At 38.0% G+C, this 136,090-nt stretch overlaps 5 protein-coding genes across 5 annotated transcripts in view; 3 read left to right on the top strand and 2 right to left on the bottom strand.

Moving 5' to 3' along the window:
• Window positions 1-7,316, bottom strand: part of bri3 (brain protein I3) — a 7,637-nt gene extending 321 nt beyond the window's left edge. Inside the window, exons 1-3 of the mRNA XM_052139597.1 lie at window positions 6,844-7,316; window positions 6,064-6,199; window positions 1-837 (exon numbers count right to left, since the gene is read on the bottom strand). The exon at window positions 1-837 is cut by the window's left edge and continues 321 nt beyond it. Coding sequence (XP_051995557.1) covers window positions 705-837; window positions 6,064-6,199; window positions 6,844-6,979 — 405 coding nt within the window. The 5' untranslated portion in view covers window positions 6,980-7,316 and the 3' untranslated portion in view covers window positions 1-704. The remainder of the gene's footprint in view (window positions 838-6,063; window positions 6,200-6,843) is intronic.
• Window positions 7,317-22,008: 14,692 nt separating this feature from the next.
• Window positions 22,009-55,944, top strand: LOC127652712 (tectonin beta-propeller repeat-containing protein 1-like). The gene is given in 26 exon segments (XM_052139033.1): window positions 22,009-22,103; window positions 22,590-22,833; window positions 24,410-24,595; window positions 25,654-25,722; window positions 25,725-25,778; window positions 25,891-26,013; window positions 26,337-26,511; window positions 27,007-27,104; window positions 31,139-31,240; window positions 33,652-33,785; window positions 33,894-34,312; window positions 36,231-36,308; window positions 38,885-39,060; window positions 39,153-39,302; window positions 41,974-42,131; window positions 44,162-44,290; window positions 48,497-48,604; window positions 48,683-48,779; window positions 50,537-50,616; window positions 50,698-50,754; window positions 50,950-51,081; window positions 52,728-52,906; window positions 54,406-54,498; window positions 54,594-54,700; window positions 55,037-55,156; window positions 55,823-55,944. Coding segments are annotated over 25 exon segments (3,369 nt in total). The 5' UTR covers window positions 22,009-22,103; window positions 22,590-22,608; the 3' UTR covers window positions 55,943-55,944.
• Window positions 55,945-57,081: 1,137 nt separating this feature from the next.
• On the bottom strand, window positions 57,082-124,463 carry LOC127652711 (serine/threonine-protein kinase LMTK2-like). The gene is made up of 14 exons (XM_052139032.1): window positions 124,004-124,463; window positions 89,211-89,341; window positions 88,704-88,854; window positions 84,743-84,819; window positions 84,089-84,207; window positions 78,727-78,814; window positions 68,537-68,667; window positions 66,314-66,398; window positions 65,828-65,949; window positions 64,350-64,499; window positions 61,382-64,265; window positions 61,147-61,279; window positions 60,130-60,384; window positions 57,082-59,260 (listed from the first exon to the last, which is right to left on the bottom strand). The coding sequence occupies exons 1-14, from the start codon at window positions 124,092-124,094 to the stop codon at window positions 59,232-59,234; spliced, it is 4,446 nt and encodes a 1,481-aa protein (XP_051994992.1). The 5' UTR covers window positions 124,095-124,463; the 3' UTR covers window positions 57,082-59,231.
• Window positions 124,464-127,642: 3,179 nt separating this feature from the next.
• Window positions 127,643-130,455, top strand: LOC127652727 (parvalbumin beta-like). The gene is made up of 5 exons (XM_052139058.1): window positions 127,643-127,726; window positions 128,125-128,204; window positions 129,115-129,247; window positions 129,402-129,511; window positions 130,085-130,455. The coding sequence occupies exons 2-5, from the start codon at window positions 128,144-128,146 to the stop codon at window positions 130,105-130,107; spliced, it is 327 nt and encodes a 108-aa protein (XP_051995018.1). The 5' UTR covers window positions 127,643-127,726; window positions 128,125-128,143; the 3' UTR covers window positions 130,108-130,455.
• Window positions 130,456-131,272: 817 nt separating this feature from the next.
• LOC127652726 (parvalbumin-2-like) lies at window positions 131,273-134,649 on the top strand. Its single transcript, XM_052139055.1, has 5 exons — window positions 131,273-131,308; window positions 131,928-132,006; window positions 133,673-133,805; window positions 133,905-134,014; window positions 134,482-134,649. Exons 2-5 carry the CDS (start codon window positions 131,946-131,948, stop codon window positions 134,505-134,507), a joined length of 330 nt encoding a protein of 109 aa, XP_051995015.1. The 5' UTR covers window positions 131,273-131,308; window positions 131,928-131,945; the 3' UTR covers window positions 134,508-134,649.
• The last annotated feature ends 1,441 nt before the right edge of the window (window positions 134,650-136,090 follow it).

The following is a 136,090-nucleotide window of genomic DNA, read 5'->3' as shown; positions in this document are numbered from 1 at the left end:
TTAACCCACTCAGGATTTCAGAAGAGTCCAGCAGATAAAACAATGTTCATTAGAGCAGTACAAGGAAACATGGCCCCCAAAGAATCAGACGTCATTTAAAGAAAATGTCTAAAACAGATTCAGTAATTCAAGATATACAAATACCTCAGTGTGTGTTGAAGTAATGCACACACAAAAAGACTTGAACAAATGCGGAACAAGTGTTTGGATCTCTAAGAGGTGATTAACAGAGGGCTAGAAAGTATGTTGTAATCTACATACTTTATTTATTTAAAAAGCAGGGTGGAAAAGTGGTCATGTGAATTTCTATCCCAATACAATTAAAATCTCCATTTAGACGATATTAAACAAGCAATAAAACATTGTGATGCAATTCAAAATCAAGGAAGGAAATGGTCTTTTATACAATACATACAATGTTACTTGAGTGAGTCGGTGCATGTCTGCCTGTGAATTACCCCTTATGACTCCAGGCTCATTCCATTTATGGTAAAGGCACTAGTGATTAAATGACTGGAGGACTGGCTTTAAGATTGTACATAAAAAGGGGGAGGGGGACAGGGAATCAGTGCTTGCAAAGCATGTAAAAACTAAAAAACATCTTGAAGAAAACAGAGTTTGTGGCTGCTTACTATTGTGATTACAAATAAACAATGCTGATGCTTAAAACAGAGCTAAAAATTCAGTGATGGGTTTTGGTCCCTCTAGCCGAATGTGGCTCCACAGTTTGGACACCTCCTCTGACGCAGTGCCAGGCAGAAGAGAATTCCCAGTGGAAAGAAGAATATGGCACACATGATTCCCAGACAGGTGAAATCATCCTCCAGAACGCCAACCCTGCAGAGAGAACAACACATCAGCCAAAACCCTTACAGCCATCATTTATCAAGGACTATGGACTACCCCTGTGTGTGTTTTCATCTAGAACAGGGTCTTACGAAACCGAGGTGACGATGGGGGTACGTGAAGAAAATCCAGAGATTTCCCATTCATTCAGAGCCCTGTGTTTCTATCGTTGCTTGATTATTTTGTCAGTAAATGAGCTGCACCTTGCGGTGCTGGCTGTGTGGCATTGATGTGCAATTTGTGTCACCATACCAGCAGCTATTCTTGTGCAAGGACAGCTCTAACAAAAGTGCTGGTACGGTCCTACTCCAGCGAAAAGATGAGAAGGGAACCGCTGAGACTTTAAGCAATATGTATATGATCGATTTTGTGCAAATAACATTGAGTTGTTTTACAAAGCCAATTGTGTTAAATATACTTATTTTTAACCCACCTTGTGTTAATGTTGTCTGTGTGTACTGTATCTGGAATCACTCATCTAGAAGATGTTGTTTTTAGATAATTTGTACATCTGCAGTTCACTGCTACCATGTTCACAGTCAGATGCTGGAGTGAAATTCAGCAAATGTTTTTGTGAAGTTTATGATAAATAATCGATGCATCCCAAACCGCACACATCTGCACTGTTTTATTCCACTTTGTAGTGCAAGTAGTTCAAATAGTTTTTCCCCTCACACTGGAAATGCAACCAAAACAAGTGTTACGAGTACCCGGATGATTCACTCCTTTAATAATAATAATAAAAAAAAAAAAAAGTAGTGTAATCTTGGACACTTCATTAGTCATGCTTGCTAAACTGGCCTGATCTGGGTCATGAGCCAAAGTCCTGTCATGAGCTCTTGAGAAATGTGAATCTTATGATGTGACCTGACTCGCTTTCTCACACTCTCTCGCATAGACAAACAGGAAGAGATTTTTCAATAAAAATGTCAACAGTGCTGAGCTGGTCAGAGTCCATTTTAAGGCCATGAATATGAACAACTGATAAAGACTCAGTCAAATTAGTTAGAAATGCACAAGCTCTTGTATGGTTTTAAAGGATTATTCAACCCAAAAAGGAAAATTCTAGGACTGGGATTTTCTGATGCATCACAATCTTCATTTAAACAATCTTGATATTGATTCTTAAATCCCATGATCGATATTTTACTATATGCACAACTCTCTACAATGCGAGTAAAATCAAACACATGAGACTAAATTTTGCACTATGAAACTTAAAATGTCTGTGACTAGCCATTGTCTGGTAAATGTTCATATTTCACAAACCAGTGATTGAGAAGTATATTGGTGAAAACGTTTAGCATCCTTTCACGTCGATACATTGAACAAGTCAAATGAAATATGTGTCCAAAGAGGAGATCCACGCAAACCATTTGTCATTGAATAATTTCTTTATATAATTTGTTATTTACAGGCAGTTATTGATCAAAACCAAAAAAAAAAAAAATAATAATAATACCGAATAATACAGAGGTAAAGAAGCCATTCAATTCCTATTTGCGCTCTTTTACAGACACTCTTTACCAGCTGCAGGGTTTTCTTAAAGAGACAGTAACGATTTTTTGCTTGTGTTCTACAAATCAATGTAAATATTTGTATATCGTATAAATTATGCATTAAACAATAAAGATGTACAAAAAAAATATTATGTATGCAATACAATATCAAATAAATAATGAACACATGGATTTGTACATAAAATGCTCAAATGTGACTAAAATTTAGAAAAACAATATGGAGATGGTTGATCCAACAATATCCCTATCCAAGTGGGAGAGATTGAAACTGCACCCGGCTGAGGCACACTCTGTCAAAGGGACACTCGTCCCTCGAGTGCACACGCTTAATGCAGCTAGATTATAACGTGACGATTCACAAATTATTGAATCATAATATATGTCACTGTGAATTTCTTATCGTGAAGAAATTTGGCAATACACAGCTTTGTTAAGAGAGTAAATATCTAAAACAACATGCATACAACATTGTTTTATAATATTGAAAATAATATTAAAAACCCTTCCAAAAAAAAAAAGTTGCATTTACTTTAGCAGCATCTAAGATATTTAGACTTGCTTTTAGAGAATAGATAATATATAAAAAGAGAATATAGAAGTATATTTTGTATTTACTGCACTCGCAGAAGTATAACCAAGTAAAAACAAAAAATACACTTACTGTATATTTAAGATACATTCTCTTAAAGCAAGTCTAAATATCTGATGTTGCTTCTCAAGTAAATGCATCTCGTTTTAAGGATTTGACCATTTTAAAAATAGAAAACACTTGATATAAATAGGATTTTTTGCAGTGAATTTCTTTACTGAATTCAACTTGTAAAAATGATTTTTTTCCCCCCCCCTTTAATTCAGTGAATGTCATTTAGATGTATTTTTAAAAGATGATTTGTGTCCTATTTATTGCTAGCAAGCATGTTTATTACAACCTTTAAGTCGTTTCACAAGCAGAATAATCGATTAAGTAATAATCAGTCTAATAATCGTTAGATTCATCGATTATCAAGATAATCTTTTGTTGCAGCCCTGTTCGACATACATTATAATATCACCAATGTAACTTTTTTCACCAAGCATCACATCATATAATTTTCTCAAAAAAAAAAGGACGCTTCAAAACAAAACTATTGATGGCATGAAAAGATGGGTCATAAAGAGACTTGTGAAGCTTGCAGAAATTAGTTCACAGTTGTTCTGAGTCAGTCGTCTGTTAGGTGCTTACAGGAAGAAGACACAAACATCTGGTCACTTCTGAAGAACGTCAGCTACCCACAAACAAGTGTATATTTATGGATTTCCTCTCATATTACGTCAAGTTTAATTGGCAAATTATGCTGTACATTTATAAATAAACTTGACCAATTGAAGAATAATATATATAGTTATAATATAATTTGTATTAATCATCATCATCTATCTACAGTTGAAGTCAGAAGTTTACATACACTTCGGATGAAGTCATTAAAACTCATTTAAACACTCCACAGATTTCCTTTTAGCAAAATATAATTCTGCAAGTCATTTAGGACATCTGCTTTGTGCATGACACAAGTAACAATAATTGTTTACAGACAATGATTATATCAATTCCAGTGAGTCACTGTGGCTTTAAGCTGCATGGAAAATTCCATAAAATTATGTCAAGCCTTCAGCAACCTATAGCACGCATGCCAGCATTGGCACGTGGAGGTGTAATCACTGGCATGCCAGCAACGGCGAAAGAAGAGTACACTATTTTATAAATATGAAATTCCACACATGCATTCCAATCTACATCATGATTTACTCCTTCCTCATGATTATGCAGCATGTTTTAATCAGCCAAATGGGAAACTAAACAAAAAGTTAAAATGTGATGAGGCTGCAGTGCAACACTCTTGCAGCGTGTGCATTCATTCGCGCATCACAAGCCAGCTGTGCTTCACTTTCAGTTTAATCGTGCGAGTAAACGCACCCGATTTGCTTCGGTCAGGATGCGGGGATGGCAGACTAAATTCAGTGTTTAATTTGTTTCCTTTTAGAACAAAACGTAAATGTACTCTGGAAAACACCACCATTGACCAGGAAAATAAAAAAATGGCACTCCATGTCAAAAATTTTGCCGACCCCTGCTTTAGACAATTACCTTCTGATAGGAGTTTCTTTGCTTGACATAAAATCAAAAATTGTGGACCTCCACAAGACTGGTTCATCCTTGGGACCAATTTCCAAGCACCTGAATGTACCACGTTCATCTGTGCAAACAATAGTACGCAAGTATAGGAAGGAGACTCATTCGGTCTTCTAGAGACGATCGTAGTTTGGTGCGAAAAGTGCAAATCAATCCCAGAACAACAGCAAAGGACCATGTGAAGATGCTGGAGGAAACAAGTAGACAAGTATCTAGATCCACAGTAAAACGAATCCTACATCGACATAACCTGAAAGGTTGCCCAGCAATGAAGAAGCCACTGCTCCAAAACTGAAATAAAAAAAGCCAGACTACAGTTTGCAAGTGCACAAAGACCTTACCTTTTGGAGAAATGTCCTCTGGTCTGATAAAACAAAGATTTAACTGTTTGGCCATAATGACCATTTGGAGGAAAAAGGGTCAGGCTTCCAAGCCGAAGAACACCATCCCAATGGTGAAGCATTGGGATGGCGACATCCTGTTGTGGGGGTGCTTTGCTGCAGAAGGGACTGGGGCACTTCACAAAATAGATGGCATCATGAGGATGGAAATGTATGTGGATATTATGAAGCAACATCTCAAGACATCAGCCAGGAAGTTAAAGCTCTGATGCAAATAGGTCTTCCAAATGGACAATGACTCCAAGCATACATCCAAATTTGTGGTAAAATGGCTTGAGGACAGCAAAGTCAAGTTATTGGAGTGGCCATCACAAAGCCCTCACCTCAATCCAATAGAAAATTTGTGGGCAGAACTGAAAAAGCATGTGCAGGCAAGGAGGCCCACAAACCTGACTCAGTTACACCAGTTCTGTCTGGAGGAATGGGCTAAAATTCCAGCAACTTATTGTGAGAAGCTTGTGGAAGGCTACACAAAACATTTGTTGGAAGTTAAACCATTTAAAGTCAATGCTACCAAATACTAACAAAGTGTATGTAAACTTCTGACCCACTGGGAATGTGATGAAAGAAAAAAAGCTGAAATAAATCACTCTCTCTACTATTAGTCTGACATTTTTAAGGTGTATGTAAACTTCTGACTTCAACTGTACCTCACATGTTCTTACATTTAAAGGTGAATTCAGTAACTTTTGTCTTGTGTCAACTTACACTGACACCTAGCGGTTTGGAGGCAGCATAATTTAAAATCAATAGTTTTCCGTTTCAGATGTCATTGTAGAAATGTAGTATTCACAGTCAGCCATGATTACTGTAATCAATGAGTAAAAGTGTCAAAAAAACAGGACAGTTACTGAGATTAAGCGAGTAGTATTCTGCTGGTCATGTGATTCTAATATGGCAGCCGCCGTGTGGACCCTCTCTATGTGAATAAAACAGCTTTTATAAGGTTACTGATATGACTGGAGTCTTCGTTTTAATGTGAGTGCTTACGATTTTCTACATGTAATGCAAAATTACAATTAATTTCTTTAGGTGTTAAATATTAATGAGGAAGCACCTTTAACACTGTGAATTCAATGCATGTATCTTTGACCCATTGTACACAATGGGATGCATGTTGACTTACCTACAGGCCGGACATCCTCCCACCACCACAACAGAAGGCTGGACGATGGTGTAGGTGCTGGTGTAGGCTGGCTGGCCAGCTATGGAAGCAGGCTGTCTGGGGACCGCTGGATAACCGGAATCAGCCGCTGGATAACCTGTAAAACATCATAAAAACCCATTTAAAACCTACTCTTTTCTAAATATATCACTTCAGGTATGGGTGACGCACTGTATGATGACCAGAATTGTTGTTAATTGCTATCAGAGCTGAATATTGAGAAAAGAAAGCGTAGTTGCGGGTATATAAACTATAAAACATATTGAAATAGAAAGACAATGAGTGAAATGTCAGTGAGTAATTAATAACTAACCAACACAAAGTGTGGGTGTTTATACAGTCAAATCATTAATTTAAGATCTAAGGGCTTTAAATCTCTAAAAAGGAAACGGTTTACATAAGAATAAACAATGTCTGTAACATTAAGACTAAGCAAACACTATGAATATTCATACACTTGACAGCCAGAAGTTCTTATAACTCTCATTTAACACTGATTTGAAATAAAATGTATATTTTCCTTGTAAAAAAAAAAAAAAAAAAAAGTACTAGAAGGTATCAGATAGTACCACATTATATATATGGTTGGTATTTCAAAGAATACCATAGTAATGCCTCGGTACCATTTGTTATCGTAGTCTTACTAAAACTTTTAGGCAGCATATCATCACCTATACTTCATAGGTCCCTGGTGTGAGAGAGTTATTAACAAGTTGAAAACAGTATTTTCGGTTCTCTTGCCTTGATAGGGCGGCGGTGCTGGAGGGTGGAAGCCCGCCGCGGGTGGAGCGGCTGCGGGGATCGAGCCGTAGTCATACGAGACCGGGACTGCGTTGTACGCTGGAGGTCTATCCTGGAGGAGAGGTTTACTATCCATACTGTCTAATCCGAGGTGTCCTATTCACCAAACGGACCTGAAATCCTCTCGAGCTTCTGTGGCGTGAACAATCACTGGAGTTCAAACACAAACCAAAACAAAGTTCTGCTGCGCGCTCTCCATGCGACAACTCCAGCTCGATCTCACAGCGTGTGTTAAGTAAATAAACAGATGGTAACACGTTAAAAATGTTCTAAAGATGCGCCATCGCAACTTGTACTCGATTTCTCTCGTTTGTAAGAGATAAATGCCTGTTAGTTAAGAGTGAAACTCCTAATCAAACTGTACAAGACGGTTTTTTTTTCCTGCTCGCTGTCACAAGACTTAAGTCACGTGATTGAGACTGCGGGGACAGAGGGTGGGGAGACGTTTTAAAGAGACAGGCGATAATTTACGCAAGTATCTTTAGCTGCAGCTTACAGAACGGGGCGTGGCTATACGTGTAGTTCCGCCCATAACTTACTCTCATTGGCTCGGTCATCTTTTATTGGTGTACATGATAGGAGATGCGTTTTAAAATATTTTTATTAAAGTGCTGTGGCTGGTAAGTGATATGAAATTCAAGTGCAGTTCAAGTTCAGAATCAGAATCCGATTATTGCCAAGTATGCTCAAACAAACGAGGAATTTGTCTTGGTGAAAGGAGCTTCCAGTGCACAAACAATACAAGACAAGACATAGATAATAATAAAAAATTATAAAAATTCGATTATAATTAGTTAGCTTTAAAAGCAGCAAGGAAGAAATTGTCATGTGTGTATGTTGAGTCCACCTGTTACACTGTTGGTTGATTGTTCTGCTTGCTGCTGAACTCCCTCAGTAAACCATCCTTAATCTTCAGGCTCGTCTCTCTCAAATGATTACAGTTGATTGCAAACAGATGCGGTAGGAGTCTGACTGAGTATCCTGTTGTTGTTTTCAATCGTGTTGAAAGCAGAGGGCAAAATTACTAATCCTACTATGGCGAATATTAAACTCTAATGCGGTCGTAGTCTAAATGCATGTTGAAATAATTAGGAGAGATCATCTTGATTTTAGTGCTGTGACTCGTAAGTAACAAATGTAGCATGACTGAGTCGTTTGAACTAATGAACAAACTGTGCTGATGTGTGTCTGCTGTCATTCAGATCTGTAAATCAAAAATAACGCATGGTAAGAGAAATTAATTAAATTAATTATAAAATGTAAATTTTTTAATATCACCAAAGAGTAAAATGAAAAAAGTGTATCGGTGTTATGCTTTAAAAAAAAAAATAATAATAATAAAAAAATAATTTTATGACGTTGCTTCAAGTATCATTTTTTTTAACAGGAAGAACAAAATGGCAAAAGAAAAAAATTACATTAACATGAGTAAACCTTTGGGAATTGCTCTAATCACAATATTGTGCTTGTAGCACAATATCCAAGCTTTTAGAGCTTGTTGATAAAAATGTGATAAATTCACAGGTAGTTTGTTAATTGAGTAGTCACATGATAACACAAACGCAGGCCTCCAACTTTCTTAAAAATGTTATATGGTATAAAGGACCAAATAGAGTCTGACTTAAGACAATTTCTAAGCCGTTCACTTTAAATGTGTAATTTAGATTTTAAAAAAAATCCAAAAGCTCAAATCCACCTTTACTTCTTGGTCCCAGAATATTTTTTTTTTAAATGATGCTGCTTATTCTTCCAAACAAATTTAATAAACATGTCATACATTTTTTTACCAGTCAAATCTTGAACGAAAAGAGATACTGCTGTCAAATCTACTCTATACAAATCTAGATACCACTTCTGCTTTCGTTTGTAAGATTCTTCCGATAATAGTCAAATCTCTTTGCAGCCAATTATTAAAAATAATCTGAGCATTTTTTTAATTTAGGAGAAAAATTTAGAACTTGCCTCTCAGACATATTTTTAGTAATATTTATCCCTTGATTCATATAGACATTATTTCACTTTTATTTACATTAAGCTTTAAACCAGAGGCTTCCGAGAATGTCTGTACTAGTTTAAATGCTGCACATAATTGTCCCTTATCTTTCAAAAAAAGAACAGTGTCATCCGCAAATTAAGTTAATCTAATTTGTTTATTGAAAATGGTAATCCCTTGAACAGTTTGTGAATTCAAAACTTTTATAGAAAGAAATTCCACTACAATAAGAAACAATAATGGGGATATTGGGCAACCTTGACATACCCCCTACAAACAGGGAATCATTTAGAGGTATTTGGATATAGGTTAATAGAGCTATTGATATCTTTATAAAACATTTTAATTATTGAAATACATTTTTCACCAAAAGCATTAAGTGCATTATGCATAAATTGATGCTCAGTTGTGTCAAATGCTTTGTGGAAATCTAAAAACACCATCAATGCTTCAAATTCCACTAAATATGAATAGTCTAGCAAATCCAAAATTAATCTAATATTCCAATTTATATGTCGGCCAGCCATAAATCCATTTTGACATTCGCTAATAATTTCACTTAAACATTTAAGTGATTTGCATAAAATACAATTTTATAATCCACGTTTAATAATGTTATGGGATGCCAATTACCTAATATAAAATTATCTTTATCAGGTTTAGGATGTAGAGTTATTAATCCTTGTTTCATGGAAGTCGATATTTCTTTCGAAATGATACATTCTTTATACATTTCAATAAAGGATTTTCTATAATGTCCCAGAAGCAGATGTAAAACTCCACTGAAAGTCCATCTGTACCTTGCAACTTATTTTTTTTCATTGAACTAATGGCTGTAACCAACTCAATTTTCTTCAGTTCCTCGTCACCGAGATCTCGAAATTTAGTAGAAATAGATTGGATGGAGTGTTTAATTGACTTTAAAAAATCTTTTAAATTTATATTTTTGCAGCACAGATTTATATAACAGAGAGTAAAAGGATTCTACATATTTTGCAGTCAGTTTTGGATTTGTAATATTTACATCATCAATTTTAAGGGAAGATATATTTTGTCTTTTATAGTTTCTCTTTTCTAAAGCAACTTGTATTTTTTTTTTCCACCTTTTTCTAACTACTTAGCTCTAGAAGGAACAAATGCCCCTGTTGCCATATTAATATATATTTGATCAATTTGGGTTTTTACAGTCTCCACTCGAACTACTTCATCCTCTGTAAGAGAGTCTTTTTTTAATCAGTCCAGACAGTCCAATTCAGCCATAAGTGTCAATTCCTTAACCAAATTACTTTTTTTATTTGTTTACTAAGATAAATAGCCAACTGCCTAACTTTACATTTCAATAATTCCCATTTATTAGTGTTTGTCATTTTTGTATCCTCAAATCTGCTGCGCTATTAAATGAACTTGATTAACAAACCCCTCATTATTAAGCAACTTATTGTTTAACTTCCAATACCCTCGTATAATATTATTCTTAAATTTACAACCAACAAGGGTTATTACAATCATTTTGTGGTCTAAGAAAGGTGCATGGCAATATGTAAATTCTGTCACATACTGAATACACATAGGGTTAATTAACCATAAATCAATTCTTGATTGGTAGGATCTAGAGGAGTTACTCCAAGAGTAGCACTTTTCATTAGAATTTAATAATCTCCAGACATCCACTAAAGAGAAATGGTTACATAAAAAGGTAGTTAGTTTAATTTTGATATAGAAACCTATGCGGGGGGGAAACAATCTAAAAAATCATCTGGGGCACCATTAAAATAACCTCCAATTATCAAAAAGTTACCCTGATATTTTCCCATTAATGTTTATATGGTATGTGTGACCTCCGTTGACATTTTTTTTAGCTTGGGCCAAACTGTTATATACATGAATATTGCCTAAAACATAAAGAGGACCATCTAATTTAACAACAACAAATATCAATCTACCCTCATTGGATTTAACTGATTCCACTACGTCACCTTTGAACTTGTTAAGAAGAATAGCAACCCCTGCTGAATGATGAGATGCATGACAACAAAAGATTTGGTCACCGCACTGAGAACGCCACCATTTCACATCAGTATCACCTGAGTGAGTCTCTTGTAGTAAAATTATATTTGCATTGCACAAAAATAAACATCGAATTCTTTTAGTGCTGTCACGTAAACTCCTAACATTAAGAGAAATAATCTTTAAACTACTAAAAACAAAATCAGACATAATTTATTTACTTTGATGTCAGAACATATTTTACTATATTAATAGAACTCTGAAACAAAACACGTTTTACAAACCAGTAAGAATTAGTAGACTTTAAACTTTGAAGAGTTACAGCATCTGGATGACGACAGCATGATTTAAAGACTGTTCGCACTATTTACGCCCAAAAGGCCAGTCCATGCATTAGACGGCACTTTCTCAATTGATAATAATATCTTGATGGTCATTGACACACAGTTTCTTTCCCTCTATGAAGGCATCTGCTCCACGAAAGTAAAGTCTCTTCCCTTCTTCTCTCGCCACTTTCACTCTTGGCCACAGCATCTTCCTCTGTGAAGATGTCCTCTTTGAGTACCGAATGATCCCATGCAGCTTTCCACACTTTATCCTTGTAAGTACACATCGAGAACTGGATGATAACCAGTCTGGGGTTCTCTTTTCCAGCAACGGGGCGTCCAATTCTGTGAATTGTATCTACGTAGATGCAGAGGTCATCAACTTGGTCTGGAGTGAGAACTTTGAGGATTTCAAGCACATTCGGTTTAATATTTTCCCCTTCTGTTTCTTTGAAATTGATTAACCTCAATTCCACCTCCTGCTGAAGATTTTGGCTTGATCGCATTTGTCTCGAACTGTTCTGACAGTCTTTTTTTTGTTTGTCTTGTGGACCGAGATTTCAACTCCTCGCCCACAAAATCAACCTCCTTTGAAAGATTGACAATCGTGATCGAATTTTGAGCAATCTGCTGTTCCTGTGTCGCCAAGCGATCAGAGAGGCTATTAACGGCACAGAGAATATCAGCGTTAGAGACCTCTGAAACTTCTGCCTGACAGGGATTTTTTGACATAGGACTATTAATTGGAGAGTCTGAAATGAGATACTATTCTTCAGATGTCTTCTCTACTCCAAAGAGTGAGGAAAGGAATTTTCTGTTTTAGTTTTTTGGCATTTCTGTTAGTTTAGCACGATGGCTAATCAGTACAACTTTTAACTAAACAGTGAGTCCACAATTTAAGTATTCCACGTTTTATGAGAGGGATATTAAGTACCTCGTGGTTCACATATACGCCCAGAAGCTGCAGACTCCTCAAATATCTCAGAGCTCAAACCCACTCAACGTCCAGGTCGCCATCTTGCACGTACCCCATATATGAGGATATGTGTGAACTCTTGAGTTGTGATTGGATGTAGAGTACACTAAATACTTCATTCGATTCTGAGCGTTTCTCCACATTATTCATGAGAAGGAACGCTTCCATCCAATCACTGTCTCATGCATGAGCTTGCATTACAGCGGAGAATTCAAAACCACACATGGACTTGACAGCGGTTCCTGGTTAAGATATGAGAGCGGACTTTTACACAAAATATCGTGGTGAGATGGGAATCACTGACTGGACCACGGTTGATGACCAGAGCGCGCACATTTCTTCTGCAATTCACACTCCAAACTTGAAGCAGCTGTTTGTTTAGAGACATACAAATTGAATTGCGTCATCTCCGTACGTCTGGTCATGAACAGGACAACACAATGGCTGTTCAAAAACAGAAGACAATGAGGAAAACACATATCTTAAAGTCATGTGAACTCTCTTTTTGGTTTCCTTTACATCGTGCAAAAGACAATGTTGAAATGAAGGCAACGAAGTTAAAATATTGGATAACTTTACACAGATAAGCTTAGTAAGTGATTTTATCACACTAGACTCATGTTCACATGTATTATGTTAAAGTCTTGCGGTTGTACTTTTGAAACAGTTTGTTGATGTTTTGTGTATTGGACACGTTTACTTTAATTATGTGCCTTTCTTTCGAAAAAGAGGTTATGAGTCTAAATGATTTTATGTGGTATTCAATTCATATTATGGCACAAACATTGTCAATAGAGTTGAACTTATAATAATCCTGCTTTTGTTTTCTCTCATGTTTTGTTGTTCAACCATCTCTATCATGAGTGATAGTGAGTGAATTGTTGTGCTTGACCCCGTCCTGTCCTCACACGTACTTCCTGCCCATCTTTTTACATATTTTTCACCCCTTTCAGGACCCTTTTTTTTTTTTTTTTAAGTGCGAGATGTGAAAGACTGGTGCTGAACTAGACTAGTTTCATGACACTTTAATGTAGTGAAAAATATTTTGCTGTTAACAGCAAAGCTATTTTGGAGTGTTGCAACAGAAACGAACTTCCCAAAGATGTGAACAGCTACGTGTTGCCATCTTGTAATTACAGTTATTTCGACAGTATGTGAATGCAGCATTGCCATTGGAAGAAGCCAAACTTTTTTTAAGAACCCTAGGTGAATGAAGACTCCATTTATACTACGCTTGGCCTTATTTTTAGAACGTTTTTAGTTTGTTGAAGCAAATAAATAATAGAATGTCACATCCAAACCACACCCACTATTAGATTTAGCAATCATCAACGCTCTTCCACAAGCAGAGTTCCCCTTTATTCTTTGGAAGAATTTGAGGAAAGTGCACAAACAGGAGAAGGAACATCAGGGTAATTTTTCCTAGATCAAAATAAGGTCAATAGCCTACTTATCAGTTACTAATTTTCCTGCTTTTATAAAATATGATTGTATGATTTACATACAACAATTATTTTTGTAAGGGTTTACAGGCTATACATTTACATACCAAAAAATATTACTGTAAGTGTATATTGACCACATATCACACTGTTTAAAGGAATAGCTCACCAAAAAATTAAAATTCTCTCAACAAAACAGATCGTATCACCTCAAAGGACATTGAGCAAACCACTGGAGTCGTATGGATACATTTTATGTTGCTTTTATGTGCTTTTTGAAGATTCAACATTTTGGTCACCATTCACTTGCATTGTATGGACCTACAGAGTGGAGATATTCTTAAAATTATTCTGAAAATATTTGTTTGTGTTCAACAGAAGAAAGAAATTCATACACATCTGGGATGGCATGAGGGTGAGTAAATTATGAGAGAAAATTAAGTATTGGGTGAACTATTGCTATAACCAAAATAACTTGTATCACTAAAATATACAAAACCCCTGAAAGTTAGAAAAAAAAACATGAAAAAAAAAAAAGTGAGGTACCTGATCGGGTGAAAATGCAATCATATGTAAATTCATCTTTTTCATGGCGTATGGATTATTATCAGTCTGAAATAACTTGATGCATTTAAGAGGTATTTTAGGGAATTGGCTTTTTGGCATCACCTCGTTAGTCTCTGCTTGTAGATGTCATAACTACACCATTATGATGGCAAAAAAACATCCCCATTTGAAACATCCCCCATTTCCCAATTGACAGCATGCAAAAATAACCGTGTAATCTGACAAAAAAAATAAAACAATTTGAAAAATAAATCAAGTGTGAAAAAAGAGTGAAAGACAGTAGACTATACATTCCATGCTTGTAAGAGACCTCCAAAAAATGAACGCTCTTAAAACATCTACCATAATATAATGAAATATTGCGATTCAAATTTACAACTTCAGTTGAGGGGATACCGGGCAACCCATACACCTGCCTATTTCCGTGGACTCGGCCCAGGTAATAAACAGCACTCGTGTCTGAGAAGGATAAATGCAAGCGATGTATAGTATCCCCCTCATCATAATCCACACCGAACATGATCATTTTATGTGCACCAACATGCAGATCATCATGGCTGTACTGGACATGTGAAGCCACTTTATATAGAGAAGAGTACAGAAGCAAGGCTCGAGCCTGTGAAGAATCCTCCTCAAACTCTGTATTCTATGTCCTGTCCTCACTTTCTTTCCCTGTGCGGACCCTCTGGAGAAGAGGGGTGTGGCATTGGCTTTCAGAATGAAAGCAAGCCAGGGATGAATCATTTTGAGTTTCATACACTCACAATTAACGCAGTCAATCTCAGCAGGTGCTGTATCAGCATGGGCTCAGCCCAGGTGATAACCGTGCTCGTACTGAACGAGTGAAGCCATTTGATTCGGAAGAGATGAAGGAAGGTATGAGCCAGCAACATCCTCACATGTCCGCACCAACCGCTGATGCAGCGTTGAATTGACCAATTTGATAAACTGTATTTCGTAATATATTTATTCAAATATAAATATTTTTTTGTCTCTATGACATTGTGAGAAGTTAGCTGTTTTTAAATGAGATGGGACTGTCTCCACCTCCACTTGATATGAGCTGCCTGATGTTATCAGAAGAGCTATGGCCCCGAATAAACCACCTGATCTATATCTATAACTTTACTTAAACGGTTAGCCAACATTTTTGAAAGTATTTTTACGTCTAACTGGATCAGGGAAATTGGACGGTAACTCTTACACTCACTTGTAAGATCATTGTCCTTTTTAAGAATCAGACTGATCTGGGCTTGTGTCATGGTTGGCAGAAGCTTTCCATTCTTTCATGATTCTGTGTAAACTTCTAGCAAAAGTGGAGCCAGTTCTGTAACATACGGTCCAAAAAATTCAGCTGCAAAGCCATCTGGTCCTGGAGCCTTGCCTGTAGTCAAGGCCTTAATTACCTTGCCAAACTCCTCCAAGGTTATCTTAGAATCAAGAGATTTTTTTTTTTGCTTAGTCGTCAGTTTAAGGAGTTCTAATGGTTCCACAATTTCTAATATCTTCATCAGTAGATGAAGATATGGAACTATAAAGATCAAGATATAATTCTTTAAAAGCATTATTAATATAATGGCTGATGTAAATATTTATTCGCCAGCAGATTTTAGTGAGGAATGATAGAAAAAGAATCGTTCTGCTTTAAATATCTAGCCAAAAGCTTCCCTGCTTTGTTCACAGACTCAAAATATTTCTTGCCCTGAGAACTCCACCTTTCATAAACAAAATGGTATTATATCTGTATTTCAGTCAGGTAAATTCTCAGAGGCTCTATTCTATTTTTTATATGTAATACTTTTAATATATAATAGCCCTCAGCATTTGTTGGAATTCATGATTTTCACTATATTTATTTTTCTCCATATGTGGCAACACCTCTAAACTCATCAGGGTGTGATCTGAGACTAAAATGTTTCCAATTGAACAATCAACTACAGATGAAGTGAGGGACTTGGATATAAAAAATTATGGACTGATAAAAAAAAATGCATAGTCCCTACCAGATGGGTTCAAAAGTCTCCAAATATCTGTAAAACCAAGATTTTTTACACATCCTGTGAAGCGTCACTGTTACTCTAGGGGGCTTACACACTTTTGCTTCATTACGATCAAGGACTGAGTCTATCAAAAGATTTAAGTCACCTCCCAATATCATATCATGAGGGGTGCCAGCGGCTTTTAACATCCATTTAAGATCTTTGTAAAGCCCTGATCATCAGCGTTAGGTGTCCCTGAATTTCTGCTAAAACAATAATGACACTTCCTAATTTACATTTAATCTGTTTGAGACATTTGAACTGTAGATGTTTACTTAGCAGTGTAATGGCTCTCCTGCTATTACTTAAGCGAGCACTAAAGAAAACATGTCCACCCCATATTTTCCCAAATTTTTATCATATTATTATATCATATTTCTTATGTTTAAGAAAATAAATAACCTTCCTTCTTTTTATGGGGTGCCCCTTCACATTCAACGTGGAACGAGACAATCCACTCATATTAACATTTGACATTTTGAGATATTAGAAAAACTAGATTGTGTGTCAAAAATAAAATGACAACAACCACATTCCAACATTAGTGCAACAAACAAACCCCAAACTTCCCCCCAAACAAAAACACAGAAAAAAACTGCTCCGAGTCTCCCAGTCTCTGCCTGCGTTCACGACCATGGAGGTTGATCCCCAGTCTCCACCACGGGAATCAATTCCCTGTCATCCATGGCTCTTAGTCTCAAGCCTTCTATGGCTCTTAGCCCTGAGCCATCCTTGGCCTCATTCCTGGAGCCTCCCATGGCTCTGCCTTCCATGGCTTCGCCCCTCGAGCCTCCCACAGTTCCACCTTCCATGGCCTCGCCCCTCAAGCCTCCCAAGGCTCTGCCTTCCATGGCCTTGCCCCTCGAGCCTCCCACAGCTCCGCTTTCAATGACTTCATCCCTTGAGCCTCGCACGGCTCTGCCTTCCATGGTTTTGTCTCTAGAACCTCCCACGGTCTCGCCTTCAATGGCTCTGCCCCGAGAGCCTCGCCTGGCTCCACCTGCCTTTGTCGAGCCTCTCCTGGATCTGCTCTGAGTCTTCCACGGCTCCACCCTCAGAGCCTCCAGCAGTTCCGCCCGCTCATCTAGAGACTCCTCCTCCAGTGGTTCTGTTCGCTCCTCCAGAGTCTCCTCTAACAGTGGCTCTGCCTGCCCCTCCTCCAACAGCTCAGCCGCCTGACCCAGTCCCTGCCCTGTGGCCGCCTCCCAGGCCTCCTGACCCTGTCTCGGCCTTGTGGACACCTATCAGGACTCCTGACTCAGGACCTACCCTGAGATTATCTCCTTGGACTTCTGGCCATCTACCTGATGTGCTCTGGTCTCCTTGGTCTTCTGGCCATCTGCCTGATCTGCTCTGGTCTCCTTGGTCTCCTGGCTGTCCGACTGATCTGCTCTGGTCTCCTTGGTCTCCTGGGCCCAGTTTTTCAAAAAATGTAATCTGGATCAAATTGATCTGGATTTGGAAATCCCATGTTTTGCTATCCAGGATCACCTGATCCATCTTACTTTTATGCCAGTTTTTTAAAGGAACATTGGATTGGATCACTGTGATCCAAATACCAAATTTCAGGATTACCAAATCCTGTTTACCAGAGCCTTAAATGGAACCAACATTGTAGCCTACTGGCTTAGCAAAGAACAACAGGTAGGCAAAATACCGGTGGCCACAAATAGCCAGGGTCTGTTCATGATGCACGTATTCTAAGAGAGAGTACACTATACAGAGAGCTTTAATCCCACCGACCAAATGGCATAGTATTGGGAGACCGTGCGTATCCACTCCTAACATGGCTAATGACCCCTTTTCCAGTTGCAAACACACCTGAGCAGGCACGCTTCAACTCCTCACATTGCAAAACAAGATGTGCCATTGAACACTTAAATGGAGTCCCGAAGATACGGTTTGCGTGTCTTAACTACTTGCGAGTACAACCCAAGGTGGCATTCAACATAATCCTTGCCTGTATTGTTTTGCATAACATCGCCACCAGGTGTCATGTCCCTCTTGATGACAATTTTGATAGACCTGAGCCTGATGTAGAACCAGAAGAGCCACCAATGTTCTTACCTAATGAAGGACACACTGGACATGCAATTAGAGCTGCAATTGTGAGAAATTACTTTTAACTAGGCTACTGAATGACTGAGTAATTTGTTGTTGTCATTGCCATAAATATACTGTGGAATTATAGAGCTTTGAGCAACAGTGACATTTATTTGACAGCTGATAGCTTTGAGATTTTTTTGTTTACCATATCTCATTAGATGTGACATGCTTCATATATGCTTCAAATATGAAGAAATGTATATATCATCAGTAAACACTGATTTTGTGATCATTCACTTCTCAGATTTCATTTGGTTCGAAAAATCACAACTGAATCCACCCTTCTGATGGGATCAGGATAATCCTGTTTTTTTGGATCAAATAGATCCCAAACCGAGTTCAAAGTTTTGAAAAACCCAAAGGGCAGGTTTGATCCAGATCAAATGTAAGATCGGATTACATGCTCTGATCTTAGTTGGGAATCCCTCTTTTGCTTTTGAAAAACCCATTTCACAGATTTGATCCGTGATCCGAAATCCCACTGGATTACTTTTGAAAAACTGGGCCCTGGCCATCTGCCTGATCTGGTCTGGTCTCCTTGGTCTCCTAGCTCTCTGTCTGGTCTCCTTGGTCTCCTGGCCATCTGCCTGATCTGCTCTGGTCTCCTGGCCATCTGCCTGATCTGCTCTGGTCTCTCCTTGGTCTCCTTGGTCATCTGCCTGATCTGCTCTGGTCTCCTTGGTCTCCTGGGCATCCGCCTGATCTGTTCTGGTCTCCTGGGCATCCGCCTGATCTGTTCTGGTCTCCTTGGTCTGCTAGCTGTCTGCCTGATCTGCTCTGGCCTCTTTGGTCTCTGGCTCCACTTTGGTCCTCACTCTCACCGGCTCTGCCTTGGTCTTCTAAGCCCCCAGCTCCACCTCAGCCCTCTGAACCTCTGGCTCCAGCTTGGCCCTCCTAGCCTGCAGCATCACCCTGGTTCTTCATCCCTCAGCGTTGCCTTGGACAAGAGCCTCTCTGACTTTGCCTTGTTCCTCTGCTCCCCTTGCACCTTTTGCCCCCTTGAACTGCCTATCCCCCACACACACACACCCAATGGACCATTTGTTGTTATTGTGGAGCAACTGGAATCCGCTCCTTAAAGTGGTATTCCCATTTACGTATTCCCTGTTTGTGCTTAGACTTTTATAGTCCTTTTGTAGTTTCATTTTATGATTGATTTACCCTGATTGTTTCCCCAGATGTTCCTCATTCCCTTGTTTTCCTTTGTGTATTTAAGCCCTTGTTTTCCCTGGTTTCTTTGTCTACACATGTTCCCTTATGCTCTGTACTTTGTTCCCTGGATTATGTTTCATTGTATTTTGAGTTACTTTGTTTTCCTTTGTTTTATTAAAGCTGTATTTAGATCTTTATCCTTGTCCTCGCCTCCTCTGTTAAAAAACAAACTCCAGCCACTAGGCATAACCAGCACAAAAGGAAACAAAAAAGTGCCCAGTTGTGCAACAGATACCCTAATCACTCCAATGTTTTGCAAGAAATATTCCACAGAACAAACCCCAACCAACAGGAGGTATAAGCACAAAGAATGTGCAGATTCATCCACAAACTTTCCCAAAGGAGTGCTATCCCACAAAACAAACTACAGCCGCTAGGCAGAACCAGCTTAAAAAGAAAACATTCAGTTCCTTGGATGGTTAAGTGAATGTTCAGTGAGACAGGCCCACTCTGCTGCATAGAAAGTATCACACAATGACCTACTCAATCCATTAACTTTATGAAGGACATCGCTTGCTGTGGGCATGTAAATGTTTTGCAGCCATCCTTAGTATATATTCTCAATTTGTCTGGGAACATTAATGCAAAAGTGACCTTCCATTGATGTAAGATTTTCTTACATTCCTTGAATCGATTACATTTCTCTCGTCAAATTTGCAAAGTCTGGGACAAAGAAAATGTTGTGGTTCTTCCAAGAAAGCCTTCCTTAACAACTCGTCTTGCTTAACAGGAGATCTTTATCGGATGATCTCAGAAATCGGGGCCTGTCTCCCTCTGCGGCTCACAGAGCCGGAACTCTGTAAGCTCGCTTGATTTCCAGCTAATGACCTGTTATGTCAAGCAGACTCTGGAAGAGCCCATCCAGAAATTTCACCATATCTCGACCTTCTTCGTCTTCAGGAATTCCAACAATTCGGATATTGTTTCACCGGCTAAGATTCTCTAAGTTTTCCAAATTTTCCCTGATGCACTCCATGTCTATCTTGGTCGCTAGTGGATTAGCAGCTCATTCCCTCTCCGATGACAGATAATCGATCCATTTCTCAACATCCAACATTCTTGTATCCATCTTAGTGAATTTCGTCTCCATGGCAGTGATCGATCGACATGGTACAGCAAGATCCTCCAAGTCAGCAACGACCTTCACAAGCATTGCCGACATGTTCAACATTTGATGCTGAATCTCTTTCACCACACTGTCCAGATTGAGTCCCGGGCTTGTGGGGGCATCAGCCCAATGCCTACATCATTTGGCATAGATCTTTGGAGTGAAGAGTCGTATGGAGGATGTTGGTAAGGTCTTCACTTTCCACCCTCCTTAAGACAACACCTTCAAGGCCCAAGAATCAATTTACGAGTTTGGTGGCCACACCAGCGATCTACTTCTGCAGGATAATGTCCTTCAGTACCTTTCCTGGAACTGTGAGTTCCTTATAAGTTCTCCGGTGAGTAGCAACCTTTCCTTTAACGTGATGGACATTTTGCTGTTTAACTCAGATCTGCTTCCCAAATATTAGTTTAATAATGATTACTAAGAGTAATTTAGTAATTATTTAACCATTTAAAGAAATACATATGGATATAATGGGGATCAAGCTTAACTCTGAGAGAGGGAGAGAATTAATTAATATATTTATTTATATTGTAAATAAATATATTAATGCAATATGAGTGGTGGTATTTTCCTCTATTAATAAATGCCAGTTCCTTGTATTTTAATGCATTTATATTTGTTACCCATTTAATCGAATGTATTAATGTCAAAACTATTTTTATCGAAAGTAAATATGAACAATGAGTGTGACTCTTTCTAAATATTTCTGACATCACTTTTGACCAAACAGAATTTCAAAAAGAATTTATTTTTTTCAAATAGCTTTTTGATCAAACAAACAGATTGTCCCACCCCAAACTAACAGCATTGGTCAAGCCAATGTTGATGTGTAGGGCTGGGCTGGTTGCTAAAAAAAACACTGAGCAATTAATAGCACCAGTTTTTGAGAAAATTAAAATACAAATGGCTTACTATATATGCATATATATAACGAAACCATACAAAACTTTTTTTTTTTAAATTAAGTGGGACCTGCACTTATGGGAGTGGGAAAATGCAATTATATGTAGGCTAAATTCAGTTGTTACTCTGTTTTGTTCTGTTGTTTGTTGTTGTAGCTTTGAGACTCTGTGTATGCATAGTTATCAGTCTAAAGTAACACGTGAAGTAAAGTCAGTACTCCTGTATCTCTCGAGTTTTAATTATTGAGAAAGTTGGAATGAATAATTGATCGTGTAAACGCTCATGGATAACTCTGCCCGACGGAAAATCAGACGCGCGCATAGTCTGTCCAATCAGAGGCTTAGATAACGGCACTTCCGTGAGCGCTGACCAATCAGAGAGTAAATACCCTGAACTTCCTGCTCAGCGTCTCCGAGCTCTTATAATAATGCTGGCAATTAATAAACGGGTGTGTGATGTTTATAATGCACGGAATGAATGAAGACTTACTGCTTAATCAATAGAGAATATCGAGGGTAAGTTTGTATGATTTCCAGTGTATTTGACCAGAATATAAAGATGTCATGTGTAGGAATTTATTTTTGTAATGTCTTTATTTTCCTTTGGAAAATAACACAAAACTGGAAGACATAAGAAGTAATGTGCATAAATATGTTATATTAATTGAACTTATTAGATACTAATAAGGCTGTTATAATGAATTTACTGAGGCAGGTGCAAGTTGACCAGCTGGTATCTAGTAACACTAAACAGTTAACTGAATCTATTGCTTCTGAAATTTGAGTTATAGATCAGCTAAGATCATAAGAATCATCTATATATTAATCAAATATTATTGGTAAACGGTCAAATGGCATTTATTCAATTGAAATTGAGAACTTTATTAAAAGTAAATATTAAGCATTCTTGTCGTTATTTAATAAGCCACACAAAGTCGATACAATAAATATTTTATAATTTAAAGTTACGACTAATGAATAAAAATGAAGTTTGTTCTTAAGGTGCAGTGCATGATTGATCATGTCCGGATCGCTGCTGTGGGCAGTGGATGTGTACGGGCGGGTGTTCAGTGTGTCGGCCGCTAGAGGCCGCTGGAAGCGCACTGCAGATGTTCTGCTGGAGTTGAAGCGTGTGACGGGCTCTCAGCAGTGCTGTTGGGGCATCGGGTTCGACCATCAGGTGTACCTCAGTGTGGATCCCAGTGATGTGCCTATCCACCACCAGGAAGAGACCTATGAAAACCAGGTTTGTTACCATTGCCAGCTCCGTGAGAACTTTTTCTCTAGAGAATATTTCTCCAGATAGGGATATTTCGAAATTAAAATCTGTATGAACACTTAACTACTAAAAAACTGCTGAACATTTCCACTATGACAACGTGCTGTTTATTGACACTGAGACACTGATTTGAGAAAAATACCCTCCTTTTTTTATAATGTCAATTTTATTGTATGTAATATAACATATTACTGTATTATAGGTTATTTTAATGGCTTTTCAGCAATATTTAACAGAAAAAAAGGAAAACAATTATGAGGCATAAGGGTCATTGACAAATAAGTTTGTCTGAGGTGATAAAAATTAGAAATCTTTTAAAATTCTAGTTTAAAAAACGTTTTAGCTTCATATACATGTAGTATTTGACTTTTATAACATAGTTTTCAAGATTAATATGTTTTTCGTTTTACAAATATTATACAATTTTAAGTAAAGAATAATGTTCTCAGGTTTACTTTATTTGACATGACCAATAATGGCCTTATCATTAATATGTAAAAATATTGATATTTAATGATGATAAAATCCTTTTTTTTTCCTCTGTTGTTATTTTTATTAATTTTTTTTAAAGAAATAATAATACAAGATTGTTCTGCACTACTCATGCCAACATTTATTTATTTATTACTGTCTCAGGACGGTTACACTGCATGACGTTTTTTACTTTAAGCCCCAGAACAAATGTTAAAATGTGTATTCATGTAACTGCTTTGTGTGAATTGCATTTGCATTTTTTTATTTATTTTTTTAATAATTGAATTGGTCTGGACAAAAAAAAAAATGACATTGTGTCATGTCATTGACCCATAAAGCATGAAAGAGCAATGCTGGAAAAGATAACAAAAAATTAAGAGAAATTTTAATTAATAAATTGTAGATAATTACAACAAATGAATCACATGTGACAACAATTAATAAATGTGACAACTTGACAGGCAAAACAATTCAACATTAACCATACTTTCAGTATATAATCAACCCTTGCCTAAATGTATGGCAGTGTGTTATTATTGTGTTCAGTTTTTTACCCAACATCTAAAAAAAAAAAAAAAAAAGTCTCAAAATTGTCCCAAATTAATTTTGAAACTAGGTGTTTGACAACCACTAGAGACAATAAACTTTTTATGCAATTGAACTTTTGACTAGTTACTGACATAAAACACTTGTGAGAACTTCCTCAATTGACAAATTGAGTCTCAAATAAAACAACAACAGTTCAAAAGTACAGTAGTAAGAAAGCAATATTTACAACAAACAATTTTAACCAGCAGAATATATTAAGGAAGAAATCACTTGATTGAATCATTATCCAGTGAGTAATTAAGCAGAATAAAAGAAAGATGAATCTTAAGACTAAATATACACCAAGAGGGAGAATAGTAATAATGAACACAAGTATTGTGATAAACACAAGCACAAGACACAATGTTGTAGCAGAACACTGCTCCTCATATTATGGTATGAAAGGCTGTGGTGGTGCTGTTACCCTGCATTATCCAATGACCTCCTGAGCATCCTTTCTCTTTGTCTTTCTGTTCTACAGAGGTGGAACCCAGTAGATGGATACACTGACACACTCCTACCAACAGACTGCTGGCAGTGGACAGACGAGTCTGGCTTGAACAATCAGCCTCTTCAAAGCTTTGTGTTGCCCTCTACTAACTGGGAATGGGATGGGGACTGGTATGTGGATGATGAGAGCTGTGGGAGAGAATCCTCAGAGACAGGGGTAAGTGACATAATCTCAAACTCAACTCCAAACTCAACCCATCCAAAAATCATCCCCTCCCAAACTTAGCCCTCCCAAACTTAACATATCCCAAACATAAGAAATCCAAAACTGAACCCATTATTAACTAAACCCACCCTAAATGTAACCAATGCCAAACTGAATGTATCATAAACTTAACCCATACCAGACTCAACCCACTGCAAGCTCAATCACCCCAAACTTAACCCATTTCCAAATGCAATTTAATTTTGCAAAGTTTAACAATGCAAAACTAAAGTTACTCAACCTATCATAAACTCAACCCACCCTTAACTTAACCAATGCCATACTGAACTTTTCATAAACACAAACTCATTCCAAGTTAAACCCACCCTAAGCATAACCCATCCAAACATATCTCAAACTTAACCCATTCTTAACTCAACCAACCTAAGCTTAACCTATACCAGACTCAATCCATCCTAAATTTAAACCATCCCAAACTCAACCTATCCCAATCTTAACCTATTCCAAACTCAACCAACCTAAGCTTAACCCAATTCCAACCTATCCCAAACTCATCCCATCCTTAACCTAGCCTATCCCAAACTAAACCCATACCTAACTTAACCTATACCAGACTCAATCCATCCTAAATTTAAACCATCCCAAACTCAACCTATCCCAATCTTAACCTATTCCAAACTCAACCAACCTAAGCTTAACCCAATTCCAACCTATCCCAAACTCATCCCATCCTTAACCTAGCCTATCCCAAACTAAACCCATACCTAACTTAACCTATACCAGACTCAATCCATCCTAAATTTAAACCATCCCAAACTCAACCCATCCTAACCTTAACCCATTCCAAACTAAACCCATCCTAAACTTAACGGATACCAAACTCAACCTGTTCTGAACATAAACCATCACAAAATCTACCCATCCTAAACTGAACCCATCCCAAGCTGAACCCATTATCAACTCCAAACATAATTCATCACAATAATCTATAATAGTCATGTAATACTGCTTCAGTGTTTTCAGAATGAGTTTAAGTTTGGAAAATCTAGGGTTGGGAGTATTCTGTGGACTTCCCTGCCACCTTCACCAAAGAGAAGAAGTGGAACTCGTGCGTCCAGTCCACAGGCGATGGCTTTGCTACAGAAGCTATAAAGCCCTGGGATCATGGACCAAGGTACCATCACAGGTAAACACTAGCTAACCTGTTGTTGTTGTCTAACCATTAGATGGGAATCAGGAATATTTTATTGTTTCAATGGGGAACAACCAAAATTCATCTAATCTAGGTGCCTGTGGACAGAGGGAGACCTCCTCCAGAGCCCTTCATTGACATCAGCTGTGGAGGCTGGGACTTGAGTGACAGTCCTCAAAAACACATTTACCTGTGGTCCGTGTCCCAACAAGGAAAGGTAAGTGGAGACCTAACTGCAGCCTTTGCTATTAGATCTGCAGGGGACCCAATCATGAAAATTCTGTAATCCTTCACCCACCCTTGTATCATTGCAAACCTATTTGACTTTCATTGGCTGGTCAAGCGATTTCTTGGGGCTTTTTTTAGTACAGTATATTTGGGCTCGACAGCTGTGTAATCCTTATGGATTAACCACTTGCTCACAAGAATGTGAATAATCTCTCATTTAAACCCTCTCTGAACAATTTGTAATGTTTGTTACGAGTTGATTAACTATTAATATTACAACAGAACAGGACAAATGTGTGTATCTCTTCACAGGTGTGGTTTCGCAATGATATTCAACACCAGAACCCAGAGGGGACTTGCTGGGAGCCCGTCCAGGTGCACAGAGAGGTGGCTCAGGTTGGCGCAGGGCCAAAAGACCTGCTTTGGGTTGTTTTGTGGGATGGACAGTTGTTGGTCAGAACAGGCATCAGTAAAGACTGCCCTAAAGGTTTGATGCTGACAGATTTATTACTGGACTTTGAAATCCTTCTTTGAATTCACACATTCAGTATGCACTGCAGGACATACAGTACATGTTTTGAATGACTTACACATCACTGTTATTTATGTTAAAACTGTCATCATGGTCACAGTCATACATGTCAGAGGTATATACGAACATACAGCCACCCCAAAGATTATTTTGGACACTTAAGCCACACTTAAAAATGTATTAATTTATTTGCATTATAATAGAACATCAAACCAAATGGCATCTACAAACAAATGATGTTAGAGCTTTTCTCAGAACTAACTTCCCTTTCTCTTTTATCTATTTATTTATTTATAGATACTTTAGATAATAAGGTGAAATTTTAAGTGTGGCTTAAGTGTCCACATTCTTTTTAGGGCTACTGTATGTTACATTGATGATGGAAAGTATGTCATGCAACTATGTTAGATAACAAATAATGGTCTAAATGAGAGATTTTTATGTTTTCAGGTTCATCGTGGGAGCTGGTGGCATCTCCAAATCAGAAAGGAGCTGTTCATGTTGCAGTAGGGATAAATGTAGTCTGGGCTGTTACTAAGGACAAGAAAGTAAGATTATATTTAGTCTTGTAGTGCTTTGTACACTTCGTTTGATTGCCATTTATTTCAATTTGAATGATTTTTAAATTTAGTCTGTAATGTCATTATGAGCTATTCAGTTTATTTATAAATAATATCTAGCTGACATGCACATTAATTATATTCATTACACTTACAGGCACCGATTTGCATGATATTATGCTAATAAAATATATAAAAATGCATGAATTTATGTGCCGTTAACAATAATTCAGATTTTCACGAGACAGTCTGTTTTTCGTAGTCTAATACTGGATAAACATTCTTTCTTTATGATCGGTCATTATTCATTTCCAGTTGTGCTGAAATGAGTGTTTGGTAGGATTTGTAGCATCTTTACACTCTGTTCTCCATGTTTACTGAAAACATTGGCTGCAGTGCGTTATCTTACTGTTACATATATTTCAGTCTGAATCCTCCACTTACCAGTCATAAAAATGGCAAACTTTGCAACATTATTATCCTTCCCTCTGATAGCTCCGAAAAAGCTTTTGTTTTGTTCCCAATCATGTCAACTTTAACTGAGTAAAGTTTTGTGTTGATTTGTCATATCAATCAAAAGTTATAGCATTACAAAAATGATTTATCCTAGTGTCCTAAAGCCTCTCCAAACAAATAAAACAATAATTTTACCGTATAACTAATTGCACAAGCAAATACAACTATGACTAAAGGTAAGTTCTCTTTTCAAAGCATGTAGGCATGAGTAACAAGATCTCATTCAGTTCCATTCTGTGTCATTTGAGCCATCATTGAGTTTGTCTCATGTACTTGGCTTCATGTCCTGCAGACCATATGTAATTATAGTGAACTATCCTCCCTGTCCATATTTGGATGACTTCTGCCTCTGGTTGCAGCAATCTGAATCCTGATATGATTGGCTAAGCATTCCATGACTCTGGACAACATACTACATCATTTCTGATGAAGTCATCTGATCCAGAAAAGCTAACGTATTTGCAGCCAGATAGCACATTATATGCTGTGTTCACATTGTGCTTCGTATGAATTATCTAATGATCCAAGCGTCCGATTACGTTGCGTGTCTGCTCATATTAAAGATAATCGCCTCTTCTAAGTAATGTTATGTGATATTTTCCATTTTATGTTTTGTGATGTTATAAGCAGAAATGCGGCACATAAACAGCACCTGTTTACATGTATTGGCTGCTTTTCTTAATTATTTGGTCCAAGTCATCAATTTAAAAAGGTTTTTTTAAATAAAATTTTAGTTCCCCTTCTGTCACTCACTCGACGTTGTGTCGATTGTAATGACACAAGGGGCTTCTTTCTGAAGCCTCGGATACCTCTGAATATGAAAAAGGCCAATGCCAATTTGGCAAACAGAATTTGCATGTCCCGCCCCGGACATACGGGTATAAAAGGCGGGATGTGCCTCTGTTCAGTCAGATTCTTTCTTCGGAGCCGAGCGGTTGTGTGTGTTCAGCGAGCTGAAGCCTCACTCTGTTCCACTTCACTTCTAGAGAGCTGTCCTGTTGGATCTACGGCGCATTGCCAGCGGCTTTCCCCCTCCTCTGCACGCCAGTGCAGTCCACGCCCCTGGGCGCTTCGACAGTCTTCTAAAAGAGCAACACTCCTCTAAAAGAGTATTATTTTCAAATAAAAGAATTAACGCTTGGCATTGAATGTCTTTTTAAAGACGCGTCTTTATAAAGATGCCCTACCGCCTTTGCGTTGTTCCTGGACGCGGCAGATATCTCTCCGCTTCAGATGGCCATAGGTGCTGCCTTGCGCATCTGGGTCGCAATCACACAGAGGCAGCATTTGTGGATGGTTCATGTACTCATTGCGAGAACCTGACCATGGCATCGTTGTGGTCGCGGCTTTCCTTTCTCAAAGGAAACGCCACTCCAACCGCCCTCCGCGTTGCTCCTTGTTCCCATGGGATTGAGGATGACCCGGCTGGTGATGGAGGCGATTTGGGGAGTTCAGCGGGCGTGGTTTCGCCGGGTAAATCCCCACGAACCACCAGCCCCCCCAGCATGCTTGATTGCTTCCGTCCGGGCTCGACGTGAGACCGGCTCGCCTCACGGCCAGTCTGATGTCTCCGTTGGAGCCATGGAGCAGGATGATGACGTTGCCGCTGCATCGGAGAGCGTCACGGCGTCTGATGCGGAGGACTCCGCTCAGATGTCATATATGCTTGCCTGGGCTGCCGTGAGTGTGGGGCTGGACTGGAACCCTCCATCCTAACCTCAACCCTCACGGTTAGACGATTGGTTCCTCGGGTCAAGGCGCTGCTGGAAGCCAGGTTTCTACAGCCCTTACTTCATCGTACCCAAACAAGGAGGTGGGTTGAGACCAATCTTGGACTTGCGAGTTCTCAACCGGGCTCTGCACAAACTCCCGTTCAAGATGCTCACGCAAAAACACATTCTAAAGCATGTCCGGCATCAAGATTTCCCCCTGAGGAAAGACCTTCTTTCTCAGGGATGGGGCACCCTCTGGCATCCGTCCCCAGACATCTGCAACCTCCACGTCTGGCCCCTGGACGGGATGTGGAAGATCTGGGTTGTCTACCACCAGCTGTCGTAGACACCATCAACCAAGCCAGAGCTCCCTCCACCAGGCAGTTTTACACCTTAAAGTGGTGCCTGATCATCAGGTTTCTAAGAGGCGCCCTGAGGCTGATGCCTGTTCATGCCTGTTCCCCTCATGGGATGTCTCCGTGGTCCTTACGGGCCTTCAGAGAACCCCCTTCGAGCCTCTAGAATCAGTTGAGCTAAGTGCCCTCTCCCAGAAGACGGCCCTCCTCCTCCTAAAAGAATAGGAGTTGGAAAAGAACAGGAGTTGGAAAAGATTACTTTCCCCGATGTGTGTTATAGCTTGATGGCCCCAGCCTCATCTAACACTCTATGAGGAGAAACATAGAGAAAAGGCTAGCGCGGCCTGCTCCCATGATTGCCACGTCGCTTGTTCCCACCCCCCAAGGGAATCCTTGGCCAGATGCCGGGAACCTAATTAAAACAGTATGACGTCTTAGTGTGGCATCGGGGGAGGGTTATGGGCAGTCTGATGCTCATGCGCCTTTTGGCATGCTACAGTCTGCTGCACCAGCATCAGCAGATCACGTAACACGGTCAGTGAAGTTGGCACTATTGAATAGGGACCCCTTGTGTCACTACAGTCGACACAACGTTAAATGAGTGACAGAAGGGGAACGTCTAGGTTACTAGTGTAACCCCCATTCCATGATGGAGGGAACGAGACGTTGTGTCCCCCTTTCCACAACACTGTACCAAGCTGCTGTAATGGCCGAACCTTGTTTTGTCACCTGTTTTATTACCAGTGGAGAATCTGACTGAACAGAGTCACATCCCACCTTTTATACCCGTATTTCCGGGGGCGGGACATGCAAATTCTGTTCGCCAATTTGGCATTGGCCTTTCTAATATTCAGAGGTATTCAAGGCTCCCGAAAGAAGCACCTTGTGTCAATACAATTGACACAACGTCTCGTTCCTTCCATTAGGCACATTTTAAACTTAAATTTTTAACTTTAATTTAACAGTGCTTTTGTGTTTGATTGGTCGCTGTTCATTTACAGTGGTGCTGAAATACTGCATCTTGATGATTTACTGTATCTTTACTCCTTTGTTCATGTTTGCTGAAAACTGCAATTGCAGTGAGCATTTTAATCTTAATTTTTAATTAAGATTACATTTTTTATTATAATTTTTTTTTAGCTACCAATGTCTTATGAATGGGCTGTTCAGTTACTGCTTGCACTTTGCACATGCAAATTCGCCTACACACTTATGCCTAGACTTACTTTAGCTCTATGGCCATGCCCACTGACTTTGCACATATTGCATGTATCGCATAGCACTGCGCTTAAAATAGAGCCCCTATTATGTGACAGTAATGCAGCATACTGCCGTATCACATATTTTTTTTAAATAGTAGACAGTATACAGTGAATACAGAATAGTATGCAGTAAGCAGTACACTGGTATTCCATTCTGAACATTTTGTGTTGGACAGGTTTGGTTCAGGAGGGGGGTCAATTCTCACAATCCCACTGGATCAGGCTGGATCAATATTGGTGGAGAGATGATGATGCTCAGTGTGGGACCCAATGACCAGGTTAGATTACACACTGCCAAATGTCCTACATACAGAGGCAGCCATTCAAATGATTAAAACATACATGAATTCACTCTCTTTTGACAGTTTAGAGATGCACATGACAATGTTATTCACGAACAAACTACATTTTTACGTTTTATGAATAAAACGTGAGTTTATTGCCAAAGTTTAATACTTTGAGTATGGGGTTTGTTCAAATCTCTAACCCTAAATATGCACAATAGTAATAGTGGCAAACACCAATAACCCAAACACCCAACTAGTGATGAATTAGTCATTTGCTGTTATCATACTTCATCTAGTTATATTGTAATAATCATTTTCTCCTGCGTGGACAACTTTAGCAGTCCCATTACTTGCCCTTGGGGGACACCCTACCCCTATGGGGCAGTACAGACTATTCTGATTACACTGTGGTTTTTATGTGTTCTCAGCTTTGAGGATTAACCATCATTAGATCCTCAGATTCAAAGACCAATATATTCACCAGGCACAAGAGACCAACTGTATCTACTGTCCAAGTTCATACGCACAAACATGCACCATCCAATCACTGCCTCCGCTTAACGCTAGCCCCTCCCCCTCCGTCAGGACTGGCATGTAAGTTCTGGTGGCATCAGGTTTCCACGGGTGTTGATTTCAGGTGCTGGTGGGTCTTTCTTTCTCTCTGTAACTTGACCCACTGGTTCCCCCTGTTGCCTACCGTCTTGCCACAAGCCCCGCCCAGCCATATATATATATATATATACACCTCCAATTATCTCACCCTCGCACAGCCATATGGGAGCACATCTAATTTGAGTTTGGCCATGATCCATCATTCCATGCTTCACATTTCATTACTTACAAATCTGATATATATATATATATATATATATATCTTACACTCACCTAAAGGATTATTAGGAACACCATACTAATACATTGTTTGACCCCCTTTCGCCTTCAGAACTGCTTTAATTCTACGTGGCATTGATTCAACAAGGTGCTGAAAGCATTCTTTAGAAATGTTGGCCCATATTGATAGGATAGCATCTTGCAGTTGATGGAGATTTGTGGGATGCACATTCAGGGCACGAAGCTCCCGTTCCACCACATCCCAAAGATGCTCTATTGGGTTGAGATCTGGTGACTGTGGGGGCCATTTTAGTACAGTGAACTCATTGTCATGTTCAAGAAACCAATTTGAAATGATTCAAGCTTTGTGACATGGTGCATTATCCTGCTGGAAGTAGCCATCAGAGGATGGGTACATGGTGGCCATAAAGGGATGGACATGGTCAGCAACAATGCTCAGGTAGGCCGTGGCATTTAAACGATGCCCAATTGGCACTAAGGGGCCTGAAGTGTGCCAAGAAAACATCCCTCACACCATTACACCACCAGCCTGCACAGTGGTAACAAGGCATTATGGATCCATGTTCTCATTCTGTTTATGCCAAATTCTGACTCTACCATCTGAATGTCTCAACAGAAATCGAGACTCATCAGACCAGGCAACATTTTTCCAGTCTTCAACTGTCCAATTTTGGTGAGCTCTTGCAAATTGTAGCCTCTTTTTCCTATTTGTAGTGGAGATGAGTGGTACCCGGTGGGGTCTTCTGCTGTTGTAGCCCATCCGCCTCAAGGTTGTGCGTGTTGTGGCTTCACAAATGCTTTGCTGCATACCTCGGTTGTAACAAGTGGTTATTTCAGGCAAAGTTGCTCTTCTATCAGCTGGAATCAGTCGGCCCATTCTCCTCTGACCTCTAGCATCAACAAGGCATTTTCAGCCCACAGGACTGCCGCATACTGGATGTTTTTCCTTTTCACACCATTCTTTGTAAACCCTAGAAATGGTTGTGCGTGAAAATCCCAGTAACTGAGCAGATTGTGAAATACTCAGACCGGCCCGTCTGGCACCAACAACCATGCCACGCTCAAAATTGCTTAAATCACCTTTCTTTCCCATTCTGACATTCAGTTTGGAGTTCAGGAGATTGTCTTGACCAGGACCACACCCCTAAATGCATTGAAGCAACTGCCATGTGATTGGTTGATTAGATAATTGCATTAATGAGAAATTGAACAGGTGTTCCTAATAATCCTTTAGGTGAGTGTATATGAATGTATATATACAGTATATACTTGTGTTTCTCTGCTCTAAAACATTTATATCAGTTCTTTTCATTGAATTAGTTGAAACAGTTCACAAATCAGTTAATGATCCTTTGCAAATTTGTCTGAATAAAAAAAAGTAAAAAAAATCTGTATCCAGTATTCCCAAATGACTGGGAAGGTCATTCAAAGACATGGAAATTCATTGGTAAAAAAAATAAATAATGGGTGTAACCGTGTGTAACACAGAATTATGATCTTTTATATACATTTCATAAAAGTTTTTTTTTTTTTTTTTTGGTGTGACACAGGTATGGTGGATTGGCAGTGATGACCGGATCATGTATTTCCGTCAAGGTGTGACAGCCACAGAGGTCACTGGCGGGTCATGGGTCGCTGTGTCTGCGCAGCTTGATGGCAGTGTATTCACAAGCCATTCCAGATTGTTGAAAAAACTATCTGTATAGAAATTCCCTTTCAATAAATCATGCAGTATAATTTCCATCCAGCAGGTGAATGGCTGTATTTCATGTTTGCGTCTGTGTCTGCTTAGTGGGGAGCTCACCGCTGCATCCCAGGGATCCGTTCTGAGCAGTGACGACATGGACATTCCCGAGCCACATGTTCTGAAGATCACGAGTGACAGCCTTATCTCTGCACTGGTGTCTGATCGCTCAGCCCTAATAAAGGACTCTGCAGTACACCCTACTGTACCTGAAGGGGACCAGGTGTCGAGCCAAGAGTCGACCCCTACACTCCAATCAGACAGTGGCAATACACCATGGAGCATTGTTGACCTGGAAGAGCTGAAGGGCTCTGTTCTCAGCACTGGCCTCAGCTCTGTGGCCACCTACCCATTTGAGCTGGAGCAGAACGTGGTTGAGCAGGAGAAAATTCCACCCTGGGCCTGGGTCTCTGGTGGAGGATGTGACATAGATTCAAGCTCAGACGTCAGCTGGCTGCACATCTCGGGTGCAACACAGTTAATGTAAAGTCTCACAGAAAATCAGTTCATATCAGTTCATGTGTGTACATAATCACTGAATTAATTCCCCACCTCAGGTTGAAAGTAGAAGGGCTGTACTCGGGTGGCCGAGTGGTCAACAAATACCTTTTTTTCCACTGGCCAATTAGTAAATGAATAGTTCACCCAAAAAGGAATTTACTCATCCTTATGTCTTTCCAAAGCTGTAAGACGTTCCTTCTTATGCCGAACACGAAAGGAGATGTTTTTAGTAAATATCGTGCTTTTTCTTTTCAATAATACTGCAGTGGATAGTGCCTCACTTTAAAGCTTTAAAAAAGGCCCAAAGTATCATAACAGTAGTCCATGCATCATATTACAAGTCTAATGATGAGAAACTCAACGTCTGTTGCGCGTTCATGAACCAAACATCTTTTGTGATCCGCATAAGAAAGAAATGAATATGAGGGTGAGTAAATGATGATTGAATCTTTAATTGTAAGTGAACTATTCATGTAAATGTACCCAAATCCAATGGTTAAAGCCTTGAAAAGTGCTAATTGGTATTTGTTGTTTGTAGCCTTAAGGTTAAAGACCTATATTAGGTCCCATCACAGTCAGTTTAATATAAAATGAATCTTTCATTTTACAATTTCATTTGCATTTCACATAAAACAGATTTATGAAAGGGATAATCCATGGCTAGGTGTGCGTTAAACGATTTTAATGCACGATGTGGCGGCAAAGAACCAACCGACACAAATCTTATACCATGGACACTAACCAGCATTAATTTGTTTAAGTTGTCATTGAAGAATAACAATAATGATTAACTTTATCTACGGATCTCTAAAGTTCTGCCCAATCTAAACCAGACACAGAGATAAAGTAGTGAGATTAATATAACATTTATTTGAATGAATTAAATAAAAAGCTGTACAAATATTTGGAAAAATAGATATGACTTTTTTGACACTCTAAAACTCTGTAAAAGGGGGCCTGTGTATCTCAGCGAGGCCTATTGACGTTGACTACCACCACTGGAGTCACAAGTTCGAATCCAGGGCATGCTGAATGAATCCAGCCAGGTCTCCTAAGCAACCAAATTGGCCCGGTTGCTAGGGAGGGTAGAGTCACATGAGGTAACCTCCTTGTGGTCGCTATAATGCGGTTCTCGCTCTTGGTGGATACTCAAATGTGCCACCAAGTGACAATAGCGCCCAGTTTTATTTCTCTCACCACATATCACACACTCAATTCGCACTTTCTCCATTGCCTCAATGAAACCAAATTCAATACAAATAATGAACTCATAATAAAACCAAATAAATCCTTGTTTTCTTTTTACCACATGTTTTTCTCTTCTACCTGACGCTTTGCCATAGTCGCTGATTTGATTTGGCTAGCTAACCTGTTGTTTTGTATGTTTCTCAGTACTGTACAATTAGAACAAACAGTTTTGCTTCGTCTTTGTGTCTTTGGTAAGTGTCCTTACCACTATCGCGATGCACGCCTTTAAAAACAGCCTTTGTTTGACATACTGTATGTCTAGTCATTTCATTTATCACATAAGCCATTAAATAGGATTAAAATGCTCAAAAACGTTTTCACACATTCCATTATTCTCTTCTTGTAACCCTCAAGATAGAGAGAGAGCTTTGCGACCTCCTCTGAAGCTCTGGTGACCCATAGTGTGGTTGGGAATCACTGCATTAAATAGTTTTAACACATGCATTCCAGCCAATCAGAATTTAGCATTGAAATAGACCATACTATAAATCAGCAGTAACTCATGGGGGCACACATAGCACACTAATGCACCATTCCTCGAAAATGACCCATCTACACAATGTACAAGTGTATTGTATTAGAGGTATGTTCCAATCTCTCTTCCCTCTCTCATCTCTCTTTCTCTCTGTCGTTTAGACACAGGGCCACTCTCTCCATCCATAGCACCTGCTGTCAGTGCTGCAAACACAAAGAGAACGCAACTAGAGCAAGAGCCATCCACAGAGAAGGTACATGCAATAGTCAACTTAACCCTCCTATTCTGATCAAGTAGGGCTGCTTACTTTACTGTTCAAGGTCATATTTGTCCAAACAGTACTGGTGTAACTTTTTTTTATGAAATTATACAATTTAAAGTATTAAATCAAGTAAAAGCAATAAACTCATGTGCTTCTTTTGGGATTTTATGTTTTTTTAGATCTTATTTACAGTATCGATTTCATCATTCATTTACCTATGCAAATTAGAAAATGTATGTATCTTCACTTCAGTAAAAACCTAGTTGAAGCATGAAGAAAATATGAAATGTGTCATCATGTTATGACAATAATAGCCAGTAGATGGCTGCAGTGTTCTATTCAGCCACCTACTGTGTAGTAATTCCACATTTTATCACAAGTTATACTTTTGGATATATAGTTAGAAATAATATATATATATATTATTATGTATATATATATATATATATATATATATATATAATAATGAAATATATATATATATATATATATATATATATATATATATATATATATATATATATATATTTTTTTTTTTATTATTATCTAGCTATCATTTTTAACTGTTTTAAAGTGTCCATTTTTGCAATAATGTCACATTATGCTTACAGTCAAACCTGACCTGGAGTTACAAAGTGAAGTCATAAAATAATCATTTTGTTACCAATCATTTATTTCAAACATCAACATTTAAAAACTTAAAGCAAATGACTAATAATGTCAATAAAATTAACTGTAATAAACAGAAATTAACAGCAGTGGATAGTGAAAATTCAATAACAGGGTTCCCACTCGCCCTGGAAAACCTGGACTTTTGCAATGTAGTTTTCCAGTCATGTAAAAGTAATGGTAAATTAGAAAAATACCTAAATATCCTTTTAATATTAATAAAACTATTTGACTGTGAGGCTAACATGTTTTTTGTAACATGTACAAAAACATGGTAGCAATCGGGCTGGGGATAGGTGTCAAATACACAATTCCTACTACTTACTAGGTCCTTGTGGTGGCACGGTTACTCACCTCAATCCGGGTGGTGGAGGACAAGTCTCAGTTGCCTCCTCTTCTGAGACAGTCAACCTGCACATCTTATCACGAGACTCTCTGTGCATGACACCGCGGAGACTCACAGCATGTGGAGACTCATGCTACTCTCCGCAATCCATGCAAAATGTACCACGCGCCCCATTGAGAGCGAGAACCACTAATCACGACCAGGAGTCACCCTGTGATTCTATCCTCCCTAGCAACCTGGCCAATTTGGTTGCTTAGGAAATCTGGCTTGAGTCACTCAGCATGCCCTGGATTCAAACTCGTGACTCCAGGTGTGGTAGTCAGAGTCAATACTCGCTGAGATACCTAGGCCTCCATTGGCAGCTGTGCATTGTGAAACAAGCTCAATGGTTGACTGTCATGAACGAATCCCTGTCACGTACATTCTATCCTCATCTGCTGTCATCTCTCCCTTTCTCCGACAAAATTGTTCTAACACTGCTGTTGTGTTAAGTACAAAACATTTGAGTTGTACATTTTAGACAATGACGACGAGCAGACTGCTGAATGTTTTCAAAAGGAGTGCACAACCCAAGGTGGTCATGTGGTGTATTTGGGCCAAACAAATTATGTTTGAAAGCACAAATAATGAAATTAATATTGCGATGTGTATTAGTACCATTATTAAACTGGAAATGTTTAGAATTTTATATATATATATGTATATATATATATATATATATATATATATATATAATCTGCATGTGCTGCACTCTTCAAATGTATTGTGTAATGTATTCAGAAAAAGTAACCATTCAATAACCACAATATACTTCATGAACTCTTTTGTGTTTTTTTTCTCTTGCTTAAATATTATATCTGTTGGGCACATAAAATGTCCCGAAAAATTTGGCCTTGAAAATAGTGGAAACCCTGAATTAGTGTATAAAACAGAAGACTCAGACTTTGCTCTTTGATGTGTGTGTGTGTGTGTGTGTGTGTGTGTGTGTGTGTGTGTGTGTGTGTGTGTGTGTGTGTGTGTGTGTGTGTGTGTGTGTGTGTGTGTGTGTGTGTGTGTGTGTGTGTATGTGCTGCATTTTGGCTGTTTTGTATATTGTATTTGACAAATTGTAGTAATTTAGTATTTGCTTTTTAGTCTTTCCCATTCATTTCATATGGTCTGTAAATTTCGACCACAAACAGCAAAGGTGTCTTTTTTGTTTAGTTTTTTTTAACGACCAATTATTATAGACTTTTTAAAGTCCAACATTTGTGTGTCTGTTCAGACGGTAAGTGGAGGTAAAGTCACAACTTCTTGAATTTTGTAGATAAATAAAACCATTTTTATTTCCATGACCGAACAGAATAGGAAAGTTAATGAAAGTTATTATTCAGTTTGGCCAATATTTGAGCAGTTGACAGATATGACATGTAGGAGCATGTAATGATGTCAAAAGATGCTAGTCTGGAAAGTGTTGGTTAGGGGTAGGATGTAGTAATTATAAGCACTGCTTAAGAGCTGTTGAAGTCAATGTAAGGTCCTTTCATAATGTAAAACATGCATTGTGTGTGTATGTCAGTCTGTGCGTGTGAAGAGAGGTCGTATGTGTTGGTGGAGGGACTGGCTGCCCCATCAGTGGGAGGATGTTTGTGTGACACTGGAGCAGGTCAGCAGTGCTGGACCAATTAAAGATAACATCCTGTACCTCTACTACACTCACAACCATAAGAAGAAGGTAATACGCCCTGCACAGGTCTTTATCATTCTTTAAAATGAGCCATATCATGTTGTGTTTAGTTTTCTTACTGAATTGTTTGTGTGTTTCAGTATGTGCATGCTATGATAAAGGAGTTGACCGCTCTGGTACCTGTATTCAGGGATGCTCTTTACACTATGGCTTTGTACACACCAGAGAAGACCAGACAGAGACATCCCATATTACTGGCAACTCACTCTCAGCAAGACTTCAATACTTGGGTAAACACTCAATTTTGGGGCATGAATAGAGGAGATGCTTAGAACAGTTAAACTCATCTCCTCTCTCTCTCTATCTCTTGTGCATCCGTCATTTAGCAGCTGACGCTTGAGTTTAGTGTGAACGCACGCAGGGAAGCACATTTTTACTGAACTTACGATGTTACTCCTGTTTAAACCTTCATAAACCCGTAAATCAGAAATGCAAATGCCGTTATTTTGCGTCTCTGTAAGCGACAAAGCTGTCAACGTTACAGTTTGCAAGCACGCGAGGTTGGAGCGTCTTTTGACACCTTTCAAATCTTTGCGCATCCTTATTTTACATCACCTTTGACAATAATTGTAAAGCTAACAGAACTGCTCAGCTGCAGATTTACACCTGTTACATCTCTCATCTCCATCTCTCTAGAGCTCCATCTGATATATACAGGGATTTTCTCTGCCATCTGAATCAGTCAATTAAAGAAATATGTAATAATATACAAAACAATAATAGTATAATTATATCAAATTATAATATTAATAATATACATAATATGAAAATGTATTATCTATATTTAATATTTGTATATAATCTGTTTTCAGTATACATCATAACTAATTATGCAGCACAGTTCTCTTTAATCATTTATTCTGTTAACATTTTCAATACATTCTGTCAAATTTAAACTGACGAGTTTTGAATTTTGAGATATTTTACGCAAACATTTGAATTGTCATAACTTACTAACCTTCATGCATATTTCAGTAGATATCAAAAGGAGATATTAGGGAGTTTTAGTCACCATTCACTTTCATTGAATGCAAAACAAGATGCAGTGACAGTGAATTGAGACTAAGACTAAACGTTTTGCTTAACATTTCCTTTTTTGTGACACGGCAGAGAAAGAATCGTACATACTCAAAGGTGAGCAGTGATGACAGAAATGTCATTTTTAAATGAACAGCCCTTAAACTACGTGTTGAAGTATTTGTTAATGGTATCTGCCAAGAACAAATGTATAAATGTTATTCAGCACATGCTAGACCTTATTCACAGCAGCGCCATATTACATTTTTGACGAGAATGACAATGAGGCAGTGAGGGATAGATGTACAGTCTCTTCAAACAGCTGTACTGCTGTTTAAAGTGTTTTTGGTCGTTCCACAGACAAAACATTGGAAAAATATCTAAAAATAAAACTCCAGACAACATGAGTTATGGAAAATCAGATGGGATATTGGAGCTATTTACAGCTTAATGCTGTGCATGTCATTGAAGAGATGGTAAGTCTATTCCTCACAGCCTCGTTTCCATTCCCATTACAAATCAAACATGGCGCTACTGTGAGTAAAGTCTAATAGACCAATCCTACTATTTACAAAAATATCAGCGCATGCGCTGTAAGTTGTGGCAGAAAACCCGCTGATTGTTGTGTTCGATTTAACAGATTAGAGGATTAAACGAAAGTATGACACAAAACCATCATAAATACAAACATTTTCTTAGCGACACATTTACTATAATAAAATGAGTTAATAACAAACATGTAATCATGTTCGCTATACATGTTTGCTGAACAGTTGTGAGTTGAAATGATCTCAGTTCTGTCAGCTCTGTTGATGGCTTGAAGCCACAGCAGTCAACGAGAGCCCTCGGAATCATTTTTCAACAGTGTAATCTGATAAAAGTTGACTTTTTATAGACGGTTTTGCCACCACTTCCATGTTTGACATAAACGGTGACGTTGACAAAGCATTGGTCTATTGCATCACGTCTTGCTGGAAAGTAAGTGACTAAAGAGAAGGGTCACAATATAGGCTACATACTTCAGCTACATGCATTCTTAATGAATTCATTTAGAGTTTTAATGTTGTATTAACAAATAGGAAACAGATAAATGCACAATAAACTATAAAAACATGTCAAGAGACATCCAAGTAGTCTCAGTGGTTTTGTATTTACCAGCTAATGAATTAGTATTATATTTTTATTATTATTATTATTTTAACATTTTTGTTCTTACAACCCCCAGAAACCCTGTATTGTGTATGGGGGGTCAAAAAAAACCAAAACAATTGCCTATGAATTTGGAGCAAAATTACAGGTAAAAAAATTATATGCATCATCATTATATTCTTATTTTACACAGAGATTGAGAAATTTATATGATTAAAATCAGCATCTCTTGTTGCGTTATACAACAATGGTGTGAGTCCAAAAATGGGTAGAGAGACTTTTATTGTGTTGTTTTTCCAACATTGGAGCGCCTATAAAGAAATATTGAAGATATATCTTTCACATTCTGCTTGAGAACAAACTTTCCTTTTGTATCTTTATTTTTAAGACCCTATATGGTTAAATCCCAGAGATACGGGGCTCTTAACGTGGCTCCTTGAGAAAACTTTATTTTTTTACCCATTTGCAATTTGTTTTTTTCTATGTAATTTAATGACATTGATTAATTTTTAGATGTGATTGATGAGTTTAGTGCTTACAGTATAATAAGTGTAGTATACTACTCTAGTATAGGCAACATCATTAATGAATTGCAAAGGCCTGAAGTTTCTTGGCTGCAATTGAAGCCCTAATTTACAGTGTTTACATAGAAGATCATTTCAACAGCAGAAATATTTTATTCATTTAGTTCATTGTTGTTTTGATATACTAATGAGACATCTCTCTGTGCTGCAGTTGTCTTTATTGAATGAGTCATGCTGTGAATCCAGGGGTGTTGGAGACCATCTATCCAAACAGGCACTGTGGGCTGTGACGTCTAAAGGTGATATCATGGTCCATGAACCATTACACAGCCTGGAGACTCCAGCACAATATTTACCTTCTGATCAGATGTAAGAACATCACCCTCTTGCTGTCTCTCACTTTTCCAAAACCTTGTGAGCTACTGTCTACATAGGCAGCAAATAGGTAACAAATATTTGGTAAAATCACCCGATTTTTTATCAGATTGTAACTGTTGTATTGACACATTTGATTACTGAATTATATAGATTATAAAATAGTACAGAATATAAATATCAGAAAATATTTCACAATTTGTATGTTTTTTCCCAAAACTTTGACCATATACAGTATATAAACTGTAGATACACCAATGAGCCAAAACATTATGACCACTCCCAGGTGAAGCGAATGACGTTGATCATCTCCTAACAAGGCCACATGTCAAGGTCTGGGTAGATTAGATGGTAACCGAACAATCAGTTCTCGTAGTCGTGTTGAATGTATTGAATGCAGGAGTAAAGACCTGAGCAACTTTGACAAGGGTCAGATTGTTATGGCCAGATGACTGGATCAGAGCATCTCTGAAATGGCAAGGCTTGTGGTGTTCTCCCAGTCAACAGTGGTGAGTACTACTGACAGGGGTCTGAGGAGGGACAAACCACAAACTGTCGAGAGGGTGTTGGGCACCCAAGGCTCATCGATGCACTAGGGCAACGAAGACTATCCAGTCTGGTCTGAACTGACAGAAGGTTTACTGTGGCACAGAACATTTTAACGATGTTATGGGAGGAAGTGCATCGCACCCTGCCTCATATGGGGCTGCATAGCCGCAGACCGAACAGAGTGCCCATGAGGAACTCGAAAGCGACTACATTGGGCACACAAGTATCAGAACTGGACCTTGGAGCAGTGGAAGATGATTGCCTGGTCCGATGAGTCCTGTTTTCTTTTACATCACTTGGACGGCCATGTATGTGTGTGCTATTTACCTGGAGAAGTGATGGCACCCGGATGCACTGTGGGAAGATGACAATCCGGTGGAGGGAGATACTCAGAGCAATGTTCTGCTGAGAAACCCTGGGTCCGGCCATTCATGTGGATGCAAATTTGACTCATGTCACCTACATAAACATTGTTCCAGACCAGGTACACCCCTTCATGGCCTGATGGCAGTGGCCTCTTTCAGCAGGATAATGCGCCACACTGCACACATTGTTCTGGAATGATTTGAGGAACATGATGAAGAGTTCAAGGTGTTGCCCTGGCCTCTAAATTCCCCAGATCTCAATCTAATTGAGCATGTGTGGGATGTGCTGGACAAACATGTCCGATCCATGGTGGCTCCACCTCGTAACTTACAGGACTTGGAGGATCTGCTACTAATGTATTGGTGTCTGATACCACAGGACACCCTCAGGGGTCTTGTAGAGTCCATTCCTCGACAGGTCAGCGCTGTTTTGGTGGTATGCAGAGGACCAACAGCATATACGCCATGTGGTCATAATGCATTGGTGTATACCATACCTTAGGTACGAATATATAGTATATAATATATAGTATAATACGCATAATATCAGTTTTCATTGTTATATTCCTCTCCCAAAATTTGTCACAGAAATACACTATAACACAAAGGATTATATTGATCTATTAAGAGTTTAAGTGAGTTATTATGATTAACATTGTTAATATTAAATTTGTTTGTAGAAATGTTGATGTGTAGAAGGCAATCTAACAATGCAAAATGAATGGCAGCATTAAAGTTATATGTTAGTTAGCTTGTAAAATATAATGGTTCAATTGAAACGCCGCTCATAAGCGTAATTTAACATAATTGCTTAGTATTAACTATTAAATGTTTTAATGCCTTTTAAGTTGAATAAATTACAAACACAAATGTTTTCATAATAATGTTGCTGCCTGCCTTTTAGCGTGCCTTCCATGAAGGCTTCCATGTCCATAAAAATCTGCCTAATGAATTTGATTTTTGTTTCTTTGGAGCATCTGTCTTAAAGTTTTCATGTGTTTGGTCAATGATGCCATTGCATTGTAATGTTGTTGTCATGTATGTTCTGTTGGCTTGGCATGCATCATGAGCATCTGTGATTGAGTTTCTGTACTCGTGCTTGCTGCTCAGGTTTTGGCGTCAGGTTCCGGGTCACCTGCTCTGTGTGGAGTCTAACAGTCTGGGTGTGGTGTGGGGCATCGGTCACGATCACACTGCCTGGGTCTACACAGGGGGGCTGCAGAGAAGACTCCGCTCAGGGTAAACCTGTTGTTTTTGCACCCTGTAGCTAACCGTATTCCTCTTACTAACAAAAATGCTTCCAACATCTTGTCCTGGCCTTGCTGATAAGACTAGCACACTGGAATAAAGTAAAAATACATATAAATAATATAGCCGCAAGCGACTATTGTCAGGAGCCAAGCACATATGGTGAGATGAGCAAAGTAATCACATTTGACAGAAAAGATCCTATGGATGCTATGGACAGCTATTTTGGTGTGACATTTCAAACATTTTGCAGTTGCAAAAAGGATTTTCTTAATTTATACTGCCTCCTAGCATCAAAAATGAATGAAACTCTGCATGTTACCTGCATGTGTTCTCTTGTCCATATGTAAAAATGTTGTTAAGTTTGAAAATTGCACTCACAAGATACAGGCCAATTAGTCATTATAGGCCACGCCCAAAACATATTTGCTTCTAACTTTGGAATGATTCGACGCATCAAAATTATTTTTTATATCTTTTTGTCAAGAGGGTCGGTAAATGATATATACCAAGTTTTGTGAGAATCAGGCAAACAACCTAGGACGTGTTCGAAAAAGTATGTTTTTCGAATAAATTGAAATTGTAAAAAAAATGTCTTGTGGAAATGGAAATTCAAAAGTAACCATATCATTGTGGGGCACTGGTGGATTTAGAGAAGCTACACATTTGTATTGTAGCCTATTCGGTTCCAGAGTTATGAGCAAAACTGTGAATTAGCTAATTATAGCGCCACCGTGTGGCTGACTGTCAGAAAATGTAACATACAGCTTCAGGTTAACACCCTGCTTGTGTATAGTAATTTCCATAACCTCCAGCATTTCGCAGTACGAGTTATAAGATGCTGAAATTTGATTGGCCGTTGGCGACCATTTTTGTTAATTTAAGTGCATATTTAATTTGAAGTTTGTCACTCAAACGGCTGCAAAGTTTTCACAGTTTATTAGTTTTAACCAATTGGGGGTGGAATTGTACGAAGCCTAGCTGATATCTTCTAAACGTCATGTTGACTATGTGTACTGAGTTTGGTTACATTTGGAGTTTGCGTTGAGTACGATTTTGATCAATTACTCAGATCTCGTTAAACCAAAGGAATTTTATCTTTAATATCTTTGGAACGATTGGATGTATCGTAATTCTTTTCAAAACTGATTTTGATAGAAATGAAATCAGAGATAAACATTTTGTAGGGCTTGACTCAAAGAATCTCGATTCCAGCCCATATGGTTGCAGAGATATGAGCCAAAAAATAAAGTGTTTATTATGGCACCACCTAGGGTCAGATGTGTGTGCGTTTGTGCGCCTGAGTAGTGAGGGGGATTTGGGATCATCCTGCCAAGTTTGGTGTCTCCACAATTTATGGTCTCTGATGCCCAGACACTTTTAGGGCAGAAAAAAAAAGAAAAGAAAATCAGTACAATTACAATAGGGTTCCAGCAGTTTCTATGCTTGACCCCCTAATAATTTAAACAGTGTTTTGTATTGTTTTCCAGTTAAAATATCTATCTTATCTTTTTAAAACTTTGTCCTTTTTTCTTACCATTTTGATAGTTTTTTGTTCTTGTTGATTGTATTAGATTTCTCTGAAAGCAAGACTTAATATCTTTTATATTTTTGCTTCTAAAGTAAATGTATCTGGTTTTAATGATGTTTAAGTGTTTTAATGGTGAAGCTAAAAATAATACTCCTTTAGAAAATGTGTTTTTGCAGTGCACAGCTGTTTTTTGTGTTTTGTATGCTGACCCAATGAAATGGTAGTATTTGGGGGACGTGACATTCGCATTTTATAGGACAAAAATCTATAATTTTGTATATAGTTTTCCTAAAAGAGAAAGATTGTAAATTGATCTGCTAAATGTAAATTTTGCAACCAGGTCTCATAGAATCACATTGCCATAATTTTAGTAAAATGTCTTTTATGTAGCTTGTTTTACGTATAGCAGCAGTTTCGTGATTAAATAAGCACTAGAGGCAAAACACCAATGTCATTAATAAAACACAATCAGATTATCAGTTCATAAACACTAACTACGCTCTGTTATATCGTGACATCAAAACACTTTTACTATAACGCACAATATCAAAGATCATATATTTTAACACTTGTATTACATAACCAACTACATTTACAAGCTTATTCTAATGTCACTAAGATGCACCGTAGCTCAACTGATGCTAAGTGCGTTAGAGTATGCTAAGACCGTAGTACGAGTCCAGCCAAGCACATTAGTCGGCATGTGAGTCAAAAGTGTCATGGAAGCACCACTAAATGCCATGGTTTCTTTAGCTTTTGCTTTAATGACACTCTCGGTTATGTTTAGGTTTAAGGTTTAGGGTAGGAATGTAGTCTTTGTTTATTTAAAGCTCCATAGAGCATTAATCTTATAAACATCATCTTTTTGGAGAACTTTTAACTTGTTTTAAGCACCAAACAATGGACATTTCACCTCGAGACTGCAGCGATACATGTAATCAACCACTTCATTTCAGTTTGCAAATATCTTGCCTCAGTCACGTTATTTTCATGAGATCAGGCTGTAATTTTGTCAACTTTTAGGAGTAAACATAAAAGTGACCTCTAAGTTAATAGGCATAGACAATTCTGACTCCATGTTGACTTTAACCATCAAGACTTCCTTGGTGAACCAGCTTCACCAGCAAAGTTTTGCTGATAAAGAGTACAACAGCTATGCTGATTCAGCATTAAGACCAGCTCTTACCAAGATAAACCAGTCTGGACTAGCATGTTGTTAATCATCTTTCCAATCTTGAATAAAACTTCCTTTTATTCTAAATGTACAGTACTAGTGTTATGTTGATTTCCCAGATGAGAACTAATCAGAAGAGGATGGGACAGATAAGGACATTACCTGGATTATGGATCACAGTGAGGATTCAGATGAAGCAGTCCTGTGCTTGACCCGTGACCCCTGAGTGTTTAAACCCTCTCTGCCCTGACATTTAACTATGATCAAATGCTCATCACAGACACAAAGCCATCAGATACCAAAGCCTTTATAAAGTACTTGTTTTTAATGTCATCGTTGTCAAAACTTAATAAACAAGATTAATCTGGTCTAAAAATACGCTTGTCAAAGCTTGTATAATGTTTTACAAAATTAAATTAGCAAATCTAAAATAATGATAATAATAAAAATAATTGTATTTAATTAAAGAATACTATGGAATTGTCTTTTGAAATTGAAATGCGTTAATATTTCCATCACTGGATGGTAAAATAGATGTCAATGTCACAAGAGCATTTAGGCATTTTACTGTAGGTGTGGGTGGCAAATGATGTGACCAAAATCGTATTTCACAGTATGAGTAATGGAAGGTCATGAAAAAGTGGTTTATATAATGGTTTATGTATATTAAATAACCATGTAATAATGCTTTTTTTCTTCTTTTTTTTTTTTGATAATCCAGTGAAATAAAACGTCTAGGTGACTATTGTAACCCCCTTTCCCTGATGGAGAGAACTAGACTTTGTGTTGATGTAGTGACACTAGGGGTCACTCTTAGGAGCCTCAAACACCTCTGATGTTTTAAGAAAAGGACAATGAAAATTGGTGAGTGGAATTTGCATGTCACTCCCCCGGACATGTGGGTATAAAAGGAGCTGGTGTGCAACCACTCATTCAGGTTTGTGCTGAGGAGCCGAGACAGAGTCCTAGCCATTACAAAGGATAGTTCAGTGTTGTGGCAAGTGGGACACAATGTCTCATCTTGTCTCGTTCCCTCCATCAGGGAACAGGGGTTACGACAGTAACTTAGACCTAGACTGGTATCTAATTCCTCCACCAAAATTGCTTGCAGCAGGTGCTGGGGGAGGAATCCAGGGTTCACCGATCCCGGAAACTCACGTGGATGAAAGAGCGCACCTCTTACCCTCGGAAGGGGAAAGACACTTGTATGGCACCCAGCCAGCTGCCCGCATCCTTACTTGTTTGTACCCACTAACACATGGGAAAAAACTGGTTCAACACAGAGATTATAAAATCTCGTGAAGGTATTGGGTGTTATCAGCCCGCTGCTCTAAAGATGTCTGTTAGAGAGGTACCGTTGGCCAAGGCCCAGTAGGAGGCTACTCTCCTGGTAGAGTGCGCTTGTTGTACACCCAGTGCGATGGTGTCCATAATCAAGTGGCCAATCCTCTATTTGGAGACAGTGTTCCCCTTCTGCTGTCCCCCAAAACAGTTCTCTAATTTCAGGAAATGAAAATGTTAACCAGGCAATAAGTGACATCAGGAATGTCTACATCTTTGAGAACCAGCGGTGGAACCCGATGGCAGGATACACTGATAAGTGAGTGTATTTAAATGAACTGAATGGTCCCTTAATGTGACTTTGTCAAATGTCCTGTCTCTGCTCTGTGCATCTCAGGGGCCTTCCAACAGATCGCTACATCTGGAGTGATTCTTCTGGTCTCAAAGAGTGCACCAAAGAGAGCACCATCCCTCCCTCACCACAATGGACATGGGTAAAGCCAGGTTTTTGGTTCTTTTTTAGTTTCTTGTTGTATCTTTTAGCATTAGATTGCTTCATACAACACTTCTGAACAGCAAAGCTCTTTTAAGCCTGTAGAATATAAATGATTACATTCAGAATCATTAATAACCATAATTATAGCCGCTAGCAATTATCGGGGTCCAAGCATGTGTGAAGAGAAAATGACCAAAAGAATTTGAAAGAATGGATCCTGTGATTGTTGTTTTGGTGTCAAATTTCAACTTCTTTGATCACTAAGTACTTTCTTCTCCTAGCATAAGAAATTGATGAAAGTTGGCATGTGCCCTAAGAATGTATCCTAGGTAGCTCAGCGAGTATTGACGCTGACTACCACACCTGTAGTCGCGAGTTCAAATCCAGGGTGTGCTGAGTGACTCCAGCCAGGTCTCCTAAGCAACCAAATCGGCCCGTTTGCTAGGGAGGGTAGAGTCGCATGATGTAACCTCCTCGTGGTCGCTATAATGTGGTTCTCACTTTCGGTGGGGCGCGTGGTTAGTTGTGTGTGGATGCCATAGGGAATAGCGTGAGCCTCCACACGCACTAAGTCTCCGCGAAGGCAACTGAGATTCATCCCTGCCACTTGGATTGAGGAGAGTCACTATACCACCACAAGGGCTTAGAGCACATTTGGAATTGGGCATTCCAAATTGGGGAGAAAAGGGGAGAGAAAAAAAGGGGTTAAAAGATACAGGCCAATTATTCATTATGGGCCACACCCAAAAACACACTGCTCATATCTTCTGAACGATAAAATGAATCAAATTTCTTTTTAGAACATTTTGTCAGACTATTTAGCTTATTATAGTGCCACCTTATGGCCGATTCTCACAAAATTTGGGACATCGCCTCAGCTAGTACTTTAAATGATCATCAGTCGTTCACAATGGAAGTTATTAGCTGCTGAAATTTTATTTGCTGCTGATGGCCATTTATGTTGTTTTTTAATCAATGTTTTAAGGATGTGTTTGCACTTGAACCAAAGAAGATGCTAGTCAATTTCCAACTTGATGAATCAGTTGAGTTATCTTAGTGTTTTTTATTTTTATAGCACGCCTTGCGGGCAGAATTGGATTAAATTTGGCGTGCATCCTCAAAATGTCTTCATGTCGAAGTTTACCAAGTTTTGTTAAGTTTGTACTTTGTTTTCAGAAGATATTGGACCATATGTGAATTTTTGCCACGCCCAAACATTCAATTGGCTTGTAACTCTGAAGTGCTTTGACGAATCAAGGTTCTTTGAACAGCTTTTGGTCATGAGTGCCCATAGATGATTTTTGCCAAATTCCATGCACATTGGACAAACGGCCTAGGAGGAGTTAGAAAAAGTATTTTTTCCCGTAAAATTCTAATTTTATAGACGGATCGATTTTAGATCGGAAATAAAATCAAGCTCTTCATGCTTGGAACTTTCACTAAATGATATAGTTCATTAGACACTATAGGCTGTTTACGGTTGCAAAGCAATATACCTTGAGACACAGGTGTCGACCACGGCTTTGAATGAGGCTTATCCAATCAGAATTTAGATCTGGGACAGTCCATTTTATAATGTTTTAAATAGTCATAGATTTGTCCTTGAGCTTAGCATGTTTGTTCCAACATATTGAGCTGTGGTGCTTATAAAAAGTATTAAATGGCCAAACTAATTTTTTTTACAGTAGAACAGTTGTTTCTCATAAATATCAACAGCTGTAATTGGTTTCATGACAGAAAATCTCACTATTGCAGGTATCTGATTGGGCCGTAGACTACAGTGTCCATGGAGGGACAGATAAAGAGGGCTGGCAGTATGCTGCAGATTTCTCTGTGTATGTGACAATATTTATAAAATTGTGGCCATAGTCTATGTATTTTCCCAAGACATATTTCTTTATGTCTTCATCATACAGGACTTTTCACGGTTATAAGACATTGAAGGACTTTGTGCGGTGCAGACGATGGGCTAGGTTAGTTTACATTTGTGCTGCTTTTGAACACACTGAAAATACAATAACCTTTTGAACAAAGGCTGTTCACAATACATTTTCATGTGTGTTAAAACTGTTTAAATCCAAGTTAATGTCTTATGTCCTAGTTTAGAAACATCTCTATATAGAAAAGGATGTTGAACAGTTATTGAAAGAAAGTTTTCTTCATAACAGAAAGTGTAAGATCAACCTCACTGGACCTTGGCAGAAGGTCCCACCAATCCCTCTGAATGACATCACCATTCTTCCATGTCTGGCTCAGTGCAGTCTGGAGCAGGTGCCTCTGTGGGCCATCAGTGACACCTGGTGGTGATTTGCTGTATCAAAGGTGGTTTTCACACTGGGCACGTTTGATGCGGTCATAATCTGAGCATGATTGTTTCTGTTGCCCCCCTCCGTTGCTCCGGAGCTTGTGTCTGGTTTCAGACTCACGTATGCTTCTGTCAAACCCTGGTGCTTTTCTGTCATCACAAACATGCACATGATAGAAAACACAATGCCGGTCGCTATATTTGTTTTATCTTTTTATTATCATTTTTATCCTCTTTTTCTCCCAATTTGGAAAGCCCAATTCCTACTACTTACTATGTATTATGAGGTTGCTCACCTCAATCCGGGTGGTGGAGGACAAGTCTCAGTCAATCTGCACATCTTATCACGTGACTCGTTGTGCATGACACCGCGGAGACTCACAGCGTGTGGAGATTCATGCTACTCTCCGCGATCCACGCACAACTTACCACACACCCCATTGAGATCGAGAACCACCAATTGCGACCACGAGGAGGGTACACCATGTGACTCTACCCTCCCTAGCAACCGGGCTAATTTGGTTGCTTAGGAGACCTGGATGGAGTCACTCAGCACACCCAGGATTCAAACTCACGACTCGAGGGGTGTTAGTCAGCGTCAATACTCGCTGAGCTACCCATGCCCCCCTATTTGTTTTATTCTTAATTTGATGTCATTATGCACACCAGTGTGAACAACACTTTCTCCTCTGTGCGCATGCCGTAATTCAGCAGTTGTACATGTCCAGGAGTAGGCGACTATATCTGATGCATCATTTTTGAAGACACAGGTGGTTGCGCGGTCACTCACCTCACCTTTTCTGTGTCCCACAACGTTTCCCTGATACTCACGATGCACGTGTGTGTTTGTTTTTGTGCAACTGATGATGTCATCATGCTTAAATCTGCAAAAACACACGCGCAAGTGATTTTACTTCCTGAACAAGTGCGGACATGAGTACAGGTTGCTTTCTCACTCACGCAAAGCGCACTACAGTCCCATTTTAACCAAGCACAGATCACCTGCTACAGATAGTCTCGGGTTTGGTACCATAGTCCGCAAAACAGCTTTCACATTATCAACTTTTCATGCAAACCATATTCTGTTTCCAACAAACCACCAGTGTGAAAGCACCCTAAATCTGTCATCACTGACAATGTTCATCCATACTTTTATTTCTTAATTGCATATTTAGTTGTTTTTTGTGTGTGTGGTTTTAGTGTCCTAAATAAAATTGAGGGCATGCAAAAAAAAATATATATATATATTATATGGAAACATGCCCCATCACTACATATCTTGTGAATAATAATAAAAAAAACCTCATCTGGGGAATATGGGCTATAAAAAGTATATATCATTTGGTAAATAATTATATGTAAAACATTTGAACTGAGCCAAATCTCCGTTATTGCAAGGAAGAGCCCCAGTGAATTTCTGGCTTGTTTATAGTTTAAAAGTCCCATGTTATACACCAAATCTTCATTTATGTTTTTCTGGTTATTATTGTAAAAGTAAAATATAGGTAGAATCCGTTTTTTTTTTTCTTTTTCATTCTGTTCAATCCATTCAATTGTAATGGTGTTGGCTGGGGACATGCAAATTGATTTTCCCATGAAAATCAAACATGTACATGTAAAAATAAACGTTCTCATATTGAGCTGGTGTGCAGGAAGGTTCTCTAACCAGAGCTTGAAACCACAGGGCAACTCCTGGCTCCATGTGGGGACAGACCAGCCCTTCAAGTCCATTTGCATAGGAGGAGGCCACCAGGTGTGGGCCATCGGCAGAGACGGCGCTGTCTTCTACCGGGGCTCTGTGTCTGCCCACAACCCAGCCGGTGAGACCACAAAACAATCCTGATGGAAACTCGATTTCCTCGAGCAATTTTACATTCTATTATACGTGAAATACAGCTGTTTTTTTATTGGCTAAGCATGCTAGGGTTATTCCCATGAAACCTGTCAAGAAAATGTCATATTTAACTCCACAATAACAAAATTATAAAATTGCATTTTGTCCAAAGAAAATTAAGCCTAAATTTAGGACCAATCCATTTTTTTGCATTTTGACACTATATTCATGACCACATTTTACACCCCAGTTCTCAATGCGTCCGAACATTTTACTTTTACTCCTCAATTGTTTTTGTTGATGATTCTCATTTGTTCTGCTGAACACAAATGAAGAAATTTAGAAGAATATTTCAGCTCTGTAGGTCCATACAAGTGAAATGGTGACCAGAGCTTTGAAGCTACAAAAATCACATAAAGTCAGCATAAAAGTATTCCATAAGACTCCAGTGGTTTAACCGATGTCTTTAGAAGTGATATGATAGATGTGGATGAGAAACAGATCATCAGTACATTTTCTACTATAAATCTCCACTTTCACTTTCCATTCTTCTTTTGTATATGGCAATTCATATCCTTCATGCATATCGCCACCTACTGGGACAGGAGGAGAATTTATAGTAAAAAAGAATAAAAATGTTGATCAGTTCCTCACCCACACCTATCATATAGCTTCTGAAAATATGGATTTAACTACTTGAGTCTTATGGATTACTTTCATGCTGGCTTTATGTGCTGTTTTGAGCTTCAAAGTTTTGGTCAGTTTTGGGTTGACAGTTTTACAGTTCAATTAAATGTTTTCTGTACTTGCGCTCACGGTTGATGACACTGAAGACTCCCAAACATTACTTTTGCCAATAGAAAAGATTAGATTAGAAGAACAGGGAGCCCTGCAAGTGATGTCATGTTCCCCACAAAACCCCCCACTAAACATCGGGTCAGTCTGAGATTACATGAAGAGACAGAAGCAATCGAGACAGACTAAATAGATGAAGAACTGTGAAGAATTCTCCAAGAAGTTTGGAACATCATATCTGCCAACAACCAAGTACAACTGTATCCAGGTGTATCTAGGAGAATTGGGGCTGTTTTAAAGGCAAAGGTGGTCACAACGAATATTGATTGCGCTTTTTTATGTTTACTGGACTTTGTATGATGTTAATTGATAAATGAAAACTATTTATGCCATTATTTTTGAAGACATCCTCACTATGCAACATTTTTCACAAGTGCCTAAAACTTTTGCACAGTACTGTATATACATTGAATAGTATATTATTATAATAAGGAATACTTATGATGGTTAGACACTTAAACAAGGAACACAACTTGAAGAAAGAAAAGTTTTTTTTTTATGTGTTTATAAAAAGAGCATCAACCTGGCATCTTTTTTATTGAAGTGATTATTTACACATTTACATGTTAATGAGATACAAAGACACCCATTATTATTTATCATTATGTGTTCATTTCTTTCTTTTCTCAGGGGAGTGCTGGTACCACATCCCCTCTCCGCCGAGGCAGTCCCTGAAACGGGTGTCTGTGGGCAGGACCTCAGTTTATGCCGTGGATGAAAACAGTGAGACTGCACGTTTTTCTCACTCTGGCTGAATCGATTTCTAAGTGAATCACATAATACCACATCTTAAGCCGTTCTCTCTCCTGTTTGCACAGGTAATCTGTGGCACAGACAGGGTTTGACACCCAGTTATCCTCAGGGTTCTGCATGGGAGCTCATCTCCAGTAATGTGTGTAAGGTGTCTGTTGGACCGCTGGACCAGGTCTGAAATCTTTCACTTCTAAATGACACCAATAAACATTTGGAGAACAAACAAACAAATGGATTGACTGTTTGTGATACTTTAAATGACTTGGTTGGCTAAAAAGATTTGGTTAATTATGTTGAACACTTAATTCGGATTGGTTCACACACATTCCATGAGTGATTTATTTTCTATAACTGCATGAAGTAGCTCCAGGTTCGCTGAACACATTACTTCACATTCTTTCCCCTTACATATAACAAAGGGAGCCTTTGTAAGTGTATGTGAATGCAAGTAATAACCACTGTTTGTGTGCTGTAAATAGTGGTTGTGTTGTTGTTTAAATTTGTTCAGGTTTGGATAATCGCTGATAAAGTTCCAGGTTATCCAACAGAGAGTTCAGGAACTGTGTGCCACAGGTTGGAAGTGAAGCCCATGCAGCCGAAAGGCCTGAGCTGGGACTTTGGCATCGGGGTGAGGCTTCCCATCACTGTTCACACCAAGTTTGCAGTGACCAAATGCATCCCGATGTGACAAAACACTAGAATATTCAATACTGCAAACACTTTTTTGCACCATTCATATCAAGTCTAAGTTCCATTTTTTAATTTGCTTAATAAAAAAGTGACTTACACTCACTGAGAACTTTTTTAGTAACACTATGGTCCTAATGAAGTGCCCGACGTGGTCTTCTACTTTTGTAGGCCATTCGCTCCAAGGTACAGCATGTTGTGCATTCTGAGATGCTATTCTGCTCACTACAATTGTACAGAGTGGTTATCCGAGTTACCATAGACTTTGTCAACTCGAACCTGTCTGACCATTCTCCTTTGACCTCTCTCATCAAGGGACCAACAATCATGCCATGGCCAAAATCACTGAGATCACATTTTTCCCCATTTTGATGGTTGATGTGAACATTAACCGAAGCTCCTGACCCGTATCTGCATGATTTAATGTACTGCTGCCACATGATTGGCTGATTAGATAATCACATGAATAAGGTGTACAGGTTTTTCTAATAACGTGCTCAGTGAGTGTATTTGGAACCCAAACCATATAAAAAAAGACGTCACTACAGCATATTTTAAATGTGATGGCTTTTACTTGGGAGTCATGAATTCCTCTGATCTAAAACAGGGTGGATGGGACTACCTGTCTGTGAGAGGAAACTCCATAGATGCCCAACGTGTGGCTCCTCGTAGTCCACTGCCCAACCTGACCCAGCGTCAGGTGAACGGGAAAGCTTTGGGCTGTTAGTGCCCATCCTCTACCACTGTCATCACCTTCACATGCTCTACTCCCTTCCCAGTGCCCTTTCAACCAAATGTGACCAGAGTTATTTGTCTCTTGAATGCACGTGCCTGAGGAACAAACATAACCCATGTTTTCATGTCATCTTGATGTCATTTCTTTCTCCATTATTCATGATGAAAATGACAGCAAAGCTCATCTGGGTGTGACCAACTTGAGGCTTCTTTTGTTTTCTGTATGTTTATGATTTAATTCACCTGATCCAATGATGTCACTATTTTTAGCATGTCACATTGTACTTATAGTGTCTCATTTCTGTCTGTCATCTATAGAAGACCATGTTTGTGTAATTGGTTTGATTATGTTTGAAAATGTTATTTCATTTTATGCTTTCAGTCCCATTTCATGGTGCTGTAAACACAGACACAAATTTCCAACTTTGATCTTATCTTTTTGCAATAAATATCTGCCAATTTTCCTTTGTGGAACTAAAGGAGAAGTTCTGTGCCACCAGCCTCACCAAACGGAATTGCAATGCAAAATAATGGCGATGATGTTTACCGCCCATTACTCAGTCATCCATTGGTCCCCAAACAGATAGTCCTGCCCGAAGTCAATGCATATGTTTGCAATGTTCATCATGCTTACGCTGACAAGGTGTTTGGTCATGTAAACAGCTCAAACTGTTTATAACATTACCCCAATAAAGAAAAACCATTTAAGCCAAAAATAATCAAGTCATTTAGAGTTTTGCCCATTACCCTAATTTTGCGTTGCATTTACTGGCTTCTCCAATGTGCACAAGTGTTGTACGCATGCCTGTTTACATTTGCCTTCAAAAGCAGGGAATAACCAGATGAGTTCAAATCTCATGGAAATGCAGTTTTCTAGCATTGTCAGATTTTTTGCACAAGCTGAGTTTTGGTTGTTATAATTGTATTGTGTGCATGTAAATATACTTGTTGCCGGCTGGTTGGGATGCTCAAAGACAGAAATGTTTTGAAAAGGCCACAGAGTGTTTCCACTTTTTCAGGAAATCAGATTACAGTTGTTTTTGCATATTAAACTGCGACAGGAGAGAGTACTTTGAATAGGTTACACACGTCAACATTAACAGAATAACAGCATCTGTGAACCAAACAACTAAATATCATACAGGATACACAGAAGTTCATTTTCATTTAATTCCATAATAAACAGGGAAATTAATTATAAACATTCCTTCAGTGACACTACACATGATCATTAATATGAAGTAAAAATATCACCATTTTTAAAATTTACAAGTTATAAGGACATGATGACCTGCATTTCCCCATTTATTATTTTAGCTTTAATCGCCTTTTTCCCGATCAATTCTCACCAGTGTTACGTCACGTTTTGGCTTTAAATTACAAAATGAAACCTCGTACCTTGTACTTACATCGTTCCTAATTTACAGACAAAATTTAACATTTATATCCATCAGCACAGTTAAACATTAAGTTACACTTTAAGTATGTGCAAGATTAAGCAAAGAATACCTTTGAATAAAACCAAAGAATTTCCTTTCATAAAATTTCAAGTTGAAATGAAATTGAGTGCTGGTAACACAGATGATTCAATTGGGCTAAAACAGAGAGAGGGTACTGTACTGAATTACAAGGGGACGTAGAAACTATGCACCTGATTATTCCAGCCATAACAACAGAGTATGTTGTACCAAAATCAACTTCCTTTCTGACTGAACCAAGAAAATATTTGCTTATATCAAAAGTTCATCTTGCTGATTCTGTAGTTTTGATTTCTTCTATGTACATAAGTGTGTATCTGTCATTGACAGCCCACAACAAAAAGCATTCTGAGCTGCTAGATTGGCAAATATAAATGATTCAAATCAAAACAATAGCTTGTGCGATGAGGAAAAACTTGTGTTTACAAGCTGCTCTTTAGAGTTAACATGGGCAAAGCTTTTATTTATAGTTCCAAACCTTCTCGAATCTTCTTGAGGCTACAAGCAGCCATAAACTTTAGATTCTGGAAGTTCTGCCAACATTTACTTTTCAGTCTCTCTACATAACCACCAATCTTCATGATTACTTGCTAAAAAATAAAGCATTATCTTCTGCCACAATGACAGAAGTTCTGGGTGAATCTCACCAAGAAATGTCCAGGTCATATTTACATCCAAAATAAAAAATATATATATATATTGTTTTCACAGTAATGGGAATTAGGGGGTAAAATGTGTGAAATGTCACAATGCCAAAAATCTTAAAAAAATGAGAGAGAAAAAAGTAGGGTACAAAATGACCAGTTTTGGTGAGATTCCCCCTTGTTTTGAATCATAAAACTTGCCAACACAAACCTAAACTGAAGTTCAGAGAATGAGGGGCTTTGCTAATGGGAACATGGGTGGCTGAACACACTGGACTTCCTCATATGGAAAGAGTAGAGCTGTTACTGGCACTGTGTTGACCCATTCACTGTACAACTAGAAAAAACTTGCTCATGCTTCGATGCGCTGAGCTTGACTGCAATGATAAGAAACGGCTCACATCTTTAAGACTTTTTAGCATTTCATCTCCAAAACTCTTCAACAGCCCAAATTCTAACTTCTACATCACTGTATACAAAACAACATATCTCATTGGAACTATATGAGCCTGGGTGAAAAAGTGGTGCACTTTCATGAATGTATCATCTGTCCAAACACTGTACAAAAATATATGTGCAGAGGCATACTGACATGAATGTTGCTTCTATTGGATATCTTATCCATTACACATATAAATTAGCTTGTCACACTTGATTTTACGTAAAAAAAATAAAATCCAGTGTGTGTTAACGTAAAAGGCAAGTATCGTCTGATTTAAATTGCACAATATGAGCATGAGCCTATTGGCTCATTAGTGTTTACGAGAGTCCTCCTGTCGAACCATGATTTTCAGCATCATCGTTTAGAAGTCAAATGTTGACGAAGAGAAATGTATATGAGCAAGAGAACATACACAAACAACAAAAAACTGAGGCAGGACACTTGTAAGTGAGAAGCACGTGAAACTTTCTAAAGCAAATGTGAAGCAAGGTTCCTCCAAATTGCACTGATGAAAAATGTTGTAAATTACAGTTAGAATTTCAGATCACCGAGCTGGATCATCTGCAGAAAACAGGAAGCAGCCACAAGAGAGAGGTACAGCTTAGACTGTAGAGTCACCTTCATTTCCTCAAATAAATACCAATGATGCCTGAGAAGCAATCAAAGCCTTCAAAGTGTCCTTCACATTTCACCAACATGTATACTTATCTTCAGTGATTAATCTTTCTCTCCATCTTCACCACTTCCTAAAAAGAAAAGAGAAACACAAATATTATTTTACTTAATTTTAAAATGTAACATTAAAAAATTATTATAATTAATCATGTTCCCCTATCGTATATAAATTCTGTAATAAGCAATTTTTCAACCAAGGGACCAACATAAGCTTAAAGTGCAACCTAATGTAAACCAGTGAAAAGTGACGTCCATCTGACACATTAAGCCGACGTCACACTAGCCGATTTATCAAGTGATTTTCAGGTGCGAGTCAAGGCGGAGTGAGAAGTTCCCATTAGCGACCGCCAGCGGGAGGTCGTTAATCACTTGACCGTCGGGACTAATGGTTCCAGCAAAGGGAAAAACGGATCCAACATGACAGAAAAAATTGCTCTGTCGTCAGGGCGGGCTCTTGTGTTCTCCTCAAGCGACCAGTGAGCTGCTTCTTTTACTGAATTCAGAAAGTGGATGCACAAGAGTCTGTTTTTATTGAACATAATTTCTACTCACTGAAAGCTGCATATGGACATGCGTGTTCTATACGGAAATCCTTGTGGGGCTAAATACACAGTCACACACTTTCACAAGGTAAGGCTTCTCCATGAATTGCTTCATAAATCACTCTTTTACTATTTTTTTATGCTCACATGGTACTCCTGTTGTTATTTTGGCAAGCTCCACTTGAAAGGGAATAAGAGTATGTTTGTCACCATACCACAATATGGTTTCGCAAGTGTCATACCTCTGAAGAAAGCGAGATCTCAGCAAAGCAGTCTGCATTTGTAACATCCTCAGCCAAAACTAGTTGCTTTGAGACTGCTAGTGTTACACCGCCTTATTTAGTTCGGATAAAACTTTTATCAAATGACCCTAGTCTGGATGAATGTGTTGGACTTACCCCCTTGTTCAGTGTCTGAGTCTGTAAGGTGGGTGAGGGAGAAGCTAGCAATGCTGGCTGGGGAGATGGAGAAGCGGGTGTAGGTAGATGGGCTGTTCCAACTCTGCTCCAGGGTGCGGCTGGCAGGGGGTGGGGAGAAATACTTTGAAGCTGCCGAGGTCCCACCTGTTCTACTTGCAGAATGATCACTGGTTACCTTTGAAAGGAAACTGGGCTCTGGAGATGGGAAGTCATCATCCCACTCAAATGCACCACCTGTCAGACAAAATCGAAAAATTAAGGGGACTTAAGGGGAGATTAAAATGTAGTAAAGACTGCAGTGTTTCCCTTAGTCAAGAAACAAACTCTGTCCAAGTATGCAAATGAAGATGTGAATGCTTGGCTCACCAACCCATTGTACAATGTGCACCCTTGCATAACTGTGGCATCAACAAACAGCAGTACTAAAGATGCTGATAGTTACCCTCAAATGTGTGTTCCATTTGTATCACTATTCTACTCTAATGGCTTGAAGACAAAGAGTCATAAATATGTTTATAAATTCATACTACATAATTCATATAACTGTTGCTATACCATAGTTGACTTAAAAGAAAAAAACTGACCATAGAAAAGGACACTAAAGGCCAAAGTATACTTTGGTTTTCCAAGTATCTACAAATTTCATCATCAGCACATTACTGTCAAACAAGTCCGTATGGACTCGCAGTCAAGAGTATACTCTGAAAGACTGAGCACTGGACCGTGTGTGAGATGGAATGGCACGTGGGGAAAAAAAAAGTATACTCCAGCCTTGAAAAGAAGCATAGATTACACTACTGCCCGCTATTGAACCAATGCTGAATAACGGCTATTGCACCAATGCTGAAAATGCAAAGCACACTTGCATTGCGTTCTGACAAATTTCAGAACAAATGATACGTGAAAATCAAGCTTGCATAGCTATAAGGTCACGTACTTGTTTGGAGTATGTTTCAGGGATTTTAATATTTAATGTGGAAGTTATTCAATCCATACCTTCTTCGTCTGTGGAGCTTTCAGAGTTGGTAAATCTATTAAGGTAGCTGGAGGAGGCCACTGGACTGCAGAAATCAGACATTGGGCTACTGGGGACATGGGTATTCTCCCCAAGTTCCTTTGTTGGGGTTTCCTGTTTGGATAAAACTAGGCATTTAAAGACAGCTTCTCAAAAGAAAACACTTAAGTTTATGCAAATCGATTTGTTAGTATGGATGCAAGGAAAACATCAGACCTGGTCAAAAAGGTAGACAGTGACATCATCAAAAAAGGACACCCCACATCTAGTACTTCCCTCTTTTGATGTTGGTTTAGCAGTCTGAAGGGACTTGGGCTTTAGTAGGCTTTTGAGGTTGAGGGAATTACTGTTGTCTGAGATGATAACAGGTATGGGATGCACAACATCATCCTCACTACACTCAGAGCTAGAGCTGTGCAATCGGTAGGCACGTATGTCCTCATCTGATTCATCACTGTTCTCATCTTCATCAGCCTCAATCCCATCCTCTGATGCATATTCCAGTGAGGGTCCATTGAGCTTGCCTAGATATCTCCCCTCCATTTCTGGCTCCTTCTTCTTTGTTCCCTCCCCAGCATATGTTCTTGTTAGCTTAGCATGGACCATGATGTCACTTGAGGACTGCGTTAAGGTAGAGGATATTGCAGAATGTTTTGCGGCTGCAATAGAATGACTTTGGTCTGACAAAAGATCAGAAAACACAGATTCATCCACAGACACTGGTTTATCCTGGCTCCAATCCTCCTCAGTGGTAAGAACCAATTCTGGAAGAGGAGTTGTTCTACTCTGCACATCAACATCATTTGATTCTGGAGTAGGACCTGCGGATTCTCCAGAAGTATCAGCCTCAGACACTAAATGCTCCTCAATAATAACAACTGATTCAGTTTCGTCACTTCCATCAACAACACGATTACTTTGGAGCCAAAATGAAGAATCTGTCAAAACATTTCCATTTACATCATCACTCTTCTTATCTAGCTCATCATTGTCTGAGAAGTAAGCTGAATCTCTGTAGTTTCCACTCAAGGGAACTTCACCAGGTTCTTGCTGGTGATCAATCACATCACCATTTACCTGAATATCAGGTACACTCTGCACCTCAGACACAATTATTTCCGGAGGAACCAGAGTAGAAATAGACTCCACGGCAAGATCTATCCCATTCTCTTCCGAGGAATCCCTCATGCTTGTTTGCGAGTTCCACTCGGGTGACTCTAGATTTTCTGTTTCATACCCACTGTCAGCGGCTTTGTAGGGTGGTTGAAGCTTATTGAAAGGGGTTTCCAAGGACTCTCCATGTACCACGTCCCTCTGCATGTCCAGAGAATCTAATGAGTCGGGTGTTTCAGCTGAATTCTCAGTAGTTGGAAGAGTGGATGATGTGCTGTCATCCAACATGCTGTCTTGACTGATTTGGTCAAGACAACAGTCTGAGACCACCAGAGAGGACATGACCTGAGTTACATGGTTGTCCACTAAAGTTTTATCTTGAACATTGGCTTCTGATGGTGAAATATCCTTGGTCATCTTCTTGTCCAGCTCCATTATGACATCACTCGTTGAGTCATTACTTGTTAGTCCTTCAGTGAGGCCACCTTTTGTACACTCACCAACAGGTGAAGTAGTAAAGCTAAGCTCAGCTAAGTCACTGATTCCTAGACTCTGCTCATTCTCCTTTGAGTATACAAAACATTCTTTAAGGCTAGGGGGTTTGGCATCTATGCACAAAGTATCTGTATTGGCACTTTCAAGGGATTGCTGACTATCAGATGGACTGTCACCAATGACCTCAACACTCTCAGAGGTAGATTTGGAAGAAGAGCAATTCCCAACTTTTGGGGAATTCAAAGAGCCATTTGTGCTTGGCAGCTGGTTGCTACAGGTTTTTCCTGTTATTAACATATCTAAAGGCAACATTGTTTCATTTCCTTTCAAAGGTGACAGAAAATCTTCTAAAATAGGGCTCAATAAATCCAAGAATTCATCCTTAAGCTGCATAGAATTATCAGCTGTAAGGTTTACACTATCTGAGACATTGGTCTCAGTGATGGAGCTTATTGTCTCCTGGAAATTTCTTGAGTCAGGCTGAGAAAAAACAGGTTTATCCTTCATCAGGCTGTTGTCTTTAAGAAACAAAAAGTTTTCAGTCAGTTTCTCATTGTTAAGAAGCTTCATCACATCTGCACTCTCCGGATCAGAGATCGCCAGATGAATTGCTTCTGGTTCAACCCCTAAAAAAGACTTCTGAAAGTAATTAGCCTCTATACTATTGGTTTCCTCATCACAATCCTTCTTTGGAAAATGCATCTCTGGAAGCTCCATTAAACCTCTCCTGAATGCATGAGAATCTTCAAATTTTTCATCACCTTCACTGAAAATGTTTGTATGGTAAGGGCTCTCATGTTCACTTGATGACCATATGTGGCTGTCCTGAAGGTATGAGTCTTTGGAGTCAATGCTCTGATGGAAGAAATCGGCATCTGTGCTGGACTCATCCAATCGTACATCCTGCAAGACTACATACTGCTGCTGCTCTGATGCACTGGTGCCCTCAGCACCTTGACTTTCCCCTATCCCAAAGTCACTCTCATCCAGCTCTTCCAACTTAATAAAATACTCATTTCCAGACGAGGCTTTATGTGTATCCAACACAGGCAAGGTTCCCGGGACTTTGCCAGTTTCTCGCTGACTCTCAGTGTCAGGGAAGTGAGCATGAATATCTTGCCTTGGCACTGGAAAGAACATACTGTGGTAATTTAGAGTAGTGTCTATGGCAGAGCGATTGTGGCTTTCATAGTGATCATGCTTGGCTGCCTCCCACACATATTCAAAACTTAGCCCGTGACTCGTTTCGGTGACCGTGAGCACCTCGTCTGGTTCTCGTCCATCATCAAACTGCTCAAGGATAGGGAAGGAGGAGTGACTGACGGTGGCTTGGCGAGTAGTTGGATTTGGTTTGAGAGAGCTCCAGCGCTGCTCAAAGTCATCCTTCACATCTTTCTGGCCCTGCATTCGGAGATAAGTGAGCAAGCGGTGGACTTCTTCAGCAGTGGCCCTTTTATCTGCAGGCAGCCAGCAAAATTGCAGAACTTCATACCTGTAGACCAAAGCACATAGTTAAACTGCAAGTTTCAAAAGAGAGCTTGATCTATGAAAATGGAAGTATTTGTGAAAGACATACCATCTTTCAGAATAGGGTAAGTCCAGCTGTGGATTGAGAAGTCTGACTTGTTGATCTTTGAGCACATGGTTGAGCACTTCTCTATCTGACAGGTGAGGATATGGCTGCTTCGCACCCTCAAACAGTTCCCACAATGTCACACCCAACGCCCTGAAAACATTAAAATAAATATTAATGATGTTAAATTGTATGAATCCTACTCCTTGCATCCACAGAATTATTAATTCCTTTTCTACGTTCTCATGATACAGATTTAATAGGTTTGGCTCTGACAGGAGAGCCAGATTACAGGATAGAGATTTAATTGCTTTGGCCCTGACAGCATACTACCCATTAATGTCTTTCCAGCTGGGCACCTTCCAGTGGCCCAAACATGGCATTAAGTATTTGGGCATTTTATTCCCAGCAAATTTGTTTGATTAAGAGTTAATTTTGAGAAAGTTTGAGCAATTTGGGCAGGTGGGTTTCATTACATTTATGATTGGGAAGGTTAATTAAAATGAATTGTATTCCAAAATTCAACTACCTGTTTCAATCTCTCCTTGTAGACGTTCCCCTCTCTTATTTCAAGCAATCTGATAGCATAGTGAAGTCCTTCATTTGGAATGGTAAACGTCCCAGATTACATTACAGTAAGCTGCATAGGCCAACTGACAAAGGTGGGCTAGGCCTACCCAAGATGTTTGGCTAGGGTTATAGGTGGGCTAGCTTAATGTAAAATGTGATTTATATATATATATAAATATATATATATATATATATATATATATATATATATATATATATATATATATATATATATATATATATATATATATATATATATTTTTTTTTTTCTTTGTGTTAAGTCTATGAATCAATAAAAATGTTAATTGAAAATGAATCCTACTCTATTATCTAGTTTTTATTTCAGTTTATTTACTTCAGTTATGCAATTTAACATTTCATTCACTTAGTATAATTCAACCCTTTCATTGCAGTTAAAATACATTTTTCATAAAATCCAAACAGACAAATACAACATCCATATTTAACGTAACAACATTCAAAAAAAGGACAGGTCTGTAATAAGAGCTTGCTTATATAAGCTCATGAAATGGCTGGCTGACATCCAAGCCATCATTTGAGCAGTCTGAGTGATTCTCACATGTGCCTATAAGAGTCAAATATACAACTCTGTGTTCAGAACAGTGCATCAGTGGCTCACATTCAGAAGGCTCTGATCTGCGACTGCTTTGAGAGCCAAAACATTCCCCTTTACCTCAACTTATATAAGAGGGCTGTCAAGGACCACCAGGACAAAATCCTCTGTAGAACTGCAAATGTGTACTCAATGCAAGTGAGCAGGGAAACTATTGTTTTGAGAAGGAATTACCAGGGAACACACAAACTGATAAAATGTATACTTTGAATGCACTGAACCTTGCTTTGGATAAAAGTGTCAGCCAAATGTGTAAATGTAAAATTGAGATACCTACCAAACATTGCTTAGTTTAGTCTGTTCTGTTGTAATGACACCTCCATGCAGCTCACCAACCAGCTCAGGGGCAAGCCAGCGCAGAGCCACACATTGGTCATCCTCTGTGGTGATATAATCCTCCTGTTAAAAAAAGAAAAAAATACGAATAATTTGCATGCACCATTTTCAAGTTGGTTGAAACCATGTTCGACTCAGGGGCAAAACACATATACATTTCGTTTTTTATATAAATACTACATCGTACATATTATTTATGATTCTGACTGGTACATTGAGATTTCAGCAATATGTGAGAGATGTTATGACTGCTCTCTGCACTAGATGTGATAACTAAACATAACCTGTATTTGTAAACATTTACATACTCTGAGCTGTCAAAGCCTTCCAAAAAATAAGGTACAATGATACAATAATTTAGAACATTAATGTTACAAATAAATAAATAATTAAAAAATTAAATAGGTGATGCCTTTGCAAGCTATACCTTATAATTTGTAGGGCCAATGCCATAGTCTCCTACTTTGACTGTCAGGTCTGTTGTGAGATAGCAGTTCCTCAAAGCCAAATCACTGTGAAGGAAGATAGGAGTAAAAAATGAACCGACATGCCTTTAAAAAATGTTATCTGCGTGTAAAATTATGCTTGTAGTGTGGTGTATAGACCTCACCTCCAAAATATCTCCTAGTAGTAAACATACTTTATTCAAGTCAAAAGATACATTGTCTGGAATTAACAATGGCACTTCTTAAAATATTATTCAAATTGGATTTTTGGGCTTTTTGCCACTTTTTATTGATAGTGACAGCAGAGAAGGGAGAAGAAATTATTGGGGTGAGATTAGGGGATGATATCAACGCATTAACGCAGGCCTGATTCAAACTTGAATGTCTTCCATGAGTGGTATGGCTCAATATGTCTTGTGCACTAACCACTTGATGGGAAAATGTTATACATTTCAAAACACTGCATTTTTTGGCAAAGCATAAGTCTTAAATTTAAGACCTAAATCCCTGAAGAAAGTCACAAACATTGCTGATTCAATATTTTTTATAAGTTTTGTGTGCATCACTTGATATGTCCTATGCGCCTGCCGGCAAAACCATCCAGGTGTCTGAGAGTTGCATTTTTGTTTTGAAAAAATTTTCAACCATAAATCATGGATCCGAACTAAAAGATGATTACAAGCCTTCATCATTCTAAAATCATCTTTGTGCAACTGACTAGCTACAAATCCATCAGTCTCCATCCACTTTCAGTCCAAGTTGTACACATGACAGTATGGACACAGAACTAAGTGTTGATTCAGTGGGTAAGTATGTGTTTTATGGTTGTGGTTGTGTCCAAAGGTTACTGTTAACACACCAGCAGGTGTCATCTCACCCCCCAACAACAAAATCACGGATACTGGAGCTTTTCCCAAGTTTAATCACATAGCATCAGGATATTGTTCCCAGGTGGAAGCAATATGCTCACTGAGCCAGTAAGTGGTCCGAGAGGACATATGGTGTCTCTTTCAGACAGAGGCCCATTGAACACACCAGCTCTGATTTCAGTTTTCCCCACTTATTCTGAGGAGAGTCTCTCTATTACACCCTCTCAATGCTGACACTAGCGCTGTTTGCTCTCAGAGTGCACGGCTACTGTCATTATCGCTGAAACCACCGCAAGATAAATGGTTGGATATTTTAGTCTTGCCCCCTGCCCGATACAGTACTGTCGACAGGTCACGGAGCAGAGTTAAGGTTTTGGCTGTACATGGCAAAGCGCAGACAAGTGGTACACAAAGGGAACTGCTGCAATGTGCATGAACTTTGAGAAACAACAATAGCAAAAAAGTTTTTGTTCCTTGCCATATTGCCTTGGCTAGCTCAATTAAGACATTAAGGCATAATTTTCAAAAAAGTTTTGGACTGAAGCTGGGGTCTTGAAGACGTTACAGTATGATTTTATTGTAAATGCAACTGCTCGTTGGATTTCATGCCATCACACCCATCTAAACTTGATCATGTAGATGTACACTGTGGGAGTGGCAAACACAGATTCACTGTAAATCAACTTTGAAATCAAAAATCTAAGAGCCAAGGTATGTTCATGATAGCCACAACAACGGCACAGGAATCGCCATGCCTCCTTTGGAGTTGTAGCCCAGATAACTCCGCCCACCCCCGCGGCCCATACGAGGGGATCCTTTTATGCTTGAACCGCAGAATCATCATATCCTGACAGCAGAAGACAGCCAACACCCTGTAATGCAGGGGAGCTGTAAATCGGACACCTTTCTGCATATCCTGAGCACGCAGGAGGGTAAAGCTCAACATGGCAAGACACTCTAGATAACCTAGCCTTGCCTCCATAATATTGGAAGGGTAAGAATGAAAGGGCAACATTGCCTTTCACAGAGCTGTGGCCCTTTTTTTGAATAAATAAATAAAAAAAAATAATAATAAAAAGAGGCCAGCCAGCTTAGAGTAGGAAAGCCAGAACAAAAACACTCACACGTGCAGGCTGCAGTGGAGACATGCAGATAAACACCATGAGCTGTTTACTGCATTAAACATGTGTCTCTCAGTCAATGCGTATTAGTTGGATTGCATGAAGGTTTGGCAATGTCAAAGCAAGACATGCCAAAAGTAGGACTAAACGAGAGTTGTGACAATGAGTGGAAAGGAAATGTAACGTGTGCCCATATTTGAGATCTTTGCAGTACCTGTGCAAGAAGTTGTGCTTGTGCATGTGGGTGACCCCAGCAGCGATCTCGCAAGCCATTTTCTGCAGCTGTAGTAGTTCTCCATTCCTGTAGAGCCAGTCATGTTGCGATACATAACACTTCAGGTCCCCCTGCACATCAAAGCACAAACACAGCAATAAGTGTAGAAACTATAGACAATTTTAAACCAATTACAAGGAATAACACCATTTTAAGACCATTATAATTAGTGTTGTTATAATGATAATAAACAGCTGTGATTCTGCAGCTTGCAAGTGAAATAAGGCTTTTTTTATACAATAGTTGCATAAGCAATACATTAATTAGAGGAAGACAGATATCTCGGTTTTACCGATTAACCAGTGCCACTAGTTTATTTTTGAAAATATTGGTTATCTGCAAAAATCAATGCCAATAGTTGCAGATATTTTTTTTTTTATTCTTCTGTGTTCCTCTGATAATTACGTTTTTTTATTGAAGCGAGGGCATGCAAATAAAAATACATTGTGTCTCCAACTCCATTTATTGTGCATAATATCAATAATATATAGGTTATAAAAAGCTTAATTTGGTAAATTTTTAATATAGACCATTGTGATGGAGCCAAGTCCTCATCATTTCAAAATAACAGTCTCCTGTGTGTTTCAGGCATGTTCTGAGTTAAAAGTCCCTTGTAATGCACGATTATTATTGGGATTTGGTTTGAAAAATAAACTACATCTGGAATTTTATTCATTTTGGACTCTGGCCTCTATGTCTGTGCCAATTAAGAAAATGCTGTAACATTCTAAGAATCTATTTTAAAAACTATCGGCCGATTAATCGGTTATCTGCCTTTCCACCACCTTAGATATCGGTATTGGTAAAGTCCACTATTGGTCAATCTCTAACATTAATACCATGTTAATCACAGGTTTGAATCCAGGGCGTGCTGAGTGACTCCAGTCCGGCTTCCTAAACAACCAATTGGCCCGGTTGCAAGGGTGGTTTGAGCCATGTTGGGTTAACCTCCTCGTGGTCACTATAATGTGATTCGCTCTCAGAGGGGCACGTGGTGAGCAGTGAGTGGATGCCGCGGAGGATAGCGTGAGCCTCCCCACACGCACTGCGTCGCCGCGGTAGCTCGCTCAAAACAACCACGTGATAAAATGTGCGGATTGACGTCTCAGAGGGGGAGGCAACTGAGATTCGTATTCCACCACCCGGATTGAGGCGAGTCACCACGCCACCACTAGGACTTGGAGCGCATTGGGAATTCCAAATTGGGGAGAAAGGGGAAGGGAACTTTTTAATTTTTTTATTTCAGACAAAATATATAAACTATTATTATCATGTAAGCCAGATATTTCATCTTTATTCTTAGATGTTTGCCACAGTTAAAAAAAAAAATTTGAGATAAAAAAGAGATGCAAAAGTAGGACAATGTGTAAGAATTCTACACAGTGGAGTGATCAAGAAGTGAACCAAAAGTATTGGAGCACTATTGGAATGCAGCTTATTGGACCAGTAAAAACTGTTGAATAAAACAAACAAACAAATGAAAACATAATTAAACATGAATGTGAAGCAGATCTCGTACAGCACATACAGCATTTTGGGTACATCAATGGTACACAATGTTTTCTAGGCTGAATCTGCAACTTGCATATGGTGCCACAGAGGGGCAGTACGATCTCTTTGTACAGATGCCTTCCTGCCTCACAGTGATTCATCCAAATAAGGGAAAGGCTGTTTATTAGAGACTACTACATGCGGTGTCACAGCACTTTAAAAATAAAAAAGCAGTGGCAAGACAGGCCACACAGATCAGGGCTGCATAGATGTGTTGGGTTTCTGGGCTCAAAGACTAAATGGCAATTTAGAATAAATGGGCAGCACAGTGAGAAATTTGTTTTGTTGGATGATTGAACAGATGATTGAACACCACGGGGTGCTGCCAAAACTGGCTATGGTTGCCGTGGAGCCTCTGCTTAGTACAATATTTTAATGGCAACCAATGTTGTAAAGTACCGGCAATACCCGCGTGCTGTTTGACTACAGCTGGCTCAAATGCGTACTGTACCGTGCATGCTGTATAGAATGCTCGCGTCTCGTCGTGAATGCATGTGAACAGTCAAATGTGCTTCTTGGTAAAACTGCCCCTCTTGACACGATATTTATGTAATCACAACCGTTAATGTAATATGACAGCAGATGGGATAAAAAATCTGCACAGTCTTGACGTGATATTTATGTAACAGCCGTTGTGTATTACGTGAGTGTAAGCGGATAGGGCAAAATCTTAGATCTCAAATATCTGCGATATGTAAATGCAGCCTAAAAGACCTGCTACTCTTATAGGCCTATCGTTCATTTTAATGAAACAGCAACATTGAAAAGATGAAGTGTATGACTTCTCAGAGTGCATTGAATCAGTATTAATGATTATCTAAAATTCACACAATAACATTTTTATTTTGTATTGGGTTATTTAGCATTTTTATTACAGACTTTTTAAAAATTACTTTAAAAGCTTGAAGCAATGTTTACTTAAGAAACACTTGAAAGCTACCTTGTTTTAATTTAATTTGTTAATATTAATATTAACTTGGAGCCTGGGTAGCTCAGAAAGTATTGCTGCTGACTACCACCCCTGGAGTCTCGAGTTCGAATCCAGGGTGTGCTGAGTGACTCCAGCCGGGGGTATTTTCACATGGGGTAACCTCCTCATGGTCACGATTAGTGGTTTCGCTCTCAATGGGACACGCGGTAATTTGTGCATGGCTCGCAGAGAGTAGCATGAGCCTCAACATGCTGCGAGTCTCCGCGGTGTAGCATTATATTTAAGATTGTTTAATTTCCAACAAACTTTTTCTGTAGCCTTCCACAAGCTTCTCACAATAAGTTGCTGGAATTTTAGCCCATTCCTCCAGACAGAACTGGTGTAACTGAGTCAGGTTTGTAGGACTCTTTGCTCGCACACACTTTTTCAGTTCTGCCAACAAATTTTCTATCGGACTGAGGTCAGCGCTTTGTGATGGCCACTCCAATAACTTGACTTTGCTGTCCTCAAGCCATTTTGCCACAACTTTGGAGGTATGCTTGGAGTCATTGTCCATTTGGAAGACCTATTTGCATCAGAGCTTTAACTTCCTGGCTGATGTCTTGAGATGTTGCTTCAATATATCCACATCATTTTCCTTCCTCATGATACCATCTATTTTGTTCACCAGTCCCTCCTGCAGCAAAGCACCCCCACAACATGATGCTGCCATCCCAATGCTTCACCATTGGGATTGTGTTCTTCAGCTTGCAAGCCTCACCCTTTTTCCTCCAAACATAACAATGGTCATTATGGCCAAACAGTTACAATTTTGTTTCATCAGACCAGAGGACATTTCTCCAAAAATTAAGATTTGTGTCACCATGTGCACTTGCAAACTGTAGTTTGGCTTTTTTATGGTGGTTTTGGAACAGTGCCTTCTTCCTTGTGGAGCAGCCTTTCAGGTTATGTTGATATAGGACTCGTTTTCCTGTGGATATAGATACTTGTCTACCTGTTTCCTCCAGCATCTTCACAAGGTCCTTTGCTGTTGTTCTGGGATTGATTTGCACTTTTCGCACCAAAATACGTTCATCTTTAGGAGACAGAATGCGTCTCCTTCCTGAGCGGTATGATGGTTGCATGGACCCATGGTGTTTATACTTGCATACAATTTTTTTGTAAAGATGAACATGGTACCTTCAGGTATTTGGAAATTGCTCTCAAGGATGAACCAGACTTGTGGAGGTCTACAATTTGTTTTTAGGTCTTGGCATCTGAGTTTGAAGTTAGGCCTTAAAATACATATGGAACTACTATTAGAGGCTAATTGCCTAAAGGCTTGACATAATTTTCTGGAATTTTCCAAGCTGCTTAAAGGCACAGTTAACTTAAAAAATGTCTGACCCACTGCAATTGTGATTTATTTATTTGTATTACCATGTCAGCATCACTGGCTACTTTCATAGCAAAATCAAGGTAGTTATAAAAGGTGATATACACAAAATATAATACAGTAATATACACAATGATCAGTATATAAGATCTTTCATTTCAATAGTTCATTAAAAATAAAATGACAATTTTCCCTAGTGATTATTTTTTATTTTTTTTAAACATTTTGAGTAAAAACATTGCCTAGTAGCATTAAAAGTAAGACATTCCAGTCAAATGTGTTTTATAGACAGTGTTGTCTGACAAAAATCACATGTTGGTGGCACTTCCCTTTCAACAAAAACATACGTGTAAGTCTGGAATGGCCAATACGGCATCTTGTGTAAACAGTCTGGTCATGCGTACACTCAAAAGGAAAACTTGTGAAAGATCTGCTTGGTACCAAGTGAGTCTCTTGAAGTCAAGAGGCAATGGGATTAACAACAGCAGATAAACGCTGCAGTTCAGCAAAGTTTACATTAATCCCTCGGCAGTTCCACTGAATAATGTGATTATTCATTCTCAAATAGCAAAACCGGTACATGCCCTTTACGTCAGCATTTAGGAGATAAGCTACGGCTATGCGAATTTATGTTCTCTTTCATTTCAATATCCTTTGAAATTTCAGTCTTTTGACATCTTTTTCCTTGATTAACTTTTGGTAATTGTGTTCTTATACTACTTTGTGTCTTTTTCCCTCTTGAAGATTGGTTGTTTTCAGCTTTGTTCTTCAGTGACTTGGGTCTGACTTAATGTATTTTGGCGGTGGGTGCTTTGAGTCTTCTTTTTAGCTGAGATAGAATCTTAGTTCATGTATTGTGTTTGTCATTATTCACCCAGGTCAAGTCTGTCTGGCATTCAGCAGTTCTCATGATTGGTTTTACCACAGAGGCATACGATTTCCTAATATTAAATGCAGGAGGCTCCTCAACCACTCTGCATGCTTCAACATAACTCTCTCCATACATTTCACTCTCTGGATTTCCTTCTCTTTAATCCAAACTGGACAGAGTTTTGATGAGGCAGAGTGATCAGCTGCGCAGTTGCTGCATTTTGCCGGTCTTGTAAAGCTTGATTCGTGTCCTTCCTCTACACAATTACAGCATACTGACTTGTTTTTACATCCTGCAGACAGGTACACTCAAACATCCTAATTGGATCATTTCTGGTGGTTGTGGTTTGCTGAATGTCACTATGTTAGTTCCTGTTATAACCATCTGGTCTTCTTTTTTGATTGTAATTCTTGTAAAAATGTTTACACCTTGTTCAGTCAATTCCGATGCTATGTCAGCCTCATCCATATTTTGTAGCTCTCTGGTACAGATAACTTCTTTACTGCTGTATAGAGATGGATGATACAAGGCTTTTATAGGAACATTGGCCAGCGTATATGTGCCACATTAGATTATCTGTGTGAATTCTTTTGGAACATTCCACAAGTATTTGTCCAGACCGTAGTTTTTTCCCATTTTTAACGGTCCCTGCTATACCGGAGATACCTTTTTGTATTCCAAAAGGGGACAGCTTAGTCACAGACATATCAGGTAGTTCAGATTCAAAAAAAATGTATCTCTGCCTATTTTCACTTTTTTGGGAGAACATGCAACAAGTATCAGAGTCACCATCCACATTCTGTTCCAACTTTAGTCGTTTAGGGTTTTTTTGGTTAGTCATATTTGTGTTATTTTGTTTCATTACTCCCGCTCCCCACCCACCTCGGAGTCCAACAATAGGATGCACATAGCCGCGGGATATGCTGGGATTGTGATAGTCAATTCAAGTGAAACAATCAGTCTGTTAAAAATTGTTGGAAAAATGTCTTGCACAAAGTAGATGTCCTAAACGACTTGACAAAACTATAGTTTGCTAATATGAAATCATATCAGTAACCATATAAAAGCTGTTTTATTCTACATGGAGAGGGTCCACACATGACCGCTGCCATGTTAGAATCACATGACCAGACGAATACTACATCTCGGTAACCGTTTTGTATTGGACACTTTCATTCATGGATTAAATTAAAAAAGGCTGACTGTAAATTGAATATTTTTACAATGGCATCAGTAACTGAAAACGAATGTGTTTGAATGATGCTGCATCCACGCCACTAGGTATCAGTGTAAGATGACGAATTAAAAAAAATATTTAAATTCACAAAAAATTAAAAAATTAAACAAAAAAAAAAGAAGTCAGATGAATCATTCATTCGTCTCCACCACTTTCAGAGCACTCGCTCAATGACTGAGTTTGATTACATAAGTCACAGGGGGTGTAGACTCTGGCCCTAAGAGGATCCTGATTTCTCTGACTCCTAGCAACACAGGGCAATCTACTCCCTTTGGAATGCTGCAGGAGAAACAGCATTACTGCCACCACTCACATAAAATATCCTTAACTTTCTGGCAAATCAGACAACCTGTAATGCAATTCAGAGAAGGAGCTTTGTTTCAACAATGCAAGGATTGGCAAATTGATCTCCCTTTCATTTATCCACTTGTAATTCAAGCATAATTCATTTTATCATGAATTATCTTCCATTAATAATGACTAGCATGATGATATGAATGATGAAGTGTGCTTAGCATAACTTCAGTGTGCCTGACGTTGTAATCTATCCAAACATCTTCAGTGCCTAAAATTAAGGGACCACAAGCAAACTGACCCACAATTTCAGTAAACCTGAACACAATAGGGGCTGAATCTCACGAAAACACATCCAAGTCATATTTCACCCCAAAATCACTAACAAATACATTATATGCTGATGATAGACAAATAAGCCTTTTTAGGATCATTTTTGCATTGTGACATTATTTTAATAACAATTAAGGACATTTTATTATTATTGTATGCAGATGTTTAACTTTTGAAGTTTTATTTTTTTCATTCTTTTTACTGGTAACTGTGAGGCTGTTGTCATCACAATGATTTCTCTTTAATTTGATTCAGCACAAATAAAAAAGCAAAATAACAAAAACTAGCATGATGTATAAATATTTCAATATAATATTATTATTTTTATTAATTACTTTTGGGAATGATTATTGACCGGAATGTGCTCAATTGTTATAAAAATAATGTCATAATGCAAAAAATCATATTAGTCCTAAAAATAGGCTTCATTTTCTATAAGAAAAATAGAATACATTTTTTTTTTTATTTCGGTGTGAAATATTTTCTCTGTGACTTGGCCATGTTCTTGAAAGTTTTCCCACTAATTATGGATGAAAATTGTGATTTTGTACAACTTTCAAATTTTTGTGCAAAAGCATACAGTTAATGTACAGTTGTTTTTAGATCTAATAAAGTACAGTCAAAATCCACATCATATTACAGCTATGCCTCTGCCTAAACACACACACAGCAGTTCCCTAAAGACAGCCTTTACAGGAGAGACGGTCACTCAATCAGGGATCAACTGGCATTCTGCAAACCAGCTCCTATTGCACCCAGCGGTTATATTTCTGTCTAAAATGCACTGCGTCAGGGTAATCAATGGTTACCAGTGATACACAAAAGACAATCAGCTAGCCAAAGACCTTTCAAAGGTGCTTCTCTCTTCCTCCGGCATGACAAGTTCAACAAACATCTTTATGTAAAATGTAAGATAAAAATCCTTAAAGAATAATATCCTTAAAAAAAGCCCTTCCTGTCTTTGCACCTTTGATTGGCCATGTTTGGAATGGAATACTAGTGTACTGCTTACTGTACAGTATATAATGCATATTGCTCACTGAGCAAGTACACGTCACGTTGGATGTTTAATTCAGTAAGTGGCACTCAGTTATTATTTTATGAATTAAAACATGGGGGGCTATTCAGTGGTTGAAAAGTAGAAAAAAAAGGTTATAGGACTCCCAAATTGGCCTTTTGATTCTTGTGAAGCTGCACTCTGACTTCGGGAGGACCGGCTTGGGTCAAAGCCCAAGCTGTAACACCAGGAAAGGGCCTAGACTGCATTACGGAACAACGGGCCACAGTGAGCTCATGCTTTCTATGGAGATGGGCGGGATGGCTCAGAGCCATCCACCTGCTTAAGCCCAGAGGATTCCGGACCACGGCATTGTTCCTAACAACTGGTCAGGTGTGCAGAATGCACCTAACCACTAGCGCTGTGGGATTAACATGCAGCTAACTAATTGCAGAGCACTAGCAGGGTCTGCCTCAGCACAAACTGAAATTAATCAGGAAATACTTTCTCAGATGATTCAAAACGTGAGTTTGCACAAACACTGCCAGTGATCTGCCAGGTTTAAATTATTATTTTTGGTATATTAGCAGTCAGGAGGGGAACAAAACTCCATCTGTGTTGCCAAGCGCTTTCTTTAATTTGCAGGAAACTGCTTAGATGATGACATGCTTTTGTTTGTTTCACTTTGCACTAGCACATTAGAGACTAAAAAGTAGGGGTGGGTTCTATTATAAAATACTTTATAAATGAAATACTTCCTCTTTATTTGGAACAAGACAATGTCAAAGTAAATAAACAAATATCAACTTGTTTCAAAAATCAACCTTACCAAAATGCTACATTTCACAGTATGCCAAATTTCAGTTTCAAATGTTGCTGACCATTATTATTATTATTATTATTATTATTATTATTATTATTATTACTTTACTCAAGAAACATTCATGTGTCAGATGAGCAGAATATTTAGCGATTTTAAAGTGCCAAACGTGCGATGAAGGTCAATCAATTTGCTTGGATGGCAGCAGAAAAACCCTGTCCATATATCTTCAATTCAAGTCTCACGTGAATCTCTGTCCACCAACAGATTAGACCACACTACACATATGGATATTTACATATCACAATATAGCAAAATCTCTTATCAGTTGAAACTTTATATCGTTGCCATGATAAATATTGTCATATCGCCCACCACTACTATTAAGAACAAAGCTTCATAAATAAATGAAAAACTGAAAATAAACTGAAAAATATTTTTCACAATCATATTTCAATGCACCTTTAAAAAAAGATATTTGTTGTATTAATTAATAGCAATTTAATCATTATATTTTATGAATTTCCATGTAAAGCTTCAAAAAGAAATTGGAAATAAAATGGAAATAAATGGAAAAATCACTTGTTTCAATGCACTTTTAAACAACATTATTTGTATTAACTACTAATGAACAATAATTTATTTGACTATATTATTTATTTTCACCTACCTGCAATAAGCAAGTTCCAACAACAAAATTAAAAGCGCAAAGATTCGTGAGAAATAATTTGCAACTTTCGCAATCATATTCCCACACACCTTCAAATAAAAAACTAAACGTTTTTTTCTGTGCTTATGCAAGAGCAAGATCAGTTTTTAAAATGCAATTCTGTGTCGTATTCAAACCCTCTTCTCTTTCTCACAGCATCTTTGGCAGCATGGTGATAAAATGTACCAACACAGCGAGATGTGAGAGTGGCAGTGCCAGTAAAAGTATCCAGTTGATTTACTGGGATATGAGGGAATCGGAGAGCGACCTACTGCAGGCAGTTATGTGGACCAGATCCTTGTCAGGCACAAGCAGCGCACCCAAAATAGATCAGGAAAAACAGAAACTAAATCCAAGTTCAAGAAGCAGCCCAATGACAGAGACTGGCCCAATAACTTCAGACAGATGCTGGCCTAATTAAAGCACTGGGAACAAATAAAGCAGTGAGGTACAGTGGAGTATCTGGGATTTCATCAGAATGTTCAAAATGAATTCCAGATACTCCACTGTACCTCACTGCTGAATTCCAGATATCAGGCGTAGCTGTGAGACAAGAACAAGATCCCACCATGCAATTCAGCTGCTTACAAGGGTGCAAGACAAGACCATCTAGTGCACTAGACTGATGCTGAAGAATTCAATAACAGATGTCATGTTTTATAGGTGCACTCGGTGATTTGTTTTGTGTGCTAATTTTAAAACAGAAAGAAGTACATTTCTGAAAAATATGATTAAATGCATTGCTTTAATGTATCATTTATCAAATTCGGGGATAAAAGTTAACAGTACACTGTGTTTATAATACATCGGACTGTAGTTCTATCCCACACTGCCTTGTTTTTGTTTGTGAGAAATTAGATATGGCATCTAATTTGACTAAGCACTATTCAAGAGAACATTCTTTACCGTTTTGAGGCATGGGGATTTGGCCATTTTCCCAACATTACTGGGGATTCATGAAATGGTCAAATGTTTGGGATTTTTTCTAAAAAGTCACAAATCACTAACTTACCAGTTCACAGTACTCAAAAACCAGCAGAAAAGGTATGGCCTCCACACACTGACCAAGACACTGAAGTATATTAGGATGCTGAAGAACCCTGTAAAGATACAAATAATGGACAACACTGAAATCCAGCCATACATAACATATTCTGTTTATCATTGAACCTGTTAACATAATATTACTCCATAATATCAGGTCAAATAATCTGACCATGCAAGAAATCTACATTTGCATGACATTTGAAATAATTGCATTATTTTCTACTTCTGACATCAAACAGTGAAGAGGCATGTGCTCAACAAGTGCGACATTGGATGAGCCGGTAAGATCACCAGGTAAGGCATTTACATGGCATGTGAAATCGCCATAACGATCAAAAATCTATCTGCATCAATCAGGTTTTTCATAAGCCATTTATGGCCTTTATGCCGATAAAAAGAACATGATTTATTGTGCATACATGACTGCATACATTGTTGGCATATTAAGCATAATCGGTGTAAGAACGAGCATGCAAACACGCTCATTATAGTATTGCAGCACCTTTAAACGACAACATGGAATAAAAAATTATGAATCTGCAAAACTATATAAGGGTTTTCTGGGTGGTTGCTATGGTGTTCTGAGCGGTTATTTACACATTGCTATATGGTTGCTAAGGCATTGCTATGCAGTTTTTAGGTTGTTCTGTGTAGTTGCTAGCAGGGCTGTAAACAGGGCAGAGAATTATATTCAAATTTTAAAGACACTATTTGAGATAGGGCAAAACCTAAGTACACAAAAGGGTACAACAAATCTATATAAACCTATCAGCACCATGTTGTAGTGATTACTGCAAATAATATATCTGGCTGTAAACAAATGTGAGTAAAATAAAGTCTTTTAATATAGTCAAAAGATTCAGCCAGTTCATATTCTCAAATATTAAGTAAAAAGTAAAACGAGAAAAGTAAAGCTTTATTAGACAGTTCTATGTTGACTTTGTGTTGCACAATAGCCTGATACAATAGCCTAGACGCTGTGGTAATTATAAGTAAATTAAAACTTTAAAACGTGTCTTGAGACCCACGTTGAAATAATTAAATATTCATTTGTTGCACTCAATCAGCCCAAGAATGGAAGTCATTATCAGTGACTTAATATAATGAAATTTGAAATTGACAGTTGCGAAGTCAAAAGAGCCAATCCACATGTCATCATGATATTCTGGGCCATATATATAGTTTAGGTCCCTTCTTCAAAGTAAGGCTATGAGATTTTTCACTCACTTTTTTTTTTCTTCTGCTAAGCGACATCAGCGACTATCATGATTTCTTAGAAAAGTAACAGTACTCAAACGATGCAGGGTGAGTTACCGGAAATATTTTGCGGAAATAAAGTCACACCTAAATGTAAATTAATACCTAGGAAAACCCAAATGGAGAAAGAAATCTTCACAGAACGGGACGACTCCCAAACAGGTCAAGAAAATGAAGAGGAGCTTGTTATTAAAACAGGTGCGACAACTGTGGTGTGGGTTGGGTTAAAGCTGGCAAAGAGCAGAACAATTTTATCTGCAATAAATCTGTTTCAAATGTTTTTAACACCTCAAGATGAAGAACGCAAAAGAATATTATGAAAGACAAAAGATAAATTCTGTCATTTATTTATTTAATTATTTATTTATTTATTTCGCTGGATTTTTTTTTGGTACTTTTTCTTTGCCACATTGCTTTGAGAAGATCTTAAGTCTGTTGAAGTTATAATAATAAAAATAATGGTCAACAACATTTCAAACAGAAATGTGTCACTGTGAAATTTAGCATTTTGGTAAGGTTGATTTATATTTATTAAACAATTTAAAACATTTTGTCTTGTTCCAAATAAAGAGGAAGTATTTTTCATTTATAAAGTATTTAATTCACTGACTGGAGTTCCAAAAATAGGCATTACATTATGGTTATTTAATATATAAACTCATACCGTGAAATAAGACTTTGGTCATATCGCCGCCTCTACAACACATTAACGTTTGTATTGTACTACATATATTCCAAACTTAAGAGATGATATTCATGATATGGCTGATACGAGTTCAAATGGAAGAAACTTAATTATTATATATTACAATCTACAGCCTCAGTGGACAATGCAAGTGAACCATAATAATACAATAGTAGGTCTATGTACCGCAAGCAATAAAACTATGAACTAAAAACACAAAAGGAGGATTCAATAATGACGGGGATGAAGCATATTTTTTACTTGTCGAGTACTCAAGGGACATGTACATAACTGTATATAATAACATGCCTAACAAACGTCTTTAGCTGCTGCATTGCATCTTGTTGTTCCACTGTATCGTCTATTCATTGCTATAGTCTGTTATAAAAATAATCTGTTACAAAATGTACAAAAGATTGCATAATCAAAATATAATGCATCATATTTTATCATTATGTGAAGATTCGCTTCCCAACTCTGAAAGAATGTGTACAAAGCATGTCTGTCTGTTCTTCCTTCAGGTTACCATAGTAATCTTAGGAAGCAGTTTTTTAGTGACTGTTTTTTAGTGACTGTCATTAAGTGTTCCATTCAATTTGGATTGTTGGAATTTCCACCTTTTAACTGGGGAAAGTGCATCGGAATGACACTATGTCGGACTTCTAACTTGGAAACTTGTGCAGAGATCTTTAACTCCCATTTCGTCAAGATGCCGGTGTATGTTACTTCACACAAACCTTTCGGCCCCAGGGTAGAAAGGTTTGCAGTCAGTGACAACCATTCTCTTTTATTAAAGAATATCCATTAATGAGTCTTACATTAATGGATAATAAAACACATTTAGCAAACATTTTGCAGAGACCGGTGTTCAAAACACAGTTAATTACACTAATCGTAACAATAGCATTATAGCATCGTATATCAGTTTGGTTGCTATGAGATGTCTCTGACAATCAATGTACCCCTCAAAATCACAATGTAATCAATCTCAAAATGAAAAATAAGCTCCCTAATTGACACGTTAGTTGTCAGGTAATTGTCACTGAATTTTGAAGTCAGAAGTCACATCATGTGTGATCACCATCGATCATCGTTTTCAGAGTACTCGAGGACTTGTGCCCATCCCAATATGTACATTACTGTACTATGAAATCGGTACATTATAAACAACTTGAGATGAGTATACATTCATTAGCAACTACCTTGTAGTACCCTGAACATATAACGGCTTTTTAAAAAGCTTCATGCTAAAAAGGCAGATGGAAAGTGCATGCTTGTGCATTTCTGTGACTGGGGAAAAAGACACGAGTAAACAGTGGCAAACACACACATACACTTGGGGAATCTCAAAACTACAGCAATGCTATAAAATTCTCAGAATTAATGAATATTAGTAAACATGTTACAGTCACCGGAAAAGTAGCCTATTAAATACATTGTGATTGGTAAACACAATATTCCACGAGTAATGTTTGATTAAAGCATTACTACCAATTTAAGCTTTAAACCCTATCAGAAAACATATACGTTATTCCAAACAGTTAAACATCCATCCTTGGGGGCCTGGGTAGCTCAGCGAGTATTGACGCTGACTACCACCCCTGGAGTTCGCGAGTTCAAATCCAGAGCGTATGGAGTGACTCCAGCCAGGTCTCCTAAGCAACCAAATTGGCCCGGTTGCTAGGGAGGGTAGAGTCACATGGGATAACCTCCTCATGGTCTCTATAATTTGTGGTTCTCGCTCTCGGTGGGGTGCGTGGTGAGTTGTGTGTGGATGCTGGGGAGAATAGCATGAAGCCTCCACATGCGCAACGTCTCCACGGTAATGCGCTCAACAAGGCAAGTGATAAGATGCACGGATTGACGTCTCAGACACGGAGCAACTTAGATACGTCTTCCACCTCCCGGATTAAGGTGAGTCACTACGCCACCATGAGGACTTAGAGCATTGGGAATTGAGCATTCCAAATTCGGGAGAAAAAAAAATATATAAACATCCATCCAGCCGACACACACACACGACTGTAGTAGAGATGTCCAGTTCATGAGCAAATTGTCTTTTGAAACTTTTAATTGAACTGCGTGCACCAGTTCAACAAATCGAACTGCATCGATTAGAACAATTTGCGTCTAGTCAATACTGATTCACAAATTACTCAATTATAGCCTGTCTCTAGGACCTGCGTGACACTCAGAATCGAAATGAGCCAATAATTGGGAGTGTTATGATCCAAGAACTAGTGATGTCTACTTTTGTACAGGGTTCTCTTTTGTTAAATGTATGAACTGGTTCGACTAGTTCGCAAATCAGGCTGAACAATACTTTCGCAACAGTTCAGAGTCAAAAGTATAATGAACTGAGAACCGCTGCTGATACTATGAGCATGTGTGTACACCGATATGAATGAGGGGGTGAAATGTACATTTCTTTAATAACGATCTAATGTTAGAATTACGTTTGTGATGCCGTAAAAAAACGGTTAAATAGTTTTTTTAACCGGTTCAGTGAAATGAACCTTCCGAAAGAACCGGTTTACAGTAATGAATTGTACTACGCATCACTTCACGGTAGTCGATCCTTCTTTGTGCTTCCAGACATAACATAAACACGCATGGACGAATGGCATACGCCTGCAATTTCATACCAAATCCGATCAGAGAGCTCAAAATTAAATAATGATTGTAGGCATACTGTAGTGAAATTGGGCAGTTTTGAAAACAGATTTTTTTTAATGTACTCGCTCAATTATGGAATTTTGTCAGCTATCAAGGAAACATTTTTATGTAGTGTAGTTTATGTAATAGTTATTAATATTTTGTTTCATGAAAAAAAATATGACAAGTAATCCTCATCAGTATGTAACTTTGTGCTTGCAAATACAACATAACAGTCTTAAGTGAAACAATATGCTTGTTTTATTCTATTCATTACATTCACTGACTGAAAGTTTTACTAGGAGTTTGATGAAACACCATTTTGTGTGGATGTGAGGAGCTGTGTGTGACAGTGGTCTTGTACCGGTAATCATTTTTGTTTTAAACTGGTTGCAAAAATAGCTCAATCCGCCAAGTGAAATCAAAAGTCTTTTTGATTTTATTCAGGTATCGGATCAGTGCATCCCTAAAATTATATTTCTGGTTTGTTGTAAACATGTGGTTTTGCATACAAACAGAGCTGAAGCTGTAAGCAAAAAAGGACCAGCAAACAAATATTACTCAGCTTATTGCAACAAATACCATTAAAGTAACATGAAAAGCATACATGACAAAGCAGATTATTAAAATGCACAGTGTGACGTGGAAAGGCACCAGTGAACTTTGCCCTAATACAGACTGGTAAGGCTGATAAAATACTGATGGGACCCTTCTTGAAATGATCTCTCACCTGTATGGGTCTCCCTGCTGCAGGAACTCATTCTGCTCTTTGGAGCTGGCATTGGCCTTAAGCTCTTTCACAACTGCACGGGCGACTCCAGGGTCTGCGTAGATCTCACTGAGCAGAACCTGTTAGACAGACAAACAGAGTGAGGTCAACCTGTAAAAGTACTTTTATGAAGGACACTAAATTGGATATATCTTAACAAGACATTTCAACAGGAACCGAGTTCTTCCTAAAAAAAACAAGGCCTGTCGGCAGAACACTGCAAAGCAGGTGGCTCAAAGGAGGATGTTCCCATGGCACAACAAGGCAGGAAAAAGCATCAGGAAACAAGGTTTTCCCATAAGACCTCATCTCAGTAAACACATACACACACAGGCTGCAGGAGAGCAGCATGAGTGCCGTATAATGCTCCCTCAAACACGTCAAACTCTGGCCCCTGTGTAGAGATGAGAGCAAGTACCAACAAGAACACGATTTTAAGATTAATCCTCAGGAGAAATTGTATATTTGACCTTAACAAATACTTCAGGGAGGACAGTGATTTGCTTTCACACGATGCAACTGAATGACTGTCACATACACAGGTGAGCAAAAGACACAAGTCTACCAGTCTATTCACACTTTCAGTTTGTAATCTAAACAGGGAGACAGACTTACCTTCCCAAACCAGCCGTTTCCAATCTCTTGAATGTAACTGAGAGAGTGTCGCGCCACGTGAGGACCCGACGAGACGTCTAAAAGACAAAGCATTAGACAAACACAGATCGAATTCAATGCAATCACAACTGACACCAAATAAACAGTAAATGCAAGCTCCAATTGGTCTGAACATAATGCTTAATAATTAAGCTTTACATGGAAAAACTGTAAGGCGGACCTTTGTTTCAGCACAATACTTTATCCTTCAAAAACATATTTAATTAAGCAGTTAATCTTCTTTGTCTACTAAATGTAAAGACTTCATTGCCATGTGTTTTACCCCAGGCGATTCAAGCTGGTTTAATACAGTGCAGTGTTTACTTGCCTCATTAGTTTCATGATCTAATGATCTGCCTGAAAAAGATGCCAAACTACACAAACTCAGTCACTCGACAGCAGTGTATGTTATCTTTCACTGCATTATATTTACTATTCTCACAGGTTTTTTTTGAAGGAAAGGTAATAAAGCACATCAGTCTGTGTTAAGTTGTGAGGTTAAGTTAAGTTTTGAAAAACAATAATTGGACACGTTTGTGATTGTGAAGAGCTATGATTAATATGTAAAAGTGAGTGATATTTATAGGTGTTAAGGGTCTTTCACGTGACATCGCGTCAGCGCTGCAGAATACATTGAAGTCTATGAAGTGACGTCACTTAACACCAAAGCGCTTGACGCTGGCATTGAACGGAGCGTTGACGCATCGACTCAAATCATGTGAAATGCGCTTTACAATGACGAAAGAACATTATTGAAACTCAAAATGATTATTATTGGTCTATTACTGTGGTCTTTTCTGAGAAGTCATGTTCAGCTGTTTAAATACTGTAGGAAAATGATACCGTAGATCTGCTTTGTGTTTATAATTCTGAAGTCAGTAAATTTGTAGTCATGCAAGTTTTAATAAAGGAGAATAAGGACATTATTGATACTCATTAATATTATTTGACTATTATTATTGTCTATTAGGATGAAAAATAATGCTCAGATTTTAGGAAGTCTATAGATCTGCTTTGTTCTTTTAATGCTTAAACACTATGAATTCTCTTGGTAGATTTCGGTCGTGAACGACTCAAATTATTAAATGACTCGCTCATAGCATATTAGACGCTCATTTGTCTCCACATAGTGACATCTCCAGAAGGGGTCACTGAACTAATCAGTTAATAGAATTAAATAAATTTGTGAAACAGAAGCAATCCTCACCAAAATACTCTATTTTTGCAGCTAATTCTGCACAATTGTAAACTTGAATCACAAAAATCATTGGAAATGGTGCATTTAGATGCTTATTCTTAAAATAAAAAAATAAAAAAATATCCCCAGCTTTGGACCGGTGATTGTCTCACCTTTTTCAACCACTCATGAGTTTGCATCCCAGTAATTTGCTGTGGCATTGCAAGAACAAATCTACAAGTACCTATGTGACTATGTAAACACGCCACTAAGACGGACAGAAAACATTGACAAGTTCTTGAAAAGGAAAACTATTGAAGATGGTTATATAGGATAGTGGTGTGCCGTGGTATTATTCTTAAAGTGTGCTGTGGCAAACATTGTTAACTAACGTTACAGTATCCACTGCAGTTATCCACTAGTCAAAACACAATTTGATCATTATCAATGTACGACAACTTTTCAGCATCTGAGGAGCAAGTTAGCTCATCATGTAACGTTAGGCTATTTGTAATGTTAACTAATCAACTTGAAGTAGCGCTAATATTTTTAGCAGTAATGTTTCATTTACCATGCTTTGTGGGTGTGACTTTTTTGCCCTGGAATCACCATTACTATCTATACAACCAATGTGTGATTAAATTACTACTACAGCACAAAGCTCTTCATAGATCTAGCCTCTTAATTTTGCTCTCAAGGTGCACCAGATTGATGCATTTAACTTGAAAATGTACATAATTTTCTTCCGGGGGAGCATGCCCCCAGACCCCGCTAGAGGGTCCGAGGTCCACCCACTACAGTCTCACAAAATCCTGTGGGAAACACTGCTGAAATCTTATTTCCACATGGAAATCCTTCAAGTGAGCAATACCATAATAAAGCATTGTGAATTCCATGTAATCCAGCTCTAAAGGGCAGTGGGTTAAAAGGGAAACACCACCAGCATTTACTTTTAAAATATGCCTTTATTATTTATTAAACCATGGTCTATTTGGAATTTCAATCATATATTGCAGCCTTAAAGGTATAGTTCACCCAAAAATTTAAATTCATGCCATCCCAGTTTCTTTTTTTTTTTTTACTCTAAATCTCCATTTTCACTATTACATCTGAAAGCCACATGTGGTACCCGTTTACTTTCACATATGAAATTGGAGATTTAAAGTAAAAAAAATTAAATAAAAGGACTTACATTATCAATTTCTAACCCACATCTATCATATCACTTCTGAAGACATGGATTTAACCAATGGATTCATATGGATTACTTTTATGTTTCCTTTATGTCATTTATGGAGCTACAAATGTCTGGTCACATTCATTTGCATTGTATGGACCTACAGAGATATTCATCAAAAAATTCAATGTGTTCTGCTGAAGACCATGTGAATCATGCACATCTGAGGAAGGCATGAGTGTGAGTAAAATAAAGAGAGAATTTCAATTTCTGGGTGAACTATCCTAATGGATTCCATAATGTCTCAAGAGGGCAAAGTCTGCAGGTTTCAAAGCATTTTGGATGGCTTCCCCTCATTATGCAAGTAACCCTTTTAAAACTGTCCGTAACAGAGACGACACATGATGACGCAAGTGACCATGGTATAAGCAGGGTAACTGATTTTAATGCACTTTGTAGAGAAATTGGAAGTTCTTTGCCTCCACATCATGCATTCAAATTGTTTAAAGCACACCTATGCAAGGATAATCCATTATTTAAAATTCCAAAGTTACAGTAAACTTTTATTTTAGATTAATTATTTTTAAGCAGTATCACAAGAGCAAGAATGCATTATACTCCCGCTGTGTTTGATTTCTTAATGTTTCATGAATTTAAGTGGATTTATGCTCTCGGAAGTCAATAATTTGATGCACAAAACACATTACTAGAGTTTTAGCTAGACAATGTTGCTCATTTCCACCTGTATTTAATCTAGTCTTGTATTTTTGTTTAGCTTGAACAGTTTCGTTAATAGTTTGAGGGAATGTCAAGCAACCTGTCGGTGTTGGCAATGGCATAATTTGGCAAATGTCTACCGAGCGACCTTAGTTTACCAACCTGGACATATTTCTGGATCACATTGTTTTTTTCACCACACGAATGTGTGGAAATTCAGGAACCTTATTAGTACCTGCTCAAAAGGTAGTAATTTCCTTGCAAATAACTATTTAGGTGGAGTCAGAACAGCAAACGTCTCTCGCTGGTAAAGAAAAACACAGCATCAGCCATCAGACAGACTGACTTTTAAAAGACCAGTTAGTAAGCTTTGCTGAAACTTGTAGGTTTTCCAAATGAAAATGGTTAGATGGACAGATGCTGCTGTTCCGGCTCTGCCGAGTATTTATGGAGAAGAAATTCAGCGCAAGTATGAAACAAGAATGTGAACAACTTATATCTGAACTTCAGGTACTAGTTCCACAGTTGTGTGGAAAATGCCTTTTGTGGCAAAATAGTTTGAAAAATGCACAGTCATGAAAGTCAACACCATAAGATTTGGCAACTGTTTTCACCTCTCTTAGTAATAGATTTATTCTGCTATACTAACTGTGCATTATTATGCAGTCAGTTGCATCTCATTATTTGCATTTTAGTATTGTTTTTCCCTTCTGTCCTTGACAGAAAAGATCAGGACAGACCTGCAGCCCAACAATTGAAAACTACTGATTTAGAGGAACAATTGAGAGAGAGACTAATGCAATTTTGCACTTGATGCAAAGGGGTGCATTTGTAGGGAACATATTTCTGACCTGTTAAGCGGGGCAGTTGGAGGTGAGGAGGTCCAGGGAGTAGCACAGGTGGAACAGTGAGTGTATAAACCTCCACAGGGGACTGCATAGAGGGGGTGTCCTCCGCTGGGGGTGTGAAATCAACCTCATCCTCAAAGTGGTCTTCAAATTCCTAAAAGAACAAAAATCTCATTTTAGAAAGGGTAGGTGATTAAAGCCAGCTCCACCCAAATGCAGGTCACAGTGGCAGGTGGCCTTTGGGACACCTCAGATTGACTTTGGACAAGAAAGGAGTTGCTTAAAAAAGGGACACATTTTAAAACGCTGTGTAAAGAAAACTAGGTTCTTTTTAGGTACACTTAAAACAGTCTTTGTGCGTTTATTCAATTTCTTGTATATAGTTATTTTATACATGTGAATTTGGGGAGAAATTTAAGCAATCAGCAGCCAGTATGTCTGGTGGGGAAATGTTAATTTCCCAACCTATTAGGGTGATTTCAGAGACAGATATGATGATATTTCACTCACCTTAAAGTTGATCTCTTGCTCTTTGCAGCAGGACGCACAGTTGAGCAGCAATACAGCAAGAGCCACTAACACCGCCAGAGACAACAGCAGTGAGACAGTCAGAGAGACATCAATGTCTCCAGCAGACTCTCCTGAACAAACAAAGTCACCTGATTAAAGCTCAATGTGTTACATACTGCATGAATGTTAAAGTAGTGATAATATAGTAGATGGATTCCTTGTCTAGTATACACCATTATTTTTCAGACAATCAATTTAATTACATCTGTTCTTAAAGGGGTCATGACATGACAAATTTTTCTTGATCTTTTGTACTATAAAAACATACTGTAAGTTTCAGAACTGAAAACTTCCTCCTCAACAGAAAGAGCATTTATTTAAACCAAACAGCAAAAATGGCTTGTTTGGAATTTGTGGAACTTGTGACGTCACAAGGACCAAATAGATCTGCATGTGCAATGCCTATTCTTCCATCATTGCACCCTTGGTCTCGCCCACTGGTGCTCAGTCAGTCACACAGGGGAAGAGGAGAGAGATGGGCCTGTCATGGAAGATTCATCCAAAGTGGATTTACACAGGACACTTTCATGTGCCTGTCTGGATTTAAATGTTTTTCTACATAAAAGTGCACTAGACATCTCGTGTCACTTTTAAAAGATGCAATGTCAAGTTATAACTCTAAAAAGAACATTACATTTCATTCAGATGCGCTGTGTTTTGAAGGCATCCTGGACCATTTTTTTCACTCATCTGCACTATTCTTAATTGTTGGTCCTTTCCAAACATGGGCATTTTTGATGGAGCATTGATTCCTTTCCGCACAACACTGGCAATGTGTGCTGCGTTTTAAGAGCGTACAAGGCCAACTTTTAAAAACGCATCTCATTCTGCTGCTGCCACTGAATGGGTGAAACACATGTTTTGAAACCTACTTTTTCGAACTCCTTAAAGACTGTTTGTCCGATTGCAACGAAAACTGGCCTGTATCATCTAGAGGCACTCATGACAAAAAGATATTAACAGAATTTTGATAAACCATACCGTTTTTGACTGGCACTTCAATGAATTTGATGAAGAATGTGCAAAATTTAACTTGAGGCTGTATCTCCACAATGCTTTGAGGGATTGGGACGAAAAATGGTACGTGCCATCACCATTAGGCCCTGAGGTTACCTGCAGCATTTAGCACACTGTCCCTACTGGTCAGGAGATAGAATAATTTTTTTTGGCTTATAACATTTGAACGCTTTCCTGCATGATAACCATCATGCCCAGAAACTATCTGAGCAGTTTCAGAACAGCACCACATACTGGGCCAAATTCTAAGTAGTAGCTATTTTTCAAATAAATGTATTTTTTTTATGATTAAATGTTTACATTTTTTAACTCCACATACACTGTCCATCGGACTCAAACCAAAAACATGTCACAAAGCTTCTTTTGTTGCACATGGTGCTGATAATTGGCTTGACCCCAATTGGCTATATTTTTTCTTATGATTGTTCTTATGAATAAAACTTAAGCAGCATTGAAATTCTTTATCGTCGTAAATAACATCTTAAAGTTAGGATAACCTCACAGTGGTCTTAAATTCTAAACGGTTAGATGTTTAATGAATTTACTGGATTTTTCATGAGTCTTAAATGTAGAAATGTTATTTCAGACCGAAAAAAGTTTTTGACCCTTTTGTGATTAATTATATTTTTATTTTCAGCTTGTAAACCATGTAAATGTCATCACCAAATTCAAACAATAAATGTAGTTTTGAAGCTTTTTCAATCATGCTAATTCAAACAGATGCACTGCATACAGCGCTCTCTCTCCGCAATCTTTAAAGTTCATAGAAACATAATTATTATAACATTAAAAAGCTGAGACTTTCTTATTCACACCATCCACATCCCTATCGGAGTTTACCGTGATATAATTATCAAGCTTCCCAAGGAGAACTTTTTACTTTCAGTAATTTCCTAAACAAGAACATCAAGCTCTTGACTACTGAAGTTGTTGTTTCTTTTCTTGTCCACCATATCAATTCTCCTATGACAGTTAATGTCATTAAACTAACACATCTCACACACTTTACATTCAAAAACAATATTGTGAGGTGCATGCTACTTTTATTTTTACAATTTACCAGTGTTGAAGTATTGAACTACTTGTAGGCTATTAGACAAGGCCACTCCATGAGCAGGCTGATCAGACAATGGCAAAGCCTGTCTTTTTATTCTTAAAAAATTAAGATGTTCCTAAGAAAATATTTGTATATTAATCACTTCAAGAAATCAAGAATTGCACTTAGGAACGTTCTTACCAACTTCTTATCATTTAGAACTTTCTTAATTTTTTTCTTAAGAACATGAAATCCGGCCCCAAACACCTTAAAACAGAGCATTTCAAAATTATTATATATGACTAAATTATAACTGTTTTGGTCCAAAAACACAAATCATCACAGCAGCAGGGTAAAATTTCAATGTAATCGTGATGAGACAAACATTCACTCTCGGTGTAAATAAGCCTTAACAAGGTACCCAAGGAAATTTGTTCTCAATCTCTATCTTTGAGGGATTATAGGATGAGTCTGATCTCTCAGCAGTATGCAGCTAAACTATTGGTGAACATTCTGCTATGGATGTGTCCGACAACAGTTAGGAAGTCAGTGTTGAAAGGCTGGATCAGCATCGCCACCTGTTCTGTCACCGCACTACCATTAACACCGCTCTCAATTCCACTCATCAAAACAAAAACCTATCCTGAGGTCACAACAGAAGGCAGTATAATTGGTTGCAAAAGACTATCAAGGCAGGAGTAACATAGATCTGAAATCAGATGAGCTGGACCAGCAGTGTCACGTGTGTGTTTGTTCTGCTACCACAGTAGTTTGTCTTGTGCAATTCGCCGACAGACTTATCAATGACTTGCATGTTAACGCAGATCTTTCAGCAGTGGTTGGCATGATCTCCAATAATAGTAATAAATGTTGCACCAGTAACCCTATAGCCCATATATAAAAACCCATTTTGAACATTAATTCCATTTAAGGTGGTTTAGCGTACTTTGACAGGGTCTAACTCTTGTTCAAAACTCCCATCACATTCACAGTTGAGAGGAGTCATATTTGAAATCCTGCAGCATCAAGGAGCTGCTTTTTGGCACTCATTGCACAACCCAAACTAGTGCTGGCTGGTAGATATATTTAAAATATTTACAATTTATCTGTGATGATTTGAATATTGCGATGGATTTAATTAGGGCTGCAGGATAAATAGGCAGAAAATGTAATCTAAATATTATCACCTTGCTAATGGTATAATGGCTGATATATTCCCCAAAAATTTATTATGGTTCTATATAGTCCCACAGTGAATGTCACACTTTTGGTTCACATTGCACGCACTAAACCTTAAATAGCAGCAGTTAAGAGTTGATTAGATTGTGAAGTTCAGATTCCAAGCTTTAAACCCTTTTTTGTTTCAAGTGAGATGTTTTTAGTTTATTAGCTAGCAGCTCCAGTTTAAAGACTTATAACTCAAAATGTTACATTAGCAGTTAAAAGTCTATTATCTGCCCAGAAAATCTCTATTAGTGCATCCCTAGTTTTAATATGCTTTTTATGTGGCCAATAAGCTTCCTAAAGTGTGTCATTAGATTCATTTCATAATCCTTTGTATGTGTCATGAAACAGAAGTATAAGAGCATTTAAGAATATATGCTTTATTGTGCCTCCGATTTAAACTACAGTAGCCTAATTCACATTAGAGTTGGTATACAAAATTAGAAGTATTTCATGGTGCATGGAAGGATAGTGTCTGTAGATACAGACAGGCACTAAAAGCTGCCAGGTCAGCATATTTTAGTGAACTCATAGAAAATAACCACAACAATCCTAGATGTTTATTCAGTACTATGGCTAAATTGGTTAGGAATAAATCCTCAACAGAACCAGATATTCCATCGCAGAACAAGAGTAATCCATCCATCCATCCATCCATCTTCAAACGCTTATCCGAAGTCGGGTCGCGGGGGCAGCTGCTCCAGCAGGGGGCCCCAAACTTCCCTATCCCGAGCCACATTAACCAGCTCTGACTGGGGGACCCCAGTCGTTCCCAGGCCAGTGTGGAGATGTAATCTCTCCACCTAGTCCTGGGTCTTCCCCGAGGCCTCCTCCCAGCTGGACGTGCCTGAAACACCTCCCTAGGGAGGCGGCCGGGGGCATCCTTACCAGATGCCCAAACCACCTCAACTGACTCCTTTCAACGCAAAGGAGCAGCGGCTCTACTCCGAGTTCCTCACGGGTGACTGAGCTCCTCACCCTATCTCTAAGGGAGAAGCCCGCCACCCTTCTGAGGAAGCCCATTTCGGCCGCTTGTACTCGCGACCTAGTTCTTTCGGTCATGACCCAACCTTCATGACCATAGGTGAGGGTAGGAACAAAAATTGACCGGTAGATCGAGAGCTTTGCCTTTCGGCTCAGCTCTCTTTTCGTGACAACGGTGCGATAGAGCGAGTGCAATACCGCCCCTGCTGCCCCGACTCTCCGGCCAACCTCCCGCTCCATTGTCCCCTCACTCGTGAACAAGACCCCGAGGTACTTGAACTCCTTCACTTGGGGCAAAACCTCATTCCCTACCTGGAGTACGCACTCCATCGGTTTCCTGCTAGAACAAGAGTAATGACTTCATGAATTTCTTTACAGATACAATTTAAATAATCAGAAATAAAATTGGAATTATGCAATCATCTGTCATAGCACCTCAGAAAACAGTGTCTCATAATTTTCCTCATAAGTTATTTATTGCTGTGCCCCCTCTCTTAAACAAGCCATTGCACTAGGGCCGCAACGACGCGTCGACGTCATCGATTACGTCGACTATGAAAATACGTCGACACGAATGAAATGCGTCGACGCGTCACATTCATTATTTACGTTTAAATATCGAGTAATGGCGGCTTCTGCTCCAGCTCATGGTGAAAATGACAATCTGGCTTTATCACATAAAGCCAGACCACGATCATCCAAAGTATGGGAATACTTTAAACTACAGCCGAACAGAAAGGTGCTTTGTTCACTATGCAAAGCGGAAATGTCATACCATGGCTGCACAACTGCTATGAACGAGCATCTTAAAAGGAAACATCCTGTGACTCTGCGAACTCAAAATGACGAGCCAGCTGGGTAAGTAGTAGGCTTTATTACAGTGAGTTTTTGGAGTTGTTGTTGCGGTCATACCTTCTTTTTTCAGCTATTACAGCTTGTGTGCCAGAGTTTCCGCTAGAAAAAATGGTGCCGGTCAAAGTGACCGGCAGAGGTTTCGTTTTACGGACATTTTGATGATATGCCGGTCAAATATATCGCCTCTTAATTAGTCAAGTTGAGGAAAACTGGAGGCAGTCTATGTAACTTAAAAATGACATAATCAGGCCGTATAGAATGCAACATATTATTATTAGCTTAACTTTCAAATAGACGAAAAAAAACATGAACGTCCGATTGGCGTCAATCAACGCCAATTGTTTTTTACTGTGGTTTCACACACATTCACTTTTTGAAACATTGAGGCACGGATGTACCTAATACAAATAAATAAAACATCTCCAGTTAACTAGCAGATCATTCATTTAGTCCGTTATTAAATAAGAGATCTAGCGCTAAAATCTGTTGTTTTTGAAATCAAGCTGAGCGCTCGTGTCCGCTGCTATCAGTTGCATGGAAGGGTCTGGCTGCAGACTTGCACTCTCAGACTTGCACGCTCAGACACGAGCGCTTCCGCTGCAAGTGACGTCACTTGCACGCTCAGACACTAGCGCTTCCGCTTCAGCTATCCATGTTTTCAATGTTATACAGTAAGGGGCGCTATGTCATCTTCTAGTACAGAATCTCTCCAGCAGTTTGTTAAACATCATATAAGTAAAGTATTGACTTGTTAAAAGTTTAAATAATGTAAATCGCTGGTACAATTTTCTGAATTGGCTGCAAAATGACAATTTTATTATTATTATTATTACTGAACAAAACGAGCTAATGCCTGTCAGTCTAACTCTGTTTACTTTAAACAAAGACTGGCTGTGTCGGATTGAGAACAGATCATTCAAAAATCGTTTCGTAAACATATATATATATATATATATATATATATATATATATATATATATATATATATATGCTTTTTCGTTACATGATAAGATTTTTACATTTTACCTTAATATACGCTATTTTTTATCTCTGATACAAATAAAAATAAATTAATGTTATGCCTAACAACCACTCACGGTATTAAATACATAAAGGAAACTATTTAATAGAGTGGTATTACATGGTTTGCACGTTGAACCCAGTGTAGTTCAATAGCGTTTGGACCGTCCCGTCCTGTTTTAATGTCTACATTTTTTGTAAAATACGTAATGTAAAAATACATGCAATATTCGGTCATTCGACCTTGCATCTCAGTTCAGTTCAGCACAGCTCATTACATTCGAATGTAATTTCCTGTACACAGTCTAATATCAATTTTATCATTGGTTTCATTACAGATGCATGATGCACCATTCAGTTATTTTAGTTTCTGAAAACCCCTGGTACCACAGTGCACATCATGTTGCACTTTATACCACTGCAGTTTATGCCCTTCCCTGAAGCCAACCACCAAGAAAAAAATAAACCTACACTGGGAAGGGCATTTAAAAAAAGCAGTTGTTTTCCAAGGTAGGTGCATTCAACTATTGGATTGTAATTGTAGGTGCACAAGCACATTCGTACATATTTGTCCTTCAAATAAACAAGACGGTACTGCTCTGAAACATTCTCTAAACTGTTGTTTTCGCATGTAAATTGTTGTTCACAGACTTGCAATGCTTTTGTCCATATTTGGGCCAAAACACATGCCAATAGAGCAAACAGTAAATGTTAAACTTTTGTTTTCTTTTGCTTGAAACACAATTTACACCTTAACAAAGTTTTTCTTGTGCATGCAAATTTAATTTATGCTTACAATCTTATGTACACTTCCACAAATGTTACCTTACATATGCAAATCATTTTATGGTATATATTGATGGGTTTTATAAACAGTAGGCAACATTTATATTGAAATTGTAATAAGAATGGGTATTCTTGTGGTTTTAGGACATCTTAAATGAAAGGTTTTGATCTACTTCAACTGTTCACATCTGTAATTGTATGGGTTTTATATTGATGCATTGGCATTGTTTTTCCTGACTTTCATACTGTGCTTTATCTACAGGCAAAAGAATATGTTGTTGCCATTTGCCCTGTAGAACTGAGGCTCATTACCATTGTCCCAATTGCAGCAAAACTGTTCTGAGGAGATATGTAATGGAAGCTCACTTAAAAATATGCGATCAAATGTACCCCTTCAATCCTCTAAAACTTCATCTGCAGTGGTTAATTTGTCCACAATGTCACCTGCACTGTCCTCACTGCCATCTACAGTGACACCTGCGCTGTCCTCACTGCCATCTACAGTGACACCTGCGCTGTCCTCACTGCCATCTACAGTGACACCCGCTGTCCTCACTGCCATCTACAGTGACACCTGCTGTCCTCACTGCCATCTACAGTGACACCTGCGCTGTCCTCACTGCCATCTACAGTGACACCTGCGCTGTCCTCACTGCCATCTACAGTGACACCTGCCTGTCCTCACTGCCATCTACAGTGACACCTGCACTGTCCTCACTGCCATCTACAGTGACACCTGCACTGTCCTCACTGCCATCTACAGTGACACCTGCACTGTCCTCACTGCCATCTACAGTGACACCTGCACTGTCCTCACTGCCATCTACAGTGACACCTGCGTAGCTTCTCTGACCACAACGTCCGGTTCACAATTGCCAAAAGGCAAAATTTAATAAAATGCCCACATTGTTCCATCACTGTTCTAAAAAAGAACTTAAAAATCCACATTAACAGAATACATACCGACCATTCAAAAGATATCACAATGCATTCGCATCTTTCCAGTGTGTGTGTTGATCCCACAAATGGACTGTCAGCAGTTCAAAGAAGTGGTCATGGTTTCACTATACCTCTTCATGTTCAGAGAAAACGTGGGGTAAAGCTCATCATGTAAGTTGTGAGTTGGAGGAGTGTCGCCAGTACCAGCTACTTGCTCACCGAAGTGGACACACGTATAGTCTCTGTGAACACCTTCGCTCACTGGATTATTGTATTGAGACAGCATTTGAGGAGCACCTGGAACCAAGAGTCCTTGGTGAGATGGTCAAGCTTAAATTCATTGGAGAGTCAAAGAAGGCAGTGTGTTTGAAAAGACAAAAAATAGCTCAGACAGCTCATGTTCCATTTTCAGTGTTGGTGGCATTAGGTGAATCTCAAAAGCAAATCACTCTCTCCATACATGAGCCTACTGTTCATCACTATAATCGCTTTGGGAGAGTAATGGTCACATACAATTCAACTACAAGTACTTGGCACTGCCCATGTGCAAAGCCACGAATGTCTTGCCCTCACAAAAATATAGCCAAATGGCACTTATTCCAAACAAATAAGAACTTGTTCACAACACACAAAGATTCTAAATCAAGTGATGCCTTGGGTCCCCAGCCCTCAGAAGAGCACATCTTCACTTCCCCAATTGACCTTCAAAGCACTGTTCAATATATATATATCAATAAGAAAATTCCAGCTAATCTTCCAGAAGCAGCAACCAAATCAAAGGAATTTTCATCAACTTATCTTCCAGTTGAAACATTGTGTATGATGTGCAGTGGTGAAACTGCACTTGGTGCACCACTGCTGATTACAGCAAAAGCTAAAATTGTCACCATGGAAAGTATCATTGACAGTAAGTTCAACATTAAAAAATGTATGTTCATAAGATTGTATCATAACCATTCATAACCAAGTGTTACTTCCACATACTCCTTTTAGACATCTCTACATACACCAGAAAATGCCCAGGGTGTAATATGATTTATAGGTACCAGGAATGGCAGGATGGTCTCCACAATTTTGATGACCATGTGCTTCTGAGTCTCGAACTGTGTCTGTACCTAAGACACAGTTTACAGGTTTGTCTTTATTGCATAGTGTTTAATGACACATGACACATACCTATCCAATAATTAAGCTTTAAAAAATTTAGTTGACCAATTCCTGTTATGTCTATTCCAGAACCATGTATCAGTTTCCAGGGCTATAGATACTTTGGAGCGCCTCGAGAATAAAATACCCCAACAGAGACACCATAATCCATGGTTATGGTCATTTTGAGGCCTTGACAAATACAGAATACTTGTATTCTTGTGTTAACTGCGTGTTACCATCCTCCCGTGGTCATCATGGACTTGCATAAGAAGGGTGTGTTTAGCATGTCAGGTAAGAGTTTGTTTTATTTTTTAGATAGTAACCAGAGTAATGAAATGTGAAAGTACTTTTCTTGAAATACTATCTATCACTTGTTTGCTTCTTTTTCTAAGTGAGTGACCTCAAAGAGCCTCCACCTGATTTTAGAGGGAAGTTGACATTGAGGATTTCTGGAAATCAGTAAATCTTGAGATGATTGCTCGAGGATTTGTCCCCAGTAAGTGTGTTTTTGTTTTTTATTTTTTAAGAAACAATAAATTCCTCTGGAAATGATTTATTGAATTTTAGTAAAAAAATTCCCTCTGAAATGCATCTCAGTTTTCATATTATATAGACTAATAAATGTGTGCATGTGCATCAGGCCGGGCCAAAAATCCATTTGCTGTGCAACCTAGCTATGAAAGGTGGGCTCCATGGATAGGAAGCAAGACTAGGAAGGATAACACTGTATTGAATACAGAATACGCTAAAGTTGTTACAGCAAAGGTCACATCAGCTGAAGCTCAAATGATGAATGTCTCAGAAGACCGCCTTGTGGATGAGCTGATGAAGCAGAAGGAAGAAATCTTAATAAAATTCAATTTCAGGTGATCTTTGATACAAAAGGATTGTTCTGACAATGTGCTTGCATTATTTAACAGGTTGGTGTTGTCCGAAATCTATGCAAGGCCTGTAATATTGACTCTAAAGGTTCTCGCATGGATCTAGTTTCAAGATTAAGAGCGGAGATGCAGAACAGGCAGTCATATGACAAAATGTTCCAGAAAATCTGGGGAGCATCAGGTGGGCATATTACTTTAATGAGATGATACTTGAGAGATGATAATTTTACATGTCTTTATTCAGTTTTTATTATGGCTTTTCCAGGTGGCTGGTCAGTTATCCTATGCCCACATGGTGTGGTGTATAGTATAAAGTTCAATTTGAGAGCCGAAAGTCCCAGAGATTTTGCAGACCTGTTGTTGTCATGGAAGCACATTCCTAATGTTAGTGTCTATGACTTTGCGCGAGGCTTGGCCACACATGGTAATTTGCGTGTACCCACTTCTATTCCATTTCAACCTCATGAAGGGAGACTAGCTGAGTCAACACCAGACAACATCAGTTCAGCAAAGCAAGGCAAACTAAACGTCTCTCTTCCTTGGTTGTTTGAGAAGACAGACCATTTGAATATTAAATGCCATCCCATCACTGGATCATCTGAGCACTACGTGTTATATGACAAACTTCATGAATCAAACACAAAAGACCCCAAGGAAGTACTCAGAAGAATCAGCCTGGTCCCAGAGCTACAGGGTTGGCTAAATAGTCAAATAGCAGAACAGTTTTTTGCAAACTTGCGAAAAAGTAACTATTTTCTCAACAACATGGCACCATCAACACATATCTTTATGATGCGCAACATCATTCATCATAAGAATACATCCACAAACCAGAAGCTTCTGGAAGTACAGCTGCAATGTGGTCACAGACCTCATGGAATTGAAGATATCATCCTGTCTGACTTGGGACAAGCTATTCTTGGTCAGTAGTCAATAGTTATGCTGCACCACTTTCTTTTATAAACCATAATATTTTGAGTAACTTTACAGTAGTAACCATGTTTTACCCTGCTTTTCTCAGCCCCTCAAGCGAGTGAAAGAGAAACTTTCAGACAACATCCACATCACATAAACCAGGACATTAGTGAGAGATTTTTGTTTTTCTCCTTGTGACTTTCAATGTTTTTTGCCTTTTGCTAATACTTTTTTTTTTAACATGCAGAAAACTGTGGACCTCAATGTGAAGCATTCACCAAGTGTACAAATATTTCAGCCTGTCGAGCATCATGGACTTTGGGAAATCATCCAGCTCAAAAAGAACTAGTTAGTTGCAATAAATTATTAATACAGCTCTGTTTAACTGTGGGATTTTGAATGTTGAAACCATTTTTTGTTTTGTTTATAGCTAAACTACATACTGGACATTGAGAGACCAGAAAAGGAACTGATCGTTCGAACAACAAATGCTGTCCTAAACCGTGCTGACTTTTGGACACTTGGCTTTAACAGAGACATGGAGGCAACTGTAAGATTACAGCTGTTTTACAATGCTTTATATATAAAATCAAATCCTTTTATCGTCACAACATATATTTGTTGTTACATGAATTTCTAATCAATATTGTAATTATATACTTTTTTCAGATTGGAAATGGTTGTTTTCAGTTGATTAAACGCATTGCACGCTCAAAGGTATTTTCATTTTATATTTAGTTACTTAGAAATACCTTTAAGTTGTACAATATTTAGTTTATAAAATATTACAATAGTTGAGTTGACAGTACATATTTTGAATGGCACCTTCTACACACTATACCCTGCAGGGCAAGAACATTTATGTAGCCAATCTTTATGTTGTACCAACGTGGCTGCCACCAAATAACTGTGATCCATTTGTGAGTCTACCTGTAAGTACATGTTGTTCTATTCCCTGTTATGCATGCTGTTATGATGTGATCACTAAAACTTTCTAATTCATGTCAGGATGATTCTCACTTGAAAGATGCCCTTGTGATTCCGATTTGGACACCAGGACACTACCAGTTGTGTGTACATGACGCATCTAGTGATACGGCATATATAGTGATATATAGAATATATATATATATATATATATCACAAAAGTCGTCCTTTCATGGCCATAGTGTTTTGATTTCAGTGCATCTATAACTGCAGAAAATACCAAATAGATGTAAATGTACACATTTAAAAAAAAAAATGGTTTTCTTATGTTAATAATGTTATTTACAGAATAAATTTACTGTACTTTTCTTTAGGTTTTGAAGCCAGCTCAGAAAGTAATTCTCTTTTAGACTCTAAATGTTCTGAGACACCACTGGATTTGGTGACCAGAGATACAAAGCTCTGTTGAGGTGTTTGGAGATATTTACTTAAAATGCGCGGTTGCGCTTTTGTTCAGAGAAGGTCACGTTCATATGACCTGTCTCTACGCTGCAATATAATCTTATTTCAGGGATTGTTCAGTTGGAGCTGTTTTTCAACTGTCTGAAGGTTTGTACTTGTTCTAATCTACTTCAGGTTTCTCAGACCTTTTTGCATTAGTGATGATTTCAGATTTAAACACCTTTGTTTCATTGTGACAGCTGTGGTCTGAGAAATCTGTGTGATCCGACAATGCTTGCATGTTCAGTTGTTCACTAAGTCACAGTTCTGTGACTTATTTACTGAAGTTCATAGTATTGCATGTATTGCTCAGATGTTGTTTTCTTATATTTGCATGAAGGTTTGTTCTCATTGTGTTTTTGAATGGGTAACTGAGAGTGCTAGGGGATCCCTATCTGATTCAAACTCATTTTGTAATGTATTATGCTAATGTTATCTACAGATTGTTCTACATAGTTGCAGGCCAGATTTAAAAATGTGTGGAACTCCCTAGCTCTTTCACTGTACCCAGTTTGAGAAACACGTCTTCAGATTTAAATTTGTATGAAGTTTATTAAGAAAAAGCTGTTAATGTTAAAAAAAACAACATTTTTAATCAACAGGGATATTAGTGAACAGGATAATGCCTGGGAAATGGGCTGAAAAGACAGGCCTTGATTTAGAGGTAAATTTCATCAAGTGTCAAAGTGTTACTTATTGAAATTTTAGTCACTAATGTATTTTGCTTTATTAAAGGGGTTTCCAGGGCAACCGAATGGTAATGACTGCGGTGTTTTCATGTTAATGGTAAGATTATTTTTTGTTCGTTCATCATCCGGCTATTTTTAATTCTCTTTTGCCTCATCGTGTCCCTTCCTCCTCCTCCTCCCTGTATAGTCTGCATTTTACCTGGTGATGGATTCCTCATTTGACTACACAATTGTGAGTCCTTGTTTACAATAATGTAGAGTCAGTGTGATTTTAAAATGCAACGGGGTAATTATTACTTTCATGTTTTGTACAGCTGGACATGCCAGAACTGCGGAAATGGTGGTGTGTGATGTTGATGGAGAACTATGGTCTGGATAGGTACAGTATTTCTTTTTTTCTTTTTTAAATATAAACAAAGTAATGGAACAATGTGTAATGCTGTCATGCTTTACAGCCATGGAAAGGTTTTTGCACACTTTACTGTGGAGTCTAAAGACTTCCTGAGGGGGGATCGACAACCAGTTTTTAGGCTAAAGAAAAGGACGTTTGAGGAGACCTTTCAGGTGAAAGCATATACTAGGGGATATGACACTTAATGTCATTTTACCTTGTGAATGTTGGATTTGCTTATGCTGTGGTGTCTGACTTACAGGCAGAGCCACAGCATCGGGTTCAGGAATTATCATCACAGGTACTGTGTAGTTGGTACTCTAAAAAGCTAATTATCTGTAAATAAAAGGTTAACACAGACTTAAATGTAATATTAATTTCTATATATTTTATATATTGTTAGGGAGATGTACTGCATCCTGTATTGGAGGATGCACCACTGAAATATCTAGGATCATTACAACAGGTACACTGTTTTGTTTCATGAAGCAACAAAGTCATTATGATTGTTTAAATAAATATTTATTTTGGTTTTTGTTGTCAATGTCTTTGGTTTAACACTGTTGTATCTCCCTTGTTTTCTGTGTTATTTCACAGAGTCGATTGATGCTAGATTTGAAGATAGCCAGCAAGTGGTGTTTCGAACAATCCAGTGTGCTGCTTGGTTCTGTTCAGTGGCCCAAAGTACTGTGTATGGAGGAACAAGATGTTGCGGAAGCCATTGAGAGATTGGAGAAGGCTGAGTTTCCACAAGACCGAATCGATGCTCTGGAACCATTTTGCTTTATCTTTATTGAAATGAGTGACATGCAAATGTTTCTTGAACATGTAGTTGATGTCATGAAATTAAAGGTGAACTGTCGTACTGCAATAGAGGAAAGTGCATAATGTGCCAATATGGAAATATATTCTGAACTATTCAAAAAGAGTTGCAAATTGTAGTTGCAATTGCGTTTTCAATTTGTGGACACATATAATGTGACAATCAATCGCAATTGCAAATCGCACATTACCGTTTGCATTTTCAGTTTACGTGGGCGCTACAGTGAAGTATCTTACGAGTTTTGCAAAGCGGACTTTGCTTTTCCGTTTGAAATTTGGCAGTCACTGTGCATTCGCGTAAACGAAAATGCAAACGGTAATGCGCGATTTGCAATTGCGATTGATTGTCACATTTTATACGTCCACAAATTGAAAACACAATTTACGATTCCTTTTGAATAAATTCTGGAATATATTTCCAAATGCCAATGTGTTTATATTGTATGTTGTGTTTGTCTTATTGCATGTTGCACGTTAATTGTTTGAAAAAATTGCATCTTGGTGTTTTTTTGTTAGTTTGTTTTTAAATTCTATAAACCTGATTGTTAATTTTTATCCTTTCGAAAAGAAGTTTATTCAAGTGTGCTATTAGTATATTTTTAAACAAAAAATAAGAAAGCATACTTTCAGCCTACACTTTATATACTTTATGTACTTAGAAATATTCTTAAAATTCCACTTAAGTGTACTTGACTGACTTTTGCTGAGAGAAAAGTCTGAGTGTTTTTGACCTATACTTACTATACTGTACTCTAGCATATGTATCTTATATGTATGAGATATACTTAAAAGTATAATTAATTATTCAAAGTATACTTGGCTTATAGTTGTGTTAACTCTCGACAGTAGCCTATTAAATATTATTTTTACATAGTTTTTCATATACAGTCTTATGAAACTTACATTTTTGGCAAATATTGATTAAAATATTAATATATAACAGATATGTCTCTAATTCTGCATATCTGAATTTGTGTGTAGGCTAGTCCACTGGTAGTGTACAGGAATTTTATTTAATTCTACTTTACTCTTTCCCCACCACTGACTGTAAGGGCGCTAAGCGTGTAAATCAAAACGGCTTAATATTTCCAAATTAAATTAAGCATAACCCATGAAGAGAAAAGATGGACTCAATCTTCTCCATCTGTGTTTTCCATCTGTGTTTTGATCATCGTTCTGAGTATGATCAAAAAGCGGAAGCGCTAGTGTCTGAGCGTGCAAGTGACGTCACTTGCAGCGGAAGCGCTTGTGTCTGAGCGTGCAACTTGCAGCGGAAGCGCTTGTGTCTGAGCGTGCAAGTCTGAGAGTGCAAGTCTGCAGCCAGACGCTATTGGCTCGAGTTGCGCAATCTTCACTAGGACGCGCGTTTCAATCTATCGCCGTTGCGGAGACTCTCTATTAATTCCGGTGAAATCACAAAATAAAATGCACACAAACGTGTCCCTGCTTGATATAGACTGTAACCATGCACTGATGAACATAGGCTATTCAGTTTTGATGATAGAGAAAAAACTGCACCGAATGCGCGGATTAGAAGCACTGATCTATCTATAATGAGATGTTCCTGATTCACCATCGTCTGGCCTCTGAAAAAAGCTTTTAAAGCTAGTCTGCCTGGGCCTGGCCATATTTGAAACGTCTCACTCAATCGTTCGTTGTTTAGGTCTATATTGCAGCCGTTTTAGGCATGCGCTTTATTTGAAATGCAGCATGCGATGTTGTTTCATAACTTTCAAACGATAGAGCCTGTTCCTTTATAACATAGCAAGAGATCGGTGTATTTTTGCTTTATACATTTTAGGCTTATTCTCAAATTCAGATTGTGTTAGGGGGACGGGATTATTAGGCAATTTTAATCGGACAATTTGACCGGAGAGATTTAATTTTGTCGGACATTTAATTTTTTTACCGGCCAATGTCCGGTAATTACCGGACAACGGAAACCCTGTAATGTGTGCTAGTTAATAGTGTTAATTGCTAACGGTGCAGATGTAATTTATTGGCCCATTCGGCGACAATAAAATGGACTTTCATTTATAACTTCAACTTAAATCTGTCAACGAAGCCTTCAGTGCATTTAAATTGCCCGTTTTTAAAAGTTGTGTATGCACATGTAGACTACAGACATGCACTCCCACGGGACCCAACACAACAGAGTGCGGCGCGGGATCTGATGGCCGAGTGCGGGCGCGGGCGATAATGCACTCGTGTGTGTGCTGGTTGCGGGAGAATAAAACGATTCGCGGGACTCCCGCAAAATAGAAATCTATAAATTGAACATCTCAAAACAAATAAATTGTCATTCATCTGTTGCACAAAAGCAACAAGAACAACTAAAACAAAATAGATAGACCCTGGCCTGTAAATCGTTTCTATGTATAACATGTTGCAGCGTTTAACAATGTAGCCAATCACAGACATATGTGTTGATTTCTTGAACGCAATGGCCAATCAGAAGCATTTAAGATGGAATCTCCTCACCGCTCAAAATTGACTTTTTGTTCAGTGCTGAATTCTGCATACTGGCAAATCGATATAATGAAAGATTCATTGTGCAGTCAGTTTCATTGATAATAACAGAGATGTCCGCTTTTTAGGAATTATTAAGGGAGAAATCCGTCCCGCGCATGTCTCTAATTTAGACTTTAAAAACAAACAATAACGTTAGATTTACATATTAACAGTAGCCTAGGCTGTAATCTAGTTTATTTATTTATTTATTTATTGTTTATTTGAATAGGGACAGATACAAAAAAATTTTCAGAAAATGAATTAATAAAAGTTTGAAATACTAATGTAGAAGTTGTACTTATTATTTATTGGAAAGTTTGCCAATGGATAAATCGGCTAATCCCAAAAATATGCATTAGATTAATCGGAAAAATAATCGTTAGATTAGTCGACTAATCGAAGAAATAATCTATAGATTAATCAACAACAAAAATAATCGTTAGATGCAGCCCTACATTGCACATTTACAGAATGCCTTCAATGTGGTCCAAAACACTTTGCTACAGTTGAAACTTGTGCTCAATGCAGACAAAACAAAATGTATGCTTTTCACAGGACCTTGGAAATGACCACTGAATATTCCCTCAGCGATTACTCTTGATGGACGTGAAATACAGACTGTTACAACTTATAAATATCTTGGTATTGTTATTGATGATTGCCTATCATTTAAGCCTCATGTTCACTGTCTAGTGAGAAAGTTGAGGCTAAAATTGGGTTTTTACTTTCGAAATAAGCTGTGCTTTTCTTTTAAAGTTAAAAAACGGTTAGTGGCATCCACTTTTTTATCTGTGCTGGATTATGGTGATATATTATATATGCATTCATCTGCTCAATGCCTTCACATGATTGATACAGTCTATCATGCATCGCTGAGATTTATTACTAATTGTAAATATCGCACACACCACTGTGAGCTGTATTCTCGTGTAGGGTGGTCTGCTCTGGCCACACGGAGGCTTTGTCATTGGTATACATTTATATATAAGGCTATTCTTGGTGTGCTCCCATCCTATTTATGTTCACTTCTTATGAAAAAAAGAGCTGGTCATTACTCTCTCCGTTCTCAGGCTGTTGTCTTGTTTTCTGTTCCACATGTCAGTACTGTGTTGGGTCAAAAGGCCTTTGTTTATTCTGCTCCCTTTACATGGAATTTGCTGCAGAACAACTTAATACTTAGTAAATTGATTCCTTTGAGTGTTTTTAAGTTGAGAATGAGATGCTTTGAGTTGGACTCCCTCACATGTCAATGTTTTTTGAGATTACATTGTAACTGCATAATTGGCTTTCATTTGTGTGTCTTTGTACGCATGTAATGATGTGATGTAATTCTGCTGCCTATCTTGGCCAGGTCTCCCTTGCAAAAGGGATTTTTAATCTCAATGGGGTTTTTTTCCTGGTTAAATAAAGGATAAATAAAAAATAAAAATAATTTTCCTCACGTGCAACTTCAATCCTTCTCTGTCATAGGTCATGAAGAGCTAACACAACTTATCAAATCATCAAAATCCACAACATGTTTATTAGATCTTATACCAACTAAGCTCTTAAGAGGTATCTGCTGTAATTTCAGAACCACCTCTTAATATTATTAACTCCTCGCTATGCTTGGGACATGTCCCAAGAAACTTTAAAATGGCAGTTATCAAACCGCTTATTAAGAAGCCACAACTTGATCCTGGAGATCTGGCTAATTATAGCCCGATTTCAAATCTCCGGTTTATGTCAAAAATACAAGAAATGGTAGTATCCTCCCAAATATGTTCATTTCTACAGAGAAATAGTATAGAAGAAGAATTTCAGTCAGAATTTAGGCCTCATCACAGTACAGAGACTGCACTTATCAGAGATACAAATGACTTGCTCTTATCAACTGATCGCGGCTGCATTTCTCTTCTAGTGCTTTTAGATCTTAGTGCTGCATTCGACAGGATAGATCACGACATTCTCTTGAATAGGCTAGAGAATTATGTTGGCATTTGTGGAGTTGCATTAGCATGGTTTAGGTCATATTTAGCAGACCACTTTGTCTATGTAAATGAGGAATTGTCAAACCAAACAAAAGTAAAATATGGAGTGCCACAGGGATATATTGCTAAATTAAGGCACATCCTCTCTGTTGCTGATGCTGAAAACCTAATTCATGCGTTCATGACCTCAAAAGTAGATTATTGTAATGCATTAATGGGAGGATGTCCAGCAAGATCAATAAATAAACTTCAATTGGTTCAAAATGCAGCAGCCAGAGTGCTAACGAGAACCAAGGAATATGATCATATTAGCCCCATTTTATCATCGCTACATTGGCTACTTGTTAAATTCTGTATTAATTAAAAAATTCTGTTAACCTCATACAAACCTTTGAATGGTCTAGCTTCACAGTACTTAAGTGACCTTCTACCATGCTATTATTCCATCACATTCATTACGCTCGCAAAATTCTGGCCATTTAATAGTTCCTAGAATAACAAAATCCACAAAAGGAGGTAGATCCTTTTCATATTTGGCTCCTAAACTATGAAATAGTCTCCATAACACTGTTCGAGATGCAGACACACTCCCTCAGTTTAAGTCTAGACTAAAGATGCACCGATCGACCAGCCAGGGACCGGAATTAGCCGATTTTCCGCATGCTTGGCCGGATCGGTGACCGGCCGGTCAGCCTCACGTCTTTCCGATTCCAAGCCGGTCTGTTTTGTTGCCAGCGGCACAGGCAATAACGTCACAGCCGCACGTAAACATGTCATTAGCGTGGAAGATCATCACTGTGAAGAATACATAAAGTTCGCAATGGTAATAATTGTAAGGCCAAAGTAAACCGTGAGGAACCACCACAATAACTTTCGGATCAACAAACCTAATTAGACACTTATAAAACACCATCACCCAGCTGAAAAAGCCCATTTTAAAAAAGAAGCTAAAACGTGAAAGTGGCTAAAACTAGCCAGAGCTCAGAGACAGTCACAAGTCAGCAGCCTCTCCTATCATTCCTTGGTATGAGCAGCGAAAAGACCAAAGCAATTACAAGGAAAATTATGGAATTCATGGCCCTGGATGACCATCTGTTCTCCATAGATGAGGACAGAGTGTTCAGAAATCTGATAAATTTCGTCAATAGAGAGTAGGAGGTACTTTCTGACGTCGCGTTGCCAGAGTTGTTTAATCTCGTGTCATGTCACACACGCAGCCTGTTATCTGTCAACATTTGGGTACACAAATCCTGGAGAGGGGAAAAAGGGGTGCTGGATGGCAGAGGCAGGCTAAATACTATACAAATTATGCCGTTGTGATTTAATGTGCTGAGTAACGTAATTTTTCCCACCGTGTCCGATATTAAAATCAGTACGACACACATTGCAAAAGGCGTGGGCATTGTCGATATGGCTTCGGGATATGAAATTCAATTCTTCCATCCAGCTGTTGTTAAATGTACATGTATATTTAGTTTTTTTCACCGGAGCACCAGCTGTGTCTTCTCCTCCCATCTACCAGTGATGCTTGATTTAACAGCGCAAATGGGTTTTGGTTGCCAGGTTGAGGACACAAATGAATTGTAATTTGTATGATGTGTCGATTGTGTGAGTAGGATGCGTTTCATTCAAGATCTGGCAACTGGACAACCTTGGAATATTATATTGATGTGATTATTCATATAACGTGGTTTGGGCCATACAAATTACGGGAGTTTTTTTTTGGGAGAAATAACAAAACGGGACACTCCCGGGAAAACCGGGAGTGTTGACAGGTATGGTTAAAAGCCGTTCCCGAAGCAGCAATCAGTTTTACAACTGATATTTGGACATCTAACGTAAGTTGAGAGTATTGGACACTTTGGGGGAAATTGTAATGTTTAATAATTTATTTTATTATGAAAATAAAATGTTGCATTGAAGAAAGGTAGATTTTGTTTGTATATGCGGTCAATAATAGTTCTTAGAAAGAAAATCGGAAAAAACGGTATCGGCAGGGCACACTTGCAAAAAAATCGGAATCGGCCAAGAAAATTGCAATCGGTGCATCTCTACTAAAGACTCATCTATTTAGCCAGGCATACACCTAATTTATCCTCCAACCCACAATTAGGCTGCTTTAGTTGGGTCTGCCGGAACCAGAAACCAGAAACATTGATCATGATCTTTAACTCTGCAATAAATTGAATGGCATCTATGCTTACATCTATTTTATTTGTTTCCCTGTCTCAACCTAGGGACTCCTATCCTGAGGTCACCAGAACCGGCTGGATCCAGCACCATTCCTGCTTCGTGTTGGACTCCACTGCTACGTGTCGCCGAATGATGATGATGTCTAAATGCAGCCAGTGCCAGGCAAACATCACTTCAATCTATTATGATGGACTTCAGAGGATGAACTGATGCCAACCCAAACCATAAGACATGGGATACTTCATATGCCATTGTCTGAACCTTGGATTTAGGATGGACCACACCGAACCTCACCGAAATTACCAGCCAGATTGAACCGCGTTTCACATCCCTGATCTCTGCCTACATCACCTCGGTCTATTGATGGATTACACTCTTGAAATGGAATGCATAGACTAACAATTGCCAACAAAAGCCTTCATCAGCCAATTAACAAGGACAATTGCATCTATGTGAACTTCTGCAGTTAATCCAGGATGGACTTCAAAGACATTGGTCATTAATCTTACAGTTCAAACAAAATCGATGTTTAAACACTGACCCTTAACACTTACTTATGTATAATTAAAGTCATGGTTTAAAATTATTAAACTAAGTAATATTTACATTATATTCATAATGTTAGCCAGAAGGGAACTGGCCCCCACAGTGAGTCTGGTTTCTCCCAAGGTTATTTTTCTCCATTAATCTACATCTTATGGAGTTTTGTGTTCCTTGTCACAGTCGCTTTCAGCTTGCTCACCGCTATACAAATAAAATTGACTTGATTTGACTATATCATGTCACCTGTAGCTGAGTAAAATGTTCTGTTGATTCAACAAAGCATTCAAAAGTTATAGCATTTTAAAAAAATTAAATCCTAGTGTACAAAAACATCTCCAAGTGTCCAAAAGCCTCTCCAAACAAATAAAACATAATAATTGTACATAAGAATTACTTACAGATGCAAACACAACAATAACTATAGGTTTGCAAAGCATGCATGCATACATGATTTTAATAATGAGATTTCACAGAATTTCATTCTGTGCCATTTGAGTCATCTTTGAGTCTGTATTATGTACTTGGCGCCATCTCCTGGTGGCCATATGTAACAGTCACCAATAACATTTCTCTCGGCCCTAATATGGATGATCTTTGCACCGATCTGAACCCAATTCGATTGGTTTAGCGATGAAGTCATCTGATCCAGGAAAGCTAACGTGTTTTCAGCCAGACTACAAGCAAGATGCTGTTTGCACATTTTGCTTGATGCCAATAATCTAATGATCTATGCCTCTGATTACCTTGTGTGTGTCTCCAAGTAATGGTATGTGATATATTATGGTTTGTTTGATTATCATGAAGCAAAAACATGGCATATAAGCAGCACCTGTTCACATGAAACATACACGCATACACACTCGCATGCAAATTCACATGCTCTACGAGAATTGTGAAAATCTGCAAAATTAAACTCCTTGGTGCAGAGTCAAATGACTCAAAGACCTAACCTTGCAATTACACAGAGAGCTCAGGGACATATATGAGACACCTGTTGTTAAGTAACCAGGAGAGATGTGACCCAGGCAAATAAAATAAACCAGGGACAAGTTAGGCTAGCTTGATTTGCCCACCAGCACCTTAAAGTAACAATCAAATGTGCAGGCCAAAATTTTAAAAGCAAAATTAAGAGATTTAACTAAATTACATCCAAAACTTTAACCTGCCGTTATTTTTTTACATACAACATCAAACTAGATACCTTAAGCTAACCAAGTGCTACATATACAACAAGTGGAAGTGGCGAGTTACCAAACATGCAGTTTTATCTCTAGCAAGCAACAAATGTTTGCTCCAGCGACCAGGAGGTTAGACACATGACAGACTGCAATTCACAAAGATGTAAATGATGTGAAAACCACATTTTATGTAAACCATAAACAAAATTTAAAACAAAAAGGAGTGAGATGCAAAGCAATGGAAAGTTAATAATATTTTCATGTGCCATGACTTCTGTAAAATATAAAAATGCTATTCTTTGGGGGGTCATGAGATGTTGTCTCTTTGGACACTAATATTTATTTATGGTCAGTCTCAGTAATAATTTATGATTCTGACACAATTGCATTATCTTTTCTTCCGAAATGCACCTTTAAAGGTGGGGTATGTGATTTGCAAAATGGCCGGCAGATTTTGAAAATACACAACTCTAAGGTCCTACCTTCTCTCCTCCAACGCTGGCCCTGACTCCACCCATTCGAAAAACATGGACGCGCAATCATGCACGCGCGAAAACTCAGATGCGCAGTGTTCTAGCAGTGTTCTAGACTCACTAGTCAAACAGTGCATTCACCTGTCAGACAATTTTTCAGAGCAAATTGTTGACACAGCAGGAGGAGGGGTTCGCATACCACTCTTGAAAGGTGTAGAGCTGATTTTCTCATAACTGTAAAAAAAAAGAACATAGCCAGCCCTGGCGTCTGTACAGCGGTCTTCTATTCAAAACAGGATTCATAGAAATGTGGAACAACCCCACTAGCACTATAAAAGCTCTATTCTCCACACATAAATACAATCGCTTCCTGTTACTGGGTCACGAGCTTTGAGTATGCGCACTGAACGGGACACGCGCGCCAGGGTGGTGGGGGAGGGGGCATGGTACGACCGTTTGATTGACACATTTTCTGTCCAATGATTCTAGATGGTCTTGAAAATGATTGGCTGGAGTTTTTCGAGTCCTGCCCGTTCCACAGATGATTAAATTGCTTAATTTTCATTTCAGTGCTTCTAATTTACAGCCAGTAAGTGGGTTAGGAATAGGATTTCAAGTTATTTTGAAAAAATGGTCAAAAAAGAAAATCACATACCCCACCTTTAAGACAATTTGTGCTGTGTTTCGAGACTATGGGGGGTCTCCCCCATATGAAAATTTTGAAAAACAGTTCTCCCATGGTTCTCCCATGGAATATAATTCGGCGGCAGATTTAATGATAATCTCGCTATCAGCTAAAGGTTCTCTTCTGCACTTTGACACGAGTGTAACGAGCTCGCGATCATGATCTACTCCTCTCTGGCACGTGTGTGCAACAACAGGGCTTCCCTCGATATTGCGGAGCACAGATATCAAAACTGATGTGACCAATTTCAATTCTAAGGAGACTTTTCTAGTTTAAAGCATTACAGAGAAAGTTAAGTCAAACCTCTCAAACAGTAGCCCAGACATGCCAAACAGCACTGAGGAAAAGAGCAACACTGTGCTATGCGCCAACAACATAAAAAATAATAATAATAATAACACACCATCACCTTTACAAATTTGTAATTAGTGAAAGTAACTTATATTTTGACAAAATGTTATAGTATAATCTAAAAAATAAAATCTATTAGACCTAATTTTATATCAACAGTGGCAGTTGTAGTTTAAGATTCAAGATGTGTTTCAGCTAGTATTTATTTTTCATAAATACTGTAAATTATTATTATTATTATTATTATTACTACTACTATTTAAGACTAGCACACTGATCTAACCATGGTAATGAGGAGACTTTCCTTCTGTGTAATATGTGTTCTGTTTGAATTATGTTTGTAATTAGGTAACAAATGGGATAATAATGGGCTCATATAAGTAAATATGCTCTTCAATTTTTAAAAGGGGAGAGAAAACTTCCTGTAGATTTTGTTGTTGACATCAACAACAAAAATAAATGTCACTAGATGCATGTCTTTGTACTTAAAAACCATGAACAAAACTATGCAACATAAAAAGAAATGCGTCCCAGGATACATTAAATACAGTTAATGCTTTTACTATAGTTTGTCGACACTTGGTTTCCAATGTAAAATCTGTCACTGAGTTAAAGGTACAGACAGGAGCAGTCTACAGTATATGGTAACTGTTAATAATCATAGGACATTCATTTAAAAGCTCACACAGCTGATGTTATTTTTCATTTAGTAGTTAATTGCTGTGATAACATGTAAACTAACATGCTTTAGTCATAGTTACATGCTATTTTGTATCATGTTTATAATTTAGTTATTATTATAATTGTTAGATTTCTTATTTTTTCTATTTATTTTATTTTCAAAAGGGAGACTTTTGTTTTACCCTTACTTCAATAAAAAAAAGGTTTCAATTAAAATAGTGTTTGCTCACAAAAATAACCCTTCTGTTTTCACTGATAATAGAAATTGTGTAATAATGTATACCGTGAACATAGCTGAGATGATTATCATACCGTGAAAATCTCTTAGCGTTGCAACCCTTATGTCGTTAAAAGGAATATTCTGACTTAAATACAACAAATTGAACATGAAAGGAAGATTGTGAAGATTACAAATGACCTCATATGAATATAATTTCCATATGCATACTACCATTCAGACACGTGATACTACTGAATTTACTAGTATGAGAAAGACTTTAATGCTGGTTTGAGAGATAATAAACTTTATTTTCTTAATTACTTTGTCTTGTTTTCCAGTAGAAATACTTGAATGTCCTTAAAACAAAAGATGATGACCTGTTGAGGAAAATTGCTAAAAAATATTAAAACTTGCTTTCTGAGAATGAATCTTGTATATTTGAGAGTATATTATATTGTGTAAATGTATTATTTTACTCCATTGGCATATTTAGTTACATAAAACTGACTAGGTAAAATAATTATACATTTACACCTGGATGACCATAACTGATGCTCTGAAATTCATGTGCAAAACTGGAAATTCTGAACACACTGGGCCAAAAACCGAAACTGATAATTTTATGATTATTCTAAATTAGACTTTGTTTGGAATAATTAAATTCTATATGTTATTATTAAGAAAGGACCAAAAGCATTTTTTCTATAACTTCACATTTCATTATAATATAGATTAGACAGAAAAGACATTTCAGCTCAGAGGTGCTTTGAGTTCAGTTTTCTTTATTTCCACAGAGCAGTTGATTGTGTCATCAACTCTGCACATCTGTGATTAAAACATAATTCTTTTAAATCGCTTAATTATTTTAATTGCTTTTTTGTTTCGTTTGGAGTGCAATTTGAATTCAGAAATGTATTTCATTTAAGTATTTAGTTTTTTAAATAAATTAAATTTTCAAAGCAAAATCACTAAAGCAATATTCACCGATATTGCGATTTATATATATATATATATATATATATATATATATATATATATATATATATATATATATATATATATATATATATATACGTGAAGGAGGGAACAAAACAAATGTATTTACATACATGATGTATTTTCTCAGACAACTAAATACCCGACTGGTAGAGAAGGCACAGATGAAGTTCTTTGCCAGAGAGATGTGTATAGACAATAAAGCAAGACACCTTGATTTCAAACTTAGAACTTTATTTATTTTAACTAAAAATTCAAATGAAACTGGGAAAAAAAACATGTGCAATTAAAATGTTTTGTAAGATGGTTTTACAACTGTTGTAATACCATCTTACAAAACATTTTAATTGCACATGTTTTTTTTTCCCAGTTTCATTTATATCTAACCCTGCTTAATGAAAATGTTCACCACCTTCCAGCGGTAAAACCAGTGTTCGTCGTTTTTATGGAGTTTTTTTCTGTGACCTACCGACCAATCAAAACTTGGTCAACCAAGACTCATCTCATTGACTAACCTTTGGTCGACCCTCTGGGGGCAGCCCTGATTTATACACTACTCCACACACAATGTATCATCATCAGTGTACAAGAGCAAACAGATAATATTACTGCCGCAGTTACAATCATGATGATTAACGTAAATTAACGTTAGTGTTACTAGGTTAATTGGCATAACATTACACTGATTATGGCTTAACTAGATAGCTATCGTTAGCAGTCTGAGGTAACATTAAAAGATATAAAGCTGAAACTGACATCCCTAGTTTGTACCCTGCTTTTCAGAAATGAGCATACAAAAATATTTTAAGAGACGTCAAACCCCAAATGAGGTTTTAGCCAATTGCTTTTGGCAAGGCAGGCCTTGGCTCTGTTTCTGAACAGCTGTCAATTATACCCTGGCTGGGGGTGAAGAGCATCATGTAAATGGGGAAGAATTGAATCTGTTTCTCACAATTCAACTTATTTCAAAGTTGCCTACTGCAGCTTTAAGAGCACACACGTTTTTACAAGAGCACAACACTAGCCTCTTAATTTTGTTCTCAGAACAACTAAACAAGAGGATAAGTACATCAGAGTTTCCAGTTTGAGAAATAGACACCTCACATATCATTGAATTCTACCCACTCAACACCAGTTTCATGTACAGCAGTAAAGAGAAGACTCAAGTGTGCAGACCTAATTGGAGGAATTGCAAAGAAAAAGCCACTTTTGAAACAGACAAACAAAAGAAAATGTTAGAGTGGTCAAAGAAACACAGACATTGGACAACAGCTAATTGGAAAAGAGTGTTATGGATCATAACCCCATTGAGCTTTTGTGGATAAGCTAGACTGTAATGTGCGTGAGAAGTGCCCGACAAGACTGCCGTGGGAGCGTGGGGTGAAATGTCACCTCAGTATCTGGACAAACTGACAGCTAGAATGCCAAGGATCTGCAAAAATGTCATTGATGCACATGGAGGATTTTTAATGAGAACTCTTTGAAGTAGTTTAAGAAGTTATTATTAATTGTTACATATTGCTATGTCTTGAAACTGAGAGTAAATCAATAACACTGTTGCAATGAAAACTAAGCAAGCAATGGCCAAAAGGTCAATGCATCACATGAGAAAGTGAAACTAAAAAGAAATCAGGTTTCAGTTCAGCAAGTATAAGGGTTACTGTAGAAGAGAGGTGGGCAGTATGACCAAAATCTTCTATCACAAAAAGATTAATTGTTTATCACAGTAACCGTATATATAGCAATGTAGTTATCCTTGGCTAGAAATTCAATGTAATCATGTGATAATGCCCATTTGTCAATAATCCAACAAATTAAAGTATATATTACTTTATAATCATATAGAGTACATTAAGTACAACTTATAGTGAAAACTTAAAGGAATAATTCAACCAAAAATTCAATGTATCTCATTATTCACATACCCTGATGCCATTCCAGATGTGTAATACTGTCTTTCTTCAGCAGAACACAAATGAAGATATTTAGAAGGAAGAGCTCTGTCAGGTCCTCATAATGCAAATACACGTGTGCCAGCACTTTGATGGTCTAAAAGTAAAATTTTGGCAGGATAAAAGTAATCCACATGACTCCAGTTAGTAAATTAATGTCTTCTGAAGCAAATCGATATGTTTGTGTAAAAAATAAATGGATAATTAAAATGTTATTAACTTTTAAAAAGCACTTCCTGCCAGCAACTGACGCATCATGTAGCCGTCACGTAATGCAAGTGCATCGTCGGGTTCACATGAGAATTAGGAAGTGGCGCTTACAACAGAAGAACAAACGTCATGTGAGAGTTTGGCCATTTCAAATAGCATCAGAGCCCTAGAAGGAAGCCCCGATTTGAAGTAAAAAATATTGTAATTATCGACTTACATAAACCAAATGATTTGCTTCAGAAGACATTCATTGATCGACTGGAGACGCATAGATTAACTTTTATGATGCCTAAATGTGACTTTTGGACCGTCAAATTGCTGGCACCTGTGTAAGATCATCTTCTTCTAAAAATCTTCATTTTTGTTCTGCTGAAGAAAGATAGCCATACACATCTGGGATGGCATCAGGCTAAGTGAATAATGAGAGAACTTTCATTTTTGGGTTAACTATTCCTTTAAACAACATGAAGCTACAAGAGAGTTTACACAGCGGGCTATATTTAATTTAATTTAATTTAATTTAATTTAATTTAATTTAATTTAATTTGACCAATTGTCACACATTATACATACATTTCTGCATATACATGGTGAAATTATTTATTTTTCACATATCCCAGCTAAGCTGGGGTCAGAGTGCAGGGTCAGCCATGATACGGCGCCCCTGGAGCAGATAGGTTCAAGGGCCTTGCTCAAGGGCCCAACAGTGGTGTCTTGGTGGTGTTGGGGCTTGAACCCACGACCTTCTGATCAGTAACCCAGAGCCTTAACCGCTGAGCCACCACTGCCACTGCCCCATTCTGCTTGGTGTTGGATTTTTACAGTCATGCCGTCAATATACCACAGTATAGCAGAAAAGATGTATACACTTCAAGTGTTGCATGGTATGTACCGTCATATCACCCAGCGCTACTACGGAACAATTGAGTAACGTCTTGATCATTACTGTCGGTCAGTGCTGGTGCAGTAGATTGAACTCCTGCTCTCATGCTAAGTGGCATGTAGTGGGCAGTTGCAGAATCACCTCCCCATTTGTTGTTCTTATCTGACTCATGGGTTTATATCATGACTTGGCAAGCAACACAAATTATTCAAGTACTTCACAGGCCAATAAACACCAAGCTGCCAGCTCTTATTTTGGTTCTCTTGCATAATAAATTGATCTTCACTTGCACAGAAGTGGAGATGACCCAACTGGTCACAGTAGTGTATTCTCAAATTGCCCTGTGTGTGGACAGAGTAGACAGGTTCTTTAACTCCACAGCTGTTAGTATGGACCAGAGTCCATTTGACATCACAGTTGGTTTTGTTTGGTTGGCGTGATTTTCCGAATTTGCTCATGTGAACACTGGTATGGTTCACAGTTGGCATGAAACCAATTAAAATTCTGTCCCATCACAATAAGATGAGATTTACCACCAATGGGTTTCTCGAGACATTTGTATTTCTATTTGAAACATCGAACAGGCTGTAGTAAAAGATTGGCACCGTGAACAAGTGTGTTTATATTTGCTGACATTACTAATTTTAAATGGCTCTACCTCTTCTGCTAGACTGCTCATGTGTTATGATTGGGTATTGGCAGTATGACCATGCAAAAGTCCAAATGAAAACAAACAATGATGCTTACCTTACATAAATGCCCCTTTGAAACAGGAAGTCATGGCTGAAGAATTTAATGTTTCTTGTCACTAAGGTGTACTAAAATTTGTTTTTAAATATGAATGGGAAGATACTTCAAATATATTTTACTCATAAGAATTTCTAGGGTGCCAATAATTGTAAGCATGTTTTGGAGAGAAAAACATGTAATTAATAGACAATAAAGACATATTTTTCCACAGCCTTCTTTTCTAATATTTACCAGGGGTGCCAATATTTTTTATCTCAGCTGTATTCAAATATATTAAATATCATATTCAACATTTTCCGATAACAATTTTTTTCTTCTGCAGTATAGCTCCTAAAGTAAATGTACTTAAGAAAGTTTAGATATCAATATTGGAAAACAAACCAAAAAAGACAAATGAGCAGTCCAGTGAGCAGCAGTTCTGCGGACGGAAACGCCTTGTTGATGAGAGGTCAAAGGAGAATAACCAGACTGTTTCGAGCTGAAAGAAAGGCTACAGTAACTCAGATAAGCACGCTGTACAATTACAGTGAGCAGAGTAGCACCTCAAAATGCACAACATGTTGTACCTTGATGGGATACAGCAGCAGAACACCACTTCTGTAAGCCAAGAACAGAAATCTGTGGCTGCAGTGAGCCAATATTTTTGAGCCACACATCTTTTAGCCTTTCAAAGCTCTCACGGTGGATGGTAAAGTCTTCGAACTAGGGGTCATCACTTCTTAATTGGACACACCCTCATTCAAAACAACTGTGAAAGGTGCTTCAATCATAGTGACTTAAACATGATTAAAGTTACTTCCGTTAACACAATTGTTATAAAATGCTATTATTAAAATCTGGACCATGTTGTTTAGTGGATGGATGCTCCCTGGATGCCTGGAATAATGGAAATCTAAGTGTTTAGATCGCCAAAAAAGCAAAGACAAACGGTTGCTAGGGCTGGGCGATATGACAATTTATATCATGGTGACAATATAAAAGTGCCAACAAATGGAGATATTGCTATATCATTGTAGAGCAGAGGAGGGCGGAGCCAGGCTGGAACAACGCAAGCCTGATTTGGGGGGCGAAGGATAAAGGCGGCCGGTGACGACGGTTCGAGAGAGCGAGAGAATGACATGGAGCTGCTCTGTGTTTATCTTCATGTGTTTTTCGTTCTGTTTATTATTAAAACTATTATTTATATTGACATGAGCATGAGCTCGATGTATGATCTCGAAGAAGTGACGATCCTGGTCCTGGCGAAGCTGGGGGATCTTGGCCAACTGCGAGGACTCCATGGGGAGCCTTCATCCCTCACGCACCCCCATCAGGCTGATTGGGGATCGGGCGTGCATTGTTCCAGCCTGGCCCCATCCTCCTCCGTTCTACAGTCATGTATTAGAGCTGCACGATTCTGGATAAATTGAGAATCAAAATATATATATATATATATATATATATATATATATATATATATATATATATATATTTATTTTTTGCTTAGAATAAAGATCACGATTTACAAAACCTGGACATTAGGGTATTAAACAAAGTGACATGTCATTTACTAAAGGTTCTGACAAAACATTCTCTGCATGTTTGCATTTTCATTTTACATTGTAGCGCTTTTACCTTGAAGTTGCACCAGAGACTATTTAACAGTGACGGGCTACTAAAATGAATGGGAGAAATTAGAATGCCCAACTGCAGCCAACAGTCAACGGATGTAGAAAGGAAGTCTCGCCTTACAAGTAAAAGAGCCAATCACCTTTTAGATACAGACAACGCCTGTCAAGCGACTCGAGAATGCGCATGTGCATTGGCTATAAAAGCTGAGATAATTTTGTTTTTTTGTGTAATCTGAGGTAAAGAAGAACCATTTATTATACTTGTGTAGTCATATTTTACTGCTGATTTGAAACATGTTCTTTGATCGTAATCTTGACCAACCGTTTTGCAGATTTCGGTCTTTCTCCATTAAAGTAGATCGAGCTGCACTGTCATGACTGGAAATAACCTCTCGAGAGGAGTCCGACAGTGGACTGACTTGCTAGAAAGACTTTAGTTGCACTCACACGCTCATGCAGATCCAGCGCAAGCCTCAATCTCCTGCAAGTTTAAATAGCCTGCTTGGATTGTCATCATTATTTGTGAATCAGAGAAACTTTTGATGCTGAAGTTTTTATTCTGGCTGATGGAATACATGGTTCAGAGGAAGATTTTATATAAGCACTCGAAGGAAGAAAACGCTGGATTAGATATCTGCATATTTGCAGATGGTATATAATAGAAGTTTTATTGATATTTGCCTTTTATCATTAGAAAAGTTAGAGAACTGTTGAGGAGAGACTATTAGAATACATGCTTTAGAGGAAGATTTATGATCGCTCCACAGGATGCTGGAGCTGCTGAAGTTGTGTGAGGTTGGTTTATTTCATCTTTTTAAACGAGATGCGCACATTTGCAGACGGTATATATGATATTAGTTTTATTGATATTTGCCTTTTTATCATTAGACTAGGATAGTTAAGAGTTACAGGGAATTGTTGAGGAAAGAGAGGGAGAATGAAACAGATGAGCACTTTAACATTATGACCTCAAATGTGTCTGCCGCGGGCGGCTCTGATATGTGGACCGCTTAAATGAGACAATGTTGCACATGGATCTATTCTTGTAGTAACACGATAGCATGAAACATCAAAATGAATGGTGACTGGTCGTTTATATGTCTCAGTCGCTTCACATGCAAGCAGCCGATTCTCGCGCCCTCAAGAAACAAATCGGCCAAAGGGGGAAGATTTATCAGCCTATGCCGATAATTTAAAAAGTCTGAATATCGGCCGATTTATCTGCCTATGCGATATATTGGTTGACCATTAATTGATATACATATTAAATAATGCGCATTAAGTTAAGTTAAAAATTATTTTGTATTTATCTATTTATTATATTTGTATTTATTCTTTATTTTAATGGTCAACAACTGACTGATACTGAACATACAGTACTGATGTTTATTTATCTATTTATTATCATTTTTATACCATATCGGTCAGGCTCTAAACAAAACATCTGGATAGCTCACTTCAGGTACATGTTCGATGTTGTTTGAGAAATGTTGTTGACTCAGAATCTTATTTAAAAGATCCAGTAATGACACTGATTTTGCAAATATCTAATTTGTTCTGTTTTAGCAAGACTCTAAAATAATGTGCTAGACATTTTATTTTGACAGCTCTGGGTTGCTGCAACTGCAAATGCTTCAGGACCAGACATGAGCACTATCCAATTCTTTTGATTATTGTTTACGTCCGTGAAATGGTCTATTGTGAATATGAAGAGATTTTCACTGCTTTACATAATTTGTCAAAAGGAATCACTAGCTACTTTTTTGTTTATCATATCACAGATCAAATAATCGCAATATGGCTTTTTGTCTAAATCGTATAGCCCTAGTTTGTGCATATAAAAGAAAATGATTAGCTAAATACAATTACTTATTGTGTTCATTTACTGAAAAACAGAGTTAAAAACGTGCCTTAATCAGACAAATATATGATCAAATATCAGATTTTATGATGCTTTTCTTGCAACATTTAGTAAATAATCATAATCAATCAAAATATTGTCAGAGCAAATATTTACACCCATAGCAGTGACTGTTGACATCAAGTCAGATCATAACCCCTCCCTGGCTTTTTTTAAAGGCTGCTGGTCAAGCCATTATGCATTGTTATTCTAGGCTACAACAAGTGAACCATGAATATGACAGCTCCATGAAGACCAAGAGGCTCCTTATGGGATACAGCTATTTGTCAGCTCTGACTGCATTATACTGCCCTGACTGCTACACTCTCGAAAATATCATCATCAGTACACCCTAATTAAACAGAAGGCTTTATTGAGAGATTAATTAATTCACAATTATTCTTGACGAAAGTGGTCTTTGCAAATGTAAAACTCCCAAACTTCCAAAAAAGCACCAAGAAGTACTATGTTTTTGTTTTACATGGTACCAAAATATAATATTATTGAGTTTTAAAGTAGTCTTTGCCCATTTAATACTAATCACATGACAATGATCCATCTGTGATCAACATTGCTTACAAAGTTCTCATGATTAAATTATCTTAAAAAAACAAAAAACACTTCTATCTGAATAAATCATTCACCGCTGATAAGAATGGAATTTCTAGCTTACGCATATACTTACTGTAACTCCTGCTACCTGTAATGAGGAAACAGACCTTGGTCTCACCTGGAGTAACCATTAAAATCCTTCAAAAGTAACCAATCATATGTGGCCTTTCTTTAATCAAGCAGCAAGTTTCTCCACTGCTAAAAGTATCACAGTATAAATCACTAAGCAGACTTGATTTACTATGACCCCAGCCATTTATGCAACAAATGTGTAGGGCTATAACTCTTACACACCTATTACATACCTTACAGGTAACCTTGAACAGCTAACATGAGCAAATCCACATATGAATCATAGTTCAAAACAATGATTAAGCTGAATTTGTGTTTATTCTTGATAGTTGTATAGCTTTGCACAATGTCAAGGTGGTTTGTTTATAGGGAGGCCAGCTAGTTGTATAGCTTTGCACAATGTCAAGGTGGTTTGTTTATAGGGAAGTCAGCTGTCAGCTCACCTACTGACACCACTAACAAAAAACTACCATGGAATTTCTATTGTTTGGGACATGACACTGTCATATAATCATGGTATAATACTATAAAATACCACGTTATATGGTATACAATTAAAGGGGAGTTCAGCTGTCATCTCACCTGCCTACACTACTACCAGAAAAAAGCACAAATAAGCATCATGTTGTTGTTTTGACATGGTACCAAAATATTATATTATTTAGAACATGCACGATAATACCATGTTGTTTTGACGAGTACCATGTCAATACAATGGTGTATCCACCACAATGCTAGAGTTACAACATGAGTGAAAGAAATAAACAACACACAGCTGTATGTCACTGACAGTGCTCGACATCTTACCTGAGTGTGTGTAGGAGACTGGAGCAGCTTGTGCGAGTGTGAAGAATCCCAGTAAACACACATCCACACCTCCACGGAGAGCCTCCATCATCAGCACTGTCTATAAACGACTATTACATCTAAATAAATGACGTATAGGACGCCTTAATAGGATAATCTATATCTATATACATATATATATATATTTGTATCAGTGGTGTCAAAGAGTCATTTTGTGTGATATTAGTCCTGTGTCGTGTTATGAGCTGTTGCAAACACGACAATTTGACGATATTGAAGATGCTAAGCTAATGCTAACCACCACCGGCGTCTTATTTGCTGTTATTTATCATCCTTTAAACTCGCTTGTTTGTTTACTACCTCTCTACGATGATTAAATGCGCGGATGTGTCTTCCCCCAGCATTGTAATATCCCTGCGTTGACAGAAAAATCAAAAGCGCAGTAAACACAGTGGTCCGGCATCACCCATACGAGCGCCATGTTTCGTTACGTCACGCGTCGCGTCTTCGAGCTGTAAAATGCCGGTCGCGTCACGCCCGGGCAGAAATAGAAACTCTTTCGCGCGCGTCCGCCAGCATTCATCCGATGAATCACCATGTTATTCACATATATTAGCTATATATAATGGCAAAAACCTGTATGAGTAGGAAACACTGTTACCGCACTACGCTCATAACATGCAGTAGCTATCATAGAGTGTTGTTGTTATTAGGGTAACGGGCTAACATTTTTATTTTAAAACACTGTAGAACAACAAACACTTTCCTTTGTTTGTCACTATGCACTGTAAATTTTCCCTGATGCATGATTCATCGCATGCAGTAACAACAGCTACATTTTTAGGGTACATTTTGTGTCGCTCCGTCAATAGTTAAAGGAACAGTTCACCCCAAAATAAAAATTCTCTCATCATTTACTCAGTTTCCTGCCATTCCAGATGTGTTTGACTTTATGATTTTTTAAGAATATTTCAGCTCTTTGGGTCCATACAATACAAATGACTGGTGACCCGATATTTCAAGCTCCAAAAAGCACATAAAGCAGTATAAAAGTAGTCCATACATCTGCAGTGGCATGTCTTCTGAGCCTTCAGAATGTGAAAGTGGAGATTTCATAGTAAAAAAAAAAAAAGGACTCTGTTTTTCACCCACACTGATTCACAGATTGAAATGCTTCAGAAGGCATACTAAACCACTGGAGTCGTATGGACTACTTCTATGCTGCTTTTATTTGCTTTTTGAAGCTTGAAAGGTCTGGTCACCACGCACTTGCATTGTATGGACCTACAGATCTGAAATATTCTTCTAAAAATCGTAATTTGTGTTCTACAGAAAAAAGAAAGTCATATAGATTTGGGATGGCATGAGGGTGAGTAAATGATAAGAGAATTGTATTTTTGAGTGAACTATCCCTTTAATAAAAAGTGAGGCCTTTAGTCCCACTGTACCCTTCTTTTAACACAAAAAAAGTAAAAATGTTTGTCGATTCTTGTTTGTGACCCTTCAGTGCCACTTTTGGCCTGCAGAAAACACATTGAATAGTGTGTTTTATCAAACCATTTTGAAAGTACAGCTACAGAAGAAAATCAAGCTGAAACTTTTGCTAAACTTTGAGTAAAAATAACAGAAATTATTGTGACGTTAAATTGAAGTTAAATTGTTGGAAACAAATATATTGTTTTTACATAATTATGAAATAGTTTGTTAACTAATATTAATGTTCTTTTTTGTTAATAGTTTAAAAAGGGGTTCATTAATGATAATTGGTCATTTACAAATGCATTATAAATCATTGATATGCAGTTATAACAAAATGAACAAAATGATAATTTTTATACAATACTTGCAAAATAGTGAGCATTTGAACTTTCATGATATAAATGTTTAATACGTAAATACCTTTATACTTATATTAACCATTTAAGCTCAGATTGGCCTGCCGACATTATGACTTATTTAACAAGTGATTTGAAATTTGCAGACAAGTCTGAAGTGTTACATTTTGATAATTTATTAATAATTTTGCACTGCACATTTTATTGTAATCAGAAAAAGTTGATCAGACGTCCCATATGTTTCTGGAAAGCTCTTAAAGAGTAGAATACAACCAGTCCATTTTTTTACTCACAGAAAAATATATAGCTAATAATAGCTAAATATATGTCTTTGACATACATGTTACATGTATACATGTGTTTTCACTTAGAATGTCATCCTGTTACAGTTATCATGATATCCCCATTTTTAATCAATATGGTGCTGACACTTTTTCCTTAAAGATTATTTTAGAAAAAGAAGCTCTTAAGAAATATCGAACATCCACCATACATGCATGATGACAAAATTAGAATTATTAATCATTCATACCCTTTTCTGATCAATGTAAATAAAGCCGCTTGATCGTTCGCCAATTATTGAGCCGATCAGCGTCATTGTCCGACAGCAAGAACAAAATAGTTTCTCTTCACAGCGTTCAACCAAACATACAACATATTTAATGTTGTTTTATGTTATGAAAACATGATGAAGATATGATGCGCCATCAGTCTCACCACCATGTTTGTAGTTTTTCAAGTATTACAATTGTATTCTGAAGTGAACGGCCTAACCCCACTTCCGTCGAGCAAGGGATTGTGGGCAATATTAGCTGAAAGAGTGTTCATGGATCCACACTTCAACAAATTACCGGATATAGTAGACCATCCGGGCAAGTTTGGGACACTCATTTCAACATACTATGGTTTGGGACATCCTAATTCTTCTCTCGTCTGCTTTGGAACACAGGGACAGACTCAATGATGACTCAAATGACACAGAATGGAACTGAATGAGATCTTGTTACTCATGGAGAGAGAGAGCATACCTTTAGTCATTGTTGTGTTTGCATGTGTAATTAATTCTTATGCACAACTATTATGTTTGATTTGTTTGGAGAGGCTTTTGGAAACTATGATAATTGATTATTTAATGCTGTAACATTTGATTGCTTTGTCATATCAACACTACATTTTTACACAGTTAATGGTGACATTATTGGAAGCAAAACAAAAGCAGTTTTTCGGAGCTACCTATTTCACAATATAAAGATATAAAATGTAAAATCAGAAAAAAATAAAAAAATAAGTGAAATGAAAAAAAGAAGAATTAAGCAGTTTCTTAGGCTGAGAGCCTTATAATTGATCATAATCTATATCATTAAAACATTTGAAATGTGTTCTTTAAAATGATGAAATAGCTCACTATTAATGAACCCCTTTGTAACCCTTAACAAAGAGAACATAAATGTAAAGTGTTACCAATCATTTTCATTCATCATCAGCATCTCTTTGGGGCTGTTTCTGTGTGATTTATCTATGTGATGTGGGTCATGCATTTATGCATTCTCCACAAACTAGAACACAGGTAGGGCATGTGTCCTCCTTGCATCATTACAGGTCTCAATAGTAATCTAGAGTCTACCTCTGAGTTCACCTGACTCCCTCATGTGCCTATGCAAAAATAACATCCCTTCAAACCAATAGCTGTCAAAAATTATCTGCTCTGATTTGCTAATGAGGAGGGAGGTGTTTTGTGGTAGGGAAGGCCTCCTTAGGTTTAAGGGCATGGTTGTCACGCTCTTTGTGCACTTTACATCACAGAAGTGGAGGAGAGGGTCTCTGTCTGTTCATTGTTCAGAAAGATACAGGCTGTTGTCACACATCACATCTATAGCCAGTACAAAAGGTTAGTGCCCATTTCTTGATTTAAATTTGACTGTTAAAATCAACTTGTTATAGTATTTGTTAAGTGTCTGTCACAGAATGAATTTAATGACTGTGGAAGATGCATTTTTTCATTACTTTATGTGTTACTAAGGTTAATTCAGGAAGTAATATGAACTTACCAGCATCTTTGTTTCATATATATATATATATATATATATATATATATATATATATATATATATATATATATATTAATAATCTGTGTGTTTCTGTGTACAACAATGAAATATGAGTGAAAAACTGGGAACAAATTCTAAAAGATGGATTCCAGTCATTTATAGACTATACATTGAAAATGTGCAAATAGGCAGATACAAAACTTCTAAATGTACCTCTAAACGTAATGCATTGTTTCAGAATTTGGTTTAAAATTAAAATGGCACTCGCAGTGATCCTGAAACAAGACAACATCTCTACAGCTATCCAGGCTTGTCAAGGTGAGAACATAGCTGCTACACACACACACACACACACACACACACACACACAATCACTTATCTGCCCTAATACATAACAAATATTATACTCATCTGCAACTACACTCACACATGCGGAACATTTCTGTTATTTTACACATTAGTGCATGCATTCCAGCTGCATAAGTTGCAGCTGCACAAGCACACAGGTATATATGCACAGGGAGAATCCCTCAGGCCTGTGCATTGGGGGTTGGTTGATCGAGGTATCCAGGCAGTCGGGGCAAGGGAGCAGTTGCCACCAGGATACCAGTGTGTTTGTGCCAAGCATCCAAGACCACATGCTCACCAGACATGCAAATTTCAGATTGCAGTCATGCTTTCTCAATATGCATTGCATAATATTTGCAATTCAACAGGTGAAAACAAACACACACTTTCCAAACCAATGCAAATATCAATGCTTTTATTCAAACACTATCAGGTTTTAAACTTCACCACATGCACAATCTTAGAAAAGATTTGATATATTTATATCTGAGAATATATATAAAGGGTACAATTTTCCTTAAACCCTATATTATGGGTTTAAGATGAATGCAACTACAGAAAATTGGTAATCTGCAATAAGGATCTATTTCTACCTGATCTAACCCATAAAAAATGACTTCCATTGGTGAAAACCTAAACTTAATCAGATTAAATAGCATTATTAATTGAATTAAAAAAGTAGTAAACCACCACCACATGAACCACATTTTTTGTGTTACCTAACACATCTTTATTTTTTATTTTTTTTATGTATGTTAATGCAGCTATTTATGGAATTAATATCGAAAAGTCAAAACTGGCAGATAGTTGTAATTCCATTTGTTCTTTCCTTTAATTCTCCCTCTTACATTTCACTGTCATCATATTTGTTGTTTTACAGCCCCGGGATCTTTCAACTACAAGTCGTTCTTTGAACAAGTAGGACTGATGGGTAAATCCAGTTCAGAAGGGGAGAAGGTGTTCAAGGCCCTGGACCAGGACAAGAGCGGATTTATTGAAAAGGAGGAACTGAAGTAAAGCATTCTTGTTTATTTGGGGGTTTTATCTCATTATGTATCTAATAAGTTTATACACAACAGGAAGATTGTTCACACATTAATTTTGTCAGAAGGTACCAGCACATTACTCCTCTGATTATTTGTCACTGTTCTTTGATTGTGTCTCCAGACGCTTTCTCCAGAACTTCTGCTTGGACGCCCGAGAGCTCACTGAGGCAGAGACCAACTCTCTCTTGGAAGCTGGAGACTGTGATGGAGATGGCAAAATTGGGATGAAAGGTATAGCCAAATCAGCAATTAAGCCCTTAAGAGCTATACTCCTTTAGAAAGCAGGGCCCCTTCTTCACTGTCTGGCTCCTGATTTAGCCTGGGCAGAGATGGATCACCGACCGGACCAATGGGGGCCCTTGACTACCAGGGGCCCTTGACTGCCCAAGGGGTCCCTAGGTTTTAAGGTTGCGCAATCCAGTTTGGCAATCCCCCCACTCAAAAACCCATCAAAAATTTGCAAGTCATAATCCGTCCCTGAGCCTGGGGGATTAATCAGCTCTGCATTCACCAATTCTAGTCTCTTAAACACGTACAGACATACTGAGTATCGTGAAAGACTAGGAATTCTCTAATGGGAATTATTTTCCTCCCCCGTCAAATTCAGATGTCTTTCTCGCTAGGTGTTTGACTCTGTGAAGAGATAACTTGATTTAAGAAGTATCCACTTGTTGATATTTTCAGCATGTATCCCCAATGTATTCTGACATTATAATTTAAGTAATGGAATGAAACAACATTCTTTTTATGAATTTAAGTGGTTAAGAAGAATTTTCCAATGTTTTTTCTTTTTCTTTTTTGCAGAATTCTGTTCCTTGCTGAACTGAACATGTGGCAAACGTCTCGGCTGACTTGAACTTTCTGCTACATTCATTTAATGTTTCTCTCTAATTTGTTTTGCATATATTATCTGTGAGTTGCTTTTTATATTACATATGAAGATATGCTTAGAATAGCATAGTTGAAATTGCGAAAATGTATATTCGGAACAAAATAAACCCATACATTTGCTCTTTAACTGGTAAAAAAAGAAAAGAAAAAGAAACTGATAAATAAAGTCTCTTTAAAAAGTCTCAGAGAACTGTAACACTTTTACTCAACTTTGCTGAAAGTGTGACTTTTCAAGTGTATGGAAGTATGAAACCAAATATAAAATAAAGATCTAAAATAATCAAATATAATGGTAACACCTTTATCCATCTTTGCTTGTTGTGTGTTTTTTTTGTTGTGTTTTTTTGTATAAGTGTTTGGAAGCATAAAAACAACATAAAAAATAAAAAGACAAGCTTTCAGACTGTTTGAAGACAACCAATCAATCAATTTAATGGTGCATGTAAAGGGTGTTATGAAGGTTTCACATTCACATTGCAATCATTCTGGTTCCTATAAGCCATTTGAATTCAGTAATAATTCATAATGAACAGTAATATAATAATATATCTAATCCATCTTGTGACATAAACACATACTCATGCTTCAGTTTCAAATATTGATCAAATAACAATAATTGATCTGCTAAATTTTCTCAAGTGAATTATTCTTATCACGTAATGACATGATTAATGGCTCTGAAATGCAGTTTACTGCACCACAGCCCTCCGTCCAGAGATTCTCACCTGGAAAAGGAACACAATCCACCCCAATCAGACATAGTACATCTCCCACTTTTTTCCCTAAGATTCTAAATAATGGGGAAATAAAAGTAAACAGCCAGATGGAAATATCGAGTGGTGTGCATGGATGATTACTGACCCTGAGCTCGCTCTGGGAGGAGGGTCTCTAGAGAAGTCTATAGGGTCCCACAGATGGTTCTGAGCATCGTTTGTGACACTAAAAATAGCCCAACTTGACTACTGGACACATTTTTTCGACACTATTCCTAACCTAGTCCTACATGGAGTATCTGTTACTGAGCTTCGAATTCCTGTAAATGGTGAGGGTGAGGATATATAAGCAGATTCCCACACAAGAACTGTTCACACCTCGACTAACTCCTTTGGTTTTTCACTCGCCTTAGACAAGCACAAGGTGAGTGTGTGTCCTGCAGCCTTCACCCATGGATGCAATCATCTACTGAGGGTCACCAGAATTTTTACACATTATGATCAGGCTTCTCAGGGAAATCTTACTGAACTTCATCACAGCACACTTTGGAATATGTTATACTGGTATTTGGAGAGCATCAAGGCATCTGTGATTCAGGGTCACATCCCTCTGTGGACGATGACACTAAAGACTGGAAACCTTGGAAACCAATTACTGATGGCTTACCGCTGTGGATATCTAGTTTAAAATGTATTGTGTTTATCTAATTGTGTTAACTGTCAGTTAGTGTAGACTCCATCACTAGTGATTTGGTATTTCTGGCCTCTGTTGATATGAGCAGACATCTTTGCCTTGCACCTGCGGGAAGTAGGCACTTAATTATGATCTTTCATGGCAGAGCTGTGAATGAGAAAGTTGCGCGCGTGCAGTTAATGATACCTGTAATTCAGAAGGTTGGAAGGATTGAGTTAAATATCATTAGTAGATAAGTTTAAACCAGTTTGGGGAAATATAGAAGGGTGTTTTTGTATATTGCATGAAAGATCATTTTAATACCCCATCTGTAAAATAGTCCTTACCCAATATTTCTGTTATTTTGCAGCCTAATCAGAACCAGAAAATGGCCGTTGCCGCTATGCTCGCCGCAGCTGATGTGGATGCTGCTATTGCTGAATGCCAGGGTAAACCACAACACACCACTTGATAATTTCTACACTACACTACACATAACTTTAAGGCATTAACAAACAGCTGATAATGCTTAACAGATCAGCAGTTCATGTACATGTAAATATGAAAATATGTTAATCAAATTATTACATTTCTTACTATTTGAATGCACTTAGTATTGTAGAATTGTTTGTCTCTGTTCATTATTAAAGCTATTATACCATATAATGTTATAGCTGTGTTACCATCAGTGCAAATGTCTCATTGTTAGCACACTTGCCTCCCATGCTGGAGATGCTGGTTCGAATCCCGTTTGGAGTGGGGCAACCAGTGTTAGTTACGTATATATTAAAAGTAAGAAGCTTCAGAGGCTTATTATAATAGATTCATTATTACTTACAGTTGCTTATTTTTTTTTAATTTAGAATAATAGTACTGTCATCAAAACTATGAAAATAGCACAAATGGAAGTATGGGGATTATAAAGTTAACTACTATCTTATATTTTAGCTTCAAAGTAGCCCAGAATGTATAGGCATAGTTTAAAGTTTGTTTACAAAACTAACTTAAGTAGAAGCTTTCAGTTTTTCAAAAAGATGAATTCCATCCAAATGATAAGTTGGTCCAAACTATTGACTTTTGTATTGTGCATTGCTAGGAGAACAGTCCATAGTGGCTTTTTAGTGTAAATGTGTTGAGAAATGCTTGAACACATGTCTTATTAGCACTAGACTCATAAAAGTGACAAAAATTCCCCTAACAAAATGTAGGGTAAAAAATTATAATAATCATAATCATAATAATAAAAAAAAATAATTATTGATCTGATAAAGTTCTTAAGATTTTGTTATAGTCCTAGTTATACATTTTATCATATATTATTTTATCATATATATTATTTAATAATAATAATGTTGATGTTGATTTAATGTTAATGGTAAGAGATAATACATTTTTAATCTTGAGAATTTTAATAAATTAATGTATTAAAGGTGCTGTAAGAGATTTTAGCTGTTCTCGAATTCCCACAAGCTATCAAGCTGAGCTGTTAGATTAGCCACGCCCACTTTCCCAAAACCCCACACTCCAAAGATGCCAAAAATGGGCTTTATTGAGACCGACACCAGCAGAAATGGTTGCCAAAAACAACAGCAGCAAAATAGCGCCCTCAATTGAAAACTGTAATGAGCAACATGGCAAAAAAATGGAATTATGCCTCAATAATTCGCTGCAACTACAACTACAATGAAAACATGCAAAATGATTGACTGGCAGAAATCATCCGAGACCATGGCCCACGGACACATTTTTGTTTGCTGTTTACAGAATCTAGAGCTGTCACAGAGACCAGTGACATCTCAGGACATTTCTTTCATTAATATCTTTCAGGGAGTAGTAAAATGCATACCTTTGCATACCTTTCGATTCAAAAAATCTTGAAAATTTGACATAAACAAATGAGACACTGTTAATGTTTTCTATGGTTAGACAACTATTTGCCATTGTAAAGGTAAAAATGCCACTGAAATTCAAATCCAGTGGCGAATATAGCTTCTTTATGTAAAAGTTAATTTCTGAGACTGAGCACCATAGCATATTTGATTATGATTGGACTGAATCATTATTTTATTAATTAGGGAAGAACACTCATTTTGGCACAATATTCTCCTCACACAGCTGCTGAATCCTTCAACTTCAAGTCCTTCTTCGCCAAGGTCGGTCTGTCCGCCAAGTCCTCCGATGATGTCAAGAAGGCTTTTGCCATCATTGACCAGGACAACAGCGGCTTCATTGAGGAGGAGGAGCTGAAGTGAGGCTCATCCACATTTAACACATATAAATCCTACACCTCTCATGATCTAAACCAAAAGCAGTTGAACTGAATCACATGTCTGTGCTCTTCCTGTAGGCTGTTCCTGCAGAACTTCAAGGCCAGTGCCAGGGCTCTGACCGATAAAGAGACCAAGGCCTTCCTTACTGCTGGTGACAGTGATGGTGATGGCATGATTGGAGCTGATGGTACATCTCAAATAAGTTCATACTGGGAGTGTTAACTGTTTGGTCAATTCTGCTCCACACTCTTAAAAAAATCAAGGTTCTTCAAAGTTTCTTTGTAGCACCTTAGGTTCAACAAAGAAACCCCTTCATATCAAGAACAATTTTATCTGTTTTTGCTATGGTTCATAGGTTCTTCAGATAAGCATACTGATTTCTGGGTTCACACCAGTATATATATCAGTAAAACAGATCTGTGTGGAACTTAAAATTTTCTCCTATGGACTGTAAAAAAACGATTTCAGTTTTATTTGAAACCTTTCTTTTTAAGAGTGTAGGAACATTGAGCAGAGGTCTTGACACTTCCCAATTCACTCATGATATCTTTGTCATCACTGCTGAGCAACTGACTGGCAGTGCAGTATACAAGACTAGTAGTATATGAAAACCAAATTCACTAATGGTATTCTCATCTTTGTCTCATCTCACAGAGTTTGCTGCTCTTGTAAAGGCTTAAATTTTCATCTGACTGAGACCCTTCCAAATTCAAGGACAAGAACCACGCCAGCTCACACTTTTCTCAACTGAACTTTTTTATACATACATACATACATATATATATATATATATATATATATATATATATATATATATATATATATATATATATATATATATATACATACATATATACATATATATATATATATATATATATATATATATATATATATAAAGTATATCTTATTAATGAATAACTTATGGACAGTTTTCTCAGTATTGAGTACGATGTCTGGATAGGGTATTGCTTGTGTTAGTTGGAAGTTTGATTTCAAGCCCATTGGCTTGTGCAAATGTACAGTCTCAAATGCACATCTGGGGAAGAGTGAAAAGCAAGGAATAAATATAGTTTTGGTATAACACGTGTTTGAAGCAGACTTTTTGATATGTTCTTTGGGTGTTAAGTGACATTCCCATTCACTTGACAAGGGTTCTACATTGAAATTGTTATGATAATGCATTCAGAGTGAAAGGGATGTCCAGCAGGAAGTGATCGCTCTTGGCAAAAATGGCTGGGTGAGGGAAGGACCAGAGATTTGCCGAGATGCACTGGAAGGGATTTACACAGGATAGATTTTGCATGCCCAATTAGAGTGCATGGCAGCTTCCTGAATGCTCAGAATAGCAGTGAGAACAAAGTGAGAGCCAAGTTTAGTCTTCCAAAACCTGTTGAACACTGCACCTGGTATGATTTCATTAAAGCTACTGGCTATGAACTAATGTTTTACTGCTTACAATGAAGATAAAATAGATGAAGTACCCTAATTAGAGAGTTTTAATTGACCACATTGTGATTTAAAACACTATTCAGTGAAATACTGGAAAAACAGTTGTGTTTTTAGCACACAGGGAAGTGTTAGCTTGATTAGCTACTCAATTGCAACGGTTGTTTGGCTGTTGTGAAACAGTCAGATATCATGACGCTCTGCTGTCATCTGCTGTCTGAAAAAGCATTGCCTCTAACAGGTCTGAATCTGGAGTAACAGATGTACTATTATAATTACAGTTATCTGAATATACACAAAACTAGTTGTTTAATAAGTAAGGCTCTCAACAGAGGCAAACATGTTTGCTTTATCCCCCTCCCCCCTAGTCTGTACCATGCAGAAACGTATTTAAAGACAGAAAAGAGCTCTAGCTTACTAATGCGTGTGCTCTTCTGTGTTTAAATAAAATATATAGCCAAATATCATGCAAAATTATAGTAATTTCTGTTACTAATCTAAGACAAAGTTATGCTATATATTTCTAGACTTGGAAATCTAATCATACTTTACACATAAGTAACCAGCAGAGTCCATACCCAGAATAAAAATGGAAATCGTCCAACATTAGAGTTGGAAAAGTGTCCCATATGCCCAAAGTTTCTTCATGCAGTCTTTCCGTCCACTGACCAAGAGACCATAGGAATTTATCCATGCAATATCAGCAGTGGGTATTATTAGCATTCAAGTATATGATGGACTTTTTTCAAACGCACCTTTTTAAGCATCTTCATTTTTTAGGATAAATATAGTACAGTGTGTCTGCTGGACACAT

The sequence above is a fragment of the Xyrauchen texanus genome, chromosome 12, assembly GCF_025860055.1.
Source record: "Xyrauchen texanus isolate HMW12.3.18 chromosome 12, RBS_HiC_50CHRs, whole genome shotgun sequence".
Taxonomy (NCBI): domain Eukaryota; kingdom Metazoa; phylum Chordata; class Actinopteri; order Cypriniformes; family Catostomidae; genus Xyrauchen; species Xyrauchen texanus.
Note: the sequence above shows the minus strand (reverse complement) of the source record. Positions and strands in the feature narration are given on the sequence as shown.

Coding starts and splice junctions, on each gene's coding strand:
- LOC127652711 (XM_052139032.1), bottom strand. CDS start 124,094: ATGATGGAGGCTCTCCGTGGAGGTGTGGATGTGTGTTTACTGGGATTC. Junction 68,668..78,726: donor TTTTTGAGTACTGTGAACTG/GTAAGTTAGTGA, acceptor TTTGATGTGCAG/GGGGACCTGAAGTGTTATGT. Junction 64,266..64,349: donor TTACCCTATTCTGAAAGATG/GTATGTCTTTCA, acceptor TTTGGTCTACAG/GTATGAAGTTCTGCAATTTT.
- LOC127652727 (XM_052139058.1), top strand. CDS start 128,144: ATGGCACTCGCAGTGATCCTGAAACAAGACAACATCTCTACAGCTATC. Junction 129,248..129,401: donor ATTGAAAAGGAGGAACTGAA/GTAAAGCATTCT, acceptor TTGTGTCTCCAG/ACGCTTTCTCCAGAACTTCT. Junction 129,512..130,084: donor TGGCAAAATTGGGATGAAAG/GTATAGCCAAAT, acceptor TCTTTTTTGCAG/AATTCTGTTCCTTGCTGAAC.
- LOC127652726 (XM_052139055.1), top strand. CDS start 131,946: ATGGCCGTTGCCGCTATGCTCGCCGCAGCTGATGTGGATGCTGCTATT. Junction 133,806..133,904: donor ATTGAGGAGGAGGAGCTGAA/GTGAGGCTCATC, acceptor CTCTTCCTGTAG/GCTGTTCCTGCAGAACTTCA. Junction 134,015..134,481: donor TGGCATGATTGGAGCTGATG/GTACATCTCAAA, acceptor CTCATCTCACAG/AGTTTGCTGCTCTTGTAAAG.